The sequence below is a fragment of the Chenopodium album genome, chromosome 12 (genome assembly GCF_948465745.1).
Source record: "Chenopodium album chromosome 12, dcCheAlbu1.1, whole genome shotgun sequence".
Classification (NCBI taxonomy): domain Eukaryota; kingdom Viridiplantae; phylum Streptophyta; class Magnoliopsida; order Caryophyllales; family Amaranthaceae; genus Chenopodium; species Chenopodium album.
Window position 1 is genome coordinate 55,466,002 of NC_137845.1, and position 119,841 is coordinate 55,585,842.

General features: G+C 35.2%; 12 protein-coding genes and 1 non-coding gene across 21 annotated transcripts; 7 read left to right on the forward strand and 6 right to left on the reverse strand.

Annotated features, from left to right (window-relative positions):
• Nucleotides 1-7,240: 7,240 nt before the first annotated feature.
• On the forward strand, nt 7,241-10,937 carry LOC145572692 (serine/threonine-protein kinase AtPK1/AtPK6-like). Its single transcript, XM_081631662.1, has 7 exons — nt 7,241-7,398; nt 8,133-9,060; nt 9,248-9,330; nt 9,411-9,531; nt 9,613-9,786; nt 10,208-10,315; nt 10,427-10,937. Exons 2-7 carry the CDS (start codon nt 8,398-8,400, stop codon nt 10,739-10,741), a joined length of 1,464 nt encoding a protein of 487 aa, XP_081487788.1. The 5' UTR covers nt 7,241-7,398; nt 8,133-8,397; the 3' UTR covers nt 10,742-10,937.
• Nucleotides 10,938-11,259: 322 nt separating this feature from the next.
• LOC145570667 (serine/threonine-protein kinase STN8, chloroplastic-like) lies at nt 11,260-14,010 on the forward strand. 2 transcript variants are annotated; one of them, XR_014096548.1, is made up of 5 exons: nt 11,260-11,848; nt 12,118-12,291; nt 12,393-12,797; nt 13,064-13,462; nt 13,702-14,010. XR_014096548.1 is itself a non-coding variant. In XM_081629806.1 (4 exons), the coding sequence occupies exons 1-4, from the start codon at nt 11,285-11,287 to the stop codon at nt 13,409-13,411; spliced, it is 1,491 nt and encodes a 496-aa protein (XP_081485932.1). In that variant the 5' UTR covers nt 11,261-11,284; the 3' UTR covers nt 13,412-13,641. The 2 variants fall into 2 exon arrangements, 1 of the variants encoding a protein (XP_081485932.1); XM_081629806.1 differs by lacking the exon at nt 13,702-14,010 and having other exon boundaries at nt 11,261-11,848; nt 13,064-13,641.
• Nucleotides 14,011-14,445: 435 nt separating this feature from the next.
• Nucleotides 14,446-17,919, reverse strand: LOC145570668 (mannan endo-1,4-beta-mannosidase 6-like). Of its 2 annotated transcripts, XM_081629809.1 has the most exons (7): nt 17,709-17,919; nt 16,524-16,574; nt 16,146-16,416; nt 15,853-16,047; nt 15,459-15,581; nt 15,163-15,374; nt 14,450-15,072 (listed from the first exon to the last, which is right to left on the reverse strand). In XM_081629809.1, the coding sequence occupies exons 3-7, from the start codon at nt 16,383-16,385 to the stop codon at nt 14,649-14,651; spliced, it is 1,194 nt and encodes a 397-aa protein (XP_081485935.1). In that variant the 5' UTR covers nt 16,386-16,416; nt 16,524-16,574; nt 17,709-17,919; the 3' UTR covers nt 14,450-14,648. The 2 variants fall into 2 exon arrangements, with proteins under 2 accessions (XP_081485934.1, XP_081485935.1); XM_081629808.1 differs by lacking the exon at nt 17,709-17,919 and having other exon boundaries at nt 14,446-15,072; nt 16,524-16,681.
• A 502-nt stretch (nt 17,920-18,421) lies between these two features.
• Nucleotides 18,422-18,493, forward strand: TRNAK-UUU (transfer RNA lysine (anticodon UUU)). The gene has a single exon. It is a non-coding gene; the product is annotated as a tRNA-Lys (tRNA).
• A 337-nt stretch (nt 18,494-18,830) lies between these two features.
• LOC145570670 (eukaryotic translation initiation factor 2 subunit beta-like) lies at nt 18,831-34,144 on the reverse strand. 3 transcript variants are annotated; one of them, XM_081629812.1, is made up of 10 exons: nt 33,819-34,144; nt 33,535-33,602; nt 22,650-22,737; nt 22,455-22,507; nt 22,315-22,369; nt 21,905-21,996; nt 20,274-20,419; nt 19,810-19,952; nt 19,612-19,697; nt 18,831-19,434 (listed from the first exon to the last, which is right to left on the reverse strand). In XM_081629812.1, the coding sequence occupies exons 2-10, from the start codon at nt 33,586-33,588 to the stop codon at nt 19,357-19,359; spliced, it is 795 nt and encodes a 264-aa protein (XP_081485938.1). In that variant the 5' UTR covers nt 33,589-33,602; nt 33,819-34,144; the 3' UTR covers nt 18,831-19,356. The 3 variants fall into 3 exon arrangements, with proteins under 3 accessions (XP_081485938.1, XP_081485937.1, XP_081485939.1); XM_081629811.1 differs by having other exon boundaries at nt 21,905-21,999; nt 33,819-34,141; XM_081629813.1 differs by lacking the exon at nt 22,650-22,737 and having other exon boundaries at nt 21,905-21,999; nt 33,819-34,127.
• Nucleotides 34,145-37,226: 3,082 nt separating this feature from the next.
• Nucleotides 37,227-40,719, forward strand: LOC145570669 (receptor-like protein kinase FERONIA). The gene has a single exon (XM_081629810.1). The coding sequence runs from the start codon at nt 37,688-37,690 to the stop codon at nt 40,325-40,327; it is 2,640 nt and encodes an 879-aa protein (XP_081485936.1). The 5' UTR covers nt 37,227-37,687; the 3' UTR covers nt 40,328-40,719.
• Nucleotides 40,720-43,713: 2,994 nt separating this feature from the next.
• On the reverse strand, nt 43,714-47,200 carry LOC145572693 (thioredoxin H-type-like). The gene is made up of 5 exons (XM_081631663.1): nt 47,003-47,200; nt 46,487-46,569; nt 45,658-45,774; nt 44,552-44,674; nt 43,714-44,070 (listed from the first exon to the last, which is right to left on the reverse strand). Exons 2-5 carry the CDS (start codon nt 46,505-46,507, stop codon nt 43,921-43,923), a joined length of 411 nt encoding a protein of 136 aa, XP_081487789.1. The 5' UTR covers nt 46,508-46,569; nt 47,003-47,200; the 3' UTR covers nt 43,714-43,920.
• Nucleotides 47,201-49,633: 2,433 nt separating this feature from the next.
• Nucleotides 49,634-58,192, forward strand: LOC145572694 (uncharacterized). Of its 3 annotated transcripts, none has more exons than XM_081631666.1 (11): nt 49,634-49,831; nt 49,941-50,155; nt 53,641-53,694; nt 53,801-53,863; nt 53,978-54,040; nt 54,191-54,253; nt 55,011-55,073; nt 55,394-55,453; nt 56,756-56,896; nt 57,101-57,196; nt 57,496-58,192. In XM_081631666.1, exons 2-11 carry the CDS (start codon nt 49,967-49,969, stop codon nt 57,946-57,948), a joined length of 1,245 nt encoding a protein of 414 aa, XP_081487792.1. In that variant the 5' UTR covers nt 49,634-49,831; nt 49,941-49,966; the 3' UTR covers nt 57,949-58,192. The 3 variants fall into 3 exon arrangements, with proteins under 3 accessions (XP_081487792.1, XP_081487791.1, XP_081487793.1); XM_081631665.1 differs by having other exon boundaries at nt 49,635-49,831; nt 49,935-50,155; XM_081631667.1 differs by having other exon boundaries at nt 49,638-49,831; nt 49,935-50,155; nt 53,641-53,685.
• A 172-nt stretch (nt 58,193-58,364) lies between these two features.
• Nucleotides 58,365-63,152, reverse strand: LOC145570671 (putative inactive receptor kinase At5g58300). Of its 3 annotated transcripts, XM_081629814.1 has the most exons (4): nt 62,687-63,152; nt 62,479-62,526; nt 59,456-60,813; nt 58,365-59,302 (listed from the first exon to the last, which is right to left on the reverse strand). In XM_081629814.1, exons 3-4 carry the CDS (start codon nt 60,744-60,746, stop codon nt 58,668-58,670), a joined length of 1,926 nt encoding a protein of 641 aa, XP_081485940.1. In that variant the 5' UTR covers nt 60,747-60,813; nt 62,479-62,526; nt 62,687-63,152; the 3' UTR covers nt 58,365-58,667. The 3 variants fall into 3 exon arrangements, with proteins under 3 accessions (XP_081485940.1, XP_081485942.1, XP_081485941.1); XM_081629816.1 differs by lacking the exons at nt 62,479-62,526; nt 62,687-63,152 and adding an exon at nt 61,267-61,465; XM_081629815.1 differs by lacking the exons at nt 62,479-62,526; nt 62,687-63,152 and adding an exon at nt 61,160-61,251.
• Nucleotides 63,153-67,140: 3,988 nt separating this feature from the next.
• LOC145572695 (uncharacterized) lies at nt 67,141-71,175 on the reverse strand. The gene is made up of 5 exons (XM_081631668.1): nt 70,550-71,175; nt 70,143-70,254; nt 69,790-69,904; nt 68,186-69,094; nt 67,141-67,835 (listed from the first exon to the last, which is right to left on the reverse strand). Exons 1-5 carry the CDS (start codon nt 70,761-70,763, stop codon nt 67,431-67,433), a joined length of 1,755 nt encoding a protein of 584 aa, XP_081487794.1. The 5' UTR covers nt 70,764-71,175; the 3' UTR covers nt 67,141-67,430.
• A 5,114-nt stretch (nt 71,176-76,289) lies between these two features.
• On the reverse strand, nt 76,290-80,137 carry LOC145572696 (NADPH-dependent aldo-keto reductase, chloroplastic-like). Its single transcript, XM_081631669.1, has 7 exons — nt 80,030-80,137; nt 77,556-77,606; nt 77,378-77,454; nt 77,203-77,290; nt 76,841-77,116; nt 76,502-76,741; nt 76,290-76,420 (listed from the first exon to the last, which is right to left on the reverse strand). Exons 1-7 carry the CDS (start codon nt 80,135-80,137, stop codon nt 76,334-76,336), a joined length of 927 nt encoding a protein of 308 aa, XP_081487795.1. The 3' UTR covers nt 76,290-76,333.
• Nucleotides 80,138-96,281: 16,144 nt separating this feature from the next.
• Nucleotides 96,282-97,376, forward strand: LOC145572697 (acid phosphatase 1-like). The gene is made up of 3 exons (XM_081631670.1): nt 96,282-96,739; nt 96,831-97,043; nt 97,144-97,376. Exons 1-3 carry the CDS (start codon nt 96,294-96,296, stop codon nt 97,319-97,321), a joined length of 837 nt encoding a protein of 278 aa, XP_081487796.1. The 5' UTR covers nt 96,282-96,293; the 3' UTR covers nt 97,322-97,376.
• A 545-nt stretch (nt 97,377-97,921) lies between these two features.
• LOC145571423 (V-type proton ATPase subunit E2-like) lies at nt 97,922-101,454 on the forward strand. Its single transcript, XM_081630457.1, has 6 exons — nt 97,922-98,096; nt 98,383-98,483; nt 98,578-98,788; nt 98,917-99,119; nt 99,217-99,320; nt 101,297-101,454. Exons 1-6 carry the CDS (start codon nt 97,995-97,997, stop codon nt 101,452-101,454), a joined length of 879 nt encoding a protein of 292 aa, XP_081486583.1. The 5' UTR covers nt 97,922-97,994.
• Nucleotides 101,455-119,841: the final 18,387 nt, after the last annotated feature.

A 119,841-nucleotide genomic window follows, 5' to 3' on the forward strand; every position in this document is an offset into this window, starting at 1 on the left:
TAATAATAATAAGGTCAACTAAATTAAACATTGCCTATATTATAGGCCTTTTATATTAAAAAAAAAATAATAAGGTCAACTAAATTAAACATGGCCTGTATTATAGGCCTTTTATTTCACCCATTGGGATTTTAATAAATAACTAGTTATTGGCTCGGACGATATCCCAAATTTTTATAATATAACATTACAATCGCTAATAAGTATTTGATTTAAATGGATTGAAAATATTTTATTCTAAAAAAAAATGGATTGAAAATATAGTAATTTGATACTATGACAACAACTACAAACCCAAGCAATCACATGAACCAAACTCTAAAGAAATATCTGCTCGTATGTGGTTATTTAAAAAAATAAACTATAAAAATAATATGAAATATATGCATGTAACATAAAATAAAGTATTAGGACCTGTTCTCATTGACTGAACTCAACTGAACTGAACTGAACTCATCTGAAGTGAACTGAACTGAACTGAACTGAGCTGAACTGAACTGAACTGAATATTTTATAAGCAAAGGAAATTAGGAGCTGAACTGAACTGAACTGAACTGAACTGAATTTCAACGTAAGAGAACAGGCCCTTAGTGTATACGAAGTATAAGTTAATTATTGCTAATTAGTAAGGTGTGTTATTATTCCGGTGATTGAATAGACACAGTAATAGTAATATACAAAGTAGCTTAGAAGGTAATTTGTACTTGTTTTAAATGAAAGGTTTTACAAACTTGCATTGTCAACACTCATGTGGCGCCTAGTCATAATGAGGGAGGGATGACACGTGGTAATACCATTTTGAGTGTTTTTTTTTTAATAAAACCTTTAAGTTTTAATAATAATATAGATTAATAAGGTCTAATGTGTTTAAATGCATGACATAGTTGAGGCTTGCCTAGTTTGTCAAAGGAATGTTAATTTTGTTGCCTCCCACCTTATGTATTTTACTATGCATTATATCTACTTGATTAATACTTGAACTTATTTTATCTTATCTAATCTTATTTAAATATATTTGAACTTACCTAAATTTTCTAAAACTAACTTATTATTACTTAGCCTGTTTTATTTGAGTATCTTTTTTTTTTTGTCAATTTAGAGAGAATAGAGAGTTGTATTATGTATTTAGCGTATACACATATATATACAACCTAAGGGATTAGGGCGGAACATTACACCGGCCCATTAGCTATACATAGAATATAGTCCAACACCCCCCCTCAAGTTGGAGCATGCAAATCACAAATGCCCAACTTGCCAAGTAAATACATGAATTGTTGCTTGTTCAAAGCCTTAGTGAAAATATCCGCAAGTTGATCCGTCGTTTTCACATAAGACGGACTAATAAGACCATCCTGAATCGCATCACGGAGATAATAACAATCAACCTCAATATGCTTAGTACGCTCATGAAAGACCGGATTCCGCGCAATATACAATGCAGATTGACTATCACAAAATAAACTCATGGCGCGGGGATGCGCGACACCCAAACTCAGAAGTAAAGCCTTCAACCACTTCAACTCATCGGTGGTTTTAGACATAGAACGAAATTCGGCCTCAGCAGAGGACTTAGCCACAGTGTCCTGCTTCTTAGTCTTCCAAGATATAGGGGAAGCACCAAGAAACACCAACCAGCCAGAAATAGATCGTCTCGTGAGAGGACAACTAGCCCAATCCGAGTCACACCAACCTGTAAGATGAAGATCATACTCAGAGCTCAAAAGGATTCCCTGACCCGGACATCCCTTCAAGTAACGCACCGTACGTAGTGCGGCCTCCCAATGATCCTGACGCGGTTGTTGCATGAATTGAGACAGAATATGAACCGCATAAGTCAGATCAGGCCTCGTGAAAGATAAATAGATCAAGCGACCCACAAGACGACGATACATTTCAGGATCAGAAAAGAAAGAGGACTCTGATTTAGCCAGAGCATGATTCTGCTCAATAGGAGTACCTGCAGGACGCGCCCCTAGCAAACCAGTCTCTGCAATAATATCAAGGGTATATTTCCGTTGGCATAAAAATATGCCCTCCGGACTACGGGCAACCTCAATACCAAGAAAATATTTCAACACACCCAAATCTTTCATATGAAAACAGTCACTCAAATAAGATTTGAATGAAGAAATTGCAGAAGAATCATTCCCAGAAATAATTAAATCATCAACATACACCAGAACACTAAGTTGAACAGCCCCAGATTGCAGAGTAAAGAGTGAGTAATCAGAGTACGATTGAATAAAACCGTACCTTTTCAGAGAAGAGGCCAACTTAGAAAACGAACAACGAGGTGCTTGCCGTAGCCCATATAAGGACTTCAGAAGACGACAAACCAACCCAGACTGAGAACCATGAAAACCAGGTGGTAGCTTCATATACACCTCCTCATCAAGGTCACCATGCAGAAATGCATTATGAACATCCATTTGGTGAAATTCCCAATTTTTCGCAGAAGCCACCGCAAGAAAAGCACGAACAGTAACCATTTTTGCCACAGGAGCAAAAGTCTCGTTATAATCGATCCCTTCAACCTGATGATTACCAAATATAACAAGACGAGCCTTCAATCTTTCAATAGTGCCATCGGAATTAAGCTTGACCTTGTACACCCAACGACACCCCAATGCCTTCTTACCCGGAGGTAACTCCTCCATCACCCATGTCTTATTTTTCTCAAGAGCGATAATTTCCTTTTGCATGGCCTCCCTCCACCCCTCATGCTTCATAGCCTCATTAAAGTTACGAGGCTCAACCATCGAATCCACAGCTGCAATAAACACACGATGGCGCATAGAAAAATTATTACAATTCACAAAATGTGCTAAAGGATAAGGAGTACCTGAGGAGCTCGGAGTAGACGGTGAACATGGAGGGATAGATGAACTGTCAAGAGAAATAGTATGTGCGACATAGTCCCGATGCCAACCCGGAGCATGCCTAGGGTGATCACGGGCTAGGTCCAATGTAGGAGGAGTAGAAGAGCTCGGAGCAGCCACATGAGGAGTCGTGGTGCTGCTGTCCAAGTGTGGCGCTGCTGTCACAGTAGGAGCAGCCTCGGAAGAGGAGGAAGCAGCAGCAGCCGCAGGTGGCCTGCGGGGAGGGTTGTTGTCCCTGGCAGGAACCGCAGGTGGCCTGCGGTGTTGGCTGTCCCTGGCAGCCGTGTGGTCAGCAGCATGAGCAGGAGTGGGGGGCTGATTTTCGGACACTAAAGACCCCTCACCCACTTCCAAAATATATTCCAAATCATCCAAAAAATCATTATCCACTCCAACATTTTCGTGAGATATTTCGTCGACTTTTTCACGAGTAGAAACCGACTCATCCTTTTTAACAAACGGAAATTCATTCTCAAAAAATTTAACATCACGTGAGACAAATATTTCACCGGTATCTAAATCATACAACTTCCAACCCTTCTTGCCATTAGGATAGCCCACAAACACACACTTTCTACTCCGTGGAGCAAACTTATCACCTTTTGCTTTTTGGTTATGAGCAAAACAAAGGCACCCAAAAACACGCAACTCATCATAATTAGGTTCTTTGCCAAATAGAAGTTCATAAGGAGTTTTGTTGGCTAATAAAGTAGAGGGAGTGCGATTAATTAAATAAACCGCTCCTAGAACACATTCACCCCAAAGATCAATCGGCAAATTGCCTTGAAACATAAGTGCACGACTCACATTTAAAATATGTTGATGTTTACGCTCTACCCGCCCATTTTGTTGAGGGGTGCCAACACAAGAGGTTTGAAAAAGAATGCCATTATCATTAAAATACGGAAGCATGTGTTTGAATTCGGTTCCATTATCACTCCGTACACATTTAACATTAACATCAAATTGACATTTCACCATAGCAAAGAAGGAACAAAAGGAAGAATAAACTTCAGTTTTGTTATTTAATAAATAGACCCAAACACCTCTCGAAAAATCATCAACAATAGTTAAGAAATAGTGAGCACCACAAGTAGAAGGTGTCTTATATGACCCCCATAAATCACAATGAATCATCTCAAAAATTCGGCTAGCTCTACTATCACTATTAGGAAAGATATCTCTAGATTGTTTAGCTTGAGGACAAACATCACATGCTTTATTCAAAAATTTGCTACTAGAACTAGAACTAACAGCAGGAACTAACTTGACAATCTTATCCGACGGATGCCCCATACGACGATGCCATAACTCAAATGTCGAAACCGCCGAACTTGACACCGCACATACTTTAGGAAGTCGCCGGAAATAGTAGAGTCCATCTATCCGTTCACCGCCTCCAATCAGGCTCCCCGAGAGTTGGTCCTGTATAGCACATAAAGAGTTAGTGAATTGTACATAACATGTAGAGTCATCAATCATTTTAGAGACGGAAATTAAATTGCAATTTAATTTGGGAACGTATAACACGTTTTCAAGAATTATTCCATCATCTAAAACCACTCGGCCCTCCTTTGTTGCTATGGCTTGACTACCATCCGGAAGACCGACAGGGCAAGGAGAGATGTATTTGACATCCATTAAACTAGATTCGGCCCCGATAACATGATGTGAAGCGTCGGTGTCGATGATCCAAGACAATGAAGGATACTCATCCGTCATCGTATCTTGTTGACGATTATTAGCCATGGTTAGAAGAAGACGAACTTGTTCCGGTTGAAGCTCTGCCAATGCCGAGAGAGTATCTTGCGAGGGCAGAGGAGCAGCAGTACCTAGAGCACCCACGACATTAGCCTTAGCCGTGGGTTTAGAAGAAGCAGCAGCAACAGCGGAGAAGGGAGCAGCAGAGTGAGGTTGGGCAGCAGCCCTGCTGGGCGTAGAGCCCTGCTGACCAGACGCGGCAGCCCTCCCTTTCTTGCCATACTTTTCAATCCACCAATCGGGATACCCATGGAGCATGAAGCACCCAGCATTCTCGTGTCCAGCACGTTTACAGTGAGTACAATAAAGCGTTGTCTTGCCAACACGAGGAGCAGCTTGGTAAGGACGGCGATCTTGAGGCAGAGCAAACACATGTGCCTCTGTTTTATCAGAGGAGGCACGTTCCCTAGCAATATTTCGAGAACGTTCCTCCTGTAGAAAAACTTGATAGGCATGTTCAAGATTCGTAGGGGGCTGCTGTGAAAGGAGGTTCGTACGGACCAAGGCATATTTATCATCATCAATTCCAATCAAGAACTGATGCAATTTTTCCTCTTCCCGATCCGATTCGTATTTCGCAGCAACATCACAGGTATAATTGCCGCAAGTACACCCATGTGGTGGTTTGAGACGAAGGAGATCATCAAAATACCCCATCAAAGTAGTATAATAATCCTCTACTGTCATAGTTTTTGATTGTTTGCAATTAGCAATCGTAGTCCGCAATTGTTGGAGGCGAAGACCACTAGCCTCACAAAATCGCTTCTCCAAATAGTCCCAAAGTTTCTTTACCTCCTCAAAGTAAGGGATTGAAGCCGCAAGTTTGGGGTCAATAGAACGCAAAATCCAAGACACAAGCATAGAGTTTACGGTATCCCAGTCAAGGAGTTTCTTCTTCTCTGGTGGTTTATTAATCGTGCCATCAAGGAAGCCGTATTTTCTTCGGGATTTCAAGGACAGAGTAATCGCCCTAGACCACGCAAGGTAGTTGTCGGGCTTCAAAACCACATGGGTAATGAGGTTACCAGGTTGGTCTCCGGCGCCAAGGTAGAAGGGGGAAGATGGATCAATTTTGCCGTCCTCCATAGTAGTCGATCAAGTAAGCAGTGATATAGAAAAGAGAAAAAAAAAATTTCAGAGTTTAGAAATTAGAGATTAAATTAGTGATCAGTAGATATGATTAGAGATTAGAGAATAGAGATTAGAGAGAAATTTAGGGTTTAGGGTTTTAGATTGATTTTAGCTCCGATATCATGTCAATTTAGAGAGAATAGAGAGTTGTATTATATATTTAGCGTATACACATATATATACAACCTAAGGGATTAGGGCGGAACATTACACCGGCCCATTAGCTATACATAGAATATAGTCCAACATTTTTTTTTTGCCCTATTTTCCTTATTGGGTCATCCTTTTTTTTCCTCTTTTTTTTGGGTCACCATTATTCAAATACCTATTGGTATACATTCTCACTTGCACTTCTTGCTCTACCTCTCTCCCCAATAACGCCATTTGTAAGAATTGTGTTTTGGGTGAAAACAATGTGGACTTGAGAAGTCTTTTGTCAATGATAGGCTGAAGATTAGATTGGTTTGAGTGACAATTGAGCTGAAGGCTTCATGCACAACCTTACACGTAAATTGGTCTTGGGGGTTTTGCTGAAGAATTCCCCTCTAATACCAAAGTCAATACAATTAATATTAGATAGAGTATTAAATGCTATGCAAGAGAATTGAATGCTTAAGGTTTGAACTGAATATCTTTGCTTAGGTGACTAAAGAAGTATTTAAACTTTGCTTGGATGGACAAATGGACCCTTAAGACATATATGGGCTAGAGCATCTATTGGGCCTTGACTGATGTGGCATGGACTTTGACATTTGGTTGCATTTGGAGGGTTGAACCCTTTGGTGTTGGGCCATTTAATGACCGGCCCAAATAAGTTATCTGGACTCTAAATTATTGTCACCCCACAACACTAATACTTCATTACTTCCTTTCTTAAATGAATGCAATTAAAAAAAAGACTGATAGAATAAAAGTTAGAGACTTAAAATAGGTCTATACAAAACCTTATATCACCCATAAAGTTTCATATGTGGCTAATCACACTGTGTGAGTAGGGTTAATTGGTCAGGGGTAACTCGGTCGATCAGGGATTACTCATTCTGGAATTATTTGGTCAAAGATTACTCGATTAGTCATGGGTTACTCGGTTAAGAGTTATCCGGTCAGTGTTTTAGTGTATGTCAACCAATCACATAGTGTAATCAGCCACATAGAAAAACTTGTTATATATCACCACATTAGTGAAGAATAATGGAGCATGCTCCAATTTTATACAAGCATAAAAAATAAATAAAATAAAAAAAGAAAGAAAATAAAAGAAAAAGAATTGCATGGCTAAGTAATGTTAGCAACCAATAAGAAAGCATATTCTAAAATTTGGCATTAAAAGAGTGGCCATAAAAGCATATTCTATAATTTTGAGAATTCATAATAAGTGGCTCACCATCCACTATCACTAGAATGTCATTCACGTGTTATAAATTATAAAGCGTCAAACGTATGAAAACGCAGTTACTCGTAATTAATTTATTTTTTTTTTGACAGGAAAAAATAAAATAAAATAAAATATTCAAAAAAATATAAAGACGAGTTGACAGGAAACGAACTCAGAAGGATACGCCACAAATCTGTTCCCGATTCATTGCATTTCCGTTTCTCTCTCCTCGCACCTCCTTCTTCTCAGGTGATCCTCTCATCTTTTATTTTTTGATTTTTGTTTACTTTGGTACTTTTATTTAAGAATTTTCTACTAAATTCTTCTTCTTTTTGTTGATTTCAACCTGCATTCAAGGTTTGTTTTATTGATTTCCTGTTTTGGTGGGGTTTCTTTAGATGGGTGTTCTTTGTTTACTGTAATTGAGAAGAGATCTGTGTAAATTTAGGTTTTATAATCATGAATTATTATAATTTGGTTAAATTATGAGTTGGGTTTTATGAACTGCTACTTGGGTACATTAGATCTGTTTCTTAATTGCTAAATTGAATGCTGTTTTAGGATTTGCTGAATTAGGGTTTGTAGACATCTCTTGGTGTCTCAAATTAGGGGTGGTTTGTTTTGAGCTCTAATTTGTGTTTGAACACAGATTGATAAAAATAAAAGGGAAAAAAAAAGTGAGGATTGAGGAGTTTGATTGCATATCAGTGATTGAGGACCAGGGATTTTCAAATGAAAGTGTATCATCTTTTTGTTGGTTATATATCGGGTGCAGCAGTTAAATTATACTTGGATCGTTTGAATTACGAGTTTTTGCTTGGATATTCGCTGCTTTGCACCTTTTTCAATACTATGAAACCATGGTGTATGAAATTTTGCTAATTGGATTCTTGTTCATTTTGTTGTAGTCTTTACTTTTGGTGCACCCAGTAATTTTGCAACAGTTCTTTCCACTTACATGTTATCTATAAATTGAATTGCAGATTTGGTACCTGTACTTCATGAATTCGAAAAAATCTGTGACATCCGTGGTTTCCTGCATTCCGGGAAACAAGAACAGTTTCTTTCTCTGGATTTTGGTATCTCTACTGGCTAAGTTTTTGGGAGATCTTATTGTTTACGTGAACTTTCTTCTAGTTCAGGCCATTGACAGGAGTCCATCAGCATTACACCTATTGTCTATTGTTCCTTAGTTGTGCGTGGACTCGGCCATCTGCAGCACTTATCCTTGTCTTGTAATTTGACAGCATGGTTTCTTCTCAGCTCTCTGCTTTAAGTGAGAGCCACAAATCCTTTCAGAGCCAGTTTCTGCGTCCTGTTAACCCTCCAAATGCTGTTCCTGCCGATGATGATGAGTTTGATTTTTCTGATGTTTTTGGTCCTCTTCCAGGGCAGTTTCCTGTTGAAGTGAATGAAGGGAATTTAGAAACTACAGGTGCTGATGTGAGTGAACTTGTTTATGATGACCCAGTTGTTGTGTACAGGCGATCACATTCTCTGGTTGGCCCAACTGCATGTGCTAGTCAGTCGTTGAAGCTAAGTAAGCTCTGTCTTGAGCCTGAGGACTCAGATGTCTTATTAGAGTGCGTGAATGGCGAAGCTATTGATGAAGTTTCTGAAACCTCTACAGACGATGATGCAAAGCCGTTGGACTCCCTGCATGATGATCTATTGACAAAGGATCAGAAAGTTGGCCTTGACGATTTTGAGATAATGAAAGTGGTCGGGCAAGGTGCATTTGGTAAGGTATACCAGGTGCTCAAGAAGGGTACTTCTGAAATATATGCAATGAAGGTCATGCGAAAGGATAAGATAATGGAGAAGAACCATGCTGAGTATATGAAAGCAGAGAGGGATATTTTGACAAAGATTGGTCATCCTTTTATTGTCCAGCTCAGATACTCATTTCAAGTAATTCAAATCTTGTTATGTGCTATTTTTACAATGCCTTTTAGTCCTTATATGTTCTCCTATTCATCCAATTAAATTTTAGGAGTGTTTCATTCTTTAAGTAAATAGAATTTGTTGTACCTGATGTAACATTGTAGATTCAGTTAATGTTATATTTTTACTTAGCCTTTCTTTTGCTTGCCCACAGACCAAATACAGACTGTACCTAGTGCTGGATTTTATAAATGGAGGACACCTTTTCTTTCAGCTTGAGAAACACGGTCTTTTCAGGTGAATACCTCTTTTAAATTCACGTTTGTTGATAGCTGGTACTGCTGTGGAAAATCAATGTAACAATCTTATGCTTTCAGGGAAGATCTAGCTCGTATCTACGCTGCCGAAATTGTCTCTGCAGTTTCTCATCTCCATGCGAATGGTATAATGCACAGAGACCTGAAGCCTGAAAATATCCTACTTGATGCAGATGGCCATGTATATTTCTTCTTACAGATTCTCTGTCATATAAAATCATGGCTGTTTTTCAAGCAGTGCTGACCTATCTTTATGTTGCAGGTTGTGCTAACTGATTTTGGTCTTGCTAAAGAAATGGAAGAGAATGGGAGGTCGAACTCTTTGTGCGGGACAGTGGAATATATGGCACCTGAAATTGTTATTGGTAAGGGCCATGACAAGGCTGCAGACTGGTGGAGTGTAGGTGTCTTAATCTTTGAGATGCTTACTGGCGAGGTATAGCTGTGAGACTCAAGAATTTATTAATGCATAGTTCTTTATGCTCTTCCTGCATCTGGTGAATTAGACTTATGGAATCAAAAATATTAAATCATCCACATTAAAATGATATGTGAGAAACAATTAAGATATTATGTATGAAACTCGTGATGAATAGAACTTTAAGAAGCTTATAATATTTCTTTGAAGGTGTTAATACTGCTATTAGCATCTTTAGCTTGAGTGTTCCGAAACCACAATGAAATAGGTGCTTATACTGCTATTAGCATCTTTATGCAATTGCAACCTGATTTTTAGTAATGCTGTGCTGGCTGTAAAAATAAATAATGTTACATATTTAAATGTGTGTTTAATCCTTTAGTCCACGTTTGAAATCTATTACCTATGTCTTATAGATGACTGTGTCTTCCTCGTGCAGCCTCCTTTCTTTGGTGGTAACAGGGACAAGATTCAGAAGAAGATTATAAAAGATAAGATCAAGCTACCAGCTTTCTTAACTAGTGAAGCGCATTCTCTGTTAAAAGGGGTAATATATTATTATATTGTCCTGAACTTATTTATAAAGAGAAAGAAATTTGTAACTCTGCTTGCTTTCTATTTGTAAAGAAGGTTCTAAATGAGCATCGTTGTTTTGCAGCTGTTGCAAAAAGATCCAACCAAGCGTCTAGGCAATGGAGTAAAGGCAAGCGAGGAAGTGAAGCTCCATAAGTGGTTTAAGCCAATTAACTGGAAGAAACTAGAAGCAAGGCAAGTTCCACCAAGCTTCCGCCCAGAAGTTGATGGAAAACTCTGTACTGCTAACTTTGAAAAATGCTGGACTGACATGCCGGTTGTGATTTCTCCTGCCGCAAGTCCCAACGGCAATGGGAATCTACTCTTCAAGGACTTTACATACGTGAGACCAGCTGCAAGTTTCCTTCAGAGGATGAGTCCCCTGAACGAGCGTGCTTGACCTCAGCTCCCTACTTTTATATGTCTAAATCTTCCATGGAGATGTTCTATGTATGAATCAATTTGACTATTTAAGCCCTTTGGGTAGTGTATTCTCCACTGTGTTTAATTGTATTCAAAGTAAACTTTCCATCATGACTGATGGTTTCCAAAGTTTTATGTGAGACTGATTCCTAATTTAAGGTTGTGCAATCATTAATGTGTGCCTCTATATATACTATTAGATTGTTTTTTGTTGTTACCATGACCAACAACAGAGATATAGACAGACCAGCAGGAACAGTTGAAAGTAGAAACAAATTTTGGGCCTTTTTTTACCACCAAGGGTCAAGAAAGGTTATAATGGTCCTAATCAGAAGATGCCATCAGCAGTTTTGCTATCTTCAGACTTTGAGGAATTTGCTGTTTTATCTTTCTCCACATGTAATTTTTTAAGTGGATAATATTGGGTCTGACACGTGGCAAAAGATACTCCACTGCTGACAGTTCTATTGTGCATCTCAATTCACCACCCAAACATCATCAAGCTCTTTTTTGGAAATCTATGGCTTCTGCTTTGCTTTCTCCAGCTGCAAGTGCACATCCTAAGTCCCTTTCTCTCTCCTTCACTAAACCCATCAACCAAAACCATTTCTTCTCCTTCATCAACCGCCCGAAAAGAATCAATGTGAAGTGCAATGCATTTTCAGATAATATAATAGATGGATTGACAGATACTGTTGCTTCTTTACCGGTTATTGGTTCCAGTTTTGTTGAAATACAGGAGATTGCTGATACATTACCGGAATCTGAAAAGTTGGGAATCGCGGTGTTTGCTGGTTTGGCTTGGATATACCTGACTGCAAGGCCTGGAGTGCTTATTGGAGCCATTGATGCATACATTCTAGCTCCTTTGCAAGTGGGTTTTGATACCTTGACAGGCAGAAGGAGACTAAAAAGGTCTGATTTTCTGATTACTGATAAGATAGGTGAGGGTTCCTTTGGTGTGGTCTATTCTGGGGTGCTTCTGCCGAAGAACGTAAATGTGGGAGAAAATGTGTCCAAGAGAAGCATGGCAAAAGCTCTTGAATCTGACAAGAGATTCAAGGAAAAGGTTATATTAAAGCAGGTAAGTTTAAATTTTCCCATTTGGTTAGCTATATGGTTTTAACTTGAAAGTTGGTTAATCAATTTGGCTTTGAGTAGTGAATGACAATATTTCTTCAGACTTGATCAAGCTTTTGGCTTTTCTCATCTAAATTGTACTGGTGTGGAAGTCACAGGCTCACAGCATTATTCGAATGCTGGTGCAAAGTGAAAATTACTGTTTGTCGTCAGAATCAATATTGTGAATTAGGTTGTTAGATAATTATTTTCTTTATATTATTCATCTGTTAGGTGAAGCTTGGAGTTAAAGGGGCCAAAGAATGTGGTGATTTTGAGGAGTGGTTTAATTACAGGTTATCAAGAGCTGCTCCAGAAACCTGTGCTGATTTTCTTGGAAGCTTTATAGCTGACAAAACAAATTCACAGTATACAAAAGGTGGAAAATGCCTTGTTTGGAAATTTGAGGTATCCCATCCCCCACACACATAGAAAAGAAAAAAAGGAAAAGTTTTATTTGCAAGAGTTGCTTTTACAAAGTAGCTAAGATAACAATACTCTCTCAACAGGGAGATCTAGACCTTGCAGATTACATGAAAGACCGTAACTTTCCTGTAAATTTAGAAAATATCATGTTTGGTCGAGCATTAGAAGGCATGGATTCTCTTGAGCGCAATGCATTGATCATCAAGCAAATAATGAGACAGATAATCACTTCTTTGAAGAAAATTCATGACACTGGCATTGTTCATCGGGATGTAAAGCCAGCAAACTTAGTAGTGACCAAGAAAGGAGAGATCAAGCTCATAGATTTTGGTGCTGCAGCTGATCTTCGTATTGGTAAGAACTATGTCCCAGATCGTGGTCTGCTGGACCCTGACTATTGCCCTCCTGAACTGTATGTACTCCCAGAGGAAACCCCAAGGCCGCCTCCAGAGCCTATTGCTGCATTACTTTCTCCAATCTTATGGCAGGTATTTCAAATCTCCTCTAATATGTTTTTTCCCCCCCAAAATTAAGTTCAAATGAGAGGTTAATTAGTTTAGATTAGGACTAATACATTCAGAAGTTCAGAACATTATTTATCATGTGAAAAGAACTATATCTAAAATGGTCAGAATGATGGCTCTAAGATTTTATTTTATCCTACTTCCATTTGCTGAAGTTGTCATAATTCTCCTTAAAATTTTGATTTTTCACCTATAGTGAATTGTTGATATCGGCCACATGTGATTTGCAGCTCAATAGCCCTGATCTATTTGACATGTATTCAGCTGGGATAGTTCTTCTGCAAATGGCTGTACCATCTCTGAGGTCCACAGCAGGCTTAAAAAACTTTAACAATGAATTGAAGTCTGTAGGATATGATTTAAACCGCTGGAGGGAGCGCACTCGAAGTAGGCCTGATCTAAGGATATTAGATCTGGATAGGGGAAGAGGATGGGACCTTGTAACAAAGCTTATCTCAGAGGGGGGATCATTTAGACGAGGTCGTTTATCAGCCGCTGCTGCTCTTAGACATCCTTATTTCTTGCTTGGTGGTGATCAAGCAGCTGCAGTTCTCTCTAGATTGAGCTTGACCAGATAGTAATCCTTCAGGATCTTGTGCACCTGTTTTCTCAAGGCTCTTTTCATTTTTGTAAGTATCATCAGTAATATCCTCCTACCTATTTCATTGCAACTTTTTCCAATATGAATATACAAATAACAAACAGAGCTCTTGTTGAGAGTTTACACACACTTGTTTCACAGAAATTTCTTCCCTGAATTCGTGTTAACTTTTAAAACACATCAGAAGAAAAATCTTTCTCTCGTTTACTGGTCTTGAGTTTTGAAGAACAATGAATTAATTAATTACTTTTTGATGTTACCTCAAAGATGGTAGATAAAAAGAGGTGGGTTCTGTCAATTTATCAGATCAGCTAGATTCTGATCGTGCATAAGGATGATCGTCTTTCCTTGCATATACAACAGGAGGCATGTGTAATTCTTTAAAACTTCGTATATCAATATATTTTTCTTTCCTTCTATGGAGTACATAAACATCTATAGTTTTTAATTGTCATTGTTGACTGTCAAGGAAAATCAAATGAGTGACTTCCTTTTTATCCAGAAGCTCTGTATGTACTCAGGCAAGTCTTTTCCTTGCTAAATTTTTTAATTTTGATTGATCAGGTACTAAATGCTTTATGTTTTGTTCTTATATTAACCTGCCAAAAGCAGCTTATTTATGAAAAGGGAGTTGCATTCTATAATCTAATTGACCCATATAGTAAATTTTGCTTAAGTTGTATTCTGTTGCTTACTTTGATTGTACTTTTAGCAATTTACACTCATCCAGAAGTTTGCAGTGACATTGTCAAGTGACTTTTGATACTCTATGGTTTTGTTACTAGTGATTGACCTCATCTATTTTTATTTTTTTGGTATTAATAATGATTTTGATTTACACAACCTTAAGGGCTATATGTAACCGTGAAATATATTTCCTAATATTTTACTTTTTAAGTATTAGTTTAGGAAATTATGATAACTTATATACAATGTTGATATTAATGTATAGTTGATACATTATGTTTCTTACTTTTAACTTCTTGCTTATTATACTATAATATCCTCTTATAACTGCTGTATTATGTTGCAATCTTGTAACCTGGAACTCAGTTTTGTGGATGAAGTATCTACAAAGTATTGTATTGTGTATACATGTTCCTTTTAAAAAGCCTTCCTGTTCACAATGCTTACAAGAAGAAGCCATAATCACTTAATCAGTATTTGATAATTTTAGCCTACTAATAAGCTGGCCACAACCTTACACAGCACCATTAGAGTACTGCCGGATCTAGACCAAGCAGCCTTTTCTTGCAACCCCAGCGACAGTTCCAAGCACATACTGAGCTAATGAGCTCTAGCCTTGCAGAATTAAGAGCAATCATGTCTGCTAAAGATTGAGATTTGGTCAGAACAATTGCATATCCATCATCCATGTAATCGGTGCCCTCAGGGAAGAGCTGCCACAGAAGGCTTCCAGCTCCACTTCCACCTTTTTTAGCTGAATTCACCAGAGTTTTATACACTGTGTTATAAATTGTGTCCCTGAAAGAAGAGTTGTACCCAGGATCTTTCACAGATACACCAAATTCTGCAAACACAACAGGCATCCCGATTGACTTCTCTGCATCTTCTATGTGGGCTTGCAACCATGACTGATAGAACTGGAGATGTGCATCGGTTATTGTAGGTGATATCCTAAGTCAAAAAATTTGTTTTCGTCAGTACAGTATAAACATAAAACTATGTGATACGATGAGCAAAATAAACAGGTGTAATGCTACTTACCAAGAATCTGCATATATATGAACAGATGCAAAATCAACACCTAAAACCTGATGGTTCCTCACAAAGTCAGTTCCCACTTGTGTGGCGTATGTATTTGGATTAAACTGAGCCCGCTCAGGGGTCGAGGGACCATAAAATCCTTCCATCCCTATCTCAAGCAAGTGTTTTGGATCAATACTTTTCACATAGGCAGCCATCTCTTGTATCCAAGCCTGTGAACAAATGGAAATTGTCTTAACATTCACTTAAAAAGATGAAAAAGGTTAGGGCACTAGAAATGGGTGAATCAGACGAACCTGTAGTTTATCGCCAGAGGGGTCAGAAGTGCAGCGAGGCTCATTCATCAGCTCCCAAGCAAAAATGGTTGGGTCATCTTTGTATGTGACATTGGTAAAGGTATTGACTCTGTTTAGCACCATCTATAAATCAAGTTTTTTAAAAAGAAAGTATGACATCAGATGAAAGTATTTGTGGTTTTTATAAACATGTTGCTTGGACTCTTTATTCAACTCAAGTATTCGTGTTAGATCCTCAAGAATTGGACATGGGTATGACTCTTAACACTGTTTTTTGAATAAGTGGTGATATTGTCATGAATTAGCTTGGTATGAGTAGACACATACCAGTGTCTAATACCAATAACTCGGTCCAAGACAGTAAAGGATCATATAAGATTTCTAAAGAGCTAACCTTGATATGATTTTTGTAGTAGGTCTTGAGAGTAGCATCAGAGAAGAAGTCATCTTCAGAGCTCAAATTCAAGCCAGCATCTTTTCCCCATTTAACATATTGTGGTTTGCCCCCATAGTCACTCCAGTTGTTCACCAAGGATAAAATCAGCCTGATATTGTACTTCTTTGCTTCACTCACAACAAAATCTAAGCCCTGTGAGAAATTTAGACGGATTTATTTTGTAGTTACATATAACAGATCTTACTTATGCTTAGCATAAAATCTTGAACAGAAACAAACAAGAAAAGGACCTTAAAAACTTCTTCATCATAGACTGAAGGGGACTTCTGAAGAGCTCGGTATTGGCCATCGTTAAAAGCCCACGTCCTGCAGACTGATAAACCAACAGAAGATGCTTGTTTGAAGACCTCGGTTACCTTTCCACGAGTAGATTGATCTGAAGCGAAGACCATAAGCCAGTAGGTGTTGAACCCATTGAAGTAGAAAGGTTTATCATTCACAATGAATTGGTTCCCTTTCCTCTCCACCATTGCCCATGCATTCTCATCCAATTCAGACAGCCTAATCACATTATTATAATAGCCATTGTTAAAAGTTGTTGCACACATAACATACCAACAAAATTAAACAAAACACAATTATAAAGATCGTTTATAGTAATTGCTTACCCTGCATCAATCCCGTCTTCAGCAGGAGCAATTCCACACTGATTTTCTGCACTGATAAAATGTAGCAAAAAGATCGGCATCAATAAAAAGATTGTGAAGCCCTTAAGTTTTGTGAGGCTTGCCATATTGTCACACCAAGCCATGCCAGAGAACTATGATCAGCTAACTATATACTAGTACAATAATGCATACAATGCAAGTGGCCTTTATATTTGGTTAAACTCTTCAGGAGAAAGAGAAAAAGGCCGGGGTTGCATTATTCTTTGAAGCAAAGTTTGTAAAGAGTTCTTTACGAAGTATTTCTCTTCAAGACTTTGGTTGTGCTTGCATCACACTTACTAAATTGTGCAAACACAATCGTTACTTATTGCTAATTGGTCACATGCATAGAAGATTTGGTCCATCAGCACTTTATTAAAATTAACTTATCATAGGGTTTAATTTCTCTTTCGGACAAGGCTTCATTGCCTATATGTACACTTAGTGTATGTTTGGTATGATTCTAGGAACTAAAAACAAACAAGACGGGAAAAGGGTAATGCTAAGTGTTACCACAATTAGATTTCGTAAACCTAAGAAAATAATCTCTTGTACTAAATAAACTGAGGATTGAGGAAGAAGACAATATTGTTACCATAGGATTGAGATGGGTAACAATTTAAATAGTTGGTAATGATTACCCTTAAATATTTGCATAATCAAAACAAAAAGGGTAAATGCATTGAATATATTGGTTTGTTCATGCATAATCTAAACAAAAAGGGTTAATGGATAACACAAAAAAAAAAAAAACAAGGATAACATACAAATCAAGATAAGAGATGATATGATGTGTATGTAGTTTCATGTGATCTACACATTGCACACAAGCTAAGGTACCAAGTCTAAGTCACTTGATTGGGATGAAAGGCCAAAAGATAGACATTACATTAGCTAGGCTTATAGATTGTTCCATAGCTCCTGTAACAAATAGATATACAAGGCAAGTGGGGCAGTGCTTCCTAATTAAGATGAATTAAAGCTTGCTTCAAAGATAGTTCTATTGTACTTCTGTTTTTTTTGTGAAGACCTTACAATTCACTCTTTTAACATTTGCAATATAAGTAATGCTTAATTGCTAATATGAGATTGGGAAAAGAAAAAAAAAATTACCAAAATGTAAGATTATAATAAGTAATTAATTACCTGCCATAATCCAGTTGCAAAAACTGCCACTATTGATATTGATCACATTGAAACAACAGCAAATAAACTTGAAGTGGTTAAAATCTGTAATTAGATGAAAATGAAGGTAATTTGGAGTTGGTTGTTTAAAATATAGGGAGCACCAAAGCAGAATACAAAAGGTGCAGCTGGTAGTTGGCACTTGTTCTTCAAGCTTCTTTCTTTCATACAACATTAATGATAATATCCCCTTTGCATTTGTGGTCATAGATCTTTATCTTTATGTAATACTCATGCTTTATGTCAAGAATGTCGGTAACGTTGCTTACTCTAAAAAATATTGCCTCTATTTCATATTATTTGTAACGATTATTAGACATTTTCTACTCACATTTTAGGTTAAATCGTTGCAAATAATATGAAACAGATGTACAATATTATTCAAGTAATCAAGTTGGTATAATTTGTGTTGTTGCTCTTAATTATAAGTTTCTAAACTTTGAATCAACAATAAATAATACATACTACGTAGTATAATATAAGATAATTCGAATTTAATGTAGGAAAACGCAAATATAAAGTACAAATATTTTTGTAAAAATATTTAATAGTGTGTTGTAGACAATGTGGATGACTTTGGCAGATTCACAACTTTCCAAATAAGGAATAATATCTTGTTTCCAATCTTAAAACAATTATACAAAAACATTTAAACTCAAAAAGTAAATAAATAGGCCTTCTTAGCTCAGTGGTAGAGCGCGTGGCTTTTAACCACGTGGTCGTGGGTTCGATCCCCACAGACGGCGTATTACTATTTTTTGAAATTTTTTTTTTTTTTAAATTTCAAATTATCACCTTGTTCTAATATCGTTTAAGGTTTAGTTTAGATTTGAACTTTTTAATCAAAATAGGATTGGAATTCAGATCAAGTCGAGCTATCGATAACCTCCTTGGTTCCCGAGTAAGGATAAATAGCAGCCAGCCAATGTGCCCATCATCACACAGAGTGCAACGTAAACCTCAATATCCATTTTTTTGTTCAGTTCAATCTTTTAAGATTTCAAAAATAAGAAGTACTAAATTGAGCTGCTAATTGTACAACTCATTCAAAATTAATACTTCAAAATATATAAGGCCAGCGACAAGTCTACAGCAAGAGTATGGGAGACAATAGAGGTTGAAGAAATGGAGATGAAGCCAATACATGACACCAAAACTGCAATATCTATTATGCACCCGAGTGTATCTAGATTTAGGTGAATGCAATATCTATTATACAGCTCTAAATTAGCATAAATGATAGCACCATTAAGAGTAGCAAAATAGTACTCGGATGATGCTCTTCATTGAAATTGGCAAGATAATATAGGATTGTTTCTTGAGTCAGTGTTTTAAACAAAAACTTTTCTTGCAAACGGAACCCAGAGGAATCGATTACAGCCAGGGAAAACTGTTTAAGATGCTCATCTTGAGGCCTTTGTATGATGCAATCTTGCAGACCTGGATAATGTCGCAAGCTCTTGTATTTCAACCTTCCAAAGTGCTCACTTTCTTAATCCCAAACCAGTGCATTTAAATTGTATTCAAAGGGATGAAATCATAGCTTCAGGTGAACAGGAAAAAGTAATATACGCAACTGCTGCAAACTGCAGAAAATAATCACTGCAGTTTATGGTCCAGTTTTCCTACGCTCTGAACGAGTACCATAACCAGCTCCTATGGGAGCCACAGATCGTTCAGAACCACACTGTAAATATATAAATTATGGCATCAATAGAGAGAACAGAGCAAATATTACTCTAATGATCAGAATCACAAGTCAAACCAGCTATACAGCAACAGCCGACAAAAGAAATTGTCTGAGAGATCAAGGGAGCGGTTGTCGCATTATATCCTAAGAAACCAAAAAAAAAGGGAAGCTTACCAGCTCACACTGGAGGAGGAAAATGTGGTTTTCTTTTGAAAGAATTGTGTCTGGAGTTCTACAAATATTGCAAAGGACATATTCATCTGTAAGTAAGGAGCAAATGCATCAACAATAAATCCACAAACAGAACAATTAGGTTTGTAAGAGTGTCATAGTCAATAATCTCAAATATCATGTATAAATGATAGGACTCACTGATATATCTTTCCAATAAATCTTCTAAACTTTTAGGAGCAAATCTTCCCCTAATTATCAATTTGTTATCCTCATCTAATGATCCACTAGTGCCCAGTTCGATTAACAGGAAATTTATAAGTTGTTCCGGTTGCCTATGCATCCTGAAAATACCAAAAATATAATCAAAATAAGCACTCTCTTTTTAAAAATATAGGTTATTGATGGGAAAAGACAAATAGCAACTTGAGATTGCATGATCACATTGACAATGTCAAACGTGACAACATTTCAAGACCAATATCATCAGGGGCAAATGAGTCTCTTGGGCAGGGGAGGAGCAAATAATAAATTTCTACAATCTAGCAGGGATTAGAATAGCTGTAATCAGTCAACTGAAATAACCATTGTGACAATAAAACATTACAGCATAAACCCATCTTTTATACGATGTGTTAAGTACTCCATAGTGGTTGAAGACTTACGTTTTACATAGATCCATGATATTGACAAAGACTGTCTGTGTGGAGCCTTCTGAGAAAATTATTGGTGGCCTTAAAACTGACCTTCGCTTATCTTCAGCAAGCTGAGGATTTTGTTCCAGTAGAAAACTATACACTCGTTGTAGCAGCTGCAATTCAGTAAACACATGATTATCTACGAAATCGTGAATAAAATCTATAGGCATTGATGGAAAAAGAATTTTACAAAAGCAAAAGGCAATCACAAGTAAAACATTGTTGAGATTGTGGCTCGCAAATACTAGAACAAACTGATTCAGAACTGAGAAATACACAATGAAGACAGGCCGGCTAGCTGAGTGAAACTGCAAGCTTATTTGATGAACAAATATCTACCAGGGTACGAGTGCTATACATATCTACAAGGAAGCTCCCTTGGTATATTGCTTGTAGTTTACAAAGTTTGAAGCTATTATTATCTTGCCAAAGTCTTCACTATAATGCAATATACCAGCGAAATGTACACTCGAAAGATTAGATGTAGTGAAACAGACACCTGTGATCCTCCCGTACGTCAGAAGGAAGAAGAAAGCAGGCACCAAGGCACCAATACAGCAGCAGGCTGTGAGCATTAGGCAAGGGAATGAGTGGCAGCACATAGGGACAAAAGAGCAGAGCATGTGAAGACCAAATGCAATCATCAGCCACAAATCAGTCTGGGAACTTGTGTATATAAATGAAAGAGGGGGAAAGCTGTTATAGACCAGATTTCCGACCCCAAGATTAACACAAAGAATAGTAATTTAAGGCTTAAAGCTTAAGTAATTAATAGCTAATGATTTGGGAATACAAATTAAGAAGGATAACTATAGCTTTAGGCTATAGATCTCGAGGTAGCTTGAGGCTACTACTCTCATGAAGAACTCACTGAACTCACTTAATTTCTGGATAATTCAACTACTAAGCTTACTAGTACATTTATACTCAAGCTTCTAAGGAACAATTAGCCTTCATGTGACTACTTAACCAAAATAGCTAAACCAACCTAAGACATTGCTACTGCTTGTTGCTTGCTTTCCCTAACTTCTCCTTAATGAGTTTTGTCACTTTGCTTTTTGTTGCTTGCTGACTCAAGTCTCCCTTTTCTTTGCTTCTGATGTCCCCTTCTCATCGGTTGCCGCTTCTTGACTGTTGACCTTCGTATGGTGATCCATCACAAAAGCTGGCAGGCATTTTTGTATTAGAGTTATTCTCCGAGTGTTGTGGGCTAAACCCACTACTGAGAGTTGTAGGCTAAACCTACTAACGTGGAGAGTTGTAGGCTAAACCTACTTATGTGTGAAACTTATTGCTGCCATTGTTAAATATAATCAAGCTCGAAGCTTTCTTCCTCATTTGTTCTGTTCTCTATATTTCTGTTGTTTTTAGTAAGGTAGTGGTCTGAGTCCATTACATTAGGCCTGTAATATACATATTTGATATTGGTGAATAGCACAAGTGCAATAATAAAGCAGACTTTCTTGATCTAAATTGAACATCCAAGAATCCTTGAATCAACTAATTACTTAAGATCCTAGTAGAACAGTGATAGACAAAAGCTCTTCCAACAAAACCATGATCATAATATTCTAGCATAAAAGTGCTAAAAGGAGTACCTCTTTATACTCATAATCACATTCATTTCCTTCCAAAGGGTACCCAGATTCTTGAATAACCAAATCTTCTTCCTCATCCTCCTCGCCAAGATCTACTGAAAAGGAAAAAAATGTTTAGTTTTACAAAGCCAAAACTACCTTTCTTGTGATAAGTAGAAAAAAATGCAAATGAACATTGAAAACTTTCTGCAATAGGAAAACTCATAATAAGCAATCTGCTTGCCAAGAGCTAAAGAGAATTCAAGCCTTAGGATCACGCGCATATACTATTATAGAAAACACTGTGCACTACTACCTTAAGGTTAAAATATTAGTAGCTATGGTGCCACCCATGAATCCCAAATAAAATAAATCTGAGATCCTCTGAAACATTTTAAAGCGAAACACTAGTACAGGAAGGCTAAGTTTACCATACATGGCTCCTGCAGCATCAGAATCATAGCTAAGCAATTTACTGGTTCCTACCTGCAATTGACAATATCTTCATCAATCAACAATGTTTGATAGCAGCTAGATCTTTTTAAAAGCTAAGTACAAATTTTAAACTTACTGATCCTCTGTTCTCTGTTAAACCAAGAAACAAATTTCTTCCACCTTCATTCACTGAAACAAAGAAAATGATAGTCATGCAGAATATTACTGATAGTGAGTGCCTAGAGACGTGAAATCCATGAAACCAAACTTCACAAACAAATGTGCTGAATAATCAGGAAAAGATGTAAATCTCGTGAAGGTTTTTACTGACATCGCGACAAATCATCTCTCTCCACATTATGTTGGATGGCAACTTTCTTCTTCTTCTTCTTCTTCTTGGTTGGGTCAAAAGGCACAATCTGTATTGTGGAATTATAGTCATAAAGTAACACAATGTAAGAAGAACTACTTAATCAATATGTTTACTGGTTTAACTCTTCTCCTCAAGTCCATCAATTATTTAATTTCTTTGAAACATTACTCCCCCTGTTCCACATGATTCACACATTGTCTTTATATATAGTCCTATATTAGTTGCACACAAAGTCACAAACCGTTTCAAATTTCAAGTAAACTCCGCCTTGTTATTTCTGCCTTATTATTTCTCAGTCCAAACCACTCTCTCTTTTACTCTCTTGTTCCTCTATTCTTAATCTTTAAGCCAAAGGCATCATGTAAAATGGTGCAAAGGGAGAAACAAGATCTTGTACAATTTATCCTTTTGTGTTTTCATCCATCCATTACAACCTCTATATACCCCAGTCCATAGTCCAGTGATAAGTGTGAAATAATCTCATGGATACCCTTAGAATTAGTCATGTTCTTCCCACCCTCTCTACAGAATTCCATTTCAGTGGAAGTCAGTGTTTGTAAAGGCACAAGGCACAATAAGGCAAAGGGGGGTTTTCCGGTGTTGAAAACTCACAGGATGGTATGAGACGCATCCCGAGGTCTTATAATGTTGTTTAGGAACCACATACAACCATTAATTGATAGCATATAGGCTCGTGGTGGCCTTGAGTTAATTAAGGGAGACTTGTACGTAAATGTCTAAATTGACAATTTGATAGGCAAAGTGGACGGTTACAACCACCAACACATTTTCCCGGGGTATTGTGGCCTTGTGGGGTCCATGGGAAGCACCATGGCCTCTTTTATTTTCGAATCCAACAGAATAAAAAATGGTCCAAAACTGAAGACTATAATCCACACCTTTGAACAAAATTTTAAAAATTTTAAAAAATTTTAAGTAAATGTGTGGGGTGTCTCCTAGGGCCATATAAGGTGATTTTTCAATAACAAGCCTATTAGCCTACCAATAAATCTATAAAATTGCGAGAATGAGTTTGGTTCAAAATTATGTTGCATTGGTAGTTAAGAAATGCAAGAGATCGTTTCAAAAACCAACTTGGCATCTCGACTTCTCAAGGTCATATAATATTGTCTGAAACCATATACAACCATTGATCGGTCCCATATAAGATCGTGGTGGCAAAGGGAGAAACAAGATTAAATGCAATGTCGATGGTTCCAACCACTCATATAGCCTCTCAAGGTATCGTGGGGTCCATGGGAAGTATTTCCGCCTCTTTCTATATTAATTTCAAAAAAGTTGAAAATTGTCCAAAATTAAAGGCTAATTATCCACACTATTGGACAAAATTCGGGAAATTTTCCAAAAATTAAAGTGAATGTGTGGGATGTCCCTCGAGGTCATATAAGTCAGTTTGGAAACAATAATAAGTCTACCAATAAGTCAATAAAGTCCCAAAAATAAGTAAGTTCAGGTATGTGGCAATTTTGAAATTAAATTGCATTTTTAGTTAAGAATTAAGAGCTGCAACAGAAGGTTTCAACCACCAACTAGGCATCACGAGGTCATATAGTGTTGATTGGAATTGAGCACGGTCATTAGTCAGTCACTTAAAAGAAATGTGGATGGATCCAACCACTTACATGGCCTCAGTGAACAATGTCCATTCCTCATCACCAACATAAACAGCCTTTCCTTCCCACAATCACCTTAGCTATGCACCTAAGCAGGGTCATATAATGTCGTTTGGACATATATATGATCATTATATGTTGTCATAAATGTCCGTGGTAGGCTTGTGTTTATGAAATCGGTGCAAGATGTAAACGAGTAAATTAGATGCTTTAAGGCAAATTGGATGGTTCCATCCATCCAATTGGACTCGCGGAGGGTATAAGGGTCCATGGTAAACAATTCGGCAATTTTTATTTCCAGGCCAAAAAAAGTCAAAAATTTCAAAAATAAAAAGCTATTATCCAAGCTTTTTGAACAATTTTGGAGGTTTCGGGACCCGGTGTCAAAAAGTCTTAAGATACTAGGAATACAACCCAGGATCATATAATGTCGTTTGGAACCATATATGATCATTATATGTTGCATAAATGTCCGTGGTAGGCTTCTTTTATGAAATCGGTGCAAGTTGTAAACGACTAAATTGGATAGATGCTTAAAGGCAAATTGTATGGTTCCATCCATCCAATTGGACTCGCGGAGGGTGTTAGGGTTCATGGTAAACATTTCGGCAGTATTTATTTTCGGGCCAAAAAAAGTAAAAAATTTCCAAAATTGAAGGCTTTTATCCACGCTTTTTGAACAATTTTAGAGGTTTCGGGACCCGGTGTCAAAAAGTCTTAAGATACTAGGGAATACATCCCAGGATCATATAATGTCATTTGGAACCATATATGATCATTATATGTTGTCTTAAATGTCCGTGGTAAGCTTCTATTTATGAAATCGATACAAGTTGTAAACGAGTAAATTAGATGCTTAAAGGCAAATTGTATGGTTCCATCCATCTTATTGGACTCCCGGAGGATATTAGGGTCCATGGTAAACTTTTCGGCAATTTTTATTTTCGGGCCAAAAAAAGTCAAAAATTTCCAAAATTGAAGGCTATTATTATCCACGCTTTTTGAACAATTTTTTAGGTTTCGGGACCCGGTGTCAAAAACTCTTAAGATACTAGGGAATACATCCTAGGATCATATAATGTCGTTTGGAACCATATATGATTATTATATGTTGTCATAAATGTCCGTAGTAGGCTTGTGTTTATGAAATCGATGCAAGTTGTAAACGAGTAATTAGATGCTTAAAGGCAAATTGGATGGTTCCATCCATCCAATTGGACTCTCGGAGGGTATTAGGGTCCATGGAAAACATTTCGGCAATTTTTACTTTCGGGCAAAAAAAAGTCAAAAATTTCCGAAATTGAAAGGCTGTTATCCACGCTTTTTGAACAATTTTGAAAGTTTCGGGACCCGGTGTCAAAAAGTCTCAAGATACTAGGGAATACATCCCGGGATCATATAATGTCGTTTGGAACCATATATGATCATTATAAGTTGTCATAAATGTCCGTGGTATGCTTGTGTTTATGAAATCGGTACAAGTTGTAAACGAGTAAATAAGATGCTTAAAGGCAAATTGGATGGTTCCATCCATTCAATTGGACTCCCGGAGGGTATTAGGGTCCATGGTAAACATTTCGTCAATTTTTATTTCTGGGTAGAAAAAAAAAAGTCAAAAATTTTCATAATTGAAGGATATTATCCACGTTTTGTGAACAATTTTGGAGGTTTCGAAACCCGGAGTCGAAAAGTTTTAAGGTACTAGGGAATACATCCCAGTATCATATAATTTCGTTTGGAACCATATGTGATCATTATATGTTGTCATAAATGTCTGTGGTAGACTTGTGTTTATGAAATCGGTGCAAGTTGTAAACGAGTAAATTAGATGCTTTAAGGCAATTTGGATGGTTCCGTCCATCCAATTGGACTTGCGGAGGGTATTAGGGTCCATGGTAAACAATTCAGCAATTTTTATTTCTGGGCCAAAAGACGTCAAAAATTTCCAAAATCAAAGGCTATTATCCACGTTTTTTGAACAATTTTGAATGTTTCGGGACCCGGTGTCAAAAAGTCTTAAGATACGAGGGAATACATCCCGGGAACATATAATGTCGTTTGGAACCATGTATGATCATTATATGTTGCATAAATGTCCGTGTTAAACTTCTTTTTATGAAATCGATGCAAGTTGTAAACGGGTAAATTGGATAGATTCTTAAAGGCAAATAGGATGGTTCCATCCATCCAATTGGACTCCCGGAGAGTATTAGGGGTCATGGTAAACATTTCTGCAATTTTTATTTTCAGGCAAAAAAAAAATCAAAAATTTCCAAAATTGAAGGCTATTATTCACGCTTTTTGAACAATTTTGGAGGTTTCGAGACCCGGTGTAAAAAAGTCTTAAGATACTTGGGAATACACCCCAAGATCATATAATGTCATTCGGAACCATATATGATCATTATATGTTGTCTTAAATGTCAGTGGTAGGAATCTGTTGTAAATGAGTAAATTAGATGCTTAAAGGCAAATTGGATGGTTCCATCCATCCAATTTGACTCCCGGAGGGTATTAGGGTCCATGGTAAATATTTCGGCAATTTTTACTTTCGGGCCAAAAAAAGTCAAAAAATTCCAAAATTAAAGGCTTTTTGAACAATTTTGGAGTTTTCGGGTCTCGGTGTAAAAAAGTCTTAAGATACTAAGGAATACATCCCAGGATCATATAATGTCGTTTGGAACCATATATGATTATTATATGTTTTCATAAATGTCCGTGGTAGGCTTGTATTTATGAAATCGATGCAAGTTGTAAACGAGTAAATAAGATGTTTAAAGACAAATTGGATGGTTCCATCCATCCAATTAGACTCCCGGGGGGTATTAGGGTCCATAGTAAACATTTCGGCAATTTTTATTTTCGGGCCAAAAAAAGTCAAAAATTTCCAAAATTGAAGGCTATTATCCACGCTTTATGAATAATTTTGGAAGTTTCGGGACCCGGTGTCAAAAAGTCTTAAGATACTAATCCCAGTATCATATAATTTCGTTTGGAACAATATATGATCATTATATGTTGTCATAAATGTCCGTGGTAGGCTACTGTTTATGAAATCGGTGCAGGTTGTAAACGAGTAAATTAGATGCTTAAAGGCAGATTGGATAGTTCCATCTATCCAATTGGACTCCTGGAGGGTATTAGGGTCCATGGTAAACATTTCGGCAATTTTTACTTTCGGGCCAAAAAAAGTCCAAATTTTCCAAAATTGAAGGCTAATATCCACGCTTTTTGAGCAATTTTGAAGGTTTCGGGACCCGATGTCAAAAAGTCTTAAGATACGAGGGAATACATCCCAGGATCATATAATGTCGTTTGGAGCCATATATGATCATTATATGTTGTTATAAATGTCCGTGGAAGGCTTGTGTTTATAAAACCGGTGCAAGTTGTAAACGAGTAAATAAGATGCTTAAAGACAAATTGGATGGTTCCATCCATCCAATTGGATTCCTAAAGGCTATTAGGGTCCATGGTAAACATTTCGGCAATTTTTATTTTCGGGCCAAAAAAAGTTAAAAAATTTCCAAAATTGAGGGCTATTATCCACGCATTTTGAACAATTTTGGAAGTTTCGGGACCCGGTGTCAAAAAGTCTTAAGATACTAGGGAATACATCCCAGGATCATATAATGTCGTTTGGAACCATATATGATCATTATATGTTGTCATAAATGTCTGTGGAAGCCTTGTGTTTATGAAATCGGTGCAAGTTGTAAACGAGTAAATTAGATGCTTTAAGGCAAATTGGATGATTCCGTCCATCCAATTGGACTCGCGGAGGGTATTAGGGTCCATGGTAAACAATTCGGCAATTTATATTTTCGGGCTAAAAAAAGTCAAAAATTTCCAAAATTGAAAGGCTATTATCCACGCTTTTTGAACAATTTTGGATGTTTCGGTCAATAAGTCTTAAGATACCAGGGAATACATCCCATGATCATATAATGTCGTTTGCAACCATATATGATCATTATACGTTGCATAAATGTCTGTGGTAGGCTTTCTTTTATGAAATCGGTGCAAGTTGTAAACGAGTAAATTGGATAGATGCTTAAAGGCAAATTAGATGGTTCCATCCATCCAATTGGACTCCTGGAGGGTATTAGGGTTCATGGTAAACATTTCGACAATTTTTATTTTCGGGCTAAAAAAAGTCAAAAATTTCCAAAATTGAAAGGCTATTATCCACGCTTTTTGAACAATTTTGGATGTTTCGGTCAATAAGTCTTAAGATACCAGGGAATACATCCCATGATCATATAATGTCGTTTGCAACCATATATGATCATTATACGTTGCATAAATGTCTGTGGTAGGCTTTCTTTTATGAAATCGGTGCAAGTTGTAAACGAGTAAATTGGATAGATGCTTAAAGGCAAATTAGATGGTTCCATCCATCCAATTGGACTCCTGGAGGGTATTAGGGTTCATGGTAAACATTTCGACAATTTTTATTTTCGGGCCAAAAATAATCAAATATTTCCAAAATTAAAGGCTATTATCCACGCTTTTTGAACATTTTTGGAGGTTTCGAAACCCGGTGTCAAAAAGTCTTAAGATACTAGGGAATACATCCCAGGATCATATAATGTTGTTTCGAACCATATATGATCATTATATGTTGTCATAAATGTCTGTGGAAGGCTTGTGTTTATGAAACCGGTGCAAGTTGTAAACGAGTAAATTAGATGCTTTGAGGCAAATTGGATGGTTTCGTCCATCAAATTGGATTCTCGGAGGGTATTAGGGTCCATGGTAAACAATTCGGCAATTTATATTTTCGGGCCAAAAAAAGTCAATAATTTCCAAAATTAAAGGCTATTATCCACGCTTTTTGATTAATTTGTGATTTTTCAGGACCCGGTGTCAATAAGTCTTAAGATACCAGGGAATACATCCCATAATCATATAATGTCGTTTGGAACCGTATATGATCATTATACGTTGCATAAATGTCCGTGGTAGGCTTCTTTTTATGAAATCGGTGCAAGTTGTAAACGAGTAAATTGGATAGATGCTTAAAGGCAAATTGGATGGTTCCATCCATCCAATTGGACTCCCGGAGGGTATTAGGGTCCATGGTAAACATTTCGGCATTTTTTTTTCGGGCCATAAAAAGTCAAAATTTTCCAAAATTGAAGGCTATTATCCACGCTTTTTGAACAATTTTGGAGGTTTCGGGACTCGATGTTAAAAAGTCTTAAGATATTAGGGAAACTAGGATCATATAATGTCGTTTGGAACCATATATGATCATTATATGTTGTCATAAATGTCCGTGGTAGGCTTGTGTTTATGAAATCGGTGCAAGGTGTAAACGAGTAAATTAGATGCTTAAAGGCAAATTGGATGGTTCCATCCAGCCAATTGGACTCCCGGAGGGTATTAGGTCCATGGTAAACATTTCGGCAATTTTTACTTTTGGGCCAAAAAAAGTGAAAATTTTCCAAAATTGAAGGCTATTATCCACGCTTTTTGAACAATTTTGGAGGTTTCGGAACTCGATGTCTAAAAGTCTTAAGATATTAGGGAATACATCCCAGGATCATATAATGTCGTTTGGAACCATATATGATCATTATGTTAGGGAATACATCCCAGGATCATATATTGTCACAAATGTTTGTGTTATCCCTAATATAAATATTTTTGTTCCGTAAAACCAAATCCCTATCATAGGAGAACCCGGATGGGGAACCATAAAGATCCCGTCCCCCTGTGTAGCCAGGTGGCCAACCATAGTGCCCCTCAAAGTTATCTTGTTTCCAAGGGGCTAAGGGAGTATATTGCTGGGGCAAAGCAAGTGGTAGTGGATAATCGGGGTGGACATAGGGGTAGTTAGGATCACCCCTACAATCGCTCCCACCGGGAACACAGTAATCGTAGTTACCGTGCTCATCAGGAAATGAGTGAGTCTCGGTGTTGGACCCTTGGGGTCCTTGCCAATATGGGTATGTGGGTACCCCATCACCCCCTCTCGATGGTACGGGACCATGATGGGGTGGAAAATATGGATAGTTAACCGCGGGGAAGATCTCCCCACGGTTAACACTAGCATCAAAGAGTTATTGTTGTTGTAGGAACATACCTTGTTGCATCTCGGAAATGCCCCTCATTTGATGAAATATTGTCTCAAAGTCTTGGTTATACATTCCTTCCAATCTTATTTGCATTCCCTTCATTTGAGCACTCAACGCATCCATATCCGGGTTAGCAAATTGGTGTTGTTGTGGATCTTGTTGTTGTTGTTGATGTTCCACCTCCATCTCATCATCATCATATGGGAGGCGGTCGCTTGTGGGGATGCGCCATACATTAGGCACCTCCCGAAGATGTGAAGTCAAGGAAGGGTTAGGAAGATAACACTGATGTTTGTTCTCCCTTAACCAATCGAACACCATTATTATCTTTAGCCAAAAATTGCACTTGCTTCAATTGTGCAATATCAAGGTATAGGGTGCTCAAATCCCCTACCGGGGTACAAGAGGGTCGGAAGCGATCAAGATGAAGGTTAAGCCTCGTGACCATGCTTCCACAAGGGATCTCTCAGGACTCCCTATCTTGTAAACCCTTGCAATATCTTAAGAACATGAGCCCCAAATTCAATCTTCCTCAGTACTCCTCTCTAATAGCCAACCAAATAATTTTGAGCTCCATTTGACTCATTTTCCCCAACTCTTGCTTTGGGATTACCGAATATCCCGAAAGCCTATGTGGAACCCGGAGACATGGTTGGAACACTTTGCTTATGGAGGCATATCGATTATCGAGTAACGAACTCGCCTTCCCCCGAGATATCATCCACCAAACATCTTGGTGGTACTCATCCTTGAAAAAGAACTCGGGACCGGATTGAAATCAAGTGCCGCATTGAATTCGGCGTGAAAGATGGTGTGATGAATGTTGAAAAGTTGAAAACCCGGTGTCATTCTCATCGAACGCCGCACAAGATACAGTAGCCAAAAATTCCATGGTAGGCTCATCATATGTCCGGTAGCACTTGTTCACAAAAGTGCCAATGCGGAGGTTGCGAAACAACTCCCATAAGTCCTCATCAATCCCCAATTTAACCATATCATTTTGATGATAGTGCCGAGAGGGTTCAAGAGATCGTTTCTTCTTGAGGGTGGCATAACGAGCTTTGTGGATTGGGTCTTGGATTTTGATTTTGGGCAATGGAGTTGGTTCTTGTGTTTGGGAAGTTGAGGGGTTCGTAGATGGCTCTTCTATTGTGATATTGGTCTTTCTCTTCTTAGAAGTGAGAGATCGCATGAACTTAGACATGTTGCCTCTATCAAGATTATCAACCAAATTCAATCAGCAACTCCACTCCACAAAACACCACAAGCACACCTCCAACACCAAAATTCACAACACCTTAAACAATCAAACCAACCACACAAACACCACCTTACTACCAAATTTCCAAAACTCCAACTTCTCACAATCACCACAAAATGCACCAATCAAGCTTCAAAAACAATCAACAACACAATGTAAGCCAAAATCAATCAACAAAACAACAATAATAATCATCAAAATCACACAATCAATCATCATATTCAACAAAAACCATACTACCACTATTCACAATCAAGTATAATCAATTTCAAGCTACTAAATGATGTAAAAATGCAAAATAAGAGTTGAGAAAGTGATTATACCATACTAGAAGCAAGAATAAATCAAATTTGAGCACAAAAACCACCTACTCGAAAATCCCCAAATTGCTTCAATGGAGGAGAGAGAATGGGTATGGCGATTTTTGAAGAAGGTAGTATGAATTTTGATGAAAGGAATGAAAATTGAGATGTAAATAGATGATTTTTGATGAAGTTTTGATGATCTAGGGAAGAATTTGATGATTGTAGGGGTTAGGGTTTCGGACTTTATTGAGTGAGAAAGAGGGTGGTGCGTTCGGGATGAGGGTGAGTGAGGAAATGAGGAATAAGAATTGAAAAAAAAAAAATAGGCCCTCTAGTATCGGGGCCCTATGCTGGGGAGCACTTTGCACTTCCGATTCTACGCCCATGCACCTCAGAACCCAAGAAGCACCACCAGAAGTGTCAGATACCCATCCTCATATTCCCCCTTCCCTCAATAGTTTTACGCTTGGTGGCCGGTGGGAGTGATTGTGATTGTAAGAGTATTTTCCATAACTTGGAAAAACCACTTATAAGTAATTCGCTAAATGTAAAGCTGCATCAATGATAACTGAGGCTCAAAAGAACCACAATCCAAGTTTGCACATCCAAGAAAGTGGTTTGAAAGGGTAAAGCAATTGGATGACACTCAATTGAGAGCCTGAGGCTGAGGCGATAAAATCAAGCAGCCTATTTAAGACACTTTCACCTGTTTTTGACACACAAAATATTTCATTCCCAAAACATCTTACAGACTTGCTCATTCCCAAAACATCTTACAGACTTACAATCCTGTACAGTAACTAGTATTTGACACAGTATCTGCCACAACAGAAGAGCAGATATAGATATTGGCGGCTTGAAACTGATTCACATTAGCAGAAAACAGACTTCACCTTCCTATGAGGATAACATATTTGTCAATGACTCCGCGCCAGACTCCATAATCATCAGCAAAGCCTTTTGACACTACTAAAATCCAATCCTCAAGTCAGCTTACCAATCAAAATCATCAGTCCCTTTTCCTGATTTCCAAACTGTCATGTTGATCCTTAATACTCCCTCCATCCAAAAATAATTGTCATATTAACCCAACTCCACATAACTAAGAACAAAACATACATAATTTCACAAAAAGACAGTTCATTTTACTTGAATAGTACGTTCTCGTGCTCCCAAATCTCAAACATTTAATCAAGGTAACGAAATAATGGGAAAAAAATATGTATCCAAAACAAAAAAGACATCTTTTCTCAGGCATCCTAAAAATAGTAAATCCATATGATCATGCAAACAACTGTAAATTACCACATTCAAATTTCAAAGGCATCAACTTTACAAGTGAATAGCTGTCTGTTTCAGTGTGTACATTATAATCGACAACGCGTTTCAATCATTGTTGGATAAAGTAAAGTTTGCCATTAGTCAAGGCCACAGCTAACTCCAATTTAGTACGAAGTATCTAGTATTCAGCATTACCCCAAGCCACAAAATGAATCCGCAATAAAAACCCTTTTACATACAGTATATATAACAAAAATAATAAAAATTAATGGTACTCACTTCGGGTATATGTAAATCCGACATTGCTTGTTGTAATGAGGTTTCATCAGTCATGTTTCAACCAAAATCTACAAGAAATTAATCAAACTTTCAGCAAAAACTAATAACTCATATGAAATTACAGTTCAAAATTTTAATTTAATTAATGAGCATGTAAATGAAATTAATACGGAATTACGAAGTTACAAAATACTCAACCGAATTGAAATACATTAGTAAGTTGGTAGGCTTAAACCCTAAAAATTAATCTAAGCAATAGTGAATTGAAATGGCGAAATTCTGACCTTGAGAATGCCAAATTAAATAAATGCGGCAGTGGCTCAATAAGTATGGAATACTTGGCGACTAGTCTACGAATTTTTGACACAAATGGAGGAACATCTAACTAATGGAACTTGTTTAGAAATGGACTAATGGAAGATTGGTAGTTTGATTAGTTAGTTACTATTCGCCCTGCTTGTTCTAATGTGATTTTTCCAATTGTGTGTGTCAAAAAAAAAAAAAAAAAAAAAAAAAAAAAAAAAAGTGGTTTTCCAATATTTTGGTTGCTAATGTTGATGATTGGAATCAAAAGACTAACGGTCAATTCTCTTCCATTCGATTTCAGCTCAGTTCAGTTCAATTTCCAATTTCCTTCTCTCATAAACAATTCATTCAGCTCTATTCAGTTCAACTTAGCTTCGGTCAGTTCAGTTCAGTTTAACTCAATTCAGCAAATTAGATCAGGCCCTAATAAAGGTGTCAAAAATTAACTCGTATCAAAATAATCTAGTAGAGTTTTTTTTAAAATTTTTTTTTAAGGTAAGAACAAATGTTTTATTGAGCCGGAACCTCTCACAAGTTCATCTGACCCGAATTAGCGAGTTAAGTTTTTGGGAGTGCAGGGAAGTGTAAGGGAATCCCCACCCCAAAACGTCTCCAGTTTGATCCTAAAGAGCCTCCAATTAAAAAGGTGGTTCATGATAAAAAATAAAAAAATAAAAAATAAAAAAAAAAAAAAAAAAACTTTATTATTAATATGAAGGGGTTGTAGGTCAAATTCATGTATTGACATACATGTTACATTTGCTTGGGTCGATTATGAAATTCATGTATTGACATACATGTTACATTTGCCTGGGTCGATTATTGAGGTACAAAGAAGCATTTATATTAAATAACTTCAAAGTCATTTATTGTATGAAACAAATTCAACACAAGTCAAAAAGGAGTTAGGGCAAGCAAAAGGCAACTTGGTTCATTTACACCCTAGATAAGGCAACATCACCAACGCGGCGATAGGACCGCCCCATGTTTTTGCTAGCTGATCACAATTCCAAACATGCATGTCTGTATATAAATATTCTAATGCCTTCGCCATCATTTTTTTTTTTTTTTTGGTAAAAAAAACATATATTAGATATGAGTAAATGGTTAACCTTAATAAGACGAGTGTTTTTCATGTGAAATATTAGTACCTGAAATGATTTTCTATCTAGGAGTAATTAATGATATCCAAAAAAAGGGGTGGATATCCTGATGGATCGGAGTAGAATAGCCTAGAGAAGCAACATGATATGCTGCCCGATTTCCTTCATAGTTCATAGTACACATGATGAGACTTGAATGTTGAGAAAGCCTTTAAACACTAGTGTTGGTGCCCATCTATCAAAAGATGAAGCTTCCATAGACATTAAACAATTGTATTAACCCTACAAAATATAAATTACAATATGATTATCACCTTCGATAGAAATATGAGAAGTGTGTTGGTTGAGTACGTGTGAAGTGTTTTATAGTGGGGGAAGATATGACAATTGCACGTCATTTAGAGCCTATTCACATTTACTGAACTGAGCTGAACTGAACTGATTGGAGCTGAACTGAACTGAACTGAACTGATTGGAGCTGAACTTAACTGAACTGAGTTGAAATGAATATTTTATGAGAGAAGGAAATTAGGAGATGAACTGAACTAATTAAAACTGAACTGAACTGAACTAAAATTAAGTAAATGTGAACAAGCCCTTAGTCACATACTTCGATTAGCAGTTTTAATTATGCCCTCAATATGCACTTGAACATACCATCTTATCCCTTGATAAACCAACAACATTGTTAAAAAATAAAGGTTAGTAATGAAAATTGAGTATTTTAGTACTTAACCCAAATTTTTTTTTTTTAACAGCTGGTGAACAAAAAGAGTAGATTAGTCCCTTAAACCCCCCTCCTAGCCCTAATGGCCAGGTCATGGGCTTTAGAGACACCACTCCTCGAAACATAGCAACAACAGAAATAAGAAAGTTTCTCAGTCAACGAAAGGATATCTTCCACTAGAGTCTTCAAATCCTTCGGGCTTGACTTCGGGTTCTTGGTTATCATAACCGCTAACTTACTTATCCCAATTTAATTCCCAAATTATATCAGACAATGGAGAATATAGTTTTGCCCATTAATGTCATTAGCTCCATCCCTATTGTCAAATACACTGTAGGTTATAAACTTAAATATTTTTTATAAATTAACCCAATATTTAATGAATTGTTGAGTTAGCAATCACTTTTAATAGTTCTTCAAAAAACAAAAAATTTGAGTCAATAAAATGATTGGAAAGGAATTTAAAAAAAAAAAAAAAAAAAAAAAAACGCGTAAGACTGTACCACAACATAATACGCGCTTCAGCCGTTCTGTCTAATGGGACGTTATTATAGTACTCCGTATTAGTAGAGGCATCAAATCAATCATAAACTAACATTAATGGCAAATCTGGAATTACCACCTTTAACCCCTTCTCTTTTCGTCATTTTCGTCAACTTGCTGTTTCTTTCCTAGGTGTACAAGCAACTTGTTCTTGTTGGTCTTAATAATTTATGTTTGATTACTTCATCTAATCACATTTGCCTTTTGTCTTAATTCTTTTTTCTTTAATTATTGTCATGTTTTAACTTTTCACTATTACTCGTAACATGTTTTATCTTTAACTTTATTTAGTACATCTATCACAACGAGTCAAAGTACTAAATATTTCCATCAATATATGAGAACCTTAATTTTTTGAATGTATCTATTTTCGATTTTTTTAGTCATAATTTTAATGTAAAAAGCTCAACAACGGATACATTTTAAGTTATACATTTTTGATTGATAAGTTAATAGTTACATGTGACACAACACACAAGTAGTGATTGTTTGGTTGATATAAGAAATTACTAAGTTGTTTGATATATTCTTCACAATTTGTTTACTTAATCCAACTTGTAGTGATAATTTTTACTTTATGTAATTAATCAAATAACAAATACAGAACAAATCTAAATAACGTGGAAAAACAACTTTGTAAATGAATTTATCCAACCAAACTATAACTAAATTAACAATTATAATTATGAGTCTTAATTAAACTCGACCTATACATTAAAAACACCGAACTTCTCCGCAGATTTCCATTTACAAAAGGAAGGAGAAGGATGGCGAAATATAAATAAACAACAAAAAGGAATATAAACAAAATCTTGTAATGCTGTATAATATAAAGTCACAGCTCATTTTAAAAATAAAATAAAACAAACTAACTACTACTACTACCAAAAGTCTAAAGCTTGTAATCCTCCCCTTTCTCCGGTCCCACTCCCAGCAATGCAGGCAGTAGTAGTAGTAGTAGTAAATTAAAAAGAGAGCTAAACAATTAATTACACGAAAATACAAAATTATACTGTATAAATTAAAATTTAAAATAAAAAATGGCAATGAGACACCTTCAATTCCGTTTTTTGTAGTCCTCTTCCTTCTTTCTTCCTCCATTACCAACTTCCCTCTAACCCTAAACTTTTCTCTCTCTTCAAAATTCCCAGATTTTCGATTTCAACCTTCTATTTCACTCTAAATCCATACTTATGACTTGATCATCTTTCTTCTTTCTCCATTTTCTAGAAACTTCTGCATCTGGGGTTGGATTCTGCTCCTGCTTCTTCTTTTGAGCTTAGAGATCGTCAAAGTTAAGTTTCTCTCAGCTCAATTTGCTGCTCATTTCTCCATTTCCAGCTCTTTTTCAGCTCAATTTTACCTGGTTAGTTGTAGTTTTCCCCGTTTTTTAATTTTTTTTTTTTTTTTTTGCTTGAATTTCATGTGAATTGAATTATTTAGCTCCCAAAAAAAAAGATAAGATCTTGATGAAATGGGGAGAAAATTAGCTTTGATTCTATGGTTATCTGTATTAATAAAAGTGATAGTAGCTCAAAATTATACACCAAAAGATAATATTCTGTTGAATTGTGGGGCCACCGACAAACAAGCCACCGATTCCGATGGTCGGAAATGGAACTCCGACAATGGATCTAAGTTCTTGTCTTCAACCAAAAACACAACCACAGCTCCGGCTGACAGTCAAGCACCTGATGTTGCTGAGGTTCCTTTCTTGACTGCTAGAATTTTTCAATCTGAATTTTCCTATAATATTGCTGTTGCCCCTGGTCGGAAATTTGTCCGTCTTTACTTTTATCCCAATACTTATGATGGTCATAATACCACCAATGCTATCTTCTCGGTCGCGGCCGGGCCGTTCACTTTGCTTAGCAATTTTAGTGCTGCCCAGACCACCGAAGCCCTTAACTATGATTACCTTATCAAAGAGTACTCCATCAATGTCGAGGGTGATACTTTGACCTTAACCTTTACGCCCTCGTCTAATTATACCAATTCCTTTGCCTTTATTAATGGTATTGAGGTTGTGTCTATGCCTGATATCTATCAAGATGCTGATGGTACACCCTTTGTTGGTGGAGGTGTCAATTTTAATATCGATAACTCCACCGCCCTTGAGGGTTTGTATCGGCTCAATGTGGGTGGAAATTACATTCCTCCTACCAAGGATACCGGCCTATTTAGGTCGTGGTCTGACGATACTCCTTATATATTCGGGGCTGCAACAGGAACCACTAATGTTGCTGATGTTAATGTCGCTTATCCTGATTCTATACCCTCGTATACTGCTCCTGTCGACGTTTACTCCACTGCAAGGTTCATGACAATGAACAATTCAATCAATGTTAATTTTAACTTGACATGGTTGTTTACGGTTGATACTGGGTTCAGTTACTTGGTTAGGCTGCATTTCTGCGAGATCTTTTCCAATATAACTAAGGACAACCAGATTGTGTTCAATATCTTCCTCAACAATCAGACTGCGACCCCTGGATACGATATCATTGCCTTGGCAGGCGGTAATGGGGTACCTAATGTTCAGGACTTTGTGGTGATTCCTCCCCCTAGTAAAGACCCACAGCAGGATCTCTGGCTTGATCTGCATCCAGATACCAGTTCTAAGCCCAATTACTATAATGCATTTCTGAATGGAGTAGAGGTATTCAAAATAAACGGCACCGATGGTAGTCTTGCTGGGCAGAATCCAATTCCTGCCCCAACGCAGGAGGTCGTTTTCTCTCCATCAGGCTCGTCCCATTCAGCTAGTCATGCTGCAGTTATTGGTGGAGTTGTTGGAGGTGTTGGACTATTCTTCCTGGTTGCTCTATTGGCCTGTTTCATCTCTCGCCGCCGGAGGTATGGAAAGGTCTCCAACCCAAGTGATGGTCCATCTGGTTGGCTTCCCCTTTCCCTGTACGGAAATTCACATACCTCTGGATCTGCAAAGACGACTACCACTGGAAGCTATGCTTCTTCTCTTCCTTCGAACCTCTGCCGCCATTTCTCTTTTGCTGAGATAAAATCTGCCACCAAAAATTTTGATGAGTCTCGTGTCCTCGGTGTTGGAGGTTTTGGTAAAGTATACAGGGGAGAAATTGATGGTGGGACAATGAAAGTAGCTATCAAGCGTGGGAACCCACTGTCTGAGCAAGGTATACATGAGTTCCAGACAGAAATTGAGATGCTTTCCAAGCTTCGTCATCGTCACCTTGTCTCTCTGCTTGGTTACTGTGAAGAAAATGGAGAAATGATCCTTGTGTATGATTACATGGCTTACGGAACCCTTCGTGAGCATCTCTACAAAACCCAAAAGCCCCCTCTGCCATGGAAGCAAAGGCTCGAAATCTGCATTGGTTCTGCTCGTGGATTGCATTACCTCCACACTGGTGCCAAGCACACTATTATTCATCGCGATGTCAAGACAACCAACATTCTGTTGGATGAGAAGTGGGTGGCCAAGGTTTCTGACTTTGGCCTGTCCAAGACAGGGCCGTCATTGGATCACACTCACGTTAGTACTGTTGTGAAAGGTAGTTTTGGATATCTGGACCCTGAGTACTTTAGGAGGCAACAACTCACTGACAAGTCAGATGTTTACTCATTTGGGGTTGTTCTGTTTGAGATCTTGTGTGCTCGGCCTGCCCTGAACCCGTCGCTTCCAAAGGAGCAAGTTAGCTTGGCAGAGTGGGCAGTATATTGCTATAAGAAGGGCATACTTGATCAGATTATGGACCCATATCTGAAGGGAAAGATTGCTCCTGAATGCTTCAAGAAGTTTGCTGAGACCGCTATGAAATGTGTGTCTGATCAGAGTATTGATAGACCATCCATGGGTGATGTGCTGTGGAACCTCGAGTTTGCTTTGCAGCTACAGGAGAGTGCAGAAGAGAGCGGTAAGGATCTTGGCGATGTTGCTGGGATAGACTTTGTTGAAGGCAAGTATGACGTCGATTGTGGAAAGAAGGATCCAAATGAATCCCGAACCTTTGATGGAAACGTGACAGACTCAAGGAGTACAATGAGCATCGGAGGTCGCAGTCTTGCAAGTGAAGATTCTGATGGTCTGACACCAAGTGCTGTGTTCTCTCAGATCATGAATCCCAAGGGACGTTAGATACATGTCCAATGCTTGGGAATTTCATCACCGAAATTTGGTGTTCCAGTCCTATTATTCTGCCTAATCAAAGCGGGTTTGCTAATCGGTTTGTAATCAACCAAACCACACAAGGAACTCCATCATTTCGTCACCAGACTAATAACACTATCCAAATTTTTCATCAATATACACTATCTTCGTTCATCTGTTGAACATGGCTATTTTATTTAATTTCCATCTTTGATCTAGCAGTAAGTTGTATCTATAGTTCTATTTAAAGAGTGAAACTGAAATTGTTTTATATACCATATGTACTGATCTTTCTTGTGTATTTCAGTAATATATGGTTCATATTAGTGGGATTCATTTATTCTTCTAAACTCGCTAATCGGATTCGAGTTTTCATGCTTAATTCCTTTGTTATGTTTGTTATTATTATGTGTATGATTATTGCAATCTTGTTATCTGTTAGATTTGCATAATACAGATTACAGAGTAGTTAGTACTTGTATAATGTGAAAGTGGGTATGTAATCGTGAATATGATGGTGACCCAAGGATAAGAAAGTAAATGCGGCACCACTTAATACGGTTGTCAATTGTGAACACACACATGGATGGGACCCACGATGAGTTGTTCGTTGTTACAACCTAATTGGAAAAGGCAAAATGGAAGGACGGCAATCAAGAAAGAAAGAGTAAAGAAAATTGATAAGGGAGATTTTGTCAAATAATGATAATGGCTGGAATTAGGCTGGACATTATAGAATAATTATGTTATATTCTTAAGAGTATGACACCCCATACTAATTGTTTTACATGTCTAAATGTTTTGCATTTGATAGCTACTACGACTACTTGCTACTTCCTCCATTGGACGAAGTCAATTCTAAACAATTTTCTCAATTAAGACTTAGAGCAAAATGAATACTCCTTCGGTGTTTTATTAAGTGTTACACTTTGATCGGCACATAGTTTTAGACAATTTAATTGCCTTAAATAAAATAAGAGGTAAGTGGGGTAGTTGGAGTATTAAAAAATTGTAATAGAAAGATAGTGGGGTTAATAGTTTATTGAAAAGTAATGAATGTGAGAGGAAAGAAATAAAAAAAATAAATAAATAAAAAGTAGTTGTGGCCTAGTGGGTTTGGGTAGGGACATGAGAAAGATATTATATTAAAATGTAGCTTTTTGCCAAAAAAAAAAAAAAAAAAAAAAAAAGAAATGTAACACTTATTAAAACACAACCGCATTTGATAAGTATAACACTTATTACAACAGATGGAGTTTTTCATTCCTTACTTTTCCTCGCACTACTTTTTAAGTTATCCAATATTTACCTCATACTTAAACTTATTAAAACACGGAGGGAGTTTTCCATTCCTTAATTTTCCTCGCACTACTTTTAAGTTATCCAATATTTGCCTCATACTTCATTTTTGGATTTTTTGTGAAAAACTACCTTATATACATCAAATTTTGTGAAAAACTACCTTATAAAAAAATTGTTGTAAGAAACTACCTTATAAAAACTAAATGGTGTAAGTTGCCACAATGTGCTTAATTTAACAATGAAAGAGAAGGGGAATTAGGGGTTATGAGGGGGCTATGGAGAAATTGGGTGGAAAAGGGAGAAAAATGATTGAAAATGGGTCATTAAACGTTTATTATTTTGGTGCAATAATTCGGCAAAAGGTAGCTTTTTACAACATTAATTGTTTTATAAGGTAGTTTCTTACAACATCTATTGTTAAAAGGTAGTTTCTTACAATATTTTTTTAATAAGGTAATTTTTCATAAAAACTGACTTGTATAAGGTAATTCTTCACAAAAAGTCCTTCATTTTTTTATTGGCTAAAGAAGGTAACGTAATTATTGTATAGGAAGTGGAAATGAGAGTGGAAGTAGGAGGATGAGAGGATAGGAATGCGAGGTTAGCCTAGTTAAAACTAGAAAGGAAAATGTGGCATTCCATTGTTTTTGGTAAAACTAAATTTGAAAATGTGGCATTCCAATGTTGCAAGAGAACAATCTAAATATGTGTATAAACTATAAATGAAGCTTAAAAAAAACACGAGAAAATAATTCTATTGCCAACTGCAATGGTTCCGTGACAGTTTTGGAATTTCCTTATCTCGTTGCACCTTGCACGCAAAAATGAGTCAAATATCTAAACAAAAGAATGCCCTCATTAAGGAAATTTCTAAAAAAAAATAACTACATTTTATTCCTAATTTCCTATATGCATGGAAATATTACTTTGTGCTCACAGGCTCATAGCATATAGTGACTTTTAATTATTCAAAAAAAAAAAAAATATAGTGACTTTTAAAATTATATTTATAATTGTTATGGTTAACTACTTGTTTTGATGTAAGAATTGTAAATTATGAATCTCGAAAATTTTTAAAGATCTGCCACTGGTACTCGTATAAGTTTATTATCTATTAACCTATACTAAAAGCAAATCCTTCCATAACACTTGTCATTACCTTGTGAAAAAATTTTCCACCTTTTTTGCTTTTTTTTTTTTTTTTTTTTTTTTTTTTTTTTTTTTTTTTTTTTGCAAAATCTTTAAGTAAACTATTTATACCTTATGTATTTACTTTCCAATCTGACAATCATATTTCATATATACCCAAATGAAATATTTTTGAATATCTTTTATATACTTTATATTTTGTAATATTATTGTCAAAAATATTTAACAACCGTGCATTGCACGGGATTTTAACCTAGTTTATACTATGTGCAAAGAGATGGTTGGGCAAGAATAGGACTCAATGGTCACTTGTATATGTAACAAAAGGTATAGAAGCCAATGTCATCACAAGATTATGATGATCCACCAAGAAGAATGGGATTCTTCAAAAGAAATTATTCCTTCCGAATCTAATTGTTTGCCCCATTGTAAATATTTGGATCAAATTTAAGTTTATATAATACTTACGCATATAGATACCTAGAGGTGTCAAAACCACACCCGACCCAATCCGATCTGAAACCGACCCGAAAAATATCCGATTCAGATTTGAACTCGCGTGGACATAATAAATTAGCATGACTCGACTTTAAAAATTGACCCGACCCGACCTCATCAGACCCAATCCGATCATCCGAATTGACACCCCTATAGATATCTGATACGCATCTTAGAGATTGTAAAAAATCGAATGAGACAAACAAATAGGGACGGAGGGAGTATAACTTTTATTCATATGCTTTCTACAAGCTTCAAGTATAATTGATTAATTATTATCAGTCGAATCACATAGTCAAGAGATAGACTGCCTTTTTCTTTCAAAAATATTTTTCTTTTTAGTTAATTAGCTCATACGAAGTAATTCATAAAGTGTAAATGTGTAATGTCCCTGAATATTGGACATACAAAATTAACAAGCACCATACATAATGCAGCGTTTTAATAATGCTTGTAAATGACAATTGAGCAATTACTCTCAAAAACAAGTATAACAAATAACACTCATCTAATGCTTTTCACAACTTTACAAGAAAAAGGGAGATTGGGTAAACATAGAGGCATAATTGCACCTTGATCACAAGTCCAAACACCATGTACCACAATCCACAGCTAATCATAGAATAGTATCGTTAAAACGGCCGGCCCTGTGCATCTACAACGGCAGTTATCTTCTTTAGTAATTCTGCCTTGTTGGAGCCTACAAGCTTGTCAATTTCCTGTCCATTTTGGAGGAAGAAGAAACTTGGAGTGGCCTTGATATCAAACGAGGTGCTAAGATCCTGCACCACAGTAATATTCACTTAATAACTAATGGAGAATATAGCATAATTGCAGCAAGTTTAAGGACATAATTAATCAAAGAGACAAGGACTACGAGGATCATGAATATACTATTCAACAGTCTAATATAGCGGGGTGAGGATCATAAATATTCTATTCTATGGTCTAATATAGCGATATGAGGATCAGGAATATTCTATGGTCCACTATCAAATTACTTCACCATCCAAAAAGAAGAATTTAGCACCAATCAGCATGGAGCAAACTTGTCTCAATTCAATTTTTAAATGTGTTGAGATAGATCCACCATCACATCCCTAGTTTTAGAGTTAATTATTGCAACTGTCCAACCCTTCCCATATCCAACCAACATATATCATAAAGATAAATCTGCTTGATAGCAGCAGTTTTGAATATGCAGTATAGAAAAAGTCTACTATGTCCCTTCTAAGTTCTATCAGAATGAATTGTATTACTTACAGGAAGCTCATCAACATCAATAGTGAGGAACATCAAAGAAGTATATTTCCGAGACAATTCACAATAATATGATGCAATCATCTTGCAGGGTCCGCACCAAGCTGCACTAAAATTTGCTATGATCTGTCAGGAAAAAACAAACAAACAGACAAACAAACTTCAGCATGTTTAAGTAGAGCTTATTGTGACTTGTGAGAGGGGAGTAGGGAACCAACTAGCTGGTTAAAATACAAATATGTTGCTTTGGCAGCATAAAGAAGCAAAACATGAGAGTATGAGACAGTGATATTGACCTCATATAAGTTTTACATAGATTCAACAATACCACTTTATAGCATAATGCAACGAACAAAATAATTTTGTCATGACACACACTAATGATGTCATTGCATGAAAGAATGTTGTAAAAGAGTGCAGTAATTAATAAAATTCACCAAATTACCACACTAATTACCCATTAAAATATCATTGTCTTAGACATAAACAATAAGACTAGGGCTACATCCTAGATGTAGTTTTATAATGACACTTACACAGTTACACACTCCTTCCCCCCCCCAAAAAAAAGGAAAAAGAAAGATTGTAAAAAAGAAAAGGCAAACACTTATGATACCAGATGCCCTAAAGTTCTGTCAAAACATTCAAATACATACAAGAAATGCAAGCCTATCATAACCATGGTAACGAAGCAAGTAGTTTCCTATTCCAGGACAAAGTATAGGATATAAAAATGAGGTACGTAAGAAGGCAGCAAGAAAGGTGATTGCACATAGAAAACCAGGAAGATTAAGGGTAAGGTGGCAGCAAGCGAGAGTAGTCATAAGGGAGATAAGCAAGACCTCTAGCCTCATACCTCAAATTAGAAGTAGTCAAATGTCTACTTCTAATTTCTAATTTCATACATTAGGCTGCTGAAATACCTAAATTATGACAATGAGCTCTTTCCCACACAGCTCGTGACAAATAAATAGCTATTAAGATGTAAAGGCTAATAAAGGTTGATTCACACGTTTTGTAAGAACTAAGAAGAGAAGCATTATAAACACCAAAAAAAATTGTACAATTGAAAGATCTTTCCTCTGAAAATCTTAGGGGATAAAACTTACAATCTTGTCTTGTTGATTTGCAAGCATCAACTTTTCCTCCCAAGCTGCAATTGTTGTAATAAGGTGCACATTTCCATCGGCCATAATATAATGAGCAGAAGAATCATCATCGTCATCCTGCACCCAAAATACTATACTTAAGTAAAACTGTCATGTCACTGTGTAATGCCAGTGCCAAATGCTCAACACCGCAACATGAAACACCAAAATCTCAAATTGATAGCGCAAAGCCATTGCTTGACAAACCCTACCAAAGATGCAAGTCCTTACCATCCGACACCTTTCAATAGCTAAAGGGTATTATTCAAATCAGAACTCAAATAACAACCACCAAAAAACCAAAGAAGACAATTACTATCCCATCCCAATTCTCAATCAGAAATTCAATTAAGCTATCCTACCATTGCTACTACACATACACACTCATCTAGTAAAAGATACTAACTTAAGAAAATGAGAATGGATTTTTTTAAGTGGTTTGGTGTACAAAATCCCACATAAATATCAATTTAGGGTAATGCATCTCCACTCACAAACAAGCTTGTTATCACTCAAAACCACCTTACCACAAGTTTGTAAGTGGAGAGCATTCGCCTGAGACATTACATACCAAACGACACACGATAAACATTCTCTTATTTACACAAAATGTGCCGGTAATGCAGAACCCGTAAGATTTTCATATGTAAGAGGGGTCTCAGTTTAAAGGTTGTTGGTTAATCACTTAGGCAATGAACTTAATGATTAAAAAAAAAAGTGACCAAAAATAGCAGTGGTAGAATAACATAATATAAAAATCTAAGGATAGCTTAGGTCCATAAAAACTTACTCTTGAAGCACACAATCCCATTTTACAGCCTCCGCAGCACAATTTACTAAAGATGCGAGCCAGGGTGCTGCTGTCAGAATTGCCTGAAATAAATAATATCAGGAAATTTAGCAAGATCCAATTTTATCAATTAAAAAGAGCAAGCAATTTCATCCTTTTATTAGTAACACCAGCAATATAATCATTTAATTAACACCTTTTTAATACTTTTTTTTGTAGAAGAATTTAAGAAGCCAAAGGAAACTGTCAAAATATATAATAGTATGACAAAATTTCTAATATTTTAAATACTGAATTTATACGAAAAATATGGGATTTCTGCAGGCAAATCAGTGAAGATAATCAAATAAAAGTGACATGATACCTTAGATTAGATGGGATTTAACTAAACACTCAATTTTAGAAGAATTCACAAAAAGAAGAAAACTTTAGCACCCATAAATTAGATCTGCAATAGTTAGAAGATAATGAATGAATCATATGAGACAGCAAAGATCGAAATTGGTGGATGCAAACCTTTGAACAGGGGAAACCCAAAACCCTAATCTTCTGAGAATTACAAGAGTGAGAGAAAAAATCTAGGAAGAAATTAAACTGGGAAATGGAAAAAACCGAGGAAAAATTAGAAGATAAATTGGGGGATTTGGAGTTTGTAGTGTTGTAGAAAAAGGTAAGTGATGCATAAATTGTAGTGGAAGACTGGTTAACATAATTAGACCAAGTACACAAGTGATGTGATACATACACCTACAAATCAACTTTACTTTCCATTATTACTTTTTGGGTCAAAAAATTATTCAGGTAAGGTAGGTTTTAGTGTGAACACCTAAGTTGGACTAGTCCTTTCTTGGAGTATTTCTTACGAACTTGGATTTTAGCATATGCAACATGTGCCCAATTCTACTAATCTTGCCCAATCTTTACCTAATAACCTAATTTAATACTTCTACTGTTTCTTAATACTTACAACACTTCTCTTTTCACGCTTGCCAATGCACTATTTCAATCGTTAATATCTTTAATGATCAATGTGTAAAAATTACGTATAAAAATTTGATATTATGAAAGTATAAATCAAGACGAGTATAACAAGATCCCACATGACTATATTTTTCCTAACCTATAAGTCACCAAAGCTAGTCAAAGTGAAATATGTGAATAGTGTAAAAGTCAAAATGTTGCAAGTAAAAAAAACGGAGGAAGTACAAAGTAGGTAATGATGCAATTTCAAATATGTACTTTGTATGACTAGGGTTATTTATCGGTTTTAAATCCTATCAGATCGGCTCACTACGAATTGAATTGAACATCGGAAGACCAAAAGTATAAAAATTTAAGATTTGAAGACCAGTCAATTATGTTAAGACTAATACCAGACTAGCCTAATATAATTAGTCTAAAACCTAAACTAAATTGAATATAGACTTTATCCCCTCTCCTTTACAGATATTGAAAGGAAAGACTAATTTTTAAAATACACATATGCTTCGATATCTTCTCACCATCCTTGTTAAGTTTTCAAAACAACCATGCATATGTAAAATGTTTGCCTAACTCTACTTTGTTACTACCCCTTGGTCTCTTTTTGTTGTTTTTGATTGAGGCTTCGCATTTCCTTTTCATCTAGAGAACGAAATTCAACTTAATCCCAAATTTCATCCTTATTATCTCACATTTATTTTCTTACGTTTTAATTTTGAGAACATTAATATTGAATCTCCTCTATTACTTATATTAATACAATATCTAGTGCATATTTATTGGTAAGTTGTATATAAGAAAAATAAAATAAAATTACTTGTCCGAAATATGTCAACCTGTCCCGAATTAGTTGACTAGACAATTCGAGAGTATGTAAAAAGTGTAAGGGTCTTAGCCTTAAATTGCTTCTAGTGAGATTGAACCAAAGGTTGCTAAATACAATTGGGTGTATGGTGCACCTAATGTATTTTTTTTTGCTTATCTATACTTATATATTAAAAAGCGTTCCTAAAACAGAATATGTTTTATGTGTCACCTTACCAACAAGTCTTAAGTTACAAGTCTTACCATCTTAGCCATTTATTTATTGTGTTTTTTAATCCAATAAAAATTATAGTTAACTTAAATAAGATAATTAGTGTTTTATTATACTACTAGTTTGGGGCCCGGGCAATGCTCCGGGTTTTGTTTAAATACAAAATGAAAAAATTACCTTGAGTTTAAATAATATATTGGAACCAATACCTTAAGTTTAAATAATAAAATAAAAATGGTAAAATTAGTTGGTGATAGAAAGAGAGATTTAGTAGTATTTGTTTTACAATTAAGTAGGGAATTGCATATAATGCTTAAAAACTTTTAGAATCCTTAGTGAAAAGTTACAATTCATATATGAATATTAATTAAGTAATAAAGTGACATAATTGTGGAATAGTGGTAATGAAAAGTTGGGTATTTCAAGGGATGTAATGGTTCAAATCTAATCCAAATATTAATGTGTTGTCATGTCATCATCTATGTGGCGCTATGTCATAAATTTTATGATGACAAAGTATGACACATGTCGTTAACATGTTAATTCCTTGGGTTTTAATAATATTATAGATATATTTGTTTCCATTACGTAATGATTGAGTTTGACAACTAAAAAATGCTTATAGCAAGACTTGAACTCGAGATCAACAAGTCTTACTATCTTAGCCATTTATTTATTGTTCTTTTCAGTCCAACAAAATAATAGTTAATTTACATAAATAATTAGTGTTTTTATTATACTATTTGTTTCCATTATGTAATGCTCATAAGACGATTTAACAACTTAAGATTTGAAGTTTGAAAAACTGTATATGAAAAATAATAATTTTAATTTTCTATTAAATAGTAATATATCATAACATATCATATATTGAATATGGTTCTCAATACAAATCTTTTTTCAGCCTATGAAATTTCAAGATGATTATCAAGACACCAAGAAAAAACAATTGAAATTAATTAGCAAACTAAACAAGTACAAACTAGTTATTATTATGATTAAATTAGAGGATAGTTATTGCTCATATAATCATCAAAAGAACATGCGGGTATATAAAATTTTCAAAATCGAACCATAGTTAACCCAATGAACAAAGTGGATGAGGTACACGATTCAAAGTACTCCATAACCCATATGTTGATACGCATATAGAGATAAATTACAGAATGGAATAAGCGTGAAGAATAAACAATCAAACGACATATGAATAATTAATCTGATGAAAGAAAGCACCATTTATTCCGGTTATTTCGCTGCTCACACACACACACACACACAGAGACACAGCAAAAGCGTGGACTTTCTCTCTCTCATCTTAGATCTCCCAGGTATCATTCATTTCTCTCTCTCTCTCCCACACTCGCATTGCATTTCTTCATCTAAATCGCTGTTCCAGAGGTAGGGTTTCACATATTTGGGATTTTAATTCAGTTTTAGGTTGAATTTGGGATCATCCAAGAAAGATGGAGGACGATAAAAAGAAGAAGAAAAACAAGAAGAAGAAGAAGAATAAACAACAAGCCAAAACAACAGCAGCAGCCGACGATTCGGCGTCGTCTAATGCTGGAGAGACAAGTTCTGTTTGTGGCGAACAAGATAATTTGTCAAATGTAGTAATTGATGATGATAAACAACCTCATAATTCTAATGGCGTGAGTTTATTTGTTTTTGTTGCTGTTATATAACTGCATTTTCATCATCTTTATTACAGTGATTGTATATTAATATCGAATTTGCTTGTATGTGAATTAGACATTTTACTGTGCGAAAGTATCAAAGACTACTTGATCACATGAAGTGTTGCATCATGAATTGACTCAATTTGGTTTGGTGAGGTTCAAGTATAACAATCATCCTATGATTCTTTTGCATACCTAGGGTCCTCCAAAATCTCTCCCTCATCTATTGACAACTTTACACCTTTGGGAAAAATGACATTTTGTTGGTTCAACCTTCTTCAAAATGTCAATTTATGAACTCTCTTATTCAACATGATCTAAACTACTCTATCGGTAAAGACCTTGACCTTAGCTTCTTTCAAGTTCCATCATCTTGTACTTGGTTCACCTTGACTTTTGGTCCTTATATGAGCATTCAAGACCAAAACCCTAAGTAGCTACACTCTCCCCTATAATAACCTTACAATCCAAATTCCAAACAACTTTGCCTATACATACTCCTTGTTAAAATAATTCTTGGATAAAGTATATTTTGATTGCATTTACTCTTCTTCGAAAAGTTATCAAATGAGAACCCCTTTTCTTAAAACAAGTGCTGCCAGAATCAAATCATATCATATGACTGGGCAAAATCCAAAATGGCCTCTCCTTCATTCGTTATTCCAAACCAAATCCTCTATAGACACTATGAAAACTACTACGACTTGCCCCCACATGCCCATTAAAGTTTCCACAAATAAGTAACTTCTCTAATTGCAGTACACTTCGAGCCTGTTTGGCAATTAGCTTTTAGTTGTTAGTTGTTACCTGTTTTGATCAGCTCATAGTTGTTTGTTTTAATAAAAGCTATTTGTGTAAATCTGTTTTGGTAAATAGCTGTTAGTAATTAGCTGTTTTAGTGTATAAACAAACAAACAAACAAACAAAACTCTTTTAAAAAGCTCCTCATATGAGCTATTTGAAAAAGAGCTTCTTAGACCAAGAAGCTCTTTTAAACCGCTCGTAACCAAACACCCCATAGAGCTTTTTGAAATGGCTAAATAACTCTCTTTGCTTTAAATTGCTCCTAACCAAACACCCCTTTTGTATTACCTCATCAAAGTCTTCTTAAAATTGGCAACAAAAAAAAAGTGTTCTTGAAATACTCTTTAAGGTTTTTGCACTTGTAACTTTCCAAATTTTATCTTAGATATAGATACATGCCCAAATCTGGATCAAATCTAGGCTCATTACATTTTTACAACTTGGCATATCTTCAATTTGCATTGTTCTTGCTGCATTTGATGTCTTCTTTCCTTTCTTCTCATCTATATCTTTCTTCATTAGCCTATAAAGTTCATGCCCTTTTCTCCCAACAACTCATTCTTTTTAATGGAAGGGTCCTATGAGATGCATCCATTCTTATCAAACTAGAGTTTCAAATCTCCCCTTTACCAACAGATAATAAATTATGCTTGATGTCACTAATGTATAGCACATTAGCTAATGTTACTTTGGGACATATGTGATGGACTCAATGGGGCTGCCACCTAACTGTAATAAGAAACAGAGGACAGCAAGGCACTATTGGACAAAACTCGTTAATGTTCCACTTAGGAGGAGAGCAACATGAATTCAGCCGGCTGATCTTCAGTTGTAATAGAGACAAACTATTTTAATTGTTAGGGTAACTTTAGTAGTGAGTTTGAGTATAAATAGCATGTAGCATGGCTGTAGATGCATTATGTGTGAATCGTGAGGAACTATGTTGAGAGAATAGTAACCTAAAGTTACTACGAGAGTGATAACCTAAAGTTATCGAAGAGAGTAATAGCCTAAAGCTATAAACCTGTCATTTTGTAACCTCTTTTTCTATTATCAATCAATCATCAAGCTTTCATCTTTATTTATTTGCCTTGTCAAATCTTAAATACATAGCCAGAAAATCAGTCTATTACAACATAAAACATCTCCTATTTCAGATTTAGTTGCTGTGGTCCTAGGCTCTGGCTTTGCTGTTTGCAGCAAAAGAGAATATTATATTCTGTTGCTTGTAAAGCAAGCATTTTTTTGCAATACTGCAGGTGCATTTAGCCATTGCTCCACTGGTGCACTCTGACATCCCTTCAAGGGACTCTAGCGCCCTTCAAGATCTGCAATTTAGTCCCAGGTGTTCTTCAGCTTGCAGTAGTATTCACTCACACTTAGATTGTTTTGTTGAATCTCCCAAAGCTCCTTCTTTAGGTGCATTTGTTTTTCCATATCTCTATCATATCTTGCCATAAGTCTTTAGTTGACTGCACAGTCACCTTCCAGCAATCTCTGGTTTCATAGTTGCAAGTAGCCTTCACAAAACCATATAATCACATCTCACTCATTTTTGAATCTCATCTGCATCTTTTGTGGGTTTGGGACGTTTACCCTTCACGAAAGGCCAACTTATTTTTGGCTTCTAGAGCTATTTTTATGCTTCCCATTGGTAATGTGCTTTCATTTACAACAAATAAAGAGAGTGTTGTACGTAGGACAGAGGTTTCAGTTCTTCCTATGAGTCTATGACCATGATGTTTTGAAAATAAAGATTGAAACTTTTCTTTGCTTTGATATTGATAAAGCCTTTGAATCTTTTCTTCTTGCAAGATCTTTCACAATCCTGGTGTGATACCGTATAATTCCAGTTAATGATCTTTTCATTTTCAAAATCAAAGGCTCTACCTTTTTGATTTTCTACTGGAAGAATAATTCCAGTTTTTCATTGTTTTTATTTCTCTTGATTTTTTGGTAACTATTCTTACTAAATATACAGGTGTACCCCCCCCCCCCCTCCCCCCCCAAAAAAAAAAAAAAAAAAAAAATCTATGCAAAAGGCACTAAGCTATACGTAATGGCAAAAAAACAGAAGAAACATGACCAGTATCCTCCTAGGATCAATACAAAACGTCTATCAGATAGAATAATTACATTGAGAGAGGTGTATGGGATATCATGTGCTTAAGCATTCTTCTCAATAGAATGCATTACCATATTGAGTTAGATTCAAATTCTCTCAATAAACAAATATCAATCTTTGATAGCATCTCAGCATAATTCAAACATAAGTATATAAAACAGCACACACTGTTTCGATTGCTGCTCCCTTATGAGATAAGAAATTAGGCAAGCCTTTTTTTGGCCTGCCAAATTAATTGCTTTTCTGCAAGAATGAAGCTTATGTACGATCTCAAGCAGATTACTGATTTTGTTATTATCTGATACCAACATTATTTTAACTTGATTGTCTTGACAAAGATAGATTTTTGATTCTCTATTAGAATACTATGCTGTGAAAAACTGGACACAATGATGATGTTCGTTAGGTTTTGAATGAAACATCATCTTCATTAGTTTTGGCATGGAAGAAAATGAAAGAATATCTTTCATAATACAAACGCTCAAATTTTATCTCATCATCTAATGCCTCTTTAAATTTTCTTTGGCAGTGTGTTACAGCTGACAGTGAAAAGCAAAATTCGTTGCAAGGAGAGGTGATATATGTCAGATCAGTTGAAGTTTCTTATAAATTTTACAAGGCTTTTGCTTATGCTTCACTATGGGTTGCATCCCTGTCATGATAATTTTTTTTCCTTTTGTATTTTTTAGGCTAGATTAAGAGATATGGTCAAACAACTACTTTATGAAAAAGACTCCTACATACAAAGACAGGTATTGATTTATGACATGTAATATGGGATATATGGTTATATATCACAGTGCAAACAAAAATCTTTGTGATGAAAATACTCAATTTGCTTCAATTGTTTTCCCCTCTTTTTGCAGGCCGACCTAGAGATGAAAATTAAGCAATTACAGACTGAAAATGACTCCTGGCATGAGAAAGAGGTAATGTTGGGTGGATTGTGTTGCATTGATTTCTGGCATGCTTGCACTGTTTGGCCTGGAACATTGTTACAATTCTTTGGAGGAGGAGGGGGGGGGGGGGGGGGGTTAAGAAACCAACACTCACAGTTATACTTATTCTCTAATTCTCAGGTGAGCCTGGAGCAGAGAATCAGCCAGCTGTTACAGGAGAATGCTGCTTTGAGTTTTGAACAGGTGAGAGTTAGGAAGACTATTTGTCGTAAATTATATGTGCTTTTTCCATACTACCTCAGTTTTCCTGAATTCTACTAAGTAATTGTCGCTACAAAATTTAAGAACTTAATAGGGATTACTCATGTGGTTCCTTTCACTTTATGGAGAGTGATGAAGAGTTTGGGATTCAATTAAATAAATAGGTTCGCATAGGGTGGGGTAGGAGCTGCTAAAAAAAAAAAAATCCCCATGAAGAATACTCCCTCCGTCCCATAATACTTGGGACGTTGGGGTGGACACGTAGTTTAAGAAAATTACAAGTGGGTTCATTTAAAACATTTGTTTTTTATATAAAAGATTCTCTTTTGTATTTTTATATTGTAAAAAAACAAAAAGTGGGGGTGGTGGGGGTAGTGAGGAGAGAGAAAATGTAGGATTTGATTGGTTTTGGGGTTTGTGGTCCTAAAGAGAGTATAGGAAAATATTTTTTTATTAGTGGTCTCATTCCATATTTAGTAACGTGTCAAGTATTGTGGGACGGACGAAAATGGTAACTGTGTCAAGTATTATGGGACGGAGGGAGTATAAAGTAAAATTGAGTAGAACGCGTAAAAACGGATGAAAACAGATAGTGATTAAAACTTAGGAAACGTGGGTAGTGGTCATTTACATATGTTTCTCTTCCTCATGTTTTAATGCACATGTCATTATTGTGGTAGCCTATGACTTCAGATTGAACTGTCTATTCAATGATTAAATTAATCATCTATTGTTTCAGAGGAATTTGCTGGAAAAATATCAGCATGTTGAGAAGGAGAAACATTCTCTTGTTGAAACAGAGGTAAGATTTTCTATCTTGATGATTATTACTCCGTACTACTCATATTTTTATACTTGCCTAGCTTGATCTTTTTTCTGGTTTCCCCCCATCAAAAAACCTTCTGCACTGTTGCTTTCAGAACTTATTGTTGTCTTGTCATCATCATTGTATTTGTCAGTCAACTTCTAAGTCACCCAAAGCCTTTACTGTCATCCTATAGTTCTACTTTGTCATAGTATTTATTTACTAGCCTCAACCTCAGTTCACCTTCTGCTGCCTTCTTCGGTTAAAGATGGGAAGCTAAATACATATGTTTTTGTTATCCTTCCCTTAATGTGCAGAACTTAGACAAGGAAATGATCACGACTCTGAATTCTGAGAACGCAAAGTTGAAAATGCAGGTATGTAATGTGTTATGCCAGTTTGTGATAAATAATGTTGAAAAGCCAATCGTACTTGATTATTAGATGATTAACAAGTCAAGCATGTTACAGCATAGAAAGGAGGTTCATCTTCTTTGTTGGATAAGATTATTAAATTGGATTTAATATGTATCAGTCATGTACTTGGACCAAATTTATTTATCTATTGCATGTTGGTATATACCATCAGTTTAAGATTTTTGCCGACCCCACTTTTGGGATTAAGGCTTTGATTGATTGATTGATTGATTGATGTTGGTATATACACTTATTGAGAAAGATTAGGATTTCATGCACCATTTAGTTTTTTTACCAAAGCAATTTGCTTCCTCCGTTACTTTTCAGTTGCAACCAAAAACTTGGTGCACAAACCAAGGGATAGGAGAAAGTTAAAGGAGCATTATATACCACTCCCACCTTTCTCTACCTCCCCTCCGTGAACCCATCATTACCTTCACAATTGGAATGGGTCATTACTGTTTCTCTCTTTAATAATCCACCCTCACCAGCACTTCAATTCCCTTAAAGGGCATAATTTCTACTTCACTCTCTTTGAACTTGCTGAGTTGCTGGCAAACACAACTCCTTTGACCACCAGATCTGAAATCACCACCATCGAGTGGTTTTTATTTTTGTAAATATTGATTTTTGGTGGTGTGTTGTTGCGCTCTACTCTGTCTAATTGTGGGGTGCCAACATAATTGTTAAGTGTAGGCTTTTGGTAGTTTATTAGTGTTGTTGGGGTGGCCTTCTCGCTTTCCCTTTCTGGTTTATTGAAGTTTTGGTAGTGGTGGATTTTGGTAGTATTGGGGTAGGTGTTGGTTTTAGGTGCTTGATGTCTATGTAGTTGCCTGGGAGTGGAGGCCGGAAAGTTGAACTATAGGGGAGGAGGCGAGGCTGGAGAGTATTGGGGTAGGCACTAGGCAGTTCACTTGGAAGGGGTGGGAGGTGCTTGAGGCTTTCAGATGGTGCAGTTGCCTGGTTAGTTGGGGTTGGGGTGTACTTGATTTATTGGCTAATGGTAAGGGGAAGACTAAGGAGAGCTAGAGGAATTAGTTAGTTGAGGTAGGGGTCATTAGATGTTATAGTTGGTTAAACAGGGGCAACCTTTTTTATTTTATTTTTGGGTGCAAATTTGTGTATTTACTTAAAAAAAAAAAAAAAAAAAGAAGTAACATTGCAACTATTTTAAAATTTCCTGTAAGGATTGCGTGCTAACTAAAAAGAAACGGAGGAAGTACATATTTTTTCTGATGCTAAATTGAAAACAAAGCCTGGCAGGTTTTGGAGTTGGAAGGAGCTAGGGATAGTCTCTCACAAGACAAGCAGCAGTTGTTAGACAACATTTCTAACTTACAGACACGAGTTCACGATCTTGAAATGAGTTTGGCAACTCCAGTGCCTCCAACTGATGCTCAAAAGGTTTGCTCCTTCTACCTTCTTTTTGATGTGCGTTTACACGCGGTCATTGCATATTGGGGAAGTCATGAGATGATCTGCCAATTTGAGCAGTGATGTAAATTAAGCATTCTATCTTGTGTGGCACACAATGAAAGTATCTCTCATACAGATATTTTGAAAGAATCTTTGTTAATGTCTATGTTGGGTTTTGACTTTCTGATATAGGATGCCTCTGAGAAAGAGAGCTTGAATACTGAGATGGAAGAAATGTATGCACTGATTGGGAAATTGATGGCAGAAAATGCAGATCTTGTTGAGAAGGTAATTCATGAGTGCCACATGCAGTGTATGATGGTTTAGTTGCCTATTAAGATTATGAGCAGTCATTGTTATTTTGCAAGTACCTTTTTTTTTTTTAAAAAAAAAAAACCCTTTTTCCTTTTTTTTAGAGGGGGGGTCTTTTGTACGTATAGTTTTATAATTTGGATATCTGAAACCTCTCCCTTCCTTCTTGAACCCCAAGATTTAAACCTCATTCACTAATCCTTAGGGCAAGAGAATGAGCAATTCTGCTCATTTTTTTTTTTGACATTTTTTCCTGTGATTGTGATTTGTTTTAGGTGAATCAGATGTCCATGGAGCTTGGTCAACTAGCTGTAGTGCCTGATATTACTTCAGTGGACATACCTGATTATTCCTCTGCAAATCCTGTGTCTAGATCCACTGAGGATATTCAAGAGGATAACTCCTTGTCAACAAAGAGTCTCGAGTCTTTTGGAACAGCTCCAATCAGAGATGAGCAAAGAGTAACGGATGAAATAAACTTAGAACATGCTAATATAGTCCGGCATTCATCAGAAACCAGTCTGGCTGGAGAAATAGTGCAAATTTCATTAGATGAAAATGAAAGTCAGGATATAGAAGCACAAGCTTCTGTAGGTGTAGGAGATGAGAGTGTGCCACTTGCTGATGCTCCTCTGATCGGTGCTCCTTTTAGGCTTATTTCTTTTTTTGCGAATTATGTAAGTGGTGCCGATCTAGTCAACAAGGGTCCATCAAACTCACCGCAGTAATCTAAAATATGTTCTAACTTGTAGAAGGTCCGTTGAGATAGAAAGGAAATAGATGGTCAGACTACGTATTTGAGTTGTTTTACAGTAAACATTTTTTAACACAAGATTGGACTACAGACTTTACTGTCCTATTACTTTTTTGTTGTTGGCCATTTTTTATTTTTGGTTATAATGGCCAACCTGTATCACCTGATATAATTGAAATTTTGATTTAAATCGATTTTGGGGAAGTAGAATTAAGTTATTTTGTTCGACTTCAATATTGGAACCATGATTTGCTTGATAACGAGTCACGTAATCATGCGTGTAGATTTATGAAAAATAGCATCAAACCACCCGCCCTCCCCCTTTTTTTTGTCACTCCAATTAGTGTATGTCAAACTAATTTTGTCAGAATTTATTGATTGTAATACTAATTTGAGAACAGATACACTTATACAAGATGTCAGTAACACCAATAAAAAAGACAAATGTTTGAATCAAATTTAGCTACAACACCCCTCCTATACTGATCAACAAATAAAATCCTGAGAAAAAAGAAAAGAAAAGAATGACACAATTTGAGTTTCTAATTTATAACCCTAAAAGAATCACTGAATAGCTGGGACCTCATTAGCAGCAAGTACCAAGATTTTGAGCTATGTACAGTCCTTTGTTAGTAGCCTCCTTTTTCACTAAAAGATGAAATCAAAAGAAAAATTGAATGCTGTTTGTTGCTTTTACGGTGTAATGGTATCTGAAGCCTTAGACTTTGATCCCTCAGCCTCTGGTGATGGTCTGCTTGAAGAATCCGACTGCCTGGTCTCCTCGACCATCTTCACCACTTCTCCCATGTCAGGTCTTAAATCTGGCACCTTGGAAACACAAGCCATGGCAATTTGAAGCATTTGAACCAACTCTTCTTCAATATTCTGATTTCTCATTAGCTCTGCGTCGAAAACTTCCGCGGTCCATTCCTCCCGAACAACTGACTGCACCCACCTTGGGAGATCAACTACATCATCACGTCCAGGTGATTGCACTGGCGTCTTCCCCGTAAGCAACTCAAGAAGGAGAACACCAAAGCTATAAACATCAGATTTTTGGGAGGTTTTCCTTGTCTCTATTGTTTCGGGTGCTCTGTAGCCGGCAGTTCTCGGAGGGACAGCAGGGAAGCTCATGAGGGGAGCCAGACCAAAATCTGATATGCAACCATTAAGGTCCTCGGAAAGAAACACATTGGAGGACTTAATATTCCCGTGTGTGAACTTGCCACCACCAGCTGAATGGATGTGGGCTATTCCTTTAGCAGCTCCCAGTAAAATTTTTATCCTGGATTCCCAGTCCAGTGGTGGTTTTTCACCATCCTTGCTACCTGAAAATATCATTCATTGTTTTGTTTATTTAAGCTCTTGAGGACAGTAATTGCTAAGTTGAACAGGGTTCTACTTTTTAAATATCATTTCTCATTTTCAGAATTGACACTTAAGAAACAAAAAGGATAAAACAAAGAGAACAGAGAGCATACCATGCAAACGTGCCAACAGGCTACCAGCTGATACATAGTCGTAAACAAGAAGTTTTTCATCCTTAGAGTAGTAATAAGCCCGTAGGGGAATAACATTAGGGTGCTGACCAACCCTTCCAACTGTTTCCATCTGCTGCTCAAACTCTCTTTTGCCAACCACAACCTCCTTCAATCTCTTGACGACTACTGTCGTTCCGTCCTCCAAGATGGCCTTGTAAGTTGTACCATAGCTTCCCTTTCCCAGCACTTCAGCAGAGGCCCTTAGTAGATCTTCAAGATCAAAATTGAAGGAACAACCTTCAAAGAAAACCAATTTGTTCTTCTCAGACTCCTGGACCCCACTCCCAAAATCTTCCTTGGGCTTTTCGGTCCTTCCAGCACCAAAAGCCTTGCCTTTAAGAACACCATGTCCTTCACTATCCTTTTTCCTTAAACAGCAAAAGAAAGCCATTAGCAGAAGAAGAAAAAGTGCCACACCTCCTCCTACTGCAATGGCAATGATAGCCACTTTGCTTAGTCCCTTTTTCGAGTGTTTTTTTTCATGAGCAGCAGGTGTAGGACCCATGTTATCTGAAGGAGACACAGCGGGAGCAGAAGCAGGAGAAACTCCAGAGCACTGTTTAAGTGGAGGTCCACACAAGCCTGTGTTTCCCTGAAATGACGAATTGGGAAAGCCACTAAGAGCCAATGGGATTGAGCCATTAAGGTGATTGTTGCTCAAATTCAGATATTTAAGACTTTGATTATTTAATTTGGGGATGGATCCAGTAAGAGCATTATCTTGAAGGAACAATTTATTTAAATTAGTCAGATTTTGAACAGATGATGGAATTTCGCCCTCCAGGGAGTTAGAAGCGAGATCTAATGTGTTGAGTTGCGGGGATAATGAAGATGGTATTTTTCCAGATAAGTTATTTTGCTGTAGGTATACATACTGGAGAGAAGGAAGGGACAGCAGATCAGATGGAAGACTCCCCGAGAGGAGGTTTGACCGGAGGCTGAGGGTCGTAAGGTGATCCAACTTCCCAAGGGTGTTATTAGGGATAAGACCCTTAAGTCCAACCCCAGGTAGCCTGACAGCAACTACACTATTGTTATCCGAGCTGCAGGTAATGCCCACCCAAGCAGTGCATACTGGGGCAGAAGAAGTCCAGTTCACTTTCCGGCCATGAGGGATTGAAGCAGCAAACTGAAGCAAAGCTTGCTTATCATTTTCCAGATCAGCATGATTTGGAGGTGGAAAAATGAGCAAGAAAAGCGACACCAATGTCAAAAGAAAGAAGAGCCTCATAGATATCCTGCTGGTGTAGGTTCAATAGGATAATGGTTGGTCTGTTGCAGCGATTCTCTGGTAATGCCTGGCATAAGAAAGAATAGGCTATCAGCAGTCTGATCATATTTCCTATGAATACAAACTAAAGCAAGCACTGCATGCATGTGAAGCAGAGAGTTTACAAAAACTAAGAAAATTCACTCAAATAGCAAGTATGCATAAAAAAAATATAAAATAAAAAAAAAAAAAAAAAAAAAAAAGACTGAACATGCACTCAAAGCAAAATGCTGTAAAAGACTAGTTATCTCTTTTAGATAAACAATAATCTAGACAAATAACGATGTAGTAAAGTTAGAACAAAGATGCTTGCAACAACACGAGTGATATACAAAATGCAGAAACCGTATATTGAGAGGTTAGACATGAATTACCGGATAAAAGGGAATACAATTATATGGGACAACAAGCAGGATATAAAAGCATCAAGCGGAATCTCATAATCTCTATTGCAATTAAAGAGAAGGTACAGATACTTCACCTAAGTACCAACGAACAACTCAAGGATTAAATGTACACCAGAATGGGAGCCACATGTTAGCAAAGAAGCTGCCTTTGATTGAAGACTAATTTGTGGACCAACAGAATGAATGCTAGATTAATACCAGACCCCAGTGTGTTTCTAAGGAATTCATCCGCCGGGTCCAGTCATTAACACCAGTCCACCCACCCTCGGAATTAAACAACTTTAAGCATCAAATTAAAATGAGTGGAGAAGAAAGAATAGGATTATGTAACGGAAAATTTTTGTACCAAAGCATAAATGCCACTATTTATGAAAACAAAGAAATGTCCAGTTCAATTCTCGTCTGACAGTCATTATACAATCTTTAGGATTAGTATAAAAAGGTAGTACTCCATAATACATTTATCAAAAAGTAAGCATACAGCTAAAGCGCTAAAGAAAGCAATAAAGCATGGGAGTTCTTTTTGGATAAAGAAGGGAGCACTAATAAGTATGCAAGGGTTAGTTGAAAATAAAGATGAGTCTTTTTCTGTTTACAACACTAATTATCACTCATGATCAATGTTCTCCTACTGCCTTTCCATGCTTTCACCTTCTAAATTTAAGAGTGGATTGCATGAAGCATTAGTCAAATCCCACAAGTAAAAGATTCTCTTTTTTCTTTTCCCTTAAAAAACAGCAATTAGTATACTTCTACTAAATTGGGAAGGATGATATACTGGATTTCACTTCTCACTAATGGTATCCAAAGTATACCAAATTGAAGGTCCCCTTTCAAATTACCGAATCTAATCAACTCGAACCCGTTGTCCCTCTCATTCCCCTCCTAGAGATATTAAGAGTAAATTTGCATGAATGATTATTCCAATTTCTAGTCTCACATTTTTGCCTTAGGAGCAAAAGACTAACTAGCAACAATTCATAGAGTAATTAAACTGTATTTATATAACTTATGATGAATTGAAGGATCTAGTTGAATTGTAATAATTAATAAAATGAAGAACAAATCAGGGTATAATGAAGATTTTAGTAAACATGAACCTGAAAATGGGAAAGCTGAAAATTTTGATAAATTCATAGAAGGAAGAAGAATTTACTATTTTTAGCAATCAAATTAATAGTTGAACTAAAATTAAAGGAAATAAATTTCAAGAAAGGAAATGTAACAAAAATCAAACAAAATATAACAGTATATCAATTCAAAGAGATATTGAAAGAGGAAATTACCTTAGAAAGATAAATGGGTCAAATTAGAGCACCCATCAACAAAATTATCTGCACAACAAGAAATAGAGGTACAGATCCATGAAATTGATGAATCAAATATAGAAACAGAAATATTCCCAAATGAATAGAATTTGACACATTTTATTTGATGCAGAAATGAAGCTAACAAGTTGAATAAAATGTGAGAGAGAGAAAAAAGAAAAGGTACCTGGAAAGAAGCAGCATTTGCAGCAACAACAACATAGTTGAGTTTAAGAAAGAGAAAGAAAAAGAGAGAAAAAAAGGTGAAAAAATGGGGTTTAAAAAGAAAGCAATTATCAACGGCAAAACTTGAAGAATACACTGAATCTGAGTTGGTATTAGTTTAGAGAGAAAACAGGTTTAATTTGTGTCCTAACTTCTCAAACCCAAAAATCTTCCGTAAAGTAAACGGCATAAAAGTAACCTCCCCTGAAAATAGGGGGTTTTGGGTTTTAGACACACAGATCTCGATGAGTTTCTTCTCTGTTTCAGAGTTTTTGTTGTTCGGAATTTCCAAGTAAGGAAGAAGGCAGGTGCAGAACCCAGGAACTTGGTCTGCACAGCTGTAATTTTTGAGAAGAAAGACCTTTTCTTTCTTTTTGTTAACAACATTAACATAACATTTTTACGTTTCTGTTTTTCTTACCAACACAATACCAGCTCATTCCTTACCCCCATTATCTTAACATTTTTAAACGGACTGCTACTGCCTCCATTTCAGCATTTTTATTAATCGTACGCGTATCAATGCAAAATTTTGACCATTTTCATTTATAATTGATAGAGTATAAAACATATTTCTGGGCCTAAATCATCAACCACACGAGAACCCGTTGGGCTTGAAGTGTGGATGCAGCATGCGCCCTCCTCATACCCTACGCGAAATATTCCACTTGAAAGTGGGGGGTGGATGAGATTTGAAACCGTGACCTTTGTGTCACGCTGACTTCGATACCATATTAACGGACCAACTCAACCAAAAGCTTAATTTATACATTAGCAAGAACTCTAAAGTTGGTATAATGAATGAAGAGTTAAGACTAACCAAAAATAATTTGCACGACAACAATTGTATTTAATATACGGAGTGTTTGTAATAATGTAGTCAAGTAAATAACGTTTATATAAATAGTGCAAAAGTTAAAATGTTGTACTCCATATAATTAATTAAGGCACCGTTCACTTCACCTTATTTTTGCTGAACTGAAATTATTTTTACTGAACTGAAATTATTTTTGTTTTTTCTTTCTGTTATATTTATTTTTAAAGTTACTGAATTTTACTGAACTGAACTAATTGTTACTGAATTGAAATTATTTTTACTAAATTGAACTTATTTTTACTGAACTGAAAGTATTTTTACTTAATATTATATTTTTAAGGTGAAGTGAACAGCGCCTAATTTGAAGCTAAAGTAGTTGTACTCATAGACATAGTGATCATACATTTGTCGGACTTCATCCAAAACTTTCACAAAATAATCAAATCAAGCAAAATATTGTTGTAAAATGTGACAAGAAAAATGAAACAGATAAACATGATGTTAATTAGCTAGTATTGTCTTGCAATTAAATAAAATTAGTGGGGACTAGCACCCTTAAACTAAATGAGGTCAGCCATCCTAAGATCCTAATTCTAAACCTAAAATAAATGAAGAAAGGGGGGGAGCAGAGCAGTAGTTGAGAAAGTTGGAAAGAAGGGTGTGGGTGGGGCCCACGAAGGTAATTAGTGAGAGACTGACAGATTAGCAGAGAAAGAGGTGCAAATGCTTGTAACTTGTAGTTGTCTCTCCCTCCTTGGATGGATTCTTCGGTGTTCTTCCACCTTATTTATTTTCTCTGTCTTTCTTTTTTTATTAGGAGCATAGCATCTCCTTGATATTAATCTCTAATTCAGTTTTTTCTTTTGCTAGTCAAACAATTTCCAATTTTATAGCAAAAAACATTTTTTGTTCCAAAATGTCAAATTAAAATTAATATGATAATTGTACACAACCATCTAGTAGAATAGTATAGCAAGTAGTATTTGGTCAATTGGTCTAGTCATCTAATTGTAGAGATTATTTTATCACAACATAAGGATGTGAGTGGAGATTTCCTTACCCTTTTCCTTTCATTTCAAAAGGGTCTTATGAATCTTATCTGTATAATTGGACATAATAATTAACTTGTAAGAGGTCCTTAGTCCTATATAAAACCTTTTTCTTACCCGCCAAAAAAAAAAAAACAAACTAATAGAGATGTACTATGTGGATCTTAAGGGGGGGGGGGGGGGTGGTAAAATATACTCTTATGTTAAATATATATTTGCATGAGTACGAGTTGAAGAGTAAGCATAGCAAAAAGTAGCTACTCGTAGATTAATAGGGAGTAAATGAATATTCATTTAAGTAAGTAGAGTTAACCTTGGATGCTTTGCATCATCATTAACTATAATTAATTAAGTCGAAACAAAAAGTCTACCGATTTTCTCATATTCGAATTAGACTTTTTTTGAATTAAGTCTTTACCTACTTATGTACCAACTCCACCTCTTTTTGCCTCATAAATTGTACTCCTAAGTATTGTTTAATTAAGTCTTCCCAATTAATTACTACGAGTACTCAACAAAAACAGTCAAGTATTCAATTCCGAGTCAAAATGAAAAGCAGACTTCACTACTGTCTACAGTGAATATATGCTCTCGTTGACTCTCATTAGTAGCTCTCCAGGACTCCAGACCATTTTAATCATAAAGTTCCTTTGTTTATTTTTTTATGAGATGTAGTTAGATCTATATTATTGGGCCCATTTCTAATGACATTGAGATGGTACTATGCATGCAATACACATCTTCATTTATACTACAACGTCTACAACTACAAGTATGGCATTTCTTTAATACAAATACATTATTATAGTGTATCCAAGCTATTTGTTTTTCAATTGCTAATTTGGATAAGCAAAAATTAAATCTCAAAATACTTCATATTATAGTACTAAGTGCACCTGTCTTTAAGTATTTTTGAGTATAAGAGGTGTGGACAATGTCACTTTGTAGGTTGTTTGGTGTTTTTCATGTGATTTTAGATCATTTGGACGCTTATAAAAAGATAAGAAAATCTTGGTTCATTATTAGTTCTTAAATGGCTTTCGAAATGGCATGTTATAGGCGCAAAACATAGTAATACTACTATAGATGCAAAATACTTTAGTAATTTCCATAGAAAATGCTCAAAGATATGCATTAAACATGTATCGAATAAACAAGCAATTTAAACAAACATGGTTTGAGAAAAGAAACAGATGAATCATGATAACCCTAATAAATATGATGTCAAAGTCAATATGCAGTTGAGCTCACGATAGGCGAAGTGTAGTGTCAGTGAGCAGTGAATAATGGTTTAGTTTAGTGCCTGGTTAGACTTTATTTAATAGGCGTAGGTATTGTGGGCCAACCCAATGAATTTGGAAGCATTAAAGCCTTTTTGGGTCACAGGCCCAGTTTATAACAACAGACAGTATGGCTTTTTTCATCAGGGCCCCAAAAGTAGTTTGTATACTTTATATTACGTACGATATTGGTAACACGGCCTCTCATTTTTAAGGTACAGTATACAGCATACTCACTACTCACTACTCACTACTCAATACTCACTACTCTTAGTCACTGTCACTGGTCACACTATTTACTTTGCAAATGGTTTTATACCTTCTCTTATACGAGTAACAACGGTCCAAAGACTAACATGATGTATTAATGTAAACGTCGTTAACATGTAACTCTAGTATACAACTAATATACAAATTCAGGGCCTTCTAAGAAAACAGTGAAACTTGGAACAAATTACGTGAAACCATTTAAACTCGATACTATCTTTGTGTGATAGACCGAAGATGTATCGCTAAGCATGAAAAGTATGCTAGGCTAAAAGTAGAGATACAGCATAAAAAACACAAAGAAGTTAGATGAAGAGGTGTGGAGTGTACGTGGATCCTCAAAATCAGGAAACCAAATGATGTTAAGGGTGAGCCCTTGTGTTTATTTTAACTAGTGAGATCACATGGACATGTGCTTGTGCGTGGGCTCTAAACCTGATGCACGCATCATGTGCTGCAACTGCGACTGACAGCAAAGTTCAAAGGCCAGCCACATGCCTATCACAATTGACCTGACTATTCTCAGATCTAGCTTGGAAGTTTCCCCACAGATATCTTTTGCAGCAAAAAATAATTGAGTAAATCCAAAATTCCCAGATCTAACATTCTTATCAGAAGAATTCTTACTCTGCTCCACTGAGGCTGGCTATCAGAATTCTCTCTTTCAGAGCCACTATCCAAAAGAGCTTTGTCAAAATGTACTTGTTCTAAGTCATAACAGAAGCTCATGTCACTCGAATAGTTTATCGAGTGAAAAGGAAGCCAGACAGTCTATCTAATCATCTAGAATACTATTTGCCTAAGCAGATACTGGTCTGAGACTCTGAGATCTCTCTTCAGACTATAGCATAACAAAAGGACTCTCCAAAGTCTAAGCCTCACAGGCATATAAGAGTACTTCCCAAAAGCTCTGTCTTCTGTCTGTGTGTGTGCAAAATCTATATACCTGTATATGAAAAGTACCAAGTGCTAGTACTGCTAGATTTGATAATGATTAAAATGATAACACATAATCATCAATATATATCATTGCGAAATGAATCAAATGTACAGAACTATATGACTATTGCCTGGAGTATCCAGGGCATTAAGTTATAATGTACTTATCAATTACATCAGGACTCGGGAACATGGGAAACCTAGACATTTCTTTGCAAAACAATCAATCAATAAACATTCAGCTCTTCTCCAAGCAAAAATGAGACATTCGATCACGCAGAGATAATCAGATAACTTTTGATATAATCAATTTGAAAGATCGGATATATGTAAAATACCGAAACGAGGAACCAATCATGAGAGGCCAAATGGTTCTGGCAGAGGCTCAAACCCATTTTCAAAAATGGAACACTGATCAGACATATCATCCACGCTATGCAGCCAAGTAGTGTTCTTCAGATCCTCTTTTAGTAGGATTGCATCATATCGGGTGCTCTCGTACATGTCTGCTCCAGTCAATCTCCCAAACAACCTGCCATTTTCTTCTTTCTTCCCGTTCTCAAGCAACCCATTAGCATGTGTACCATTCTCTAGAATAGATCCATTACTGCTAAGTGATGGACTTCCATTACTGTTGACAGATGTTGGACTGCCAGACCCGTGACCGGTTTGGATTTTGGATGGAGCAGACCGGATGCTTTGAGGGAACAAGGAGGTACTTGGAAGTGGGCGCATGCTCCCTGAACCATTTCTAATATCCTACATAAGCAGTACAAAGCAAAGCAAGGAGTTTTTCAAAACCAATTGTACACAGATATTCCATTTTCCGAGTGGGAATTCCAGCTAGTACCACAAAGCATGTCAAAGAATGAAAGACAGAAAGCACACATACAAGGGGACTAATTCTTTCCAACAATAAAGATGAAATCAATTGTCATTTGTTGCAGACAGTCCACCATATTAAAGAGAACGAAGTGAGAGCATAATATACGATTGAGACATAAATTCAAGCGAGATATAAACATATCAGAGGTAATATGAAGACTGTAAGGCACAAGTTACTGATTACAAGTACAGAAACAAGTAACACAGCAGAATAATAAGCGTACCATATGTCTGATAGCCATGTCAATTGACTTCTTTGATATGGTCCTTCCCATACCACCATTCTCCATGGTTGTGGATGCCTTGACAGGTTTCCTCATTGAATCAGAAACATAAGCTGATTTACGGGATTCAGATACATCAGTATTGTGGCCATTAGAGTGAAGATGGCCCCTTCCAGGTGGTTCTACAGACCTACCCCTACTAACCGGAGAAGATGGTCTCCTTGGCCTATTAACAGAGCTTGGAGTCTCCGTATTTACCTTTGATGTCAAACCTGCACCTGGTCTTGACCTCCCAGCAGAAATAGGTCTATCTGTCAATGATGTTCTTAGATTAGGAGGTGTATCAAGTGGGAAATCAGGGGGAATAACTGGCTGCTGTGATCGAACCCTAGGACTAGGGGAGCTAGGACGGGATGTTGATGTCTGGTTGCGTCCATTAGACATTATACGCCCTGTTGAAACAGAGAGGCTGGGAGCTGCTAAGGAGTTGGATGATGGACTTCGACGAGTTGGAGTTGATGGGCGAGAGTTTGATCGAGTGACAGGAATACTGGAAGTAGCAGGGACCTGCGATCTAGAACTAGGAGTAGAGGGCCTTGAGTTTTGTGATTGGCGTGTTCTGTCGCCAGAAGAGATATTGGACGATGAACGGGGTCTTGAAGGAGTAGAAGATCGTGAGGGTGTCGTTCGCGTGGAAGGAGTGGTAGGTCTTGCAGTAGATGATGTACGGTTGATGGGGGAGGATGGTCTTATGTAAGATGAAACAGAGGCTGAACTTGTATTCAGAATCGAGGAGGATCTATTTGAAGAATAAGTGTTGTTAAGAGTAGAAGATATAGAAGAGCGTGTCACTGAGCTGCTTCTTGCTGGTCTGGAGGAATGGCTGCTATCCAATTGCGCAGTAGAAAGCTGATACAGTCATATGAACAAAGTTAGACAGTTTATCCAAATACAAATCTGTGAGCATTATAATCGACTTAATACCATAAAATCATACTGGTCTACAAGGATTCTGCACAAGAATCTACTTAAAGCCATATAATTAACTTCCACAAGCAAGAATAATATATTGCCTCTTCCAGATAGATGTATCGAGCTTCTGCTACTTATACATAAGCCTATACTGCAACACTCTTCAACCATCGTCAATGTGAAGGAAATTATAGCTCATTTCGCAGTCATTTGCAAATTGAAACTGCCATTGGTAGGCAATACATGATTTCAAGGTGTGATTCTAACATCTAGAGTTGTTGAAGTTTTCAGTGGGCAAGCATGAGGTACATCAGGTTAGATGATTTATTACCATTACGTACACAAGTGAGACCCAAAATGCAACTGAATTAGGTTTGTAATAAAATGTAACAAAAAGCCACAAACATGTTGATTAACTAAAAGTTTTACTTGAATGTTGTCTTTCTAGTATAGTATTTCATTTTGGGTGAAATGAAATGGAAAGTTGGCCTATTAATTAGGGACACAATATTATCATTACCATAGAATTTAACCACAAAAGAACAAAGTAATAAGTTCCACCTAGAATTCATTTTAGTGATACAACACAACTGAAAACAGTGACATGCGATGGGAAGACAAAACCGACATACCCTGGACGGTTTAGTCGTGGAAGTGGATCTAGTAGCAGATCTGTTTCTTGGAGTTGGTTGAAAATCAGTCCTCTCTGATGATGCACAAAGTGGAGTTTCTGGAGGCGTCAAAAGCCTACACGAATCGCGATATAGTGCCAGTAAATCAAGCATTCATTCATAGAAGCAACTATACCCAAATCACAAAAATCAAAACATCCATCCTACCAATGCTTATGTGATCTAAAGCTAATCAGCTACAAAGGATTTTAAATCAGACTAATGTGTATGAGATAATTAATTAATTGGAAAACTAAAAAGTACCAATGAATAAAGAGATGAAATTGAGTGAGTGAGTGAGTGAAGATGTAAACCAATCATAATCATGCTTCCCGCCATCAGCAGAAGCCAGAAGATCATCCAATCCACTCCTTGCTGCCATTGTCACTGATCCAACCGTTGTTATCCTCCCCAATCTCATTGACACTGCAACCAACCAACCATATTCAATCAATCAATCAATCAATCTAATTCCTCCACTTTTTTTTTTTTTTTTTTTTTTTTATAAATAAATAAATAAATAATAAGTAACTACTAAGACGTCACTGTTGAGAATTAGGATACGGAAACAGGGACCATCACTAGTTTTGGAGAGATATGATGGATCCGTTTCAGATTAACCGACAAATTACGACAACTACAAAGCCTCTGTCTCAAAATGATTCGTGACCGCGAATATGAATACCGTATTAAATGATAAAAATAAAAAAAAAATAAAAACCTTGGGATTCGTCGGAGGGAGTACTAAGGGAGACACTGCGGCGAGAGCGAGAGAAGAGATCGAGAGTTTCATCGGCATTTCTGGAGACGCCGGTGAAGCTGTTGCCTCTACGATGGTGGTTTTGCGGCTGTTGCTGCGACGGAGCAGCCGGGTAAATTCTGGCGGCACCGACGACGGTGGAGGAGGAATTGTAATCTCTGAAGCTGCGATTCATGGTTGGTTGGGTTGAATGAATAATAAAACAAGTTGGTTGTGTAAATGGATATGGGTAGATGAGGAAAGGAGGAAAACAGTTGCTACTTTGAATTTACGTCATATGATATGATGGAGAGAGAGAAAAATAATATAGAGTGAGAAAAATGAAAATGGATCTGAATTCTGAGAGAGGAGAAACAAATTCCTGGCGCAGAGATTTTTTTATTTTTTAAATTAACAAATAAACGGAAAAAGGTCCAATTAAAAAAGGGGTTTTCGAGGGAGTTTAGTTCTAACTTCTAAGCTTCTAAAGTTCTAGCTTCTAATCTATTGTTAAGGACCCCGCCCAGGAGGACCGACCTGACGGTGCTCATCTTTTTTGTAACTTGACCCTCTATCAAACCGCTTCGGTTTCGGAATAGTTGCATCATTTCTTTTTAGCACCAACAAATTAGGAGGGAAAAAAAAAGAAGGACGTGCAAAACTGTACAGCTATTATATGTAACAAACAAAACATATGGGATAAATTAAGAGGTTTAACTCATTGGTTTTTTTTTTTTTTTTTTTTTTTTTTTTTTTCCAAATATTAAGTGTTTAAATTAATATGGGATGGGTGAAAAAAAAAAGGCATTAGACCTATTTTGAGACAGAAAAATTTTAGATTAGATGGTCTTACCATTATATAAGATCATCTATTCATCTTGTAGGTGGTTTAAACCAAAAGAAGAGATAACTTAGGATATGATCACTTGCCTGCATGATTCACAATAAAAATAATCTTATAATTGAAAGACTGTTTTACATTAATGTTTGTTCATCAAATGGCTTTTAGAAATACTGATATATTATTTGGATGAAACATACAATATGACATATGACAAAATGACAAATTATGAAATTAAAGTAGTGCAGTATGATAATCTAATATACACAGTGAACTGTATTTTGATTCGCTGATAGATAAACTAATTATTTGTTCTTTGATTGTGTAATGGTTGATATTATTTACTTTAGTGTCAATTGTCTCTTAAATATTTGATACATGGTAGATGTACTTTATGGAAATTTATAAAAATGAAGTCAAAGCTATCATGCATGTTCTCATAGCCATATAAATTACTTGTATTATACTTGCTATGGTCTTTAGTCACGTGGGATCTTATTCAATAAACCCAAACATAAAATCTATTTGTTATAATTTCTATTTATTAAGAATTAAATATATTGGTGGTAGGATTTATGCATTGACCAGCATGATTAATCAAATAGGTCAAGTAAAACAAAAAGGAAATTAAAGAACATATTATTATAGCCAAATTGTAAAAATAATCTTTAATTACAAATCTCATGTATATTCAACCACATACAGGAGAAATACTCTACATCCTTCCTAAAAATAAAATATATTCCTACGAGTATTATTTAAAGTAATTCTCAAAGAAATTAAAGATAATATGTCTCTTTCATGCAAATTAAAGGCAATAATTATTGAAAATTGTTACGATTTCTTTTCATTGCCATTATTAGGAGAAACTATACACCCAACCTAATAATTTTAACAAGGAGGTGAAGTGATTACTCATTGTCAAAGTATCACGTTCAATCACTTTACCATGTGTTAGTTGCACATAGCTAGCTAGGTCATAACACCTCCATATTACTCTATATATACCTTTTTTTCTACTTATAGTAATTACAAATTATTACTCCGATAACGAATTGAATACTTATAAAGGTAATTGAAGAAAATGACACACTTGTACGTGGTCTATTTATGAATGATACGTGGTCTATTTATGAATGATACAATCATACAACCAAGTAACTCCTAAAGTCCTAGGCTCCTAGTACTATTTCGTTTCAAAGTAAAATTCATGTTCCATCTCAACTTATCTTTGTGGTATGTGTTTATTAGGTAGAAGTTTATTTATGCACGTTTGTCTCTCTTATTTCCTACATTCTTATTATAGAAAAGAGAAAACAATATTTCCTTCGTTCTTTTTAGTTGCATCACTTTGTGATTGTGGACTCTTAGGCAATAATTTTTGGAGTAGAGAGAGATAGAAAGAAAAAATAAAGAGAATTCATGTGATAGGAGAGAGATAAAGATAATTTATTAACTAAACGGGAAAGTGATGCTTTTAAATTGAAATTTTCATATTTAAAAAGTGATGCATCTAATAAAAAAAATGGAGGAAATTAAAGATAAGGTAAACAACGTACAACATGCATTTGATCATGAATTTTATGAAAGATTAATTAAGTAGTTTAGTGGATAGGTTAGTCTATTATAATTTAATAATGCCCGCAGAAACATTGTGTTACGATGATGGACATAAAAAAATAAAAATAAAAATAAATGAGATCAACACATAAGAACACAGATTCACACTAATAATGAGTTAGCTAAGCTAGAGGAGAGTTCTATCAATTTTAAGGATAAAACTGATTAGCTTAGTACTAGTGACTAGCTTAAATCCTAAAGGCAAGAGTGTTTATAAGTAGGGTGCGTCGCTCCTAAAATCCTTAATTAGTCAACAAGACCCTATTAACAATTATTAAGAGAAAGTTAACAGATTCAACACTTTTTTTTTTTACAGGTAGGTTGTAATTTTGTACTCCCATATAAGATATGCTTTGTGATAATTAAAATCTAAAAAGGGGTGGGTGTGTAGTTAAAGAAAATAAAGAATATGATGCAATAATGAGAGTAGCCGTAGAGAAAACGGTAGAAGTTGGAAAATGGAGTTGATAAATTAAAGGAAATGGGGCACGTGATTTTAGGAATGAATCCCCTGGAGTACGTTATATCATCGGTAATTGCACATTCAAATAATTAAACAGATGAGTTGATGTTGATTAGTAAACTAATGATGATTTTAATATTAAGTCTAAAAGTAATCACTAGAGTTGAAACAGTACAAGGTAGTATTACTAGTATAGATCCTAGATGCGTTAGCTTTGTAGGAACCCAGGATGTTGGGATTTTAGACACTGCATGTGCATTTTGTGTCCTTTCTTCATCTTTTTTATTTTTATTGTCCCTTCTTACTGTCTTCATTATAATAATCAAAAAAAAAAAAAAATTAGTTGTCCCCACATTACCATCACAGATGCAATTCATCAATTAACTACTTGTATTTGGGATGTAAAATTGGAGTATAACACAAGTTCTTAGGATCAAAGTGTTGCACTATTAACTCAATTAAAAATTTAAGTTGATAAGGTGTCGCAAAATGAATTTTATACTATATTATGTCCCTCATATTTAATCTTTTGGATATGGAACACGGATGTAATATGGGCCATATTAGAAATCTAACTCAATTAAAAGCGTTTAAATTGATAGTTGGAACATGCATTAAGATTGGTTTTTCAATCAATACTATTTTCCACATAAAAGTTCTATCCCAAAAACATTTGACAATAAGAGAATAACCTTTAGCCTTATAAAGTGATTATATATATATATTATATATATATATATATATATATATATATATATATATATATATATATATATATATATATATATATATATATATATATATATTTTTCAATATGAGATGCTCACATGTGTTGTTTAGAAATAAAGTTGTACAAGATTTAACAAGTTCTATCATAATAAAGTCAATTGGGATTAAGTTAATTGTCATTTCTCTTACGGAGTATTTTTTTTCATTAAGATAATATCCGCAAGCAATGCAAGAAAATAAACTCGCATGTGATAATTGTATAAACTCACATAATTGGAGCACTTATTTAAATATGACTTTAAAAGAAAAGAGAAGCACCTTTTTTTTTTTTTTTTAGGAAAAATTAACAACAAAGGTTTCAACTATGAACGATTTTCTTTAAAAGGTCTCACCTTTCACATAACTAAGGGCAGCCCCAACTATAACAATTTCTTCTAAAAACAGTCTTATATAACTTGTTACCCGTTAAACCGGTAATATTTTTTAATTACAATAATTTACTCTCAATGTCTCTCCTTCCACGGCATAACCATTAACCACCACAACTCCTCCTAGTCTCCACTCTCCATATTTACACTTTAACCAACAATCCACCGCCTCAATCGTCACCACCATCATTCTTCTTCTACCTCCATTTATCTCCTCCTCTTATGAAATCTGAGTTGACTCAGTTATAGCACGCTAAAATGGCGGTGATTCTCGGCCTTGATCCATCTCACCCTAATCCCTCAAGCTCACTCACCGTAAAGCCCAATTGCCAAGACCGCAATTCTCCTCCAAAGCTGCTAGTATTATCCCTGATTTTGGATAGCTAGAGCTTTTGATTTTTGCATAATTGGCGTAGTATATTGGTGGGATTTACGGTAGTGTGGGTGGGTTAGTCGGTGGTCGTTTTGGGATGAGGGTGGGCTAGACGGTACGGTGGTGGTTTCATGTCTTCGTGGTGTGCGTCGTCAATTGGTGGTTTTGTGGTGAGGCTCGTGTGGGTAGGTTGGTGGATTTGTGGGGTTGGCCTGGGTTGGTGCTTTCGAAGTTGGGGTAGGTTAGACGGTGTTGTTCTAGCGGTGTTGGTTGGAAAGCTTAGAGAGGAGGAGCAGCAAAAAAAAAATATATATATAACCAACGAAACAGTGCTACGTGGTTCATTTAACCGATTTAGCAGGTAATGAAAAAAATATGTACAATAGTTGGGACTGCCCTTGGTTATTTAAAAGGTGAGACCTTTTAAAGAAATCCGTCCATAGTTGAGACCTTTGTTGTAAATTTTCCCCTTTTTTTTTTTATTGTTCTTCCTATATAGTATTGTACTTTATATGAAGTATAAGCCGGAAAGCCGCAAATATAAATTAGTCGAACACAAAGATTAGATTTAACAATGTGTTAGAATGCCAATAAAACTCATATCACAATATCACAAAGAAGCTACTCGTATATTTCATTTCAAGTGAATTTAACGTAATCTTAATTTAACAATGGTCCATACATGTTAGAAAAAAAAAAATCATTCAGATTAATAGTTAACTCGAGTCCTACTATCAGCTCACGGATTCCATCACAAAACGTTATGATCAAGTGGATCAACTTAACTTTTATGCTGGGTAGCATAAATATTGGGCCTCTGTTAAGGACCAGTCCAATGCATAACCAACATCACCCTTAAAAACTGGAGATGAGCCAACCAAACAAACACCTGAATTGGATTCTATACCGTTAACTTAGCATATTAAAACCCAGAAGCAAAAGCAGAAAATCCAATTCAAATTAAAATTCGGTTGAATACCTTCTCCTCCAGTGATAATTGAAAGCTAATTTTTTTTTTTTTTTTTTTTTTTTTTTTTTCCTTCTAAAAAAGAGCATTTTCGGATGTAATTGCACAGGTACCCGTAATTGATTTTTCATAGGTAGGTGCTAGGCATAGTTTAGCTACCCAAGAGAATAGTTCAAAACTTAAGTTTATCATAGAGAAATTTCGAATTGCATGGTTTTGTAGAACCTTATAGGTTATTTTTGACATCGATAACATGGTGAAAAGATTATTATAGTAATTTTATTTTTTTTTTCATAAACACCTACACATAAAGTTTAGTAACTTTTATCCTTCTGAAAGGAAAATTCAAAATTTCTCATCCCAAAGTTCTTCAATAGTTTTATATCCAGCAGACGCCTTATACACCATTCCCTCACCTTTATCAAACTTTTCCTGCATTCACACCAAGATTTAACTCAAAACATGTATGAAGTAGGCTTAATACATGATTATGAAATGCAGTAGAATACTTGCCTGCTTAATATCAGCCAATTTACTGAGCAAATTTTGAGGTATGGACCAATTCATCACTTCAAAGTTCTCTTTCAATCTTGCTGCAGTTGAGGTTTTAGGCAATACACTATGAGACATTTCAAGCCCCCAACGAAGAGCTACTTGTGCAGGAGACTTGTTCAGTTCAAGTGCAACCAGGTTGAGAACTTCATTTTCAAGAATATCTTTCTTGTTCTCTTTAGACCCCAATGGTGAATAACCCTAATCAAAGAAAAATTTAATATAAGTACTTTCTATTAAAGCGCAAGTTTTAACAAACAACAACATGTTTATTTATTGATCGAAAGGATGACTACTTACAGATAGATGCACATTCCTTGATCTACAAAATTCATGTAGCTTTGATTGTTGCCACATAGGGTGACATTCTACTTGGTTCACAGCCGGAGGAATACGAGCAATTTTGAAAAGATCATCTAATTTCCTGACAGAAAAATTACTTACTCCAATAGCGCGAACCTTGCCTGAGTCATACAACGACTCCATTGCCTTCCATGTGCTAGGGATATCCGTCGGAAGATATCTCTCTGGGTTGGTATAATGCAATCCTCTCTTCTCCTTTACTGGCCAGTGGATCTTCAAAGTGGTGATAGCAATTAAGACTAACATATATAGTATATTCATTCAATATTAAATGAATGAGTAAAACATAACACACTCACAAGGTATAGATCCAAATAGTCAAGTTGAAGATCACTCAAAGTTTTTGATAGTGCTTTTGGCACATCTTCCGGCTCATGATCAAAGTTCCTATATCATCAGAATAATTATGTCAGTGACAAAAAAGGATCACATGCATGACTAAACAACGTAACGACGTAGACTTCCAAAACTCACCATAGTTTGGAGGTGATAAATAACTCATCTCGCTTGACTGCTCCATTTTCAAAAAGCTCCTTTAAAACAACTCCAATCTAGTAATCGACAAATTTTTTTTTATAAACTCTTGAACAATTGGAGTAACATATCAAAAAAAAAAAAAAAAAAAAACTTAAGTGATGGAGTATATCATTACCTCTTTTTGATTTCCGTAAATTTCAGCACAATCAATGTGTCTATAACCCAACTGTGTAAAAATAAAAATTTGTAGTTAATTGCTTGTACTATAGTTGTTAGAAAAACATCTTGGCTTTAATTTGGTATCGTGAATGACTTTTCACAACTTTATTCATTAGCATATTTTGGGTGGTTCTCCTTTTCTTCATTAGCATATTTATACAATGTAATCAATCAAAACCTTTATTTTTTATTTTTTTTTTTGAACGGAATCAAAACCTTTATCTCATTTATACTTTAAATATTTATTTGTATTTTGATATATATAATACGGAGTATATCGGTTTTTCTAAAATGTGTCCGTGGACACACATTAATAAAACATATTCCCATCATAAATAATTTGATATTGAAGAATATTTACGAGTAAAAAAAAAAGTAGTTCTAATAAATCATTTGGAAAATTATAAATCTTTATTTTTTCTCTATGACATGATTTACCAAAATTTCTCCAAATAATATTCTCAATTATTTTAGTCAACTTCCTAATATAACGATTTAAAACAACTTAAATGTTGCCTAATGTAATGCCGCTTAATTTCATCCTCCCCTAGCACAGCGTGCTGTGCTGTATATATTCTTGTAGTTTTTTTTTTTTTTTTTTTTTGCTTTTTTTTGAAGCAGATAGATATATTTGTGTAGTTGGTAATATATTTTTTATTTTTAATTAAAGATTGAAAAAAAAATGATACAAGTATACTAAACTAATACTTGTATGAGTTACTTAGGACCTAAATGTGGAGATTGAAAAAATATATGTATGAGCTACTTAGTTGGTAATATCTGTAAATATTTTATTCATAGCTTCTCACACAATAAAAGTAGTTTTTGGCGATTTTATTCTATAATTATTGTACTCCGTACATATCTAATTTAGTTAATTAGTATATACTTGCTTTACATAGTTTTAGCAATCTGTTCAGCTAATCTAGTTAGTCAACATTAGCTGTCATACATACGTTATCAATTAGTTAGCTACGGAGTATATTTTAGCCTAACTTCAAGCTAGCTTGTAATTTGCACATATATTCTCTGATTTGCAATACAATAGTCACGGAATCAAATTTCTTCACTACTATCACTTGTGTTAGAATCAATCAAATCAATTTTTGGTGAAATTGAATGAATTTGTTGATTAATTGATTTTTGTATTCTTTGAGGAGATTGTTGAAAATTGTGAATTGAGGTTTAAATTTGTGAATTGAAAAGCTGTATATCACAATTCAAAAAAAAAAGCTGTATATCGAGAAACGAGAGTTTTAGAGCTCACACAATATCCGAGCACACTTTATTACATTACTAAGTACTTCATATCAAGTCTAACAACATAGTTTTCTTTTTCCAATCTTTCATTTAGAAAAATGTAATACCAAGTACACTATACGTAAATTAATTACTCTGTATAATACCAAGTACACTAAGCTACATCTAAATATTTAATTTTAATTTTCTTAAAAAAATTAACTTATTTTAATATTTGAAAAATATTTGGTAAATAAATCTTGTAATAGAAGAACTGAAGAAGTATTGAATACTTTATTATTTTCCAAAATTACCTTTTATTAACTTGTAAATATTCTTCAATATCAAATTATATATAAGGAATCTGTGTTTTTAATGTGTACCCATGGGCGCACGTTAGAAAAGCCGCTAATAATTTTGAAGGCTCCTAGATGATGCTACTAGCCTACTAAAACCATATGAGAAATCATTGCCTTAAAAAAAGATCTATTAAAATGTTTTCCCTATTTTCCCTATTAGAATTACACAAATTTTTATATGCGGCCTGTTGTACCGTGCGGTAGGGGTTACTTGAGTTTCTCGATCAGGGGTTACTTGAGTTTTCGGGGTTACTTGAGTTTCTTGGTCAGGAGTTACTTGAGTTTTCCGGGGTTACTTGAGTTTCTCGGTTAGGGGTTACTCGAGTTTTCGGGGTTACTTGAGTTTCTCGGTCAGGGGTTACTCGAGTTTTTCGGTCAGGGGTTACTCGAGTTGTCGGGGTTACTCGAGTTTCTCGGTCAGGGGTTACTCGAGTCACAATTTTTTGTATGCGGCCTGACCGAGAAACTCGAGTAACCCCTGACTAAGAAACTTGAGTAACCCCTTACTGAGTAACCTTAACCGAGTGAACCCTTCGAGTAACCCCTGTCCGAACCCCTCAAGTAACCCCTGACCAAGTAACTCAAGTAACCCCTGACCAAGTAACTCAAGTAACCCCTGACTGAAAAACTCAGATAACCCCTAACAAAAAAACTCGGGTAACCCCTGCTGCACCAAAAAATTGCTGTAGACGGAGCAACAATCATATAAAACTATAAAAGTACTCGTAAAAAGATAGAAACAAACAAATTCCAAAACATTATATAGATAGAAAAGTTAAATTTAGAGATTGAAAGTTAGAAAACGAAAAAGAAGGAAGAAAAGAGAACGAACCTTAATGGCAGCACCAACAATTTGGGGAGAACATCTAAATGTGCCAAGGCCAACAGAAGGGATTTTAGCTCCAGTGTTTAACTCAAACCATTGTATTTGCCTCTCCATTCTAAAAATTAAAAAAATTTGAGATACAATCAATATCGTTTGCTGCTACGTTACAATTTCGGTTTTTATTGGTGCATATGCATATATAAGGCCATTACATTACGACCTTCCTCTAGAGAAGACTTACCAAATTAAGTTATACTTCGTATCAGGCAATATTTTTTGCTAGAAGAAGAATAATCAAATAATCAATGGTCAAGTAGTGTAAATAAAACTCTAAAAACATGGTTTAGAATTGTTTAAACTCTATAATATATGCTTTTATAATCTGAAAATTGAATTTAATCACCAAAAATATCATTTTAACATAATACAAACACAATATAATTAAGTAACTTGAACAACACGTTTTAAGCCCTAAAATCATGAAAAATCAAGGTTTAAACCCTTAAATTCTTAATTAAATAAATCTGAAAATCAATTTCATATTTTAAACAACATAAAACTCGTAAATTTGCAATCTTTTGCAATCCATATACATATCAAATCATAATAAATAATAATCATGGAACAAATCATATAAAAATTGAAGCTTTAAAGGAAGTTAAACAAGAAAAGAGAAAAAGATAGAAGAGGAGGAGAGTGGGGGACCGACTGGCTGGGCGACGGTGTTCTAGGCGATGGTGGCTGCGGTGGCAGGTGCGGCAATGGTCAGCAGTTGGTGCAGCGATTTTTATTTTTTTATTTTTTTTATTGTGTGTGTGTTGTTCGTGAATGGGGGAAGCAAGGGGCAACAACAATGTAGTACGTGAGTTGGGGGAAAGAAGAAGAAGAGTGATGGGTTTAAATTAAATAACAATAAAAACTTGTTTGAGCCCAAATACATACTGAGGGTTAGAAATAAGATGTAAAGTTGAATTTGGACTAGGCTCTTAACTTGTATGGATAGAATAATGACTAAATAATTTAGAGTTAATTTACTACGAGTATTTTTTGAAACACCGCCCTCGAATCTCCAATTAACGTCCGCAAAATAAAGTTTATTTTATGAATTTAACCTCACATATAAACAGAAATAATTAATATCTAACTCACCCTCACTCCTTCTCTCTATAACCCACCACCATTATAAGTGAATTTATTTCACTGCACTTTATCATCTTGACCATCAATTCGAATTTTGTTTGATCTTTGGTCGTTGTATCCTTATTCCAATAGGCACAAGATTTTTGTTGTAAAGAGTTTAGAGCAGGGACTATTGTATTTCAAGCTTATCTTTAGTTATATTTCAAGCTTATCATTGCAATTAAGATCTCGAAGTTTCAATTTTCCTTCACCACCTCCTTTAATTTTACCACCCACCATCACCTCCTTTACCACCACTACTACTAGATCTACCTGATTATCGCGCGGAAATGCTGAGGAGGGGATAAGGGGAAGGCCGTCGTCGCCAAAATCAAGGTTTTTATTTATTATTATTATTTTTTTTTAATTTTTTGATACGGGCTGAAACGCCTTTTTTTCGGAAATCTAAAGCGAAAACGCCTAGATATTTCGAACCACCGCTGGGCGTTCGAAATTTCTGGGCGTTTAGGGTGAAACGTCCAGAAAATTCAAACGCCCAGCGGTGGTTCGAAATATCTAGGCGTTTCTGACATGGTGTTTCTAAAAAATTGGCGTTTGAATCGATCAATTTTGATTTCATATTTGCATAATGTTCTTGTGATACAAAAATACGAAATGAATTTGTAAAGAAGCACAAGATCTTACTGGAATTTGGCACTTTCCTATCCACATTCAAAGAATCTCTTCAAACAAGCATTACCAGCCCACATTATCCAAATTTCGCGTTGTTGTTGTTGTTGATTATAATTTTTATTATTATTATTATTATTTTTATTATTATTATTATTATTATTATTATTATTATAGTTCTTAGTTTTGTTGCTATTATTATGGTTGTTTTTGTTATCATTGTTGTTGTTTTTATTACTTCGTATTTTTGTTATTATTGTTGGTGTTGGTGGCGTTGTTATTGTTAGCATGAATCAACTGTGGCCTGTGGGGACTTGCCTTACTTATTACGAAGTATTATAGAGTTGTTCACTTGTTCTTATTGTGTTAGTTTTGTTGCTATTATTATTATTATTATTATTATTATTATTATTACTATCAAATTTTTTGTGGACGGTGAAAAGTGGTAAGTTGAGGGAATTTATTTTTTTTATAACAAGGGTAAGAATATAATTTTAGGTTATAAATGTGGGCGTTAGTTAGAGATTCGAGGGCGATGTTTAGCGTTCCACTAAAATATAATTGTAATTTACTTAAAATTATGAGGGATTTTCTTTCAAAAAAAATAATTATGAGGGATTACTTATTAAAACCCGGATGGAGTATAGACATTTCACTTCAACAAGTCATCAATTATAAATTAGTGTTAGTGGGAACAATTGACATTAGAAGGCAATAACCTGCACTGCATAAGAACATTCCATATTTACAAATATACCCTTTTGTATTTCGGTTATTTTAGTATTTCGGTTCCAAGCAAGGTTAATTCAATCCAATCCGAAAATTCAAATTTCAAAATGATATTGCCAAGGCAAAAAAGCCACTTCCAAGGCAAATTATTTAACCGATATCCGTAATATTTGAGAATCTAAATATGTCAAACTTATTAATTCAATAAAATAATTTCAATATTTTTTATTTTATTTTTGGGTAGTCTTATTTATTGGGTTCGTTTATATATGTATATATTTTGGTAAAGATATGCAAAATTCTTATTTGTTCCCGTTCATTGTCTGCACTACATACTACATGCATGCAATATCTGCTGTTTGGTTAGATTGATTGTTCTCCATTTCTTATCATGTAGGTGGTTTTTATACTCTTGTAATTATTAGTTTTTAATGATATATGAAGCTTTTTTTTTTTACTTAACATTTGACTAACTACTATATTTCTCCAGAGAATGATGACTACTTGACGTCTGCTATTTTTAAACCTTTGCTATGTAATATTTGAGGTTTTTTTTTTTTTTTCATTCAGTTGATCGAATGATTCAATGCAATTCTTGTTTTCTTTTTTTTTTTTTTAATTTTTTTTTATTTATCTATAGTAATATATAAAGAGAAAGGGGGTTTTGGGTGATAAATTTCACTTTCTAAAATTACCCCTCTTAAATTTTTTTTTGACAGGAAAATTTTCTTATTGACATTTCTCACTCATCATTTACCACAACTGCTCCAATTACCATTCTTCAAAAAAAAAAAAAAAAAAAAAAAAAAAAAAAACTGCTCTAATTACCACAACTGCTCTCCCCCGAAACTTAATTTTTTTTTTTTTTTTTTTTCCCTAATTGCTCACTTTTTTTAATGTTAATCATTTACCAAACCCTCCCACACCAATAAACAACTGCCCACAAGTACTCTTCAAATGAAGGATGTAATGCAAATGCAAGAATGCAATGTTCATCATCATCGTCAATGTCGCATACTCGCTAATTAAGGTACTTTAATTTTTTTATTAAATTAATGATAGTAATTAAATAAATTTGATCATTATTATACTGTTACAATTATCTTTTGTGTTGGATATATTTTCTAAACTACTTTTATAGTTTCAGTTCATTTGTCACTTCATCTTCTTCCTCTGTTTAAATTCTCTCTGTTTAAAGGTGTTCTGATTTTGCCATCATCCATGGCTGCATAACTTCCATACGCCGTGGCAATATGACGTTTATAAATAATCAGCGACCATGAATTGTTGAAGATTTTCAATATTAATGTGTAATTCATAATACAACAGAGTAGTTAAATTCTTTTTTTTTTTTTTTTTTTTTAAAAAAATTTTATTTATTTATTTTTTTTTTAGAAAAAGTAGTTTAATTAAGAAGAATTCTTTGCTGCCCTTTGTCTCTCACTATGTCTCCTCAAGGTTTTTACTTTTTTCAAAAAAAAAAAAAAAAAATTTATTGAGTTTTGGTTATGGTGTATGATTGTGAAAATTTATGGAGATTTTTTTTAAAAACCATTTTTTTTTTCCGTTGAATGCATGTAACATACTCTTTTGCTTTGTTATATTTTCTAATTTATTATAAAATTTAAAACTTCATGATTGTTATATTTGTGTCATTTTTATATATGTTAAGTCTGAAAATTGATTTAGTTGAAGTTTTTGTAATTTTTAATCAATTATTTCGTATTAGGGTAAGAAGCATGGAGTACAAATATTTAAAAAATAAAATGGAGTACAAATATTAAAAAAATAAAATGTAGTACAAATATTTGAAAAAATAAAATGGAGTACAAATTCAAAGACTTTGCAAGTTTACATATACTATAGATTGCTAAATTTTATTTTTATTTAGCCAAAATTTGAATGTATTTTTCAAATTAGTGTTAAATCTACAATTTGGGGTCAAAATTATTTGGAATAGCTCAAAGAAATTAGGGTATACAATATGATACAGGATATACTTATAAATTTATAATGTAGCATTTTTTTTTTTAATAACGTGTATGTTATTTGATTGATTTGTTTCTTTCTATCCTATAATTGATAAACACTTTAAAAAATTCAAAATTTGTAATGGTAAGATTTGAACCCCTGATATATTTTAATAATATTTGTTTTTTTTCCGTGAATTCCTTTATTCCAACAAAATAATAACACAACAATCTATTATTATATTTAATTCTCTCTCAAAGGATCTATTCGATGATTTTAATTTTATGGAAAAAATTTTTATTTGATCATGTACTTATTAAATTCGAATTCTTTTGTAATTGTTGTATGGCTTTTTTTATCAATGATTTTAATCATCAAAAAAATTATTAATTTCTTTTTACATAGGCAAAATAATTTAAAGAGACAAAATTATAAAATTATGAGTAAATTAAAATAATTAACTTCTTATAATATACACGCATAGCGTGTGACTCTTAGCTTGTTTATATAAATGCTGGACCATTTTCATAGCTACTGGAAGTTTAGGTTCATATCCATCATTACAATCATCAATTCAACTTTTGATTATATTTTGGTTCTCCTTATATTGATTATTAGAATGCATTAATTAACATAAAGCATATGTGCATGCATGTAGTGCAAACAATGAACGGGAACAAATAAGAATTTTGCATGTCTGTACCAAAATATATATATAGTACATATATAAACGAATCCAATAAATAAGACTACCCAAAAATAAAATAAAAAAATATTGGGATACTAATATTATAGGCAACAAATTATTACAAATTATTTTATTGAATTAATAAGTTTGACATATTTAGATTCTCAAATATTAGGGGTATCGGGTAGATAATTTGTCTTGAAAGTGGTTTTTTTTTTTGCCTTGACAATATCAGAGCCCAAAAAAATTTAGTCTTTCGACCCGATTTAAATTTCGGATCCAATTCGAATATTTAATTCGGTTTGAATTGAATTTGATTTCGGTTTTAATCTGGACACCCCTACATTTTTATATTATACTTTAATTGGAATAGTTTACTGATTACTACGAGTATAATATCAAATTTGGAGTTCGTAGAAAATCCAGCTACTTATGGACGATATCAAAAGTCTGTTGAGTCGTATATATCACCAAAAAAATTTCTTGTCATATTTATTGGGAATCTAACCGCGCAAAATATTACGTTGTAGATTACTTTTGTCAGATCCATCAAGATGTAAATTCTTTTTTATTGCTTTGATATGGTAGAGTTTTTTTTAAAAATAAACAAGTTATGGTAGAGTTTTGAGAGATGACTCCCTATCCGGCTAGCCTTAGTGTACTTACAAAAAAGAAGAAATAAATAAATAAATAAATAAATAAAATAAATCAACCATACAAAAATTAATAAAAGCTTTTACCAAGGGGTAAAGTATTTACACGGTTATCAATCTTACCAACAATTAGCCACCTTTTAGATTTTTTTTTTTTTTTTTTTTTTTTGTTGTTGTTGTTGTTGTTGTTGTTGTTTAAAGAGTCACAAGGGTGGGTGATGAGCAGTGCAATTAGGCGCATAGCTGCTATTTGTTTATGATGCATATAGGAGTAAATTCACTTATTTTTTGTGATTTTTTATTGCTACAGTGGTATTTTTAATGTATTATTATACATGTATTTTATACTACTAGAGTATAAGTTATTTTAGTAGTACTATTCATAGCCATTATTGGTCACAGTGGTACAATATTTGTACCACTAGAAAAAAAAATATTCACCACTCTTTTGTCTTATAGCTGCTATTTACTTGCCATGTAAATAGCAGCTATGCGCCAATACTTAACCGGTGATGAGAATCGATCCCCGAATATCCTGGAATCCAGAGGGAAGCTCTAACCACCTGAGCTATCCGTCACTCTCATCTGTTAGATTATATTGTTACTAATGCTTTGCTACTCTATATAGGCATTGAAAATTCTAAGGTGATTATATATAAAAAAAAAAAAATCACTTTAAGCTATCCTATGTAGTATAATATATGACACAATAATAAAAAGTGGTCTCGTCTTTTTTTTTTCTCCCCAAAATTCATTTAAATGATTTTATAAAATGTTAAAAATCTTTTTAAAATCAAATTTTAATATTTATGGGAATTAGAAAATTAAATGATTAAAAGTTGTAAAAAAAAAAAAAGTAATGAAGTAATTTAAAATAAATAATGCTAATTATTCTCTTTTACGGTTTACTATACCCCTTTTTCTCTCCTCTGATCTCTAACTCTCCTCTCGGTCATCGAAATTCGTCACCGGCCAGTTTTTCAGAAATGACAAAGCCGTGGTGATGAACATCACCATGGTCTTTATACGTCTTGTATAGAGTTTGTATTCATGGAGTTTATCTTAATTATTCTCTCTCTAAGGGTTTACTTTACTGTAATACCCCGTATTTTTGAAACGTATTTTCTAATTAATTAATTAATTAGTATTTTCTTAAAAGGGTATTTTAGTAATTTATTTTACTACTTGAAATTTTGGAGCCAAAATGATATTTGAATTTTGGTGCCAAAAATATTTTAAAACTCAATTATTATTTTGGATTTTGGATAAGATTTATTATCCATTTATCTTATTTTAAAAACCGGATTATTTATATATATTTTGGATATTTTAATTAAGCAAAATTTATATTTTCTTATTTAATTTAAAAGGGCCGAATTTCCCTAATTAATTAGCTAGGATTTTCGGATTTTTGGATTTTCTAAGTGTAGAAAATCTGATTTTCTTAGTTAAATTAATTAGTGAATAATTGGTATTTTTCTAATTAATTATTTTATACAAAATATAGTATTTACACAATCATTTTTATTGCTTAAAAACTAGCAAAATAATTGCCTAAATACTTAAAGGGAGGTCCGAAAATATGAGCTTAGAAAAGCTCAAATTTTCGGCCACCATATTGTATTTTGAGCAAAATTATTTTGGTAATTTTTGTATTTTAATTATCTTCCTCAATTCTATTATTTTCCTTAATTCTTATTTTCCATCTCCTAAATATTTGATCATCTTATTTCCCTACCTTAAATCATTCTTGATTATTCCCCAAGCAAAGCCACTTACCATTTAATATTTCATGACTACATACTTACCTTATTTCTTCATTACTTAATCACCATAACCTAGACTTTCCACAATTCTTTAGCTCTCTTCTCCAAGAAATTTCCTTAAACCAATTTACCATAATTCTTCCTATATTCTCCTACCATAATTCTTGCATGAGCTAGCCTATAAATACCCCCTCATCATACCTCTCATATTTTTCACATCAAAAACTCAATTCTCTTCTTCTCTCTTACTCTTCTTTTCCCTCAACCTTTTCCTACTTTTCTTCTCCTCTTTTCTAAAAGAAAATCAGCCCGTATATCTTTGGAGCCAATTTTCGGGCACTTTTGGTCAGTTTTGGGGTTTTGCTATTTCACGAAAAATTGTTCCTCTTGAAAAATCCTTGAGGTTAGGATCAAGAATAACCCAATTCGGAGTTATATTAAAGGAGTTATGGCCTCTGCAAGTTCTACCTATTCTTTCCAACGCAAATCCAATTCTCTTTAATCCTATTCCTTTATTTTCTTCATTGTTAGTTTTCTAAAATATAAATACTTATTTCAAAGCTATAATTTTATATTAAAGTATTATTTTAAAAGAGTTTTATAGTCCATGCACATTAGATTTGGGTTTATGTCTAAAGATGTTGTGATAACCTTATGGTTATGTTAATTGCAAGGTGTATTCGTGATTGAACTTTGAAAGAGCGAAGTGTTGATTGATATTCGGAATCAAGATACGTTTAGGTGGCTAGATACCTTCGAAAGTGATTGGTTTGAATAGCATGTTTTATATGATTTTATTGGTGATTGAATTAAATTGATTTGAAGATTTATGAAATAAAGTATGGTTGGAGGAATTGATTTTAATATTTGTTTTAATAAATGTATTTTTGAAGGATTGATTTTAATATCATGTTTTGAATGATTTGAAATTATTTATTTTTAAAGGAATTTGGTTTTAAAAAGTATGTTGGATTGTTTTAAAGAGTTTTTAAAAAGGTTTATCAAAGGAAGAGTTATTGATTTTGAAAAGTTATTTATATGAGATTTAATTCTCAAGTATTTATTAAAAGGTTGATTTTAAAAGCATGTTGAATTAAATAAAAAGGAGTTTTGAGTTAACCTATTATAAAGGTTGATTTTATTCAAAAAGGAATTTTATGAGGATTTATTGAATTATTTATTAAAAAGCTTTACAAGCATGATTATTATATTAATCCCACTATGCGGATTCATTGAAGACTATGGACTTTGTATGACCTAGTCTTTCTCCAAGAATAGCCTTGAAATAGTAGGAGACTAGCTTGGGGGGGTGTGCACCACTTAGAGAGGAGGTTGAGTTTTCGAAAATAATTGATTTTATTAATCATTATTATTGAGTTATTGACTTATTGGAATTATTTTGAGGATATTTGAGAATTGGTTTTTAAAAGAGGAATTGGTTTTCAAAAGAGGAATTGGTTTTATAAATCGTTTCATCGAATTATTGAATTATTGAGAATTGATTTGAAATCATGAGTTTTGGAGATCATTGGATTAATTATTGGAATTGGTTTTAGAAGCATGTTTGCAAATAAATTGAATTTACTTATCTTGCACTTATCGTACTTAGCATATTTTGCTAATCTTTATTTCTTATTTGTTTTGGTTCGCCCTGTTTACCGTAATGGTAAGCAGTGTTGACTAATTTTAGGTGGAGTCAAGAATTGAGCATATGGGAGTCTCGGGAATGTTCTTCACCTAGATTAGGATTGTTGGTCTTGGTTTAATTTTGAGTACTCATGACGATGGTTTCTATTTATAGTTATTGTTAATAAAGAAAGAGTTTGAATTTCCGCTGCAAAGTATTGGTTTTGGTTCGTAGTTGAGTAGCCTTGCGTAATCACGCGGCGGTAATACGCCTAAGTCTATCTCTACGGTATAATTATACGTATTATACTAGTATTTTCGTAGAGGAAGATTTGGGGGTGTTACATTTACCCCCTTTCTCTCTTCTCTCGGCCACTAAAATTCGTTTTTCGAAAACGGCAAAAGGTCGTGGGTAGGTATCACCATGGTCTATAAAGATGGCATCTATGGAGGAAACTCTAAAACCTTAGGACTAATCGGGCTTTTTCGCCTAACCTCAAGGCTACCTAAGGAAAGTGCCAGGCATCAATGAGATGGTAAGACTTCCGTCACTTTTTTTTTACTGTTAAACATGCTTCATCTGAGAGAAAAGAATCATAGATATGCCGGTCATTAGAAGGAAGAACCGCCATAAAAATACGGGCGGTCGTCCGTCGTCGTAAAGTAGTCTCCGCGAAGCTTTCGGGAAGAGGGGTAGTCTTGAACGTGTTCAAGACGGAGGCGTAGTGACCCTCCTACAAGCTTGAACACCTTCGCAGAGTGAGTAGAGGCGGCCTTCGCTAGGGAGCTATCGTGCAAACATATGATTGAATCCTTCCCATCAAGAGTTGTCTGGAAGGCCTTTCGCTAACACTCACCCAAGAATCTCCCACCCCGGGTGGTGCGGCTGAGCCAGAGTGGGCTCAGCAGCCGGCCAGTTTTAACAGTGTATCGATGTAAAACTCAACCTGCTCGTTATAAATAACGTCAAACTACGCACTCTCACAAACTCTCTAAAGTCTTACGCAATACAATGGATATGAATCAGCTCATAATGACTTTAATTTGCTTATGCTTATCGTATTGGTAACTTTTCAACTGATTTATTATGAATTCTTATGACTTCATTTGTAGTTTCTTCCTAAAATTAACAAGTACGTTACTAATAAAACCACTAATTCTCTTGTAGATATATCTCAGCTTAATGGAGTTGAATCTAATGAACCTACAACTTACTGGAATATGAAACTTCCCAATACCTCTTTGCCAACACTTCTGTTACCAGCTTCCTCAGGTTAAGCAACTAATTAGTTGTAAATTCCTTTTACTTGACTAGCTGTTTATGGTTAAATGTTACTAACTTTCTCTTGTTTGTGTTACGCTTTCATGTCTTTTTATCTTGGTTGATTACTGACGAATTGAATAGGATTTGATTACGCAAGTGGCAAGGCAAGTTTCAACAAGGATGCAGCCATGACCTTGTATGGATGGTATGTATTACAAGATAACTGTTACTCTACGTATAGTTCCCTTTTCTTGAACATTTATAAGATACTATAGTAGATCGAATTGCTTACCTTTTTCAGTGCGCAAAGTCACGTAAATATACAAATAAAGTGCTAGTTGGGTATTACAAGCCTAAGATTAAAAGACTACTTTGACTGACAACTACATAGAGTAATATATTATAGACTGATCATATATTATATATTTCACATTTATTGCACATATATATTATGTGCATATATATACTTGACACATACAATTATATGTGTGCTTTTCATTGATAGATTATTTCGAATTTTCATATCGCTTTCCCATATTAAATAATTCAATTTAAATTAGTAATTTTTTTTTATCTTTTAAATGTTTGTAACATTAATTTTAAAATTTTTGTTTATTTATTTTTTATTTTTTTATTTTTTTTTTACAAAAACTAAGTGGATCCATTACCTTAAACTTAGCTCCGCTCCTGCTTGTGTGTGTCGTAATTAGATGACATGACTGACTACATAAGTTACAAATTTCAATCGCCTTGTCTTGAAAGTTTTTGTTGTCGAAGTGACATCTCATCAAATGGAGATTAGTAGAAGATATAATGCACTTTACAATACCTACACCAAAATTTCTTCTTGTCATATTTATAGAGAACCTAATCGTGCAGCAAATTACGTCGTAGGTTGTTATTTTCGTCAGATCCATCAAAATATAAATCCTTTCTTAGATAGTATTTATTTATTTTTTTATTACTTTTGATATGGTAGAGTTTTTTTTTTTTTTTATTATTTTTTTTTTTTTTTTAACAATGATATGGTAAAGTTTAGTCTTGAGAGAAGACATACTCCTCAGCCTTAGTGTATTTTAAAAAATAAAATAATATCAACCTTACAAAAATTAATTAGAGTAATAAATACTTTTACCAAGGATAAGAGTATTACACTTTTATTACCAAACACTTATCCATCTGTTACTAATGCTTTGCTACTCCATATAGGTAACTTTCCTCATTTCAAATAATTGCTTTTACCTTTGTGAAATGTTAAAGGCACCTACCCCCATTAAAAAAAAAATAAAAAAAATAAAAAGCGGTGCATTTAACGTTTTTGTATGTACTAGTGATGCTATTTTTTGTAACTCAATTTAAATTTATTTGCCCACACAAAATAGTCAAATAGTATATATTTTGCCATTATACAAGTAATAAATCTATGTACTTGTACATTTTTTTTTTTAAGCAGTGGAAGAAGCACTTAAACATTAATTGACTTTATTTTAAATACTTTACCACTTAGCTAAAATATGACCTCAATGTATATTAATATTACTTACAATATGTCTAGTCAAACATGGCCAAAAGAATTGTTAAGCCTATCATGTTAACCGACTAGCCACCCCCTCCACGGCTCCACCTAGCTCTCAACTCTCAAGTCTCAAGTATGTGGAAAGAAACGCTCGCTTCTTTCCACCACCCACACCACACCACTATTATTGTTCGTTGCATATACTTTTACTTTGAATTGGAAATGATAATATATAATTGCATTTAGTTAATTAATTGGTGTTTGGTAACAAGTATCACTCCTCCATAGTCAATACCATCTCTATTAATTATTGTATGGATGAAATAAACACACATAAATATAAGGTATAATGGAGTTGCCAATTTGCAATACTATAAAGTACTATTGTTATAACACTAGGCATTTGTTGTATTCGATTAGTGTAGAGCATAGATCTTGAAATATCGAATATAAACATGAGAAAATAAAAGTAAAGGAAGTGAACACATAATAACTAGGAGAGGACTGAGTATTATAAAATTTAAAATACTTCTAAATATGTAATATGAAGTACCTTTTATATCTTGTTAATTAAAAAGATGTTGAGACAAGCTTCACCCTTGAAATTTGAATTATCTCAAAATCCCTTGCAGATTAAAAGATATATGCGTTTAAATTAACAATTTACTATTCTTCTGGGATTTCATGGAGCAAAAAATAAGTCAGGACAATAGAAGAGTCATCTCCAAAAGCTAGCTCAAGAGGAGGAGAGTCCATTGTCATATATCATATGATTGATGTGGGACTCAAGTCACATACCTTATAATGGACTGTAAAAGTAATTTTGTGATATGATTTAAAATTGGGTCAAGCGTTACCAAAAGCATAATAAGTAAGCTAAAAAGGTTTTGCAATATTACGGGAAGGTGAAATGTACCTGGGTAGTTGTTAAATCTACACTAGCTACTTAAGAATTTTGATGGAGACTTAAACTAAACTAATGGCAATGCAAGTCAACAAAATTTTGATAGCTTGTATTGATTTTTGATTGTTAGATGCCGGTGCTGGCGGACAGGTTACAACGTACTCTGAATGTCAATATGTCATCCTCATCCTAGCTCTACTGTTTGATGGGAGGATATGACAATTTGCACTATTGAAGAATTAAAATCAAAAGCACTTTCATAACTAAATCGCAAGATAATCACCCGCAGAGTACGTATAGCGGTAAATTCACACATTTTTTTCACTATCACAATGTGTAATAAATACACAGGAGTAATAAAATATAAATGCGTGAATGTTTTAGATCAACCAACGGATCGGAGGTAATAATAAGCAGCTAAACCATACTTTGAGAAATCAACCTCTGTGTGGTGATTAATAATTGATATACTCATCAAATTATTTTTTAATCAACCTTATCATTATTGTGTCTTATTACTTTATGTTATCTTGTTGTCGGTAGAGTTTTGGGTAGCGAATAGCGTGTTGTTTAAGTCAAAACATTTGTGGAATTAATAAATTAATAAGCTAAACCATACTTTGAGAAATCCTTCACTTCTTGACTTGCACAATTCAAACTTAGAAAATCAAATCTAAGATTAGAAGAGCCTACTATAAGAAATTAATAAATTAAAGAGATTGATTAAAAAAGAAGCTGTATGTATAGTCCAATTGAGTTGGGCTTTTATCAATTTGTAGACTTATTGCTTGTGATGTCTTGATCTAGTAATTTTAGCAATCCCATAAATTTTCTCTTTCAAGTCTTAAAAGGGAGAATGAGGTCATATACTCAAATAGTCCATGTGAGACAGTTAAAGGATCCTTTGAGAAAAGTTTGTAGTTAATTAGTAGTTATCACTAATCCATTATCTATATGGCTCAATTCATCATCCATTACTTAAAATGAATCAATAATAATCTATACATAAGTATTAAGTACATGATAATTCGACAATATGGTGGTTAATTATCATCCACAACGACGAACAACTGAATCATCAATTCATCATACATAAACAATAATATTTTGATATTGTTTATTAGGACTTACCATTATAAACTATTAATTTTAATATTGAAATAGGCTTTTTTTTTTAGTTTGATGGACCCCTAATTAAGGACAACTACTGTTTTGTGTTTTTCTAGCCGGTCTATTTCATTTTCATGATGTAAATTGGGTGGGTTTGACTTTGACTTTTTTTTTTAAAAAAAGAAATAATAAAAAGATACCCCCATTGATCCATTACATTTTGAATTTGCTCTACAAAAAAATTGAAGTCGGCCAATAATTAAAATGATGGAGGGAGTGCTAAGCGCACTTATTCTCACGGCTAAACCGAAGGGGAAATAAAATACAATCTGTGTTTAGATTTTGTGACATAATTTGGTCTATCTATGTGGCAACTTTCAATTGAGAGAGAGACAATGACATACAAATTTTTTGAAATATTAAGAAGCAGAAAATCTTAAGCTCACTCTTCCCCACTTTGCAGTGCAACAATTGGTAGAATTCATGCCCCTTGGAAGCTAGCTTTTGATAATAAATTAAATGTCACTTTAGGGCCGTCGTCAACTATCAGTGAATTTTTGATGTAACAAATAGTCTCAACTCACATGTGAATTGACTTAAGATCATTACATCTGAACTAAACATCTTTATGTTTGCAATATGGGAAGGTCATGTCACAAAAATTTTCGTTGGATCTTCTTTTGAGCTTCTAATACAAGGTCAAATGATCTAAATTGGGACAATCAATTTTGTTGGGGTATTAGCTCCTACGGAATAATTCCTTTTCATCTCGCGTTCTTCAATTTAATATGCTCCTACGGAATAATTCCTTTTCATCTTGCGTTCTTCAATTTAATATGCCCTCTTTTTGAAGTAGATGAAGTGATAATGGAATAAGATCGAGCATAACACCATAAGTCCATATAACATAATCATGATACCATATACCTTGTATGACAAAATTTTCTTGGGGCTATGTCACGATTAACCCCACCATACACATTTCTTCAAAATCAGTGTGCCCAATAAAAGAGTGTGTTAATGAAATGGATGGAGTATGTTTATAGATAGAAAGTTGAGTGGTTAGCGTTAATTATAATTATATATAACACATCAGAATCACAACAAGTATGACTTGTATGTTGCACTTGAAGATTATAAGGCTCTCAACTTGTCATGCATGAAAAAAGAAAAAAAAAAAATCAATTACCTACATAAAAATAGAAAGTGGAAAATGTATGTAGCAAATATAATTAAAACGAGAATAATGATGGGGGGATGAATTGAAGGTGGAAGGTGGTTTAAATATTAAAAATGGGAATGGCTGATATGAGGAATATATGTACTGGGTTTCCAATTGCAACAAACATTAGTAATAATAATAATAATTAATAATGATACACGTACTATTTCACTCCTTTTGCTTTCTGACTCCTCCTGCACTTGTAGAGTGCCCTATTCAATTCATGCCAATTCAATATGCCATGCCCTAACTAATTAATCAAACTACTTAAGACTCATATATAGTAGTATTGTTCTTTCTACCTTTTCCTTTTTTGGCTTTACTTGTCTCAATTCCTCTATTTATTCCTTCATGAAATGCAAGACTCACTGGCCTACTTTTGTTCTACTTCTACCATTCTTTCATCAATTTACCTAGCTGCTTGCTTCTCCTTACCCATCAATCGATAGATCAAGTACGATTTCCATGCATTGAACTCGATTGTCGCTCTATCATCTAGGTACATACGTACTAGCTTAACTTAGTTTTTAACTTGTTATATGCATTTTTACACTAGCTTAGCTAGATTGGATATATATATATATATAATCAAACAATTTCATTTCCATGTGGATGTATGTATCATGTATGTCCTTTAGATGTCTACTTATTAATTATAAATAAATAATACCCGTCTCAAACCCCCTGCACTCTCATAAAATTATCTCATCCAACAATTCACATACTTCCGTATATAATTATTGATTAAGCATTAACTATTATACCCTCACCGGTGTTTATTTTTATAGAAGGTAAGTGCGCTATATCTATCATAAAGATTTTAAAAGGGAATGAATTTGCACGCAAAAGCCCCCTTTTGAGGAAAAAGGTCTTGTCCAATTAAGTCCATATGCATTGATTTTAATAGAGTTGACTAGTTGAGCACTTGAGTATAATATTTGTTAGTGCTTACATTAGAAGATTCTATATATATACATTGAGTATTTTTATATGCATGGAACGAACTTGTAACATGGCATGTATGGTTGCAGCAATGGCAAAATGGAAGAGGGAGGTTTTAGTGATGATATTGTTCTTATTGATCTCGACGACAATTGCCAAGGAAGTGACAAAGGCGAAAGGAGTGAGGCATAGAAAGCGGCATTCAGCGACAGGAGCCCAAGCAACAATAAACGGGACAAGTAGTAATAGTAGTGAAGCCTACTGCCTAAGCTGGAGGATGGCCGTCGAAGCTAACAACATGAGAGGCTGGCGAACCATCCCTACTCAGTGTTGGCGCCATGTCCAAGGCTACATGGTGGGAGGCCAATATTACCGCGATATTAGCTTGATTATTGATCAAATTTATGCTTATTTGGATGGTGTTACTCCCCTTGGTGATGCCTTTGATGCTTGGATATTTGATGTCGATGACACTTGCCTCTCCAACCTCTTTTACTATCGCGCCAAGCGCTTTGGGTAATTTCCATCCTTATTGTTTACTTGCCAATAATCTTTATTATTCAATCCGTCTCATTTTACTTGACACATTTGAATGTTTTTTTTCCAGGTGTGATCCATATAACCCAACGGAGTTTAAAACGTGGGCTTCTAAAGGAGAGAGTCCAGCCATTCCTGCCGTGTTGGATTTGTTTAACAAATTGATTGAAGTTGGATTTAAGGTGATCTTATTGACAGGGAGAGATGAAGAGACCCTTGGCGAAGCTACTGTTGATAATTTACTAAATCAAGGTTTTGTTGGCTATGAACGCCTCATAATGAGGTTAGTACATTATTTCTTCAAGTTTTGATCATATACTTGTTGCCATTGAACATGTTGCTAACTTTGATCATATGTGAATCATTGAATTGGACTTGCTTAGGTCGCCGGAGTATAGAGGACAGAGTGCAGTCATGTACAAGTCTGAGATTCGCCGACAAATAATGGAGCTAGGGTATAGGATTTGGGGAAATGTAGGAGACCAATGGAGTGATCTTCAAGGCAATTTTAGTGGTGATCGAACATTCAAATTTCCCAATCCAATGTACTTCGTTCCCTAATTAATTTTAGGAGCGGTTAAGTGTGTATGTGGCTCTTTTAAACCATTTGTAAAGTTTAGAGAGCCATGTTTGGTGATAATTTCCTATATGTATGTAAATTTGTGAATGGAGGGGAGATTGTAAACATCCAAAATGTAACTATTTAAAAGCTCAATTTGAACGGAGAATTGCATCTAACGTGAATAATTTTATTATAATACTCCCCCATCCCTTATTGTTTGAACATGTTTTTTCAGAGTACAAAATTCAATTAGAAAGTACTTATAAAGATGTAAATTCTAATGATAATATAACGAGGTGACTGAAAGAGGAATTTTTTTGTAAGAGAAGAGAATAATGAAAAATATTAGGTTTCCTCCTCCGAAAAAGAGAAATAAATGGGCTACAAAATTTGATGGTTGGTTAGAAAACAAAAAAAAAAAAAAAAAAAGGCCCAAAAAGAAATGGGGTACACGTAAGCGTGAGTGATAATTTCCCGGCAAAAATAAAAGACGGGTGACAGAGTTATAAGTCAAAAGTGAATGAATGGAAGAGGAATTATTCAAAGGTTGAACAATCTGCCGGCAATTCGGAAGCATTTCACAAACTTAGTATAAGATCCCATTTTTCCTTATTCTTATAAGATTTTTTATTGCAATTCAATTTTTGTTGTTGTTTCATTAACAAAGAAAAGATGGACGATGGAGACGTATCGAAGCAGATTCAGCAAATGGTCGAATTCATTCGCCAAGAGGCCCTCGAAAAATCCAACGAAATCTCTGTCTCTGCTGAGGAGGTTTTTTCTTTTTCATTTCTGTTCCTAAATAATGTTCTTGTTCCGAATAATGTCGTATTTATTTTAATTCCTTCTATCATTTCCGTTTCTAAAAGATGTTCTTGTTTGCAAAGTTGGTTGGACAACGTTAATTATTCAAGTCCTTCAACGAATTATTTACTCGTTGTTTGCTTGTCAATTATTTAATTTAATCATAAAAATAAGTTTGTCTTGTTTGATGTAACACTTATGCACATATTTGATACATGAACGATTGGATTTTGGGTGATGTATGCTACATTGTTAGGAATTCAATATTGAGAAATTACAATTAGTTGAAGCTGAGAAGAAAAAGATTAGACAAGATTATGAACGCAAGAATAAACAAGTCGAGGTTCGCAAAAAGATGTAAGCACCAATATGCAATTCCATGTAAAGTTACAGTACATACATAAATCATTCTTTTTACTTGAAAATATGTTTGATTGTTTCGGGAATGCAGCGAGTATTCGATGCAGCTGAATGCCTCGCGGATTAAGTTCTTACAAGCTCAAGATGGGATTGTGAATGACATGAAGGAAGCAGCTTCTAAGGAGCTTCTTCGTGTTTCCGACAAACCCAATGCTTACTCCTACAAGAAACTTCTCCAAGCCTTTTCTGATGACAAGAATCCCTACAACTACAACAAGCTTCTCCAAGCCTTGATTGTTGAGGTCCTATTTCTTTTTTGTATTATAAGCTCGATTGGTTTTGTTTAGGAATAGAACCTCATTTCATCTTGTAACTGACTCTAGATATAGCATTCTTTTTAATTTGATGTTATATGTTTGTTTATTTTCAGGGCTTACTACGCTTGAAGGAACCTTGTGTACTGTTACGCTGCAGGGAGATGGATAAGAAAGCGGTTGAGTATGTTGTTGAGGATTCTAAGAGGGAATATGCTGAAAAAGCTAAAGTACAAGCACCTACAATTACCATTGATGATGTCTATCTCCCTCCACCTCCCTCTGCCTCACAAGAGCATGGTCCCTCGCCCTCCTCATGGTATCTTTTGTGTGTGATCCATTTGCTTTCTTACAGGATAAAGATATATATATTGTGTTGCCTGTGCTTATGATCCTAAGTTGCTTGTCTTTGGAAGCTCGGGAGGGGTAGTGTTGGCTTCTCATGATGGAAAGATAGTTTGTGAAAATACTCTGGATGCACGTCTGAATGTGGCATATCAGCAGAAGTTACCTCAGGTCTGTACTTGTCACAAATGTTTTTTTTGTAGCAACTAAAAGAATTCCTCACATCTGATTCTAATTTTTCTTTGTAGATACGCAAGCACATTTTCGGATAGAGTTTGTATTGGATATTGTTATCAATAAGCTTCCATTCAATGGAATTGCATTATCTCTTGGAAGGCCAAAGTAATTTTTTATTTCTAGTTGGTCTGCACACGTGTGGACTTGCATTTTTAGAACTGATTGTTTCTCTCTCTTCCTCTCATTCTCTCTCCTCTATATCTCTTATCATCCAAATTTTGAATAAAGATTGATTTATAAATAAAAAGTCATACGACATCTACAAAGATATTTATATCTAACAAATACATGATAATTGAATCAAATAATAACAAATACATGATAATTGAATCAAATAAAAACATCATTTCAGCAAAGATACGATCGTTGTTCCAAATCGTTGTTCCAAATCGTACATTCTTTATACTCAGTTTCACTTCGTTGTGATTAGCCTTTTTCAATAAGGGGGTCCATCGATCTGTTATAGCAATACGAGTTACTTTCTTTTTGTGAGAAACTAAATATATATATTCGTTTTTGCAGGTTAATATTTAGTGAGATGACACAGGTTAATACCAAATTTACTTATTATTTATTATATATATTTTTTCCATTAAATATTAATGTTTTTAGGGAAGTATTTTAGTACAATAATTTTGACAGATCATTATTTCAAACTGACAAACAGGCATCTTAATCAGCAATACTTTGTATAATTTAATTTTATGATTAGTTACTGTCATCAATTTTTTTTTCTTTTCTGCCATGATTGCTGAAAGTTTTTTTTTTAGTAACTGTTGTTGCGTAAGTATATATTTTTTGTTATTGGAAGATCATTTTTCTCAGTAATAGTGGACAAGGATATTGGGTCATTCATCAGCATGGGTTCGGATTTATTCGGTCTTGATTTGGTCGTATTGTTTTGTCAAGTTTACTATGGAGTAACAAACATCTTAATAACTAATGCTATTTAATTTAGGGGTGTCAATCGGGTTTACGATTTGGTTTTGAGTTCGGTTTATTGGTTTTCGGTAACGGGTCGGTTTATAACAGGTTAAAATAATTAGCAGGTCGGTTCGGGTCAGTTTTAATAATTATCGAGTCGGTTCGGTTTAGGTTTATTTTATTGCGGTTTCTATTCGGTTCGGATTCTAATCAGGTTAGGTTGTAATCGGTTCGGTTTAGGTTTATTTTATTGCGGTTTCTATTCGGTTCGGATTCTAATCAGGTTAGGTTGTAATCGGTTCGGATCATTATCGGTTCGGGTTGAACTCGATCGGTTTGAAAACGGATTTTGCCAGTTTTAGGCAGGTTTCGGATCTATTCGAGTCGAATCCTTATTAGGTCCAATTGTAATCGGTTCGAGTCAAAATCGGTGTCGATTTGAAAACGAGTTTTGCTAGTTAAAAGCGGGTTTTGGGTCAAAATAGTTCGGGTCCTAATCGGGTTGGGTTATAATCGGTTTGGATTATAATCAATTTGGATTGAACTAGGTTGATTTAAAAAATGGGTTTCGGTTCAAAACAAATCGGGTAAAATCAATTTTGGTTATGGCTCATACACAAATTCAAATAAGATGACTTAGGTTATGACTCATACACAAATTCAAATCTGATCAGAATCGAGTTATGAGTTAAACAAGTTGGGTTGAATAGGTAACGAATTAGAACAAGTTGAGTTGTAATTGGTTGGGTCATAAACACGCTCGTTTAATTTATATGAGTCGTTAACAAGTTGGGTTAATCGAATAATGAGTTGAAACGAGTCAGTTGACTCAAGTCATAATCGAGTCGGATCATAAGGATATTGGGTTTATCGAGTGATACATAGTATCAGACAAGTCAAAATCGAATAAAGACTTAAACAAGCTACGTTGATTAAGTAGTGAATTAGAACGAGTCGAGCTGTAAACTTATAATTGGTCGTACACTCCAGGCCCGGACAATAATCTAAGTGAATCTGGGTCAAGTTCATCAGGCCTTACTCCAAGCTATAGTGGCTATAACCCAACTTTCATGACTGAACCAAGTGATAAGCGAGATGATCTTGACTATGATCCAATTGAAGATGGCTATGCTAAAAGTGTTGCTTGAATAATTGAACTATGATTACTATGAATAATTGCCTTAGATGGCAAAGTTGTACTTTTCTTTAATTATTAATGAAATGAAGTTATTTTTATTAAAATTTTCTCTATATTACTAAGTGAATTATATGCTTATGTGAGTAGAACTTGTTTTAATTTTCAAAGTATGATAATTATACCCAGGAAGTATGTCTGCAAGGATGAGAGATCAAGTGAGAAGTAAGCGCACTGGTTCCAAAGTGGGAAAGATCCTTAGAAAGTTAACCCATATCGCTGAAAACATCACGAAAGTGGTGAACAAGGGAAACCGAAATTCTGACCTTGACACTTATAATGAAGTTTGTAAGAGAGTTCCTGCAGCCAAACCACCTGTTTACTTGGGAAAGGAAGACCCAGCCAGTCTTGAAAATTGGATTAGGGAGTTTGACAAGTTGTTTGATGCTATCAATTGCCCAAGTGAGCTGAGGGTGAATAATGGGATTTACTATTTGAGGGAGGAAGCTGACTTATGGTGGGCCCAAAGAAAGGATGTGCTGTTGAAGAGACCAAACTTTGGGTGGGATGAGTTCAAGGAAGCCCTGAGAGAGAAGTTTTACCCTTCCTACTTGAGAAAACAGAAATGGAGTTTACCAACCTGAGGATGGGGAACATGTCAATCAGTGAATACTACAACAAGTTCATTGAGTTGATGAGGTTTGCCCCGGAAGTAGTCCCTACCGAAACCATCAAAGCTCAGAGATTTGAGCAAGGCCTAACCTTAACCCTCCAAGGGAAGCTAGGGGGAGTGACCTTTGAGACCCTGGATGAAGTGTATGGCCGTGCAGCCCATCTGTACGGAATCAAGGGGAGGGAAATGGAGCATGCTGGAGAGAAAAAGAAGAATCCGGACTCTTTTCACGGGGGTGAAAAGAGGCATAAGCCCAATGGTAACTACCAAGGGAATTCTGAGAGGAGGGACAACAAGGGAAGCTTTGGGAAGGGGAATGGAGGTCAGTTAGCCAATGCTAAGGGGAACGGAAACCAAAGGGGTGAGAGATCCAATAGGAAATACATTTGTAAGAGGTGTGAGAAAGACCACCCAGGGAAGGACTGTGTAGGGAACCCGGTAACCTGTCGTTACTGCCAGAAGTTGGGACACCGTGAGTACGAGTGTTTCAAGAAGGAGGCTGATGTTAAGTCAAGTAAGGTGAAAGAGTCTAGTACTCCTAGCAAACCACCCCAGTCTAGTGGACCTACACCTAAGGTTGGAACCAGTAGCGGTGCGGGAGGTACCCAAAGGGTCGTGTGTTCGTGATGAATAGCCGTGAGGCTGAGTCTGCTAATGATGTGGTAATTGGTGTTTTTTTTATAAGTTCTTTTCCTGTGAAAGTCTTGTTTGATTCGGGGGCGTCTCATTCTTTTATTTCTAAGAGAGTAGTTGGAAGTCTCGGGTTAGAAAGTCCTGAGTCAGTTTCTCTAGATGTGTCTATTCCGTCTGGGGAAGTGAGGAGTTGTTCCAAGTTGTTTTTGAGTGTGCCTATTTCCATTTCTGGAGTAGAGTTTCTGTCGGATTTGATCGAGTTCGATTTAAAGGATTTCGATGTAATTCTGGGTATGGATTGGCTGGGAAGGTATGAAGCAAAGATTGATTGTGCGGCTGAAAAGGTTACTTTGACTAGCCCAAGTAAGGCTCGAGTGGTGTATAAAAAGGAAGGTAAAAGTTCAGGATTGAGAATTGTTTTTGCAATGCAACTACAGAAGTTGGTTAAGAAGGGTTGTCCTCTGTTTTTGTGTACTGTTCAAGAGATTGAAAGTGAGGAAAAGAAGGGTGATGAGAGTATTCCTGTTGTGGAAGAGTTTCCGGATGTGTTTCCAGATGAGATTCCTAGTATGCCACCAGTAAGGGATGTTGAGTTCACTATCGACCTAGTGCCTGGTACTGGACCTATTTCTAAGGCTCCATATAGGATGGCTCCAGCTGAGATGAAGGAGTTGAAGACTCAGTTGGATGATTTGTTGGGAAAAGGTTACATTCGACCTTGTTCCTCGCCTTGGGGAGCTCCAGTGTTGTTTGTAAAAAAAAAGGATGGAAGTATGAGGTTGTGTATCGATTATCGAGAGTTGAATAAGGTGACAGTGAAGAATAAGTACCCATTGCCAAGGATCGATGATTTGTTTGATCAGCTGAAAAGGGAAGAAGTATTTTCAAAGATAGATTTGAGGTCGGGGTATCACCAGTTGAGAATTGCGGAGCAAGATATTGCAAAAAGTGCTTTCAGGACCCGTTATGGTCATTATGAGTTTACAGTCATGCCATTTGGATTGACCAATGCACCAACAGTGTTCATGGATTTGATGCATAGGATTTTCAGGCCATACTTGGACAAGTTTGTGGTGGTGTTTATCGATGATATTTTGGTGTATTCGAAGAATGAAGAGGAACATAAGGAGCATTTGAGGCAAGTGTTGTCGAGTTTAAGGGAACACCAGTTGTATGCCAAGCTGTCAAAGTGTGAATTTTGGTTGGAAAAGGTAGCATTTTTGGGCCATGTGATTTCTAAGGACGGAGTTGCAGTGGACCCAAGCAAGATTCGAGCTGTCAGTGATTCGCCAACCCCAAAGAATGTGTCGGATGTGAGGAGTTTCTTGGGTTTGGCAGGCTATTACAGAAGGTTTGTGAAAGATTTTTCGAGGATTGCGAAGCCCATGACAAGTTTGATGAAAAAGGAGCATAAGTTCTCATGGACTCAAGAGTGTGAGGAGGCGTTTAAGATCTTGAAAGAAAGGTTAACCATAGCACCTGTGCTGGCTTTACCGAACGGAAGTGATCTATATGAAGTGTATAGTGATGCATCGAGGTTCGGACTGGGATGTGTTTTGATGCAAAGTCGAAGGGTGATTGCGTATGCTTCGAGGCAATTGAAACCTCACAAAGGGAATTATCCAACCCATGATTTGGAGTTAGCTGCAATAGTGTTTGCCTTGAAGATTTGGAGACATTACTTGTATGAGGTGACTTGTAGGATTTTCACGGATCATAAGAGTTTGAAGTACATTTTCACCCAAAAGCATTTGAATGGGAGGCAGAGAAGATGGTTGGAGTATATAAGTGACTATACGTTGGATATTCAGTATCATGAAGGAAAGGCTAATGTGGTGGCAGACGCTTTGAGCAGGAAGTCAGAACATTCAATGAATGTGATGGTAGTACCAGATCAGTTGTGTGTGGAATTTCAGAAGTTGAACTTGGAAGTAATGGAGCATGGTGAAGTAACTAGGATGTTGAATGCCTTGGTGATTCAACCATCCATTTATGATGAGATAAGGGAAAGTCAATTGGAACATGAGAAGATAAAGGCAATTAAAAAGAAGATTGATGAAGGTCAAGTGTTGGATTTCACCATTGGTGATGAAGGAAGTATTCATTTTAAGGGAAGATGGTGTGTATAGCAGAGTCATGGAGATCTGAAGCAGAGATTAATGGAAGAAGCCTATAATTATCCTTATTCAATGCACCCTGGATGGGATAAGTTGTATAAGGACATGAAGAAGACTTTTTGGTGGCCCAATATGAAGAGAGAAGTGGCTGAATTTGTGGCTAAATGTTTGACATGTCAGAAGGTGAAGATTGAGCATCGTAGGCCTCAAGGAAAGGTCCAATCCTTGGAGGTGCCCAAGTGGAAGTGGGATTCGATTTCTATGGATTTTGTGGGAGCCTTGCCCAAGACCAAGGCAGGGAATGACACTATTTGGGTAATAGTGGACAGGTTGACGAAGTCAGCAGCGTTCATACCCATGAGAAGTACTTGGACTATGGATCAGTTGGGAAGAGCTTACGTGAAGTTTGTGGTGAAGTACCATGGGGTACCCACGGATATCATTTCAGATAGAGACTCGAGATTTTTTTCTAACTTTTGGCAAAGTTTGCAAAAGGCGATGGGAACAAAGTTGTTGATGAGCACAACATTTCATCCTGCGACAGATGGTCAGACGGAAAGAACGATTCAGACATTGGAGGATATGTTGAGAGCTTGTGTGATGGAGTATCAAGGGTCTTGGGAAGACCACTTGGATTTGATAGATTTCTCTTATAACAACAGCTACCATGCAAGCATTGGAATGGCACCGTTTGAAGCTTTGTATGGTCGGAAGTGTAGAAGCCCAGTTTGTTGGAACGATATAAGTAAGACTATGGTACTTGGGCCAGAGATGATTGAGGATATGGTGAAGCAGGTCAAGTTGATCCAAGAAAAGATTAAAGCAGCCCAAGATCGACGGAAAAGCTATGCTGATTTGAAAAGGAGGGAGGAAGAATATGAAGTAGGAGAGAAGGTTTTGTTGAAGATTTCACCCATGAAAGGTGTGATGAGGTTTGGAAAGAAGGGAAAACTAAGCCCAAAGTACATAGGGCCTTATGAGATTATCCAAAAAGTGGGAAAATTGGCTTATAAGTTGGAGTTGCCATATGAGCTAGAAAGGGTTCACAATGTGTTCCATGTGAGCCAAATTCGAAAGTATATTCCTGATGTGACACATGTGTTGCAACCAGAAACCATTGAGATGGATGAGAATTTGACTTACGAGGAAAGACCAGTAAAGATTCTGGATTCTAAAGTGAGGAGCACAAGGAACAAGGATGTGAGTATTGTGAAAGTGTTGTGGTCGAATTAGAAACCTGAGGAGGCTACATGGGAAACTGAGGCTGATATAAGGAAACGTTACCCAGAGCTATTTGCCTAAGGTTAGTGGTCGAGTTACGGGGGCGTAACTCCTTTTAAGGGGGGTAAAGGGCGATAGAATTTCGCCCGTTTGATTTTCTAGTCATTTTTTGAGTGATTTCGAGTCTTTCTTGAGTTTGTTTGGAGTCTTGAGTCAAGTTAGGATGTGCATGAACCAAAACCTTAAAATGATTTTCGTTTCTTTTGGCTAAGTTTCGGGTCGAAACTTCTTTTAAGGGGGGTAGATTGTAATACCCCGTATTTTCATACGTATTTTTCTAATTAATTAATTAATTATCATTTCATAAAAAGGGTATTTTAGTAAATTAACTTACTATTTGAATTTCGGAGCCAAAATGATATTTGAATTTGGGCGCCAAAAATATTTTGAAACCTAATTATTATTAGATTTTGGATAAGATTTATTATCCATTTATTTTATTTTAAAAACCGGATTATTTACATATATTTCGGATATTTTAATTAAATAAAATTATATTTTATTATTTATTATAAAGGGCCAAAAATTCCTAATTAATTGGCCAAGAATTTCGGATTTTCCTAGCATGGAAAATCTGATTTTCTAGGTTAATTTAATTGATGAATAATTGGTATTTTATTAATTAATTATTTTATACAATAAATATTATTTACACAATTATTTTTAATTCCTACAAACTAGCAAAATAACTTCCTAAAATACACTAAGGAGGTACGAAAATTTGAGCTATGGAAGCTCAATATTTTCGGCCCTCTTGGGTGATTTTTAGGGGAATTATTTTGGTGATTTGTATTTTTAATTATCTCCTTAAAATCTCTTATTTTCCTTATTTCTATTTTTCCATCTCCTTAATATTTGATCATCTTATTTTCCTACCTTATATCTTCCTTGATTATTCCCCAAGAAATCTCTTTTGCCATATTATTTTTCATGACAATACACCTTCCATATTTTTATTATGCACAATCACCTTAATATCAAAACTTTCCATATTTCTTTCATTCTTTTCTCCAAGTAATTCCTTAATTCTTTTTACCATAATTCTTCCCACATTCTCTTGCCATAATTCTTGCATGAGCTAGCGTATAAATACCCCCTCATTCCTCTCACATTCTTCACACCAATTCTCTTCTTCTCTTACTCTTCTTCTCCTCTTTTCTAAAGAAAATCAGCCCGTACATCTTTGGAGCCAATTTTCGGGCACTTTTGGTCAGTTTTGGGGTTTTGCTATTTCACGGAAAATTGTTCCTCTGGAAAAACCTTGAGGTTAGGCTCAAGAATCACCCAATTCGGAGTTATACCGAAGGAGTTACAGCCTCTGCAAGTTCTGCCTATTCTTTCCAACGCAAATCCAATTCTTCTCTTTTCCTTGGTTTTCTACCTTTTTCTTCTTCTCTTCTCTTATTTGTATATTATCTCTTCCCAGCACAAGGTTTATTGAATAAACAAATATGTTTGTGGGGTCCGCTTGAAATAATTGATGTAACTTTATACTAAGTGCATGGTGTATAATATACAAATACGCGCGTTTTTAATTTCCAGTTGCAAAACAGTGTCCTGTTTTGAAGTCTGCTTTACCAATTTTGCTTGTAATTGAATTGAAGTTGTTCATTACTCCAGTTCGTCTTCCATCTTCTCCTCTAATCCTGTGAACCTAAATTCTTCCATATCTTCTGCTCCCTTCAGGTGATTTCTCATCTCCTCTTAACCTATAATTTCAACCTAAATTCAGTATCTAATTTGGGAAAATGTGTATTTCTCCTCCCTGATTGTGTCGCGCGATTAGGGTTCGTGTATAGTTGAATTTCAATTTTGGGCGTTTGAAGGCGTTGTTCTGGTTGATGCGAAGCTGTTTGAATACAAGCTGTATTTGGATTCCAAAACATTGTAAGTGTAAATTCGACTTTTTTTTTTGTTGAGTAGGATAATTAGTTGAAGGTTTATATTAGGTGTATATGTTATTTCAATTAATGGGTTGAATGTGTGTGTATTAATTTATTTAAGGCTGGTTTATGAGTTGATTGATTGCATTAATTTGCTTGATATGCGATGAAACTGGTTTATGAGTTAATTCATAGCATTCATTTGTTCGATATGGGATGAATCTGTCTGTATGTGTTGGTTTAGGTGTATATTCCAAATTTTTTTTTTTTTGGTGCTCATGAGGGTCTAGGCCCCGGGAAACGAAAAAACAAAATAACAAGAAAACTAAGGGGTACAAAACGTGGCAAAACCACACCAACGACATCATCATGCAAGATACGTCCTAAAGCTATAGGAGGGAATTGAATCAACTCAATCTTGTTGTTCTGGGTGACACCTTGGTTTGCAAGCCTATCCACGACACGATTTGCTTCTCGATAAACATGGTGAACTTCGACTTGCCAACTATTATCTTCTAGTAGCTGCTTGCACCGATGTATAACATGGTAGCCCTGTCCTCTATGGATTTCCGCATTATTAAGAGCTACCACCACCGCTTGATTATCCAATTGAACTTGTAGTTTAGCTGCTCTTAACCTCTTAGCCATTTCAAGCCCATATTAAACAACCTTTAGCTCTGCCATGAAAGCAGAACAAGCACCAAAATTTAAGGAGAAGGCATAGAGAAGGTGCCCCTGGCAGTCACGAAGTAACCCCCCCCCCCCCTCCAGCAGGTCCCGGTGCACCTCTTGCAGCACCATCCGTGTTGAGAGCTAGCCAACTTGTAGGAGGAGCAAGCCAGCGAATATAAGCTTCCCTCCTTGCATTAGTGTTCAGTTGGGGGCTTGGCTCATTATCCCCAAGAATTCGCCATACTTCCTCAAATCTAGCTAGTAGAAATTGTTTGATGTCCACTGGGATTTCACTAGTTCGATCAAAGGCCACATTATTTCTCCACTTCCAAATCCACCACAAAGTTATAGCAAATAAGTTGGCCATATTTCTGGGGAAAGATCGTTCCTGACTTGAACCTTAATGTTGCGTATAATCCATTGCTTCAGCGTTCCAGCAAAGATACTTGAAGAAGAGGCTGGCCCCCCTACTTGACGCCAAACATCCCTGGCAGCTCTACAATCTCGAAGCACATGTAGAGTAGTCTCTTCATGGTCATTGCAATTTTTACACCATGGATTGTCAATTAAATTCCTTTTAACCCGATTTGCATTTGTCATAATTCGATCATGCATTGCCAACCAAAGAAAGACTTTTGCCCTTTGCTGCACTTTGACTTTCCAGATTAAACTCCAACTGCCATCATCACCTAAATCATCTTCCCTTCGGATAATTCTCATGGCATACTTAATTGAGAACTTTCCTCTAGTCGAACCACCCCAATATAAAAGATCACCTACTGAGCTATCTTTTTTCAATGCATGTGCCTCAATCAGTTTCAGAATATTCGCAGGAAGCAGGTCAGCAATTAAGTCCCATTTCCAACCTTGATCAACATCCCAGAGCTCTTCTACGGTTGCACCATCTAAGCTCTGTGGAATATCCTGAATTGCAGCAGCTCTCAAAGGGCTTGGCATTGCCCAATTATGGTCCCAAAAAAGCGTATTAGCCCTATTACTAACAGCAACTCTCGAACCTGCACAAATTACCTTCGCATTATCCGATATTCCTCTCCACACATTAGACATATTTGATTTTGGTTGAAACATGTCTACATCACACCTGCCGCTACAATACTTGGCTCTCAAAACACGCGACCGAGCATTTGGCTCAGTTAAAACACGTCATCCCAATTTTGTTAAGAAGGCCGGATTCATGTTCCTGGAAGATCGGATACCCAACCCTCCATTTGCTTTTGAGTTTTGAAGACATTCCCATGAAAGGAAATGGATTCTTCTCTCCTCTTCATCACCTCCCCAAATGAAGCGTCTGATGCGTTTGTCAATATCATCACAAATAGTTCTAGGAATTTTCACCGTTTGCATTGCATAAGAACTCATAGTGGTGAGAGTAGTCTGAGCTAATGTAATACGCCCTGCTAAAGAGATATATTTCGATTTCCATCCCGCGAGACAACGGTCTATCTTTTCGCATAAATAAGCAAACGTATCTTTGGTTACCCTGCTTATTAGTGTCGGCATTCCAAGGTAATTCCCTAGATCCTCTGTTGCATCCATACCAAGAGCATGGCAAATTTCAGTACAAACCGTAGGCTGCATATTTTTTGAGAAATATGTGCGTGACTTTGAGTAGCTGATTTTTTGCCCCGATGCACTGCAAAAACGTGCAAGGCACTCCTGAATCACCACAACTTGTTCCACTGAGGCCTCGGCAAAGAGAATAATGTCGTCGGCGAAACATAAATTGGAAAGCTTTGGACCATTCCTACTAGCATATATTGGTTTCCAAAGATTCTCAATGATCGATTCTTCAATGAGTTGATTCAATCTCTCCATACACAAGACAAAAATATAAGGAGACAAAGGGTCACTTGGCGAATACCCCTTCCCGGTTTGAAGGCTTGAGTAGGCTCACCATTCCATAGGACTTGCATCGATGAAGTAGTGATACATTCCATGATTAGATCAATAATTAAACCAGGAAACCGAATTTCATAGAGAGTATCTTGAATGAAATCCCACCTAAGCCTGTCGTAGGCTTTCTCAAAATCAATCTTAATTGCCATTAAGCCTTTACCTCCTTGTTTATTTTTCATAGTATGAATAACTTCCTGGACAATCACAATATTGTCGGTGATTTGTCTCCCGGGAACAAAACTTGTTTGAGTACATGAAGTTAAGTGCGGCATCATTGGCTTGATACGATTAACTATTATCTTAGTAATCACTTTATAAGCCACATTGCATAAACTTATAGGACGGAAATGAGTAGCAACTTCAGGAGTATCAACTTTTGCAATTAGAACGATAAAAGTGTTGTTCAAATTCTCCGGGAGGCCTTTCCCTGCTAGTGCGTCAAGTGCCACTTTATAGATATTATCCGCAACAAGGTCCCAATGTTTCTGGTAGAACAAAGCTTGAAAACCGTCCGGCCCCGGGGCTTTTAGAGCACCCATCTCGAACACTACCTTCTCAATCTCACACTTAGCAAAAGGGCGAGATAACATATCCCAGTCCCTATTTGTGAATTCCGGGAAGACATCAGTTGGCAGGGGACCAAGAATCGGCTCTTCTTCTGCTTTAAACAAATTCTGGAAGTATTGAACAATCATGTCTTGGACACAATCTTTCTCATAAATCCACTCACTGTCCAAATTCTCTTTAATAGCCGTGATTTTTTTCCTCCACCTACGAGTAATAGTGCTCAAGTGAAAGAAGGAGGTGTTACAGTCACCATCACGAATCCATTCGACCCTCAATTTTTGGTACCATAATAATTCCTCCTGCTCCAAAACTTCATCGAGCTCCTTACGTAATTTTGCCTCAAGTTTGATTAAATCTCTCGATTTTTGCTCCGCGAGACATGTTTGCACCCCTGCAATCCTAGCTAGCAGGTTTCTCTTTTTCTTAAAAATATTGTGAAAGACCTCCTTGTTCCAATCCTGAAGGTCTTGCGCAACTTTTTTGAGTAATGGAACAAGAGGACTACGTTTATCCCATTTTTCCTCAATGAAACCCCGAAATTCTTCATGAGTGAGCCAAGCCGCTTGAAATTTGAAAGGCTTATTGATAGATGAAATAGGAGCAAATCCATTAGGGGATATTAGAATCGGACAGTGATCCGACTGAATTGCCGGGAGGTTTTTAACAGCTGCATTAGCAAATCGAAGGCTCCATTCGCCATTGCACAAAGCACGATCCAGCCTCGCACTCGTTCTTGTGTCCATAGAGTTTCCCCTAGCCCACGTGTGACTAGGGCCACTAAATTCCACCTCAAGCAAACCCATGTCTTCCACCCATTCGTTGAATCTTGCACTTCTTCTAGTTGTTTCGGGGCAAGAAGAACTTCGTTCATGAGAGAAGCGAGTGTCATTAAAGTCACCCGCAAGCATCCAAGGCTGGTTATGAGTAGCTGTGAAATCCTTCAATTCCCGCCATAAGTCAGCCCTTTTAGTTGGGTCTGGGCTAGCATAAATGGCTGAAAAGTACCATGGATCACCTCCAACACGCCTAATACTCATTGTAATATGCTGACCATGCTGCAAAATTGGTTCAACAGTGACAAGATTGGTTTGCCAGTAAACCCATATCCCCCCACTAAAACCTTGAGCATCAACTCTTGTGTGACCATTGTATCGAATAATGTTTGCTATTTGTTCCGCTTGATGACCCCCCATATGAGTTTCAACTAGGGCAATCACATTCGGTTTATTATTTCTTACCACTTCTTTTAACGTACTAATAAAAGCACGACTTCCAGCCCCTTGCACGTTCCAAACCATGCAAGATTCAGGGATATGTATATTCCAAATATTGTTTGGTGTATATTGCATATATTGTTAATGCAGTTGTAATCACCTCTACTTTTTGATTTGTTTAAAGGCTTACTGGTTTGCTCACTATCAAATTATAATTACCTCTACATAAAGTTCAACAAAAAATCACACGAATTTCTGACTTTACAGGTAGTTTCTTGATAAGACCAGGCTGCCCAAGCCTATGATCAGTAAACAGCAAACATCGAAAGACATGCATTATACTAAACTTATCTGCATTTTAATTGATATATCCACATCTCTTATCAAATTTGTCCTATATTTTTCATCCTCTAATTTACAAATGTAGAGGTTGATCAAAGGGGCTAAATTCACCAAAGTGAGGATTCCACTATGAATCTATGATACTATCATGCTCGTTTCTTTTCTTACAGTTTGCTTTTGAATACTGAATCATCTGTATGCTGCTCCTGTTGTACAATGTACAGGACACCCGCTACACTTAACGATTACACAAAGTTAAATACCAATAACAACCTGTGTCCCTGTTGTAGGGAATATAAACCCTCTGCCCCTTTTCCGAATGAGCCTTTAACTCAATGCTGCGGAAAGTTTTAACCATCTGAACTCCCATTACTTGCTCAAGTGCATATTGTATTATTGTACTAACACACTTGTTTTCATTTTCTTGAATTATCTCTAAGAAAAAATTATCAAATAACTGACTAACTCAACAATAAATCAAAGCCGGTCCATCAAATAACTGACTAAATTATAGGCTTGGGCAGCTTGGTCTTATCAAGAAAATACTTGTAAAGTGAGAAATTCGTGTGATTTTTTGTTGAACTTTATGTAGAGGTAATTATAATTTGATAGTGAGCAAACCAGTAAGCCTTTAAACAAATCAAAAAGTAAGAACCAAAAATAGCTTGAGCTGGAGAACTTTACTTGTCTCACTGCCTCTTTTCCTTTTGCTAGGAAAAAAATAAAATACAGGAAAGCATGGGAGATCTTAGCAAATGGGTGTCTAATTCATTACTGCACAAGCTTGAATCATTGCCAACAGTTTCCTCAAATTGTTGCATCTACAGAGTCCCTGAAAATCTTTGAAAGGTAATAAATGAGGATGCTTATCGACCTTTGCTTGTGTCAATTGGTCCAGTCTACTTCGGTTATCCAAAGCTGATAGCTATGCAAGAACAAAAATTGAGGTACTTGCAATCTTTTCATCAACGATCCACTTCTTACAAGTTAGAAAATTATGCCAAAGTTATAAGAGGATGGGAAGAGGTAGTTCGCCAAAGTTATGTCGAGACTATAAACCTACCTATTGAACATTTTATTGAAATGCTGCTCATTGATGCAATATTTATCATTGAGCTCTTCCTGAGGAGTTGTTTCCATGAGTTTATAGATGAAAATGACCGTATATTCAACAAACCAAGGATGATCTTACAAGTCACTCGAGATATAAGGCTAGAAGAAAACCAACTACCATTGCAATATTTATCATTGAGCTCTGTTGTTCCTTGATTAAATTTCTTATTTTTAAATTTGCGTAATGTAATTATTTCGTGACTTGGTAAGGTGATCAAGTAGCACAATCTTCACCTGTGCTCCCATTGCCTTCGCCTTCTTCAGCAGAGTCTTAGATTATTGTCTCTTGGCTTTAGTTCTTTCTTGGAATATTTCGTACTCTTGATCATACTTGATTGATCCTTGCATTGGTATGGCCGAAGAATTCATGGTTTCGCACAACTACTTTTTGAAGCACAAATAAAGGTGGGTAGACTTGGTGTCATATTTCCAAGGAATTAGGATCCTATTGTTTTCGAAGTAGCATTTTTTCCATCTTAAGTAGTTCTATATGGTATAAGGTCCGTATATGTATTGACTATGTACTACGGTCATAGTGAGAAAATAATAATGTTTTATAAGAATGTACTATAGTTGTCTAAGTATATTCTTATGTAAGGCACTTGGAATAAGTGAGTGCAGTTGTTCCTATATTATGAGGCAATTAAAATTAATAATATTCAGCTTTGTCTTCTTTTCTTTTCATTAGTTACTATTTCTGTTGTTTGTGATGCAATAATAATGCTCTTGCTTTCTTTTACTGATGAATTGAAGACTAAAAATTACATCAGTGAACTCAGCAGAGTTAACCTATATTTCATGTGATTATGATGTTAGTAGAATTTAAAATAGTTTTCAGATTATATTGTTGGAAAATATTTCATGTGAATTATATTGTCAGGACTTGGTTTTTAAATTGAGAACAGGAGTTTTGTTTGCTATATCTTTGATTAAAGCATAGTTTGTATTAATAGGTCTTTTTCATATTAATTTTAATGCTTCTTAATATTATCTTCATATGTATCTATTTATTTCATATTAGTTTATAGTTGAATGGTCTAGCAACTGTTGTTTCTAGTTTGGCAAATAGTTTTGGACACTTCATTAAAATGGACTATTATTGGAACTGTAATGTTACCAGAAGTTTGGTTGTTGTATCTATTTGAAACTTTGAATGAACTGTCAACGATCATATACTTTTTTTGAAGAAAGAAGAAGAAATATACTTTGATCCTTGGATGTGTTCTCTGTTGGTTTTGCAAGTCCGTAACAAATAAGACCAATGAAAGTATTAACTCTTTTTTATTTATTTCCTTTAAATCTTTGCTAACTTCATTAGTTTTTATACTCAAGTTCCTATCCTAAAATGATTTGTTGAGAAACAAACAATTGTTGAGAAACAAACAAACATTAATAGTTGATAATCGATAGAGAAGGATAAAAAGAAATTAGTATACTTAGAAAATGTAGTAAAGACAAATGAGTTAAGACCATAATCAAATAGATATCATATACGAAGTATATACTATGGTCGTTATTCATTTACATTGAAAGGTACTAGTCACTATTGTCAAAGTTTTATATTATTGTCACCGTATATTATATATGGTCATATGAAATAAACTATACTGTCATTTGAATTATAACTTTCTATTCAATAAAATTAAAAGGTTCTCTTATTGACATCTACCTTTAATCCTTTATACTATATCTCAGTTCATAAATTATTGTCATCTTGATATATATGTAGTCCATTTTATAATAAACTGAAATCATCTTAAAATATATATTGTCAATAAAACTACACTAGTTTGCTTCCATTCATTGAAATTGAAAGGTACTCTTACTAAGCTACCCTTATACTCCCTCTGTCCTTATTTTTTTGTCCCATTAATCTATAAGATATAATCAATACTATATACTAAAGTAATCACCAAGATTATCCCAAAATACACGTGTCGCATCCACAACAAAAAATTTCCCGCCAAAACTTTTTTTTTTTTTTTTATGTTTTTTCATCCTTAAAAAATAATAGGAAAATTTGTTAGAAACAACCTTTTAAAGTGTTCACTTTATTTAAAACAACCTTTTAAATATTTTTTTACAAATTCAGACCACATTATAATTTTTTTTTATCAAAGACAACCTAATGCTAATTTTCGGCGTTGACTCTATTTTTCCGATGTTGACAACGAGTGTATGAGACATGTGACCTCATATATTGCTAATTACACCCCTTTCCCTCCAATTCACTCGTACTAAATCCCCTCCTCTCTCAAAGTAATTTGTCACTTTGAAGGGTTTTAATAGGAGTTAATTGGAGGGGAAAGGGGTATAATTAGCAATATATGAAGTCACGTGCCTCACACACTCGTGGTCAACATCGGAAAAATAGAGTCAACGCCGAAAACTAGCATTAGGTTGTCTTTGGTAAAAAAATTTTATAATGTGGTCTGAAGTTGCAAAAAAAAAATTAAAAGGTTGTTTTTAATAAAATAGACACTTTAAAAGGTTGTTTTTGACAAATTTTCCAAAATAATAAGATGATTGATTTTAAAAAATAAAAGAGAATATATGCAGCCTAAAATTTTTTAAATATATATAAAATAATTTTTAAATATTCCCTTGAATCTTTATTTGTTAATCTACAAAATGTATTGTTCGTTTCCTATTTAAAAAAAAAATATTTAAACTCAATTTTAAATTCATAAATTGTAAGCAAACTACAAAACAGAGATACTCTACACTAAAGTATCGCATCTATAATAATTTGATATATAGCACAATTAAATATTTAAATGTATACACAATCTATAAACAAATACAAACTTAAAGTAATTTATAAAAATAATTCTTTTCCTGGGCTGTGAATATCCGAGCGTTGCTCGGGCAAAGAACTAGTATAGTCATATACGTGAGATCTTGTTGGATTCGTTTTTATAATTATGACTCCCTCCGTTTGTATTTGTTAGTCTCATATCTTATTTTGAACGTTCCCATATCGAATATAATCCATTTTAACTTATTTTTTCTTCCTATATTACCCATATTGAATATATTCAAACCTTGTAAATTGAAGGCTGATTGGTTAATAAAATGTGAAAAAAAAAATTAATTGGTTAAATTAATTGATTGTGGATTGACTACATGGCTTTAAGCCTCTAAGGAAATTACTCACTTGAATTATACATTAATTTATGGCTGATGCTTTCCCAGAAAAAAAAAATCAAAAAACTTAAATAAGACAAAACTAATTATGAATTATTTTTGTACTTTAATGTTAGATTCCAAAAATTCTTATTTTTCGTGATTGATTTCATATAGAACTATTATATGAAAACGGATAGAGTATATGATTATAGAAATGGAGATATATACATTTTCACACATGTCTTATAAATCATGAAAAGTCAAATGAAGCAAAAAGAAATAGGGACAAAGCTAGTACTATACTTCATTTTCTAAATTAATCGCACCTTAAAATATAAATATTGTCATATATCCCAAACTATAGTCATTTGAACTATAGCCTCTAGTCATTCACATGTTAGAAAGGTACTCCTATTAGCTACCCTTAAAGTTACTACTATGGTGCAGTTTATCAATTATTGTCAATTTAAAAAATATGTAGTCACTATCAGTAATGTTGTCATTTGAAGTATAGCTTTTAGCTACCCTTATATATATAATGCAGTTTATCAATTATTGTCAACTTAATATAAAATATATGGTCACTAAAATCAGTAATGTTGTCATTTGAATTATAGCTTTTAGCTACCCTTATACTCCGTACTATATAGTGCAGTTTATCAATTACTGTCAACTTACAAAATATATGGTCACTAAAATCAATAATGTTGTCATTTGAACTGTATTTTTTAGCTACCCTTATACTCCCTCCGCTTTTAAATACTTGCTTCATTTCTCCATGCGCGGAGTTTTAGGAGAAATTGGAGAAATTAATAATATATAAAGATAGTGGGGTTAGTGGAAGGTAAATTGGAGGAGAGAGAATTTAAAAATAATAAAATTGGGTTCCACTAGTTGAGAGAAATGAATTAAATATTATAAAAGCTTTCCAAATAAGGAAATGAAGCAAGTATTTAAAAACGGCCGCAAAAAAAAAGTGAAACAAGTATTTAAAAACGGAAGGAGTACTATATATTGTTGTTTATCAATTATTTTCAACTTATAAAATATATGGTCACTAAAATCAGTAATCTTGTCATTTGAATTATAGCTTTCGGTCATTCATTGAAATTGAAAGGTACTAATATTTACGGTTATTTCACAATATGTCCAAGTTTTCAATTTTTCACCATATATCATTGAGTTTTCACAAATATGCACCAAATACCCTTAATGACTATTGAACGTTAGCTTTGTTAGTAATTCATTATGCCCCAAAACCAATCTATGCCTAGATGCCAGATCCATGTATAACTCAAATGATTAATAAAGCATAAAATATTCTCAAGCTCCGTAATTAACTGAACCATATATTGTAATAATACACTTGGCCACTACAATATTGTCCAATTTTTAAATTATTGTCCACTTATAAAGTATATATTGCCATTTAAAACAAAAAACGTTGTCATTTGAACTACTTCCTCCTTTTTTATTTAGTTGACACGTTCATTTTAGGCACACATATTAAGGAGAGGAGAGAGTGTGAGAAAGAATGGTAAAGCAAGTGGGGATATTAATAAATGCAAGGTATAAAACTTACCCAAAAATAAAACGTGTTAATTAAAAATAAACTTACTAAAGAGGAATACGTGTCAACTAAAAAAAGCGGAGGTAAGTATAATTTTCGGTCATTCAATCAACAACGAAAGGTAAACCAAAGTTGTTTATGCTTCAAAATATATTTATAAAGAAGATGTTTTAATTTTTTAGCATCGTTTAAGGGTATAGTTCAAACGAAATTATTAAACAATTTTGGAATAATGAGTAGCTTCACATAACGAATAATAATATAATTATGCTTCTAAAGAATATGATTTATATCAACAAATGGAATACTCTAACCTACACGAATTAAATGTAACAAAATTCATCAAATCTCTTAATTATATTGTCAATTACACCACAAAATAGTGTTCTTTGAACTACATCTTACCAATCAGATGATAGTCTTATTTTATCTCTACCCTTATAATTGTAACACCCCAATAATTCTCTCTTTAAACCTGTGAGTACCCTGAATAATATCCAAGAGAATTACTGACGTGCTACCGCCACGTGTTCAAACGTTAAGGCTATATCAGAAATAAGCAGCGGAAAAACTAATTCAGTTATAAATAAGTTTCAAAACCAATAATCAAAATCAAATTAAGTCTTACAACTTGGAACCATTAAGGCCCTTATTCAAAACCCAAACTAGTAAGATTAGTATAGAATGAAATCGAGTTTAAATAACTGCAAAGTATGTAGTAACATAAGTTGTGAAAAGTAACAAAAACTCCACTCAAAATCCCACCACCGTGATGCGAATGCTGAATATGCAAAGACCTGTGGTTAATCTGCTCCCCAATATTACAAGTGTAAAAATTGGATCGTCACAGAGTCATTGAAAGGCAAAGGCCATGACCAAAGAAAGACACACAAAGCACGCAATCAGCAACGCTGAGTACATACAAGCTGCGAAAATTAAAAAGAAATCCCTAGCATGCTACTAATATTCAATCATCACGCACCACTAGAATATAGACTCCACACACGACTCAACAGATAGTTTAACTAAGACTTCACTAGTTATTAGTAGATAAATCATTTCATTTTATTCATCGGATTAAGTAATAGACATGGTTGTCCATCCCATGCTCCATTTGGAACATCAACAAAAGAAAACCCCATGCCTCCTTTCGCAAACATCAATAAACATCCAACGACCACGGGCGCGACTCCGTGACCGTAGCTAGTATGAGATCTCATCTAACTCCTAGTTTTTGAAAAGTATTTGAAATAAGAGACTCGTAGATCAGACGGCCTCTAGAAAAGTGC

What these genes read in the sequence shown, in the direction of transcription:
- LOC145572692 (XM_081631662.1), top strand. Translation starts at nt 8,398, where the DNA reads ATGGTTTCTTCTCAGCTCTCTGCTTTAAGTGAGAGCCACAAATCCTTT. An exon ending in GAGAAACACGGTCTTTTCAG is followed by an intron (nt 9,331 to 9,410) that starts GTGAATACCTCT and finishes TTATGCTTTCAG; the next exon opens with GGAAGATCTAGCTCGTATCT. An exon ending in TTGAGATGCTTACTGGCGAG is followed by an intron (nt 9,787 to 10,207) that starts GTATAGCTGTGA and finishes TTCCTCGTGCAG; the next exon opens with CCTCCTTTCTTTGGTGGTAA.
- LOC145570667 (XM_081629806.1), top strand. Translation starts at nt 11,285, where the DNA reads ATGGCTTCTGCTTTGCTTTCTCCAGCTGCAAGTGCACATCCTAAGTCC. An exon ending in AAAAGGTTATATTAAAGCAG is followed by an intron (nt 11,849 to 12,117) that starts GTAAGTTTAAAT and finishes TTCATCTGTTAG; the next exon opens with GTGAAGCTTGGAGTTAAAGG. An exon ending in TTTCTCCAATCTTATGGCAG is followed by an intron (nt 12,798 to 13,063) that starts GTATTTCAAATC and finishes TGTGATTTGCAG; the next exon opens with CTCAATAGCCCTGATCTATT.
- LOC145570668 (XM_081629808.1), bottom strand. Translation starts at nt 16,666, where the DNA reads ATGGCTTGGTGTGACAATATGGCAAGCCTCACAAAACTTAAGGGCTTC. An exon ending in ACTACAAAAATCATATCAAG is followed by an intron (nt 15,582 to 15,852) that starts GTTAGCTCTTTA and finishes CTTGATTTATAG; the next exon opens with ATGGTGCTAAACAGAGTCAA. An exon ending in CCTCTGGCGATAAACTACAG is followed by an intron (nt 15,375 to 15,458) that starts GTTCGTCTGATT and finishes ATTTGTTCACAG; the next exon opens with GCTTGGATACAAGAGATGGC.
- LOC145570670 (XM_081629811.1), bottom strand. Translation starts at nt 33,588, where the DNA reads ATGACTGATGAAACCTCATTACAACAAGCAATGTCGGATTTACATATA. An exon ending in GTGATTATGAGTATAAAGAG is followed by an intron (nt 20,420 to 21,904) that starts GTACTCCTTTTA and finishes ACTGAATTGCAG; the next exon opens with CTGCTACAACGAGTGTATAG. An exon ending in TCCTCCTCCAGTGTGAGCTG is followed by an intron (nt 19,435 to 19,611) that starts GTAAGCTTCCCT and finishes ATATATTTACAG; the next exon opens with TGTGGTTCTGAACGATCTGT.
- LOC145570669 (XM_081629810.1), top strand. Translation starts at nt 37,688, where the DNA reads ATGGGGAGAAAATTAGCTTTGATTCTATGGTTATCTGTATTAATAAAA.
- LOC145572693 (XM_081631663.1), bottom strand. Translation starts at nt 46,507, where the DNA reads ATGGGATTGTGTGCTTCAAGA. An exon ending in TGGGATTGTGTGCTTCAAGA is followed by an intron (nt 45,775 to 46,486) that starts GTAAGTTTTTAT and finishes TTTTGGGTGCAG; the next exon opens with GATGACGATGATGATTCTTC. An exon ending in CAAATCAACAAGACAAGATT is followed by an intron (nt 44,675 to 45,657) that starts GTAAGTTTTATC and finishes TTTTCCTGACAG; the next exon opens with ATCATAGCAAATTTTAGTGC.
- LOC145572694 (XM_081631666.1), top strand. Translation starts at nt 49,967, where the DNA reads ATGGAGGACGATAAAAAGAAGAAGAAAAACAAGAAGAAGAAGAAGAAT. An exon ending in ACTCCTACATACAAAGACAG is followed by an intron (nt 53,864 to 53,977) that starts GTATTGATTTAT and finishes CTCTTTTTGCAG; the next exon opens with GCCGACCTAGAGATGAAAAT. An exon ending in CTGCTTTGAGTTTTGAACAG is followed by an intron (nt 54,254 to 55,010) that starts GTGAGAGTTAGG and finishes CTATTGTTTCAG; the next exon opens with AGGAATTTGCTGGAAAAATA.
- LOC145570671 (XM_081629814.1), bottom strand. Translation starts at nt 60,746, where the DNA reads ATGAGGCTCTTCTTTCTTTTGACATTGGTGTCGCTTTTCTTGCTCATT. An exon ending in CCTGTTGGCACGTTTGCATG is followed by an intron (nt 59,303 to 59,455) that starts GTATGCTCTCTG and finishes TGATATTTTCAG; the next exon opens with GTAGCAAGGATGGTGAAAAA.
- LOC145572695 (XM_081631668.1), bottom strand. Translation starts at nt 70,763, where the DNA reads ATGAATCGCAGCTTCAGAGATTACAATTCCTCCTCCACCGTCGTCGGT. An exon ending in GGGAAGCATGATTATGATTG is followed by an intron (nt 69,905 to 70,142) that starts GTTTACATCTTC and finishes CGATTCGTGTAG; the next exon opens with GCTTTTGACGCCTCCAGAAA. An exon ending in ACATGGCTATCAGACATATG is followed by an intron (nt 67,836 to 68,185) that starts GTACGCTTATTA and finishes CTGCTTATGTAG; the next exon opens with GATATTAGAAATGGTTCAGG.
- LOC145572696 (XM_081631669.1), bottom strand. Translation starts at nt 80,137, where the DNA reads ATGGAGAGGCAAATACAATGGTTTGAGTTAAACACTGGAGCTAAAATC. An exon ending in ACTATTTGGATCTATACCTT is followed by an intron (nt 77,117 to 77,202) that starts GTGAGTGTGTTA and finishes ACCACTTTGAAG; the next exon opens with ATCCACTGGCCAGTAAAGGA. An exon ending in CAAGGAATGTGCATCTATCT is followed by an intron (nt 76,742 to 76,840) that starts GTAAGTAGTCAT and finishes TTCTTTGATTAG; the next exon opens with GGTTATTCACCATTGGGGTC.
- LOC145572697 (XM_081631670.1), top strand. Translation starts at nt 96,294, where the DNA reads ATGGCATGTATGGTTGCAGCAATGGCAAAATGGAAGAGGGAGGTTTTA. An exon ending in TATCGCGCCAAGCGCTTTGG is followed by an intron (nt 96,740 to 96,830) that starts GTAATTTCCATC and finishes TTTTTTTTCCAG; the next exon opens with GTGTGATCCATATAACCCAA. An exon ending in TATGAACGCCTCATAATGAG is followed by an intron (nt 97,044 to 97,143) that starts GTTAGTACATTA and finishes GGACTTGCTTAG; the next exon opens with GTCGCCGGAGTATAGAGGAC.
- LOC145571423 (XM_081630457.1), top strand. Translation starts at nt 97,995, where the DNA reads ATGGACGATGGAGACGTATCGAAGCAGATTCAGCAAATGGTCGAATTC. An exon ending in GTCGAGGTTCGCAAAAAGAT is followed by an intron (nt 98,484 to 98,577) that starts GTAAGCACCAAT and finishes TCGGGAATGCAG; the next exon opens with CGAGTATTCGATGCAGCTGA. An exon ending in GGTCCCTCGCCCTCCTCATG is followed by an intron (nt 99,120 to 99,216) that starts GTATCTTTTGTG and finishes TGTCTTTGGAAG; the next exon opens with CTCGGGAGGGGTAGTGTTGG.